This window comes from Dermacentor andersoni, chromosome 1, assembly GCF_023375885.2.
Source record: "Dermacentor andersoni chromosome 1, qqDerAnde1_hic_scaffold, whole genome shotgun sequence".
In the NCBI taxonomy this organism is placed as follows: Eukaryota; Metazoa; Arthropoda; class Arachnida; order Ixodida; family Ixodidae; genus Dermacentor; species Dermacentor andersoni.
In genome coordinates, this window is record NC_092814.1 from 356,100,222 (window position 1) to 356,232,758 (window position 132,537).

At 48.7% G+C, this 132,537-nt stretch overlaps 27 non-coding genes and 2 pseudogenes across 27 annotated transcripts; 1 reads left to right on the forward strand and 28 right to left on the reverse strand.

The window, feature by feature from the left end:
• Positions 1–19,684: 19,684 nt before the first annotated feature.
• TRNAK-UUU (transfer RNA lysine (anticodon UUU)) lies at positions 19,685–19,757 on the reverse strand. The gene has a single exon. It is a non-coding gene; the product is annotated as a tRNA-Lys (tRNA).
• Positions 19,758–30,550: 10,793 nt separating this feature from the next.
• TRNAK-UUU (transfer RNA lysine (anticodon UUU)) lies at positions 30,551–30,623 on the reverse strand. The gene has a single exon. It is a non-coding gene; the product is annotated as a tRNA-Lys (tRNA).
• A 940-nt stretch (positions 30,624–31,563) lies between these two features.
• LOC126516597 (uncharacterized) lies at positions 31,564–33,564 on the forward strand (annotated as a pseudogene).
• A 5,309-nt stretch (positions 33,565–38,873) lies between these two features.
• TRNAK-UUU (transfer RNA lysine (anticodon UUU)) lies at positions 38,874–38,946 on the reverse strand. Its single transcript has one exon. It is a non-coding gene; the product is annotated as a tRNA-Lys (tRNA).
• A 1,452-nt stretch (positions 38,947–40,398) lies between these two features.
• TRNAK-UUU (transfer RNA lysine (anticodon UUU)) lies at positions 40,399–40,471 on the reverse strand. Its single transcript has one exon. It is a non-coding gene; the product is annotated as a tRNA-Lys (tRNA).
• Positions 40,472–42,490: 2,019 nt separating this feature from the next.
• On the reverse strand, positions 42,491–42,563 carry TRNAK-UUU (transfer RNA lysine (anticodon UUU)). The gene has a single exon. It is a non-coding gene; the product is annotated as a tRNA-Lys (tRNA).
• Positions 42,564–47,575: 5,012 nt separating this feature from the next.
• On the reverse strand, positions 47,576–47,648 carry TRNAK-UUU (transfer RNA lysine (anticodon UUU)). Its single transcript has one exon. It is a non-coding gene; the product is annotated as a tRNA-Lys (tRNA).
• Positions 47,649–52,012: 4,364 nt separating this feature from the next.
• On the reverse strand, positions 52,013–53,798 carry LOC140215378 (uncharacterized; annotated as a pseudogene).
• Positions 53,799–58,352: 4,554 nt separating this feature from the next.
• Positions 58,353–58,425, reverse strand: TRNAK-UUU (transfer RNA lysine (anticodon UUU)). Its single transcript has one exon. It is a non-coding gene; the product is annotated as a tRNA-Lys (tRNA).
• Positions 58,426–59,243: 818 nt separating this feature from the next.
• Positions 59,244–59,316, reverse strand: TRNAK-UUU (transfer RNA lysine (anticodon UUU)). The gene has a single exon. It is a non-coding gene; the product is annotated as a tRNA-Lys (tRNA).
• Positions 59,317–65,076: 5,760 nt separating this feature from the next.
• On the reverse strand, positions 65,077–65,149 carry TRNAK-UUU (transfer RNA lysine (anticodon UUU)). The gene has a single exon. It is a non-coding gene; the product is annotated as a tRNA-Lys (tRNA).
• Positions 65,150–65,973: 824 nt separating this feature from the next.
• Positions 65,974–66,046, reverse strand: TRNAK-UUU (transfer RNA lysine (anticodon UUU)). The gene has a single exon. It is a non-coding gene; the product is annotated as a tRNA-Lys (tRNA).
• A 12,303-nt stretch (positions 66,047–78,349) lies between these two features.
• On the reverse strand, positions 78,350–78,422 carry TRNAK-UUU (transfer RNA lysine (anticodon UUU)). Its single transcript has one exon. It is a non-coding gene; the product is annotated as a tRNA-Lys (tRNA).
• An 824-nt stretch (positions 78,423–79,246) lies between these two features.
• Positions 79,247–79,319, reverse strand: TRNAK-UUU (transfer RNA lysine (anticodon UUU)). The gene has a single exon. It is a non-coding gene; the product is annotated as a tRNA-Lys (tRNA).
• Positions 79,320–80,135: 816 nt separating this feature from the next.
• On the reverse strand, positions 80,136–80,208 carry TRNAI-UAU (transfer RNA isoleucine (anticodon UAU)). Its single transcript has one exon. It is a non-coding gene; the product is annotated as a tRNA-Ile (tRNA).
• An 825-nt stretch (positions 80,209–81,033) lies between these two features.
• TRNAK-UUU (transfer RNA lysine (anticodon UUU)) lies at positions 81,034–81,106 on the reverse strand. The gene has a single exon. It is a non-coding gene; the product is annotated as a tRNA-Lys (tRNA).
• Positions 81,107–81,935: 829 nt separating this feature from the next.
• Positions 81,936–82,008, reverse strand: TRNAK-UUU (transfer RNA lysine (anticodon UUU)). The gene has a single exon. It is a non-coding gene; the product is annotated as a tRNA-Lys (tRNA).
• Positions 82,009–82,825: 817 nt separating this feature from the next.
• On the reverse strand, positions 82,826–82,898 carry TRNAK-UUU (transfer RNA lysine (anticodon UUU)). Its single transcript has one exon. It is a non-coding gene; the product is annotated as a tRNA-Lys (tRNA).
• Positions 82,899–83,723: 825 nt separating this feature from the next.
• TRNAK-UUU (transfer RNA lysine (anticodon UUU)) lies at positions 83,724–83,796 on the reverse strand. Its single transcript has one exon. It is a non-coding gene; the product is annotated as a tRNA-Lys (tRNA).
• Positions 83,797–84,626: 830 nt separating this feature from the next.
• Positions 84,627–84,699, reverse strand: TRNAK-UUU (transfer RNA lysine (anticodon UUU)). Its single transcript has one exon. It is a non-coding gene; the product is annotated as a tRNA-Lys (tRNA).
• A 5,737-nt stretch (positions 84,700–90,436) lies between these two features.
• TRNAK-UUU (transfer RNA lysine (anticodon UUU)) lies at positions 90,437–90,509 on the reverse strand. The gene has a single exon. It is a non-coding gene; the product is annotated as a tRNA-Lys (tRNA).
• Positions 90,510–91,335: 826 nt separating this feature from the next.
• Positions 91,336–91,408, reverse strand: TRNAK-UUU (transfer RNA lysine (anticodon UUU)). The gene has a single exon. It is a non-coding gene; the product is annotated as a tRNA-Lys (tRNA).
• An 817-nt stretch (positions 91,409–92,225) lies between these two features.
• TRNAK-UUU (transfer RNA lysine (anticodon UUU)) lies at positions 92,226–92,298 on the reverse strand. The gene has a single exon. It is a non-coding gene; the product is annotated as a tRNA-Lys (tRNA).
• Positions 92,299–93,119: 821 nt separating this feature from the next.
• TRNAI-UAU (transfer RNA isoleucine (anticodon UAU)) lies at positions 93,120–93,192 on the reverse strand. The gene has a single exon. It is a non-coding gene; the product is annotated as a tRNA-Ile (tRNA).
• Positions 93,193–94,013: 821 nt separating this feature from the next.
• Positions 94,014–94,086, reverse strand: TRNAK-UUU (transfer RNA lysine (anticodon UUU)). The gene has a single exon. It is a non-coding gene; the product is annotated as a tRNA-Lys (tRNA).
• An 815-nt stretch (positions 94,087–94,901) lies between these two features.
• Positions 94,902–94,974, reverse strand: TRNAI-UAU (transfer RNA isoleucine (anticodon UAU)). Its single transcript has one exon. It is a non-coding gene; the product is annotated as a tRNA-Ile (tRNA).
• An 822-nt stretch (positions 94,975–95,796) lies between these two features.
• Positions 95,797–95,869, reverse strand: TRNAK-UUU (transfer RNA lysine (anticodon UUU)). Its single transcript has one exon. It is a non-coding gene; the product is annotated as a tRNA-Lys (tRNA).
• Positions 95,870–100,957: 5,088 nt separating this feature from the next.
• TRNAS-UGA (transfer RNA serine (anticodon UGA)) lies at positions 100,958–101,039 on the reverse strand. Its single transcript has one exon. It is a non-coding gene; the product is annotated as a tRNA-Ser (tRNA).
• A 16,101-nt stretch (positions 101,040–117,140) lies between these two features.
• On the reverse strand, positions 117,141–117,222 carry TRNAS-CGA (transfer RNA serine (anticodon CGA)). Its single transcript has one exon. It is a non-coding gene; the product is annotated as a tRNA-Ser (tRNA).
• Between the last annotated feature and the right edge of the window lie 15,315 nt (positions 117,223–132,537).

Sequence of the window (132,537 nt, forward strand, 5' to 3'; positions counted from 1 at the left end):
TTCGTCTCACCCTGAAAAGGTAACCAAACACCTTTGCCATGGTGATGTATACAGGTATCCCTTTTCCACCGTACAAGTAAAGACTGGAACAATCTGCCACCGGAAGTTTTAGAAATCACTGATTTGAATTCGTTCGCTTCTGCGTTGCTTGCACTATCTCAGTGACACTTCTATCTTGTCTTATTTCATATTGCGTTTTGTTCTGCTTCTGTATACACAGAGACTACTTCATTAGGGATTAGATTTGTCGTCAGTTTTGCAACTGAGCATACTATCGTGTACTTGTACTAAATTGTACTGGGCATTATTATCATTTTATGTGATATTTGCGCCAATTTTGTTTCTCATCATTATCTGATGCAGTTTTTATACCTGGTATTCGAGATTATGTTTCTGTACGGTACTATATATCACTTTTATCACTACTTATTGTACTATGTAAGCGGTGTTTGCTGTTGCTGTAGTATATTACTTTGTTTTGCTGTATATCTCATTCGGGCTTTTTGTTCTGAACGACTGATACTTTTTATAAAATCACAGCTTTTCTATGCTTACGTCGCCGAGTTTCGCAACCGTGGCCGCGGCATGGCTGTTCCCTTGCTGAATAGGTCAACCAATCACAGCGGAGAACGCGCGCCTCGTGCGTTGGGTATGTATGTTGGGTATCGGGTACAGCTGATCCCTAGTGATGGCATTTAACTTCCTGTAGTCAACACACGGACGAGGGTCCTTGTGAGGGGTTTCTACCAGTATTAGCGGTGACGTGTAGTCACTCTCAGCGGGCTCAATAACTCCCAACTCTAGCATGCGCTGTATCTCTGCCTCCATAATTTCTCTCTTTCTTGGAGACACCCTGTAAGGCTTTGATCTTACGGGTTCGGTTGATGCCAGCTCTATTTCATGCGTTATTAGTTCGGTTCTACCTGGCCGATCGCTGAACCTGTCGATATATTCCCCTAACACCTCTTTTAGGTCCTCTAGCTGCTCGGGCCTTAGAGCGTGCGAGCTTACCGAATGTTTTACTACTTCTTCTAGGCCGATTTCAGAGTTGGAGGTCGCCCTATACTCCTTAAACTTGGTGCTAGTGCCATCCTGCTCTTTGATGGTATAGTTAACGACTCCGCTCCGCTCTACATACGGCTTCATCAAATTGCAGTGATATATCCTCACCTCCTTCCTGCGACGGCGCATTTTCAGAGCATAGTTAGTATCTGAAAGTTTGTGCAACACTTGAACAGGCTTGTCCAAGTGAATTTCAAGCTTGTCTTTCTTGAAGGTTTGCGGATCATTACCTGGTCTCCGGCGTTAAACGTACGAAGCCTCGCGTTCTTGTCGTAATAGAATTTGGCGTTCTTTTGAGCTACGCCCATTTTCTTTTCGACTAGTTCTTGGGTTGCGCTTAGCCGTTCCAGCAGATTTAGCACGTATTCAACCACTGTAGGACTCTCCCTTTTTTCCTCCCACATCTCTCTTAACATTCTCAGTGGAGAACCGGACTGTCCTCCCATACAATAGTTCAGCTGGCGAGAACCCTGTCGCTTCATGTGGAACCGTTCGCAAAGCAAACAAAGTTGCCGGCAGACAGTTCTCCGAGTCCTCCTTATGCTCGTAACAGAGCGCACGCAAAACTCGCTTAAGCACTGAATGCCACCTCTCTACACTGTTTGACTGAGGGTGATAGACAGAACTGTGTATTAACTTTACCCCGCACTTTTGCAAGAATGTGGAAGTCAGTGCGCTCGTGAATACTGACCCTTGAGCCGCCTGAATTTCGGCTAGAAACCCAACTCGTGCAAACACAGTCAAAAGCGCGTCTACTACTTCGGTGGAGCTGAGCTCTTCAAGAGGGATTGCTTCTGGAAACTTTGTAGCCGGACACAGCATGGTAAACAAGTACCTGTAACCTGATTTTGTTTTTGGTAGAGGCCCTACCGTGTCTATTACAAGTCGTCTGAAAGGTTCTGTTATTAAGGGCACTACCTTTAGTGGAGCTTTCCATGTCTCTCCTGGTTTACAAGAGCGCCGGCAGGCGTCGCATGATCTTACAAAGTTTTCTACGTATTTGAAACAACCAGGCCAGTAGTATTCCGTAAGCAATCTTTCCTTTGATTTGTTTATGCCTAGGTGGCCGGAGCACCCATTTCCATGACAGAGACTCAAAAGGTCCTCCCTGTACTTAGTAGGTACGACTAACTGATCTAAAATCCTGCCCTTTCGATCTCTGTAGTGCCGATACAACAATCCTCCTCTCTCATCTATCGTCACGTTGCGCCTAGCAATGCCTTCTTTAGCAGTGTGATGTAATTTAGCTAAGCTCTCATCATTCTTTTGCTCGGCTGCCAGTGACTCTCTGTCCACACGTAAGAGCTGATTAAAGTTCTTTGATGCCGGTGATAATAACGACCCTGTCTCGCTTGCGATTGCGTCAGCTTGCTCTTCCTGCAGGCTTGAACTTTGACACTCTAGTGCTACACTCTCATTGAGCTGGTCAGCTGGCAGGCTCTCCTCCACTTATTTGTTGTCCCTCGGGCCTAGCTCGGATTCGGGTATTGAAGTTATACCTTTTTCTGCTTCCGCTGGAGCAGCTTGTGCATTTTCAGCTGAAAGCGACGCGATTTTACGAGCTTGGCCGCGGGTCAATACCTGTACTATGCCCTCTCCCAGTTTAAGCCCTTTTTCATGCAGTAACTGATCAGAACGATTCGAAAAAATGTAAGGGTACTGCAGTGACAACAATTTGGAAACTGCAGCCTCGGTCACTAGCTCCCCGAATGGTCCACTGATTTTGACTTTGGCCATGGGCAGAACATCCTGTGTTCTTGTACGACCTGTTAGATCCATGCTACTTCTCCGGTGAAGTCATCTACCGGATGGACAATGTCCATCGGATGGACATGTCCATCGTGGTGGCACTGTCTCTTAGCACTCGGCATGGTTTGCCATTAACTTGCAGGTCGTGAAGATATGGACTTCAAAGTTCCATATTCTCGTCTTTTTTCTCTACGTAGGAAAAAACTACGCTAGGCTTCCTGCAGTTTACAGCTATATGGCCCAGTTTGTGGCATTTATAACAGCGGATCGGCCTAAAAGATTCGAATTTTCTTTTCTGTTCTTTTTGTGCGGTTTCCCCGTTAAGTTTCTCCTAGCTCCTTTCTGCGGGCTTTTTCTCCACGTCTACAGGCTCTGATCGTCTTGTCTGCGAACCCTTTTTGAACGGAAATGGTTTCCGTGGTCCATTTCGACCGTCCCAATTTCCGTCCTCGGCGTTCAACTTTCTACGGGTTGCGTACTCTTCGGCTAATTCAGCCGCCCTTTCCACAGTGTTTACATTCCCTCTGTCTTGCATCCACAGTTTCACAGCTTGGGGGATGGTTTTGTAAAACTGCTCTAGACACATGCATTCAATGATCATGTCTCTGCTGTCGTACGCTTCCACGCTTTTCATCCACTCGATTAGGTTTGCCTTTAAGCCGTATGTAAACTCCGGATACCCCTCGCTATCTTTCTTGCCTGCGCTTCTAAACCTTTGCCGAAAAGCTTCGGCTGAAAGGCGGTATTTCTTCAGAAGACTGGCCTTGACCTTTGCATAATCATATGCATCTTACGCACTGAGTCTGGCGATTACCTCTGCAGCCTCACACGGCAACATAGACAGCAACCGCTGTGGCCATGTACTCGGACCGAAGTTCATCTTCTCGCAAGTGCTTTCAAAATTGCTTAGGAACAAGCCTATGTCAGTCCCGACCTGAAATGGCTTTAATAGCCTGTCCATGCGGTGTGATTCTGCCTCACTTGATCGTCCAAGAGCCGCTTCACTTCCTTGAGACAACTGCAAACGTTTGCTTTCAAGTTCAAGTTGCATTTTTCTTAACTCGCGATCTTTATCGCGTTAATCTCTCTCGTGTGCTTTTCTCTCTCGTTCTTCGCTCTTTTTCAGAAGTTGAAACCCCATTTGAATTTCTTCCTCACTGGCCTGTTTGGGAATTAGCTGCAATAATTCCGATTTTAGCATTTCCTTGCGTACATCTAGTCCCAGTTCCTCACCAACAATCAACAACTCGTCTCTCAGCAGTGTCCTTGACTCCATGATTGCTGCTTTACTGCCTTGGTCCTGCTCGCTAAATCTAGCTAGGAAAACACAACCTAACTAACACTCAGCAATCTAGCTTCCCTACTGTTCTAAATAGAACAACCACAATATGAAGCCTAGAGAGTCAAAGCAAGAACCAAGCACTCACCGCCGACACAGCACCACGCCGCAAAGTCCATCTCACCGCTGTTAGCCAGTTGTCACGATTGGGTGCTCAATCTCATCGTTCGTAACCCGTTGTCAAGATTGGAGTCCGGCATGAATTAGAAGGTATCTGGCCCATGCCTTCGTCCAACTTATCCACGCTGAGGACGTTGATGAAGGGAAGGACTGCTTCTCATCGAGAACGAGGAATATGGGTTTATTTACAGCATTTATTAGCATGACTGCGAGAGAAAGTACGTCAGTCTAACACGACTGCTTGAGAGAGTGTCTCAGTCTAACATGACTGCTTGAGAAAGTGGATCGAGCATCCGCACAACAACCATTTATAAACACTCGGTCCTCCTCTGATTCCAAGGTGGCGGAAACGTTCGTCCAGTCATCGTAAACACGCCGCCTCTCCGCGGGACGGTTTACACGCACACGCACACGCACACGCACACGCACACACGCACACACGCACACACGCACACACGCACACACGCACGTTCTCGGTCCGAAACCGACATCACACGAATTTCGTAGAACTCGGAGCGGACCTTCGCAGTGCCCCCAGGTAGCCACTGTCTTACGTCTTGGTCGGCGCGTGGGAAGAGGTCCCCGACGACGTTCCCGCGGCCCGCCGAACTCATTCAGTCTAGAGCGTAACGGTGGCGGTTTCAGCACAAAGCCTCCTTCGTCAAACGCATCCTAGCTGAAGCGACGGAGAGTGGAGGACGCGCGTATTGTTCCCGACACAAAGTCGACTTAGTCACGCCGTAGCTAGAGGTTGGCGGCGGCGCTCCAGGAAAGTTGCGGCCACCGTCGCAACTGGCCGGCAAAACTTGCACTGCAGCTGGCCGTTCTTAACACCGTACATTCACAGTGGCAACACGTAAGGGAAGAGTGAGTCTCATCCTTAATTTGTGAATAGCAGTCGGATCGCGCAGTGTTTACCCCATAAGGCGAGGATGCAGTGGAGTCTTCACTCAGTTGCAGCAGTAGTGGGTCAGGATGAACTCGCTGCCCGTCGCCTGCCTCCTCGAGCGAAGTTCGGTGACCGGACCGGAAAGAATCTTCTACGCGGCGTCGCTTATTCGGTCCCATACTGCTCACTCACCAAGGGGAAGCGAGTCGCCGCCTTTATTCCGGCGGTTTCTCCGCCGGGCGTCTATCAGGAGGAATATTCGGTTTCGGCTTTAATTACATTCGTCGCCGGAAAGCCGCTTTCAGTGGCGGCCCCCCGCCACCTGCACTACTCAGATGGTCTGGTTCGCCGACACTCGCTGTGCATATGCTTTGCCGGTGCCTCTACAACGCCTTCGATTGTTTAAAACTGCACTGTCGGTGTTTCATATAGCGGTGTCACCTGAGTTTCACTTGAAGGTTTCCCTTGATGGAATCCTTTTTCATCCATTTTGTTGTGCACGTCCTGACTATTTACACCAGCCGGATTTGTTCACACTTCTTTTTTCACTAGTCGATTCACGTTGCTGTATCACTGCCGGGGGCGTTTCTACCGCTTTTTGTTTCTTCGTCACCATCGCTGCTGCTTCTTCAGCTTCAGCCTCGTGCATGACATTATCCATTATATCGCTAAGTATGGACAGCTGGGCTAGTTGGTTATGATTAGCATTATTAAACATAGTTCCAGCGCACATTTGGACAAGGACGAGGAGAGAAAGACAACACGAACGCCGGTTGACAAGGGTCGAGGAAGGGTTTGCACATAAAAGAGGAGGGGAGAAAGGGCCCAATGTACTAGAAAGTATATCGCTAAGTATGGACACCTGGGCTAGTTGGTTATGATTCGGCGTTCGTGTTGTCTTTCTCTCCTCGTCCTTGTCCAAATGTGCGCTGGAACTATGTTTCATAATGCTAATCCATTATATCAGCGTCCTTTCTGTGGCCCGTTATATTTGCGTACGTGGGTACGCACTCGATTTCATCATGGCTGAACCGTCGGCACCGTGAACATCGGGGGATCCGGCAGTCCGGGCAGATATGCCCTTTACCTTGGCAGTGCAAGCAAAGTGACGCCTTGCCTGGAATAGCTACGAGAGCAGGCTTACCGGCGACATGTACTTGATAGAGAATATCTTCAGTCATGACCCCAGCCTTTAGCTTGAGGTTCAGCACGCGCGTTGCCGTACCTTTTTCAGATGTGCAAAGGACACGCCAGCGCTCCTTTGTCATTTCCATTACCTCGCCGTATCACTCAAAGGTCATACGGGTGTCGTCGTTCGCCACATTAGGAAGGACCCAGTGGATTTTCACTCAGATATCTTGGTTGTTCGAGTCTACTACCAGACACTTTCTGCCTTTCACAGTAATATCCCCAGTGGTCAACAACGCAACAGCCCATACATGATCCATCTGAAATGCTCCTAAGGCGTAAACCTCAGGCAGCAATTTCAAACGACCAAGGGCATCCCTGTAGTCTTCAACTCTGTACTCCTTGCTCATAGGTCACCGCGCAAAAAAGCGTATTCAAAACAATCCAACCTTTTGGCAAATGAGGCAGCAGCACTTGGTAGTCCTGGCTGTCCTTCCATGTCAAACCTGTTTCCGCGGCTAAACTGGGTCGCTGTCACCGCCCCTTTGGAGCACATGAAAATCACGTCCGTACGCTTTCGCGGCCGGAAATGGAATCCTACTGAGCTGCTCGGGCCTGCACTGAGCGCTACCGAAACTTTCATATACATAGAAAACGCACTAGTGGAAAGAAAAAGAAGCTAAGCCATTATCCAGGACCGTTAGGTTAAAAGCTTACCAGTCTACGAGACGGCGCTACTCGCGCCAGCTCAAAGGGATTCAAAACTTTCGTAGGCATAGAAAAGGAACAAAAATTACGGCCTTGCCCGAGCAGATAAAAACACATTGGCCTACTTAGACCAACGTGACAAGCGAAAATTCCTTGAAATTAACAAATTCGGCAAGAACACCCAGCCAGTCAGGCGGATCTGCCTGTACACAATATTGACACGTGTACTTCTTTATCTTTATCGGGCGACCAGTTCTCGCCGCCTAACAAATGTTATCGCACAGCGCAGGAAGCGCCTGCATGTAAAAGAAGTTTCTGGAATGTTATCGATGGTTCCGTCCACCGTCTTTCACCCCAACTTGTGTTATCTGATTGCATGTGTGCGCGACGCGAATAATGTGGACTTTGTGGAAGGCACGCGGGTCCCAGCGATTGCTCTGGAACATTCGACGACAGACGTCAGATTTTCGACGACCGCCGATCGTGTTCGCAGCTACCATCCTTCTTTGAGTGTAGCCTGTTTTTGAGGGCACAAGTTCACCCAATAAAACGCTCGTTTCGTTAATTACAGTTTTGCTGCCTTCTCAACCGTCACTACCACGTGACATCTGGTGGAGGTGCTAGTGCGTTCATGTACCGAACGCCCCTGCAAAGCCGCGATCCAAGCCCGAAGCCCAAGGACAAAACCAACATCGCCCAAGACCAGCGTGCTAGCCGCAGACTGCAAGGACTGCCCCCAGAGCACGGACTTCTACCTGAGGCGACAAAGAAGATCGTGGTCAAAACAACGCCAATGGCTGCCCCGGCGTCCCCCGTTATCCTACAACAACCTCGGGACCCACCGACCTTCCACGGAGCAGCGACCGAAGACCCGGAATCCTGGCTGGAGACCTACGAACGAATCGCGGCTTTCAACAACTGGGACCCCGACGACAAGCTGCGGCATGTATACCTTGCCTTAGAAGACGCCTTCCAGAACGTGGTTTGAGAACCGAGAGTCGACCTTGACAACATGGGACCTGTTCCGGAGCGGCTTCCTGTTCACCTTTACAAGGTCACTGCGCAAGGAAAGGGCAGAAGCCATGCTGGACACCCGAGTGCAGCTACCTAACGAGAACGTTGCCATATTCACGGAAGAAATCAACCGTCTGTTCCGCCACGCTGACCCGGATATGCCCGAGGAGAAGAAAGTCCGCCTTCTCATACGGGGTGTGAAGGAAGAACTTTTCGGCGCAATGATACGAAACCCACCGAAGACCGTAGAAGAGTTCCTTCGCGAGGCCACCAGCATCGAGAAGACACTCGAACTGCGGTACCGGCAATTCAACCGCCGCACGACCTCTACCAATTACGCAGGAATTCAATCACTGGCCACCGACGATCTGCGCGAGACTATCAGAGCGGTCGTACGGGAAGAGCTGCAGAGGTTGTACCCCAGGTCGCAGCCTCAATTGCCGGAATCGTCAAAGATGAGCTTGAGCAATCGCTTGGAGTTCCTGAGCTGCAACCAGGATCACCGCAGCCCCAGCCAGAAGCGATGACCTACGCCGCCGTCGCACGCCGTCAAGGTCCCCCTCCGCGATCGCGTCAGGGCCCTGTCACGCCACAGTTCCGTCGTCCGCCGCCACCGCCGCCAGCACGACCACCCGTCGCCCAGCGCACCTACGCGAGGAAGCCGGACATTTGGCGCGCCCCCGACCACCGCCTCGTGACATCGCCGACTACCTCGCCGCTACTCAGTGGAGCCCTCGACGACCGTCCCATTCGCCGTCACCAGGCCGCTACCTGTCGCCGCAGCGCCGTCCATACACTGGCCCAGCCCGGGGCCGATCCATGAATCCATATCCGGAAGACTAAAAGCAGCAACCGATGGAGGTGCGGTTGCTGTTCCTGGAACTGACGAAGATCCTCGCCACCTACGAAGACTACGAAGAGACTGCCTCGACAAAATAACAACGAAACGCCGCCGTCCCGACGAAGTGTGAAAGCAAAGAATACGACGACGAAAGACGACCCGACGACGTCCCATACCAGCCACAGGTCAACGCGACACAGCCGTGATCCGACGCCAAGGCCTAACTGTAACGCAAGACAAAGAACCACCGACCTCGACGTGCTTCTCGACGGCCATGCAGTCACCGCCTTAGTCGACACAGGGGCCAATTACTCCGTCATGAGTGGACACATCGCCGCCCAGTTGAAGAAGGTAAAGACTGCATGGGAAGGCCCTCAAATTCGGACCACTGGAGGACACCTCATTACGCCGACTGGAATCTGCACGGCAAGAATTACCGTTCATGAGCGGACTTACCCTGCCACCTTCGTTATCTTCCAGCAATGTTCACGCGACGTCATTCTCGGCATGGACATCCTGAACCAACACGGCGCTATCATAGACCTGAAGTCAAAATCGATAACGCTGTCGGAAGATCAAGCGATACCGCCGGAGAGCTCTCGTATTCACCACGCCTTGAGTGTGCTCGAAGATCAAGTGAGCATCCCGCCGCGCTCCAGCATTATTATTTACGTCGGCACCGAAACACCCGCTGACGTAGAAGGCGTCATCGAGGGCGACCAACATCTACTGCTCGACCGTAAAATTTGCATAGCAAGAGGGATCGCTCGACTCCACGGAGGGAAAGCGGAAGTTATGCTAACCAACTTCAGCCAAGAGTTCAAGCACATCAACAAGGGCACGACAATGGCGTACATCGAGGAAATTGTGGAAACCAGCAATGCCTTTGTCCTCTCGGATTCTGCCGCAGCTCCCCCGATGTGCATAGTCCCCGAACCAAACTTCGACGTCAATCCAAGTCTTCCTATGAGTAAGCAGCAACAGATCGGAAGTCTTCTCCGACGATACAAAGACTGCTTTTCGACGTCATCGAGGATTCGACAAACACCAGTTGCAAAGCATCGCATAAAAACCGAAGAGTGCGCTCGACCATTCCACCAGAGCCCTTACCGAGTTTCTACGCGAGAACGTGAAGCTATTAGGCAACAAGTCAATGAAATGCTCCGCGACAACATCATCCAGCCGTGGAAAAGCCCGTGGGCATCTCCTGTTGTACTGGTGAAGAAAAAGGACGGAACCCTACGTTTCTGCGTCGATTATCGTCGACTGAACATCACGAAGAAAGATGTATACCCTCTCCCACGGATAGACGACGCATTGGATCGGCTCTGCAACGCTAAATACTTCTCGTCGATGGACCTCAAGTCTGGCTACTGGCAAATAGAAGTCGACGAGAGAGATCGCGAAAAGGACTGCCTTCATCACGCCAGACGGCCTTTACGAGTTCAAGGTCATGCCATTCGGATTGTGCTCGGCGCCTGCAACGTTCCAGCGCGTCATGGACACGGTTTTAGCAGGATTGAAGTGGCAGACCTGTCTTGTTTACTTGGATGACGTCGTCGTCTTCGCCGGAAATTTCGACGATCACCTTAAGCGGCTTGCGACAGTACTCGAGGCCATAAAATCATCAGGGCTCACTCTGAAGCAAGAAACGTGCCGCTTCGCTTGCGATGAGCTTCTGTTCCTAGGCCACGTCATCCGCAAATCCGGAGTACGCCCCGACCCGCAGAAAACAGCTGCCATCGCAAAGTTCCCGCAGCCCACCGACAAGAAGGCAGTGCGTAGATTCCTTGGCATGTGTGCCTACTACAGGCGCTTTGTCAAGGACTTTTCACGCATCGCTGAGCCGCTAACGCATCTAACCAAATCTGATGTCGAGTTCAAATGGTAAACGCCGCAGGCCGACGCATTTCAAGAACTAAAACGACGCATGCAGTCACCGCCGGTACTTGCACATTTCGACGAAGACGCCGATACCGAAATCCACACTGACGCCAGTAGCCTAGGCCTCGGTGCCGTCCTAGTCCAGAAGAAAGACGGACATGAACGGGTGATATCTTATGCTAGCCGGTCGCTGTCAAAAGCGGAAGGCAATTATTCTACGACTGAAAAGGAATGCCTCGACATCATTTGGGCTACAGCAAAATTCCGCCCTTACTTATATGGCAGGCCATTCAAAGTCGTCAGCGACGATCACGCGTTGTCTTGGCTAGTTAACTTAAAGGACCCTTCTGGACGTCTGGTGAGGTGGAGCCTCAGACTACAAGAATATGACGTCACGGCAATCTACAAGTCCGGACGAAAACACTGACACCGACTGCCTATGATGCGCTCCCATCGATCCCCCGCCGGAAGACGACGAGGATGACGACGCCTTCCTCGGAATAATAAGCGCAGAAGACTTCACTAAACAGCAACGAGCAGACCCGGAGCTAAAAGGCCTCGTCGAGTATTTGGAAGGGAACACCGACGTAGTACCTTGGGCTTTTAAGCGCGGATTGTCTTCGTTCACTTTACAAAACAACCTGCTCGTAAAGAGCTTCTCGCCATTCCGCGCCAGCTACCTTCTTGTTCCGTCACCGCTGCGTCCAGAAATACTGTACGCCCTACATGACGCTGCAACCGCTGGGCACCTCGGATTCTCCCGAACGCTGTCGAGGATACAGGAAAGGTATTATTGGCCGCGTCTGACCGCCGACGTCGCCCGTTACGTCAAGACATGCCGAGATTGTCAGCGACGCAAGACACCGCCGAGAAGGCCAGCAGGATTACTACAGCCAATCAAGCCTCCTTGTCGACGTTTTCAGCAGATCGGGATGGACTTGTTGGGACCGTTTCCGACGTCAACATCCGGAAATAAGTAGATCGTCTTGGCGACGGACTATCTCACCCGCTTCGCTGAAACTAAAGCTCTACCGAAAGGCAGCGCAGCCGAAGTGGCGAAATTTTTCGTCGAGAACATTCTGCTGCGCCATGGTGCCCCAGAAATCCTCATCACCGACAGAGGAACAGCGTTTACAGCGGAGCTCACCCAAGCCATTCTGCAGTACAGCCACACAAGCCACAGGAGGACAACTGCCTACCACCCGCAGACGAATGGTCTCACGGAGGGCCTGAACAAGACCCTCGCTGATATGCTAGCAATGTACGTCGACGTCGAGCACAAGACGTGGGACGCGGTCCTGCCGTACGTAACCTTTGCTTACAACACGGCGGTGCAAAAAAAAAAACATAGATCACGCCGTTTAAGCTGGTTTACGGCAGGAACCCGACGACGACGCTCGCCGCCATGCTGCCGCACGTCACCGACGAAGAGAATCTAGACGTCGCGACCTTTCTCCAGCGCGCCGAAGAAGCCCGACAATTCGCCCGCCTACGCATCAAGAGCCAGCAGCGTACCGACAGCAGACACTACAACCTCCGACGACGCTTCGTCGAGTACCTGCCCGGTGACCGTGTTTGGGTTTGGACCCCTATACGCCGACGAGGACTGAGCGAGAAGCTTTTGCGTCGCTATTTCGGACCGTACAAGATCATCCGACGTATAGGCGCACTGGACTATGAGGTCGTGCCAGACGGCACTTGGCTATCACAGCGGCACAGCTCACGACCTGAAATAGTCCATGTTGTGCGATTCAAGCCGTACTACCAACGTTAATGAACTTTGGGACTTGAGTAACCGACCTTTGGACTTTCTTTCCGTTGTTTTGTTACTGTTCTTTAATAAGTGTCCTTTTGTGGTTCGCTCTCTTATATTTGTAGCATCGGGACGATGCTTTTTTTTTTAAGAGGGGGGTAATGACACGTGTACTTCTTTATCTTTATCGGGCGACCACTTCTCGCCACCTAACAAATGTTATCGCACAGCGCAGGACGCGCCTGCATGTAAAAGAAGTTTCTGGAATGTTATCGATGGTTCCGTCCACTGTCTTTCACCCCAACTTGTGTTATCTGACTGCATGTGTGCGCGACGCGAATAATGTGGAACTTTGTGGAAGGCACGCGGGTCCCAGCGATTACTCTGTAACATTCGACGACAGATGTATAAAAGCCGACGCGCTTGACCCGTTCATCAGATTTTCGACGACCGCCGATCGTGTTCGCCGCTACCATCCTTCTTTGAGTGTAGCCTGTTTTCGAGGGCACAAGTTCGCCCAATAAAACGCTCGTTTCGTTAATCACAGTTTTGCTGCCTTCTCAACCGTCACTACCACGTGACAATATATTTCACGCATGAAAACAATGCTCTCAACAAGATTTTCTCACGCTGGGCGCACGTTGCCATCAGCATGTGGCACCGTCATCCGTGTCTTCCAAAGACTATGGAGGCCCAGGGGCATTATCATGTCGTACGCTAACCCTTGATTGCCATCTACCGGCAGGAAACGTATACCCTGTGCTGTTATCGGCAGGTGCTTTTTAAGAGTTCTTTGGAAGACGCCCCAATAATATATTGCATCTCAGTACTCAATAAAGGTGTGCTCAGTCGTCTCCGTCTTGTTACATGGAACACAGTTTCTCGTCCATGGTACAAATATTCCTTTGTCGGCAATCCATGTTTTGACCGGAAGGGTAGATGTAAGCAATTTAAAGAAAAACGACTTTGCACTTGCGCTCACTGGCAACCTGTTGACTCTGTTTAAAACGTTTTGCCCTGGGCCTCCATAGTTTTTCATTCTGTGCACAGGCACTGGCAACATAACTTCAAATAAATCCTTGTAAAGTTTCTTTCTTGTTACTGTCCTCGGGTACTGCCGTGAAAACTGAGCTTTTAGTATTCGAAGGAAATCGACTAACTTCCGCAAGTAGCCTTTAACCTGATGATTTACAGGCTCTGCACTAGACAATAAATTCAGGCAGAGCACCTTTCAAACGAACCTGCAACATCGTATGCATAAATGAATCAATTTGGTCACGCAAGAAGGCAAAACAAGAAACTATATGTCGTAAGAACAAATGCGACAGTCTGAGAACACCATCTCAAACAGGACGAAACAAGTTAGTTCGGCTGACCCTTTCGAATGTGGAACCCCAGATAAAAACAGCAAACACACTGTGCATTTTCTGTACATTCACGCGAGTCATCGACAAAAATTGGAGAACATACCACACTTTGGCAATTAAAAAATAAATTACAAAGAGTTGCATTTGCAAACATTGATACATCACGACCTTGCCACCCTCCGGCTTTCTCTTTTACACGCGACGTCTCATCCTCCTAGTATTGCGCGGTACTGTAGTAGTGTTCAAGCGGCACACCCAAATATTTCGAACGAGACGCGGTCCATTGTAAATTGGCAAAGACAGATGGTGCGACGTCCCAGCTTCCGTGCCGAAAGTCGATACTCTTGTCCCAATTGATCTCGCAGCCGGTTTGCCGGCAATATCCTTTAGCATCGCTTATCACCTCTGGCACAAATTGGCGATCTGTATAAAAGATTGCGACGTCATCAGCATATGCAAGCAATTTAACATGCGACTATTCAAGCTTATAACCATTAATTTTTTCATTGCTTATTAGAGATAAACAGAAAGGCTCTAAATAAAGTGCAAACAGCAGCGGTGACAATGGACAACCTTGCCTCACTGATGATCTGAGTTTAATAATATCAATTAGTGTCTTATTCACCACAATGGTTACAATGCAGTCAATGTATACCAATATTAAGCCATCGAGTATATCACAGTGCCTTTGTTAACAAGTTCAAGAATGCTGAAAAGAGCTTCATGCGAAACACGGTGAAATGCCTTTGCTAAGTCCAGCTGCAACATAGCTACCTCACCGCCAAAAATGTCACAGCACTGAAGAATACTTCGGGCTACATGCACATTTGTACTGATAGAGCGACCTTTTATGCCACATCTTTGGTGTGGTCCAACAAGAAATTTGATGACACTCTGCTGTCGTTTTGCCAACATTTTCGTATCAATTTTGCAGTCGGTGTTTGTGAGCGTTATCGGACGGTACGCGTCCATAGCTAGCGGCTTAGCGTGGTCACCAGTTTTAGAGATCAGCACTACTCGAGCAGCACGGAAAGAGAGTGGCATTTCTCTCATATCGTGCGGCTCTGTGAGGACTGCATGTAAAATAGGTGCCAATTAATCCGCGTAAGCTTTGTAAAATGTGGCACCGAGGCCGTCTGGCCCAGGTATTTTCCCCAGCGTTAGTTCGGTTAAAGTCTGTTTTATTTCATCTACGCTAATAGGTTTTTCCAACAGCGCTCGAGTATCTCCATCTAGCCTGGGCATTAAATCGAGGGTATCCGGACCTAGCGGAGTGCTCCAACTTTTTTTACACCTATTAGGTTCTCAGAGCGCTCGAAAAATGCTCGTTCAATTTCGTTAATGTCACTGGTAATGTTGTTCAGATACGTAATCTCTCAGATTTCATCTTGTGTTGCGTATTTCCTTTCGTCACACCATGCGCGCTTATTAGGAATTTCCCCTATTCAGTTCTTCTCGGCTCGCGCCCTTACTGCTGCTGATCGATATACTTTTCGACGTCCAGAGCCTCGAGCTGGCCCTTAGCTTCGAAGATGTCTTTGCCGTATATCCAGGGATTTGCGGCTTCCATGCGGATCATAAAATGAAGCTGGCGTTGCAATTCCTCGGTTATTTTCCTTTTTATGACTGAGCAGTGTTCCGCTTTCGATAGCTATCAGTTTGACTTCGTTCTTGAATCGGTCCCATTCAGCCGCGCGTGAATTTGCTGCAATGCCGGTTATGCTTTCTACTTTTCTTTTACTTTTTTGCTAAACGTTTCATCACCCGGTAGCTTAGCATTAAACTTACATAACTGCCAGCTGAAACGCGTTTTCCTTTTCTTGCCACCAAGTGTGAGAAAGAACCACACGACACAGGCGCAGACTAACAACTGGTTTAATGCTCCAACGCCACTTTCCTACCAACAACAGAACGCATGCGCACAAACCGCAAAGACCAATGCCGCTATCATGTAGTCAAGCCCAGAAACGCCAACTCCTTGTGGTACAAATGTATGGAAGCCTCACTAACACATTTATCCGGCCCTAATCTCGCGATTTCTAAAGCTTCGATTACTTCACGCTCTTTCTTATCACTTGCGCGTCCGACAATCTTAGTCCTGCCGAAAAGTGGAGTACAAACTTTGCCGTCATGCCTGCAGGTCTTGCAATGCTTAGGAAGATGCTGTCCTCTAGAATCATCTAGTGAATTGGCATGTTCTAATAATCTAATAATAATGCAGCGGCCTGTTTGTCCAACGTATACGTTGCCACAACTCAGCGGAATATCATAGATGACATTCGCTCTGCAAGGCACAAACTTGTTCCTGTGGTTAGTGCTGCACTCGATTTTCTTTTTCCTATCAGGTCCAGCTAAATTGCACAGACTGGACAGCTTACAAGGTGCCGAAAAGAGAACCTGTATGCTGAATTTACCCGCGACCCTCTTCAGGCCGTGCGAGACCCTGTGGACATAGGGCATAACTTCATACTTCCTCCTCTCCTGTGGATCCGCCCCACGAGGCTTTGAACTTGGTCGGAAGGACTTCAACAGGGACTCGGCAACAGCCCGAAGAAGGGCCGACGGAAAACCGGCCCACCGAAGGCGATCAGCTTGGGCATCAAAACTAGACTGAACCTTGTGTGGACAGGACTTCACTACCGAAGCCCTGAGGCGCGTTGACGCAATCCCCCTCTTGACCAGCTTCGAATGGCTCGAGTCGAAGGGTAGAAGTGCTTTTTTCGACCTAGGCATGTACGCCCAGCAGAGGTGGTCAGGATCGTTAAATAAATAATTTTAAGTCTAAGAATTGCAAGCAAGAGTTTTCAGGAAGTTCAATAGTAAAATTAAAACTGGCAAAAGCAGACTTAAAGGATGCTAAAACCTCCGATGCCACCTGTGTCAAGTTATCGTTGTAGTCTAAGTTTAAAAGAATTAAAAAATCATCGACGTATCGGAACACACGAACGATGCGGTCGTCAGAAAGTACCCGCGCTAGCGAGCGGTCAAGTTCGGCTAAAAGGATCTCGGACAAAACAGGGGCTACACACGACCCGATACAGATGCCGCGTTCTTGCACATAAAATTTATCCTGAAAACTCACAATGGTTGAAGAAAGATATGCCTTAAGCAATTCTAGAAAACCTTCCACAGAAATACCACACGCATTCTGGAAAGACACAGCACCAGGTCGTTCAATACAGTTCCGGACTGCGCAGAACAGGTCTTCGTGGGGAAGGGAATAGAACAGCTCTTCAATGTCAACCGAGAAGCCCGAGTTAACAGGCTAGTGCACGCAGCGCTCTGGTCCCCGTAGGAAAGGGAACACAGAAAAGAGCCCCAAGTAGAAGAGATGAAGTCTAGAAGCGTACGGTTAGGGGCTAGTTGGTATGACATTATGCGAACAACGAAAAACTGCGCAAAAAAGAACAAGTCAGAGAAAAAACCACACGACACAGGCGCAGACTAACTGGTTTAATGCTCCATTACAAGGCTGTGATCACTAAAAGATACATGCTTTACTTCATATTTAGTGCACATGGTCACAAAGTCAACCGTGGCGTACACTCTATCGAGTCGCGCACTGCTTCCACGCATGAAGTGCGTGAGCAAGGGCCGATTTCTATCCGAAAGCAGTCAGCCTAGGTCATCCAAATCATTTTTGTTGATTAGTGCACCCAGTACTGTTGCGCTTTTGTCACGGCCAGGTACAACTTTAGCTCTGTCCTCTGCCATCAGCACACAATTGAAATTGCTAAACATAACAAAACGTTTCGAACACTTCAAACAACACTGGATTCTTTCAAAGAAGGCTACGCGTTTAGTATATTTATTAGGTGCATGAACACAGATCACTCTCCAAGGCTGACCAGAAAATAAAAGGTCTATAGTAAGCAAGCGTCCCGCTTCCGAGACAACAATGGTCACATCCGAGATGCCTATAGTGTTAGGAATGAATATCGCTCAACCACCAGATGTGCCCACAGCATGCCAAATACAAACATTGTAGCGCGTTCGAAACGTTTCCGCCATGCGGACCGTCTGCTCCTCACTTTCGATTTTAGTTTCTTGCACTGCGACTACATCCAACCCATTTTCCAAAAACAGGCGGCTCACTTGGTACTGCCTTCTCCGGGCCGCTAAGTCCCTTACATTCAGTGTGACTACTCGCATTGGCTGTTCAGTTTTACCGTGCATATTATGTGACGAGCAAATGGGTCGCACAGCACTCACCTCTGTAAATGACGGCACAGCGTTCGTTTCTTTGCAATCGGCCATTCCCTGCAGAATTCTGCCTGGCACACCTGTACCATCTTCGACAGAAGGTTGGCGGCTCCGCAGTTCATCGTCGTCCATGCGCTTGAAAGTCTTTCGCGACTTGTTGTACAAGCACCCGTGAAGCTCAGACCCCAGCGCCTCCTTCGGCGCCGTGTTCGCATCGTGTTTATCTGGGGGAACGATGGGCTTCGGTCTGAATGGTGATCGTCGTACCGCTGCCGCTTTCGCAGGCGGCTTCTAGGCACTAGGCATTCAGGCCACCATTCGGGTGGTCGATTTTCAGCGTCTCGATGTGCGCCCGCTTATTTCACGATGTAGTCACATCGGACACCATTGCGCTCGGCGCCTTGGAGTCTGTCGTTGCTGTTGAGCCTTCCCTGGCTTCTTTCGACCGGTACAGCTCGTCCTTTGCCGGGTCAGACTGCCTTGCCTGCGGTCGTTGCTGCTCGCAAGACAAGAAAGCCACGGCCCGCTGCAAGGGGGCGGGAACCGGCGGCGCTACTTGTCATTTCAACTTCACGCTTTCTGCAGCAGCCGTTTTCTCAGCTTCTGCCTTGTCCATGACGAGCTCAGAAGAATCAGTATTCTTTAAGGGCCATGTGACGTTCGCGTATGTAGGCGCGCACTGACGTTCGTCATGAGCGAAACGTTTGCAACGCGAGCATCGTGGCACCGGGAACTCTGGGAACGTGGCCTTTCCCCTGATAGCGCAAACAAAGCTGTGGCCTTCCAGGCGCCACTAATAAAGCATGCTCTCCGGCTACACGGAGCTGATGCGGGATGTCTTCACTTGTAACACCCGGCTTCAACTTTAGGTTCACCAGACGCGTAGTGGAGCCCTCGTCTGTCACGCCCTGTGCGTGCCAGCGCTCTCGTGAAACTTCCGTAACTTCGCCGTACGGTACTAAGGCCTCGCGTACATCTTTATCCTTGACGTTGTGGAGGACCCAGTGCATTTTAAGGCGTAGGTCTTGGTTGTTCGGGTCAACCACTTGGCATCGCCTACCCTTGACAGTAATCGTTGCAGCTGTTAGCAGTTTGTTTGCGGCTTCCGAGCTCTTCAATGTTACGGCCCACACGTGGTTCACTTGGAAAGCTCCCAAGGGGACAACCTCGGAGAGCACTTTCAAGTTGGACAGGACATCACGGTAGTCCTCAACTCTGTGCGGCCGAGCACGGATATAGCCATGCAAAGAAACTGTATAAAAAACAATCCGACTTTCGGCAGTTGGGGCAGCATCACTTGGTAATCCTGGTTGTCTTGATCAACATTCCTATTTCGGCGGCCAAGATGCATGGGCCGCTGATACTGCTCCTTCAGAGAACATGATGGCATGTACTTTCGCCTCGGCTCCCGGGACTGGAATCCCACTAGGCTACTTGCACCTGAAAGGAACGCTACCCAAACTTTCGTCTGCATAGAAAAAGTACTATTCGGAAAGAAAAAAAAGCTAAGCCATCATTCAGGACCGTTAAGTTAAAAGCCTAAGAGTCCACGAGACAGAGCTACTCGCGCAAGCTCAGAACGATTCAAAACTTTAGTACGCATAGAAAAGGAAACAAATTACTGTCTCGCGCGAGCAGGGCCTCGAACCCTGGACCGTTAAGTTAAAAGCCTAACGCTCTACCGACTGAGCTACTCGGGCTTTTTTTTCCTTTATTGCCGGATTTCTCCTCGTACAATGGACAGGAATTCATGTTGGAATTGGACATACATGCACTTGATTACGTTGTTTTAAAAACGAGCCTGGTATTTTATCTCGTGTATTTAGGTTAGTAAGGCTCTTGTGTTAGTAACTGATCACACACAGGTAGTCATTCTGGAGCATCGGTAAGCGTCCTGTAAACATCGCGGACGTACATAATGCCCTCTCTGAAGTACACTTTTGAGGGCTGTGGTTTAACATGCTCGTGTCTTACATCCATTCGCGTCTTCCATACACTGTGCATTGTCAACATCACGATATCACATGGCACGTCCCCATGTTTGATCAAAGGGCAAGAATCGAATACCATGAGGTGTAAGCGGAAATTGCTTTTTGAGTGTCCTCTGTAAAATGTCCCACAGAAAAACAGAGTCTGAGTAGTAAAAATATGTGTTCGATAGTTTAGGGCTTATTGCATATTATCCAATTCGTACTCTAAGGGACAAAAATACGTTTTTTCTTTCAGCCAGGGTTTTACAGGGAGCGTGCCGGTGTGAAGAAGGAAGAAAAACGTCTTGGTCGACGCTCTAACAGGCATCTTCTTAACGCGAATCAGAACATCACGTTCTGGTCCTAGTACACATATTAAGCGATAGACAGGCACAGGACACCTCACATCAAGCAAGTGCTTGCGCAATTTTTTCTTGGTTACAGCCGAGAGATATTCAATCGAAAAGTGGTTTTTCAGTAAACGAAGCGCATCAACGACTTCTTTCATAAACCCTTTCACTGGAGCATGATCGGTAGAATAGGATAACACTATGTACTCGGGTACTGCCTTGCTCAAAAACACTTGAGAAATACTCTGCAGGAAACCATCGTTTTGGTGCTTCAAGCAAAAGAACCGCGTAACAACTTTTCTAAGAAATAAATGCGATAAGCCCAGCCCTCCGCTTTTAACCAACTGAAATAAGTTCAGACGACTAGTACGCTCCCAATTCGACCCCCAAATAAAAAAAGCAGTCTGTGTAACTTTTGCACGGACATCCTTGCCATGTGAAGCACTTGCATCATATCGTAAACCTTTGTTACCATGACCATATTACACACAATTGCACGTGTAAAGATTGAAAGATCGCGTCCGCCCCATTTTGTTGTTTGTGATCGAACACATTCATTTTCAACCTTCCATTGGTCTTTGTTTCCGCGATAGTGTTCCAACGGAATGCCAAGGTATCTGCCTGGAGTATCAGTAAACGTTATACCTTCGAATTGCGTCGGCCACTCGTCCCATTCACCCTGCCAGAATCCTAGGCATTTTTGCGAACTAATGGCGCTTCCAGTCAAGCTGCAAAATGTTTTCGCTTCCTTGATGGCACTTTCAACGCTTTTTGAGTTTGGCGGAAGATTGCGATGTCATCTGCGATTGATAGGATTTTAATTTCGTACGTTAAGAAGCGATGGCCGCATAGCCTTTTGTTCATCAGAATTTTTAAACTGAACGGTTCAAGATATATGGCGAATAGCAGGTTTGAGGCTGGGCATCGTTGGCGCCCACTAGACCTTACTGAGATTCCTTCACTAAGCTTTTTGATAATTATAGGCTGGGCAGTACAGCTTCTATACGTCATTTTCACTCCTTCACTTATCACGCTGCCTACGCTAACTTGTTCTAGCAATGCGAAAAAAATGCGATGTGCGACTTTGTCGAAAGATTTCTCTAAATCTAGTTGTAGGATTGCTATCTTCCCGGAAGATGCATCACAGCATTTTGGTATGCTTCTCGTGGTATGTATATTTGTGAAAATGCTTATTCTTTTGATTCCGCATGTTTGATGAGGGCCAACTATAGTTGTAATGACCGACTGGAGTCTTCTTGCTATACTGCTTTCATAAAGATCTTATAATTTACATTCGTCATACTTGTTGGCCTATAACACTCTACTGACTGTAATTTGCAAGGTTCATTGGTTTTAGTGATTAGTACTCCGTTACTTAGTTTGAATGATGTAGGCATTTGTTAATTATCGTAGGCTTCTGCTATAACATGGTAAACTATTTCTGCTTCTTCATTCTTAAGAACTTGATAGAGGGCTGATCAGAGGCCATCCTACCCAGGCGCAATCCCTTTGCTCAATTCTTCAACTGCTTGTTTGATTTCATCTATGGTAATTTGTCTTTCAAGCTCTAGTTTAGTATCCTCGTCAAGCCTTGGCATTTGTTTAACATAGTCGTTTATAAATACATCATTTACGTGCACTTCGTTGCTGAGCAAACTACGGTATCGCTCTACAAATGCTCTTTCAATGACGCTCTTATCAGCCGAGTCTTCGTTTTGTTAGCGAATTTCCTTTATTTCGTTTTTTGTTGCACATCTTCTTTCTTCTCCAATCGCCCTCTCAGTTGGTCTTTCGCCTAACCAAAGCCTCTCGGAACGCGCTCCAATAACTGCGCCTTTATATTTTTCTTCTTCCCTGTGTTCCATCTGTTTTTACCATCTTTGACTTCACTTTTAAACGAATTCTGCATTCTAGTCTCTGCATTCAAAAGGAAATCAAGTGTACGCTGTAGTTCTTTTTCCATTTGTTTTACTTTATGTTGTAGCACGCATGATCTGTTTATTGCACTCATTCTAACGACGCACTTGAATTTCTCCCAAGCCGCGATGAAACTTCTGTGACTCGTAGACATTAGTTCCGATTTCTCGGGTACTATTTGGACAAATTTGTCATCGGGGAAGTGCTCATCATTTAATTTACACAGTTCCCAGTTGAATGCAGAGACTTTGCGCTTTCTACCTATTTCGAACATTACGAAGCTGTGATCACAAAAACTAACATGTTTCACGGCATAGTTAGAACACAAAGACACAACACTTGAAGAGATAAAAACGCGAGCTTATCATGCGTGGCTTTTGCCCTGAGAGTGAGTAAATTGCGCTTTATTCCAGAGGAATATGTCCCCTACATCAAAAAAGCCACATTCATCCACCAACGTCGTAAGCTGTAGGCACCTTTGTCCCGTATAGATTCATTCTTAACTTTGTCTTCGGGCATGCAAGTACAATTAAAATCGCCAAGAAAAATTAGTTGCCTATCATACTTAAGAAAGGCAGCGACCATAATAAAAAAATGTTTTCTTTCTGAAATTTTGTTCGGCGCATAGACACATAATTCACCATCGTAGTTGATTTACATAAACGTCGCATAATGCTAGCTACCCGTTATCAGAGGTGACAACACTCCTTTCAAGAATTGCGATACCTCGTTTCAAAAAGATTGTGCAACCGCCAAACACGAACGTTAGTATCTAATGCATAACTTTCGGCCATGCGCTCCGCCTGCTCCTCGCTGTCAATTTCTGATTCCTGCAAGGCTAAAATATCAATAAAATTTTCTTTTAGCAGACGTCTTAACTGCGCTTGTCGGTTTCTTGCCGTGAGACTGCGCACATTCAGCGTGCTTATACTTAATGCCGATAAGGACGTTGAATACATTGAAAGCAAAAGGACAAGCGGACCGCTCGGCGATTGTGCCAAATTGACAGGACGCACACTTAGACTGTTATATCGCACTATTTCTGGATGCATCGCGAGGCATGGCGAAGCCGAGGCGTTTTCCTTGTCGGCAGGCATGGCGACGTTTCGTGTTGCGCGTCTCGCTCCAGTCTAGCGGTCAAGTCACCTGTCAGAGAGCGCCCTCCGCTACTGCGGAGGCCTTGCATGCCAGTGTAGTGCTCTTGTCTGGAGGCACGTTGGGCTTCACCTTCAGGGAAAGCTTATGGAGGGACTCTGCCCTTGGGGCGGTTCACCGGCGCTGACCATCTTGCGGTTGTCGTCTTCGATGGTATTTTTACGGGGTCTCTTTGAGATGGCGACGGCAGGGTTGGTTTTTCTTCCTTCCAAGTTGAGGCCGTCCATTGCGCATCCGCTCTCTTCCGTCTCGTCTGTCTCGCTAATGGCAGCACACTTGTTAGTTTTCTCGGCCTCTGGCGTGTTCTGAAGCTCGTCGTCGTTTCCATTTTCACCGACCGCAACTTTCATAGGTCCCTTGTTTTCGGATCAGACTGAAGGCATGGCACTCGACGTTGTCGGCTTCTCGCCTGCACTGACGGTCTCCTCCGTGGCGGCTTGATCCATGAGGTGTTCTTCGACGGTGTTGCTCCGCCAAGCTACGGTCACACTGGCGTATACCTACGCGCGCACTGACTCTCGTCGTGGCCGTAGCGACGACAGAACTTGCAACACGGCACTCGGCACTCGCGTCGTATGTGACCGGTGTCATGGCACCGGTGGCAGAGCGAGGGTCTGCCTGGGATGTGCACGGGTACATGGTCTTCCCGGACGCGAAGGTTATGAGGCAGGTCTTCCACGGTAACGCCTAATTTCAGCCGCAGAGACATCAGGCGAGTTTGGGAGCCACTGTTGTTGCAGCCTGCAACGCGCCACTTTTCCCTCGAAATTTCGGTGACCGCGTCAAAAATCTCCAGGACACCTTTGACTTCGTCGTCGGGAGTCCTATGTAGAAGCCACTACAGCTTCATCCTGCTGTCTTGATTTCGAGGGTCTATTACCAGGCATCGGTGTTCCTTTACGCTGAAGGTTGGAGCAGACAGAGTCTTTTGTTTGCCCCCTTTTCGTCCTTGAAAATGATGGTCCAGACGTGGCTCATCGATAGGCACTGAGGGCCTCCACTTCCGGCATCAGCTGCAGATGGTCGAGACCCTCAGGGAAATGGTCGACTCGGTAGGGCCTCGCCTTCACGACCCCACGCAAAAAACGGTCGATGGGGGCGAAATGCGAAAACACCCGTGTACTTAGAATTAGGTGCACGTTAAAGAACCCCAGGTGGTCGAAATTTTCGGAGTCCTCCACTACGGCGTGCATAATCAGAAAGTGGTTTTGTCACGTAAAACCCCATAAATTAATTTTTAATTTAACTCCTACGGGGACGGTAGAGTATCCGTCTCCAGTGCAAGAGGACCGTGATCCAAATCCCGGTGCCGCGCGATTCTCCACCGGAAAATACAAAAAAAAAAACCGTGTGTTGAGAAAATTGCACAAACAGGCCTGGAGTGCGGCCTGATCCCGGTGACCAGAACCGGTAACGCACTCTCTCACCAGAGCAGGATTGGCCACCCTGGTGCAGTACTTGGCCACAACCTCCTATATGAATACAACAATCGAACCCCGGCCCTCAGTCCCCAGCAGCCGCGAAGCAACTGACCACGGCGGCGGTCAGATCTGTGACGCTGCAGAGGGTGCTAAGAATACCTGGCTCCGGACAGGCCGCCATTGGAATCTGAACCTGGCAACGTTTAACGTTAGAACGCTATCTAGCGAGGCGAGTCTAGCAGTGTTATTGGAGGAATTAGAGGGTAGTAAATGGGATATAATAGGGCTCAGTGAGGTTAGGAGGACAAAAGAAGCATATACAGTGCTAAAAAGTGGGCATGTACTGTGTTACCGGGGCTTAGCGGAGAGACGAGCACTAGGAGTCGGATTCCTGATTAATAAGGAAATAGCTGGTAACATACAGGAATTCTATAGCATTAACGAGAGGGTGGCATGTCTTGTTGTCAAACTTAATAAGAGGTACAAAATGGAGGTTGTACAGGTCTACGCTCCTACATCTAGTCATGATGACCAGGAAGTCGAAAGCTTTTATGAAGACGTAGAATCGGCGATGGGTAAAGTCAAAACAAAATACACTATACTGATGGGCGATTTCAATGCCAGGGTAGGCAAGAAGCAGGCTGGAGACAAGTCAGTGGGGGAATATGGCATAGGCTCTAGGAATAGCAGAGGAGAATTATTAGTAGAGTTTGCAGAACAGAATAATATGCGGATAATGAATACCTTTTTCCGCAAGCGGGTTAGCCGAAAGTGGACGTGGAGGAGCCCGAATGGTGAGACTAGAAATGAAATCGACTTCATACTCTGCGCGAACCCTGGCATCATTCAAGATGTAGACGTGCTCGGCAAGGTACGGTGCAGTGACCACAGGATGGTAAGAACTCGAATTAGCCTAGACTTGAGGAGGGAACGAAAGAAACTGGTACACAAGAAGCCAATCAATGAGTTAGCGGTAAGAGGGAAACTAGAGGAATTCCGGATCAAACTACAGAACAGGTATTCGGCTTTAACTCAGGAAGAGGACCTTAGTGTTGAAGCAATGAACGACAATCTCATGGGCATCATTAAGGAGTGCGCAATAGAAGTCGGTGGTAACGCCGTTAGACAGGAAACCAGTAAGCTATCGCAGGAGACGAAAGATCTGATCAAGAAACGCCAATGTATGAAAGCCTCTAATCCTACAGCTAGAATAGAACTGGCAGAACTTTCTAAGTTAATCAACAAGCGTAAGACAGCGGACATAAGGAACTATAATATGGACAGAATTGAACAGGTTCTCAGGAACGGAGGAAGACTAAAAACAGTGAAGAAGAAACTAGGAATAGGCAAGAATCAGATGTGTGCGTTAAGAGACAAAGCCGGCAATATCGTTACTAATATGGATGAGATAGTTCAAGTGGCTGAGGAGTTCTATAGAGATTTATACAGTATCAGTGGCACCCACGACGATAGTGGAAGAGAGAATAGCCTAGAGGAATTCGAAATCCCACAGGTAACGCCAGAAGAAGTAAAGAAAGCCTTAGGAGCTATGCAAAGGGGGAAGGCAGCTGGGGAGGATCAGGTAACAGCAGATTTGTTGAAGGATGGTGGTCAGATTGTTCTAGAGAAACTGGCCACCCTGTATACGCAATGCCTCATAACCTCGAGCGTACCGGAATCTTGGAAGAACGCTAACATAATCCTAATCCATAAGAAAGGGGACGCCAAAGACTTGAAAAATTATAGACCGATCAGCTTACTGTCCGTTGCCTACAAAGTATTTACTAAGGTAATCGCAAATAGAATCAGGAACACCTTAGACTTCTGTCAACCAAAGGACCAGGCAGGATTCCGTAAAGGCTACTCAACAATAGACCATATTCACACTATCAATCAAGTGATAGAGAAATGTGCAGAATATAACCAACCCTTATATATAGCTTTCATTGATTACGAGAAAGCGTTTGATTCAGTCGAAACCTCAGCAGTCATGGAGGCATTACGGAATCAGGGTATAGATGAGCCATATGTAAAAATACTGGAAGATATCTATAGCGGCTCCACAGCCACCGTAGTCCTCCACAAAGAAAGCAACAAAATCCCTATAAAGAAAGGCGTCAGACAGGGAGATACGATATCTCCAATGCTATTCACAGCGTGTTTACAGGAGGTATTCAGAGACCTGGATTGGGAGGAATTGGGGATAAGAGTAAATGGAGAATATCTTAGTAACTTGCGCTTCGCTGGTGATATTGCCTTGCTTAGTAACTCAGGGGACAAACTGCAATGCATGCTCAATGACCTGGAGAGGCAAAGCAGAAGGGTGGGACTAAAAATTAATCTGCAGAAAACTAAAGTAATGTTTAACAGTCTCGGAAGGGAACAGCAGTTTACGATAGGTAGCGAGGCCCTGGAAGTGGTAAGGGAATACATCTACTTAGGGCAGGTAGTGACCACGGATCCGGATCATGAGACTGAAATAACCAGAAGAATAAGAATGGGTTGGGGTGCGTTTGGCAGGCATTCTCAAATCGTGAACAGCAGGTTGCCACTATCCCTCAAAAGGAAAGTGTACAACAGCTGTGTGTTACCAGTACTCACATATGGGGCAGAAACCTGGAGGCTTACGCAAAGGGTTCTGCTGAAATTGAGGACGACGCAACGAGCTATGGAAAGAAGAATGATGGGTGTAACGTTAAGGGATAAGAAAAGAGCAGATTGGGTGAGGCAACAAATGCGGGTAAACGACATCTTAGTTGAAATCAAGAAAAAGAAATGGGCATGGGCCGGACATGTAATGAGGAGGGAAGATAACCGATGGTCACTAAGAGTTACGGACTGGATTCCAAGGGAAGGGAAGCGTAGCAGGGGGCGGCAGAAAGTTAGGTGGGCGGATGACATTAAGACGTTTGCAGGGACAACATGGCCACAATTAGTACATGACCGGGGTAGTTGGAGAAGTATGGGAGAGGCCTTTGCCCTGCAGTGGGCGTAACTAGGCTGATGATGATGATGATGATGATGATGATGATGATGATGATGATGATGATACCTGTAGATTCTGTAAGCAGTCGCGGCAAAATAACCTGATAGTCATTCGTCAGTGTGTCATTGAAGCTGACACCGCGGCCCAGCTGGGCCGCTGTAACCTCCCCTTCGTACCAAAACGTTCTGCGGCCGTTCACTGCGGTGTCCTGAAGTGGAATCTCTGAGTTACTCGGGCCTACAAGGAACACTTCCGAAACTTTCGTCTGCATAGAAAAAGCACTATTGGGAAAGAAAAAGAAGCTAAGCCATTATCCAGGGCTGTTCGATTAAAAGCCTAGTAGTCTACGAGACAGAACTGCTCGCACCAGCTCAGAAGGATTCAAAACTTTCGTACGCATAGAAAAGGAAAAAGGCCACGGCCTCGCCCGAGGAGGGCTTGGAACCCTGGACCGTTAGTTTAAAAGCCAAACGCTACACCGACTGAGCTACTCGGGCGTACAAGGAACGCTACCCAAACTTTTTTCTGCATAGAAAAACCACTACTGGAAAAGAAAAACAACCTAAGCCATCATCCAGGACCGTTAGGTTAACAGCCTAACAGTCCACAAACCAGAGCTACTCGCACCAGCTCTCAAGGATTCAAACCATACGTACGCATAGAAAACGAAAAAAGTTAAGCCTTGCCCGAACAGGGGCTCGAACTCTCGACGGTTAGGTTAAAAGCCGAACGTTCTACCGACTGAGATAGTCGGGCCTGGTAGGAACGCTGCCCAAATTCTCGCCTGCATTGAAAACGCACTATTGGGAAAGAAAAAGAAGTTAAGCCATCATCCGGAACCGTTAGGTTAAAAGCCTAACAGTACACGAGACAGAGCTACGCGCGTGGAACTCAGAAGGATTTAAAACTTTCGTACGCTTAGAAAAAAATCTTAGTGCCCTTCTACTCTGTAAAGAAGGATGACCAGCGGAGCTTTGCATGTGGGCCCTTTCTTGGCAAACTGCATCTCCGCCGCGGGTCGGCCCGGCATTGCACCATCTTCAGGATCGGCCCGCATATGCGGAACGATAAACGCCTGCTTCACCCCCGTCTCGGGTCGGGCCGGTATTTGACAACCTTCGGAATCGGAACGCTTTGGGGAGTGCTTAACGCCTGCTTCAACTCCGCCGCGGGTCGGCCCGATATTGCACTGTCTCCGCGATCGGCTCACGTATGGAGAGGTTTTTTTTTTTTGCTTACAACGCCAACGACATGAATATTTCCTTGGATGGTAGAGGTACACAGAGTCGCTGTAAAAATTAGTCACGCCCGAGCAGGGGCGCAAACCCTCGACCATTAGGTTAAAAGCCTAATGGTTTAAGGACTGAGCTACTCGGGCGTACATGGAACGCTATCTAAACTTTTGTCTGCATAGAAAAAGCACTACTATTGAGAAAGAAAAAGAAGCTAAGCCATCATCCAGCACCGTTAGGTTAAAAAGTCTAACGGTCCACGAGACGGAGCTACTCGCATCAACCCCGAAGGATTCAAAACTTTCGTACGCATAGAAAAGGGATGAAAGTTACGGTCCCGCTCAAGCAGGGGCTCGAGCCATGCATTGTTAGGATAAAAGCCACACGCTCCTCCGACTGTGCTACTCGGGCTTGCAATGAACGCTGCCCAAATTTTCGTTTGCATGGAAAAAGTACTATTGGGAAAGAAAAAGAAGCTAAGCCATTATCCAGGGCTGTTAGGTTAAAAGCCTAACAGTCCACGAAACGGAGCTACTCGCAGCAGCTCAGAAGGATTCAAAACAATCGTACGCATAGAAAAAAGAAAAATACTCTTAGTGCCCGTCCATTTTGTGAAGAAGGATGACCAGCAAAGCTGTGTATGTGGGCCCTTTAATGGCAAACTGCATTTCTGCAAGCGGGTCGTCCCGGCATTACACTAACTTCGGGATCAGCCCACGTATGGGGAGATTTATTGCTTACCACGCCAACGACACGAAAATTTTCTTGGATGGTAGCTGTATACAGTTTCGCTGTAAGAATTAGTCGCGCCCGGTGGAGATGCAAACTGCATCTCCACCGCGGGTCGTCCCAGCATTGCACAACTTTCGGGATCGGCCCACGTATGGGGAGTGCTTAACCCCTCCTTCACCTCCGCCGCTGGTCGGGCCGGTATATCACTATCTTCGGTGTCGGCACACTTTGGGGAGTGCTTAACGCCTGCTTCACCTCCGCCGCGACTGCCCCCGGCATTGCATTATCTTCGGGATCGGCCCACGTATGGGGAGTGCTTAACGCGGCTTCACCTCCACCGCGGGTCGGCCCTACATTGCACTTCTCCGTGATCGGCTTACATATGGGTAGTTTTTTTTGTTTACCACGCCAACGGCACGAAAATTTCCTTGAATGGTAGCGGTATACAGCTTCACTGTATAATTTAGTCTCGTACAAGGAGGGGCACAAATCCTGGACCATTAGGTTAAAAGCATAACGCTCAAAAGACTAAGTTACTCGGGCTTGCAAGGAACGCTGCCAAAGCTTTCGTCTGCTTAGAAAATGAACTACTGGGAAAGAAAAACAAGCTACGCCATCGCCCAGGACCATTAAATTAAAAGCCTAAGAGTCCACGAGACAGAGCTACTCGATCCAGCCCCGAAGGATTCAAAACTTTCGTACACATAGAAAAGGAAAAAAGTTACGGCCTCGCCCGAGTAGGGGCTCGAACCCTGGACCATTTGGTTAAAAGCCTAACGCTCTACACGCTGAGCTACTCGGGCTTCTTTTCTATATTACCGGTTTGTCAGTTACAAACAAACAACTGATAAATGCACTGTTACAAATACAATAAAACACGCGTGTGCCTTTTCATGGCTGGAGTGTGAAGCTAAAGAGGGTTCAAAGAAGCCAGCTTATCAAGAACAGGTATCCAATCCGGTGGGTCACTCTGGAGTTTGAGAACATCTCGTACGTATACATACAGTTTTCACTAAAATTTTCAATGGCCGATCGTGCATTGATATCCGCATTTCTGACCGCCATCCTCGTTTTCCACTCACTATGCAAACACAGTAACATGAACATGTCGCATGGCATTTCATCTGGATCTACGCATGGCAAAAATCGGATACCAAAGGTTGATACTGGCAAATCTTTCTTAAGTGTCCGCTTAAGAATGTCCCACTGGAAAACAGCATGGTGACAATCCAAAAAGATAAGTTCTATCGTTTCGGCCTGCTGACATATCGAACAGTGTAGTCACCAGGCGCATTAACGACAAGTACCTGCCGACTACACCCACCGAACAACACGCGCCGTACGGCGGCCTACCTAACACGAAGCTCGATCGTGACATCGACGTCGAGGAGGTACGCGCGGCCCTGCACGACCTCAACAGCCGGTCGGCAGGCTGCTCGGACCTCGTCGCGAACAAGGCGCTCAAGAACCTCGACGACGGCTCGAGTGAGAACCTCGCAAAATACTTCAACAAGTGCTGGAGTGCGGGCGCGCTTCCAAAGCTGTGCAAGACAGCCAAGACCATCCTGATTCCCAAGCCGGGGAAGCCGCCGGACACGGATAACCTCCGGCCCATCTCGCTCACGTCCTGCGTGGGCACAGTGCTGGAGCACGTCCTGCTCAACAGGTGGCAAGACTACCTGGAACGAGAAGGGCCCGGCCACAGTGGTCGGCTTCAGATAGCACCTAAGCACGCAGAACGCGATGCTGCAGCTCAAATACCAAATCATCGACGATGGCGGCAGCGCCTGCGACAACAAAGCAATCCTAGGGCTCGACCTGCAGAGCGCCTTCGATAAGGTGAAACACTCGGCGATTCTGTCCCAAGTCTCCAAGCTCAACAAGGACGAAAGATCCTACAACTACATCTAGGACTTCCTCAATGACAGGACCGCCGAGCTACGAGCCGGCGACCTACAGACGCAAGAGAAGGAGCTCGGGAGCATCGGCACACCGCAGGGATCGGTCATTTCGCCGATGCTGTTCAACCTGGTAATGATCGGAGTGGCCGAAAAGTTCGCGGACATCGAAGACGTCAGGCACACCATCTACGCGGACGATATCACGCTGTGGCTGACCGGTGGCAGTGACGCCCACATCGAGGGCGCGCTGCAAGCCGCCGTCGACGCAATAGAAGACCAGCTGGAAGGCACCGGACTGAGATGTTCGCCGAGAAAATCGGAGCTTCTCATACTCCCAGCTACCAAAAACAGCAGAGGCAAGACCACACAACGCGAATACGAAAAAATCAGAACCGTAACCAGATCCGGCAACGTGATCCCCGAGGTCGGCAAAATTAAGATTCTAGGCATGGTCATCGAAAAGCACGGAAGAAACGGCGAAACCATCACCCGTCTCACGGCAAAAGCAGTCAACGCGATTCGACTCCTCAAACGAGTCACTTCCCGGAAGGCTGGCATGAGAGAGGAGAGCCTAATTAGGCTCGTCCAATCCTTCATCATCAGCCACGTCGCGTACGTTGCAGCCTACCACAGATGGCTGCAACACGAACGTAACAAAATCAACGTGATCATCAGAAGAGCGTACAAGACGGCGCTGGGCCTGTTCGAGTCCACGAGCACGACCTGCTTTTTACAACTCGGGATACACATTACGCTCGACGAAATAGCCGAAGCGCAACGGACCTCTCAACTGGAGGGGCTGTCCATTACCAAAGCAGGGAGGAAGATACTGGACGACCTGGGAATAGGACGCTCGAACGAGGTGGAGATGAAGCTCCCCGTCCCCGAAGAGGTCCGATGTCAGATTAGAATCGACCCCATACCGAAGAACATGAATCACGAGTTCAACACGGGAAGAAGAGCGGCGAGGGCCAAGGCTCTCACTGACCAGCATGCCAACGCGAGCACGCGCGGTACGTGGACGCGGCCGAATACCAACGGAACGGCTTCGCAGCGGTCGTCATAGAGGAGTCAACCAGCGCCACAAGGACGGCAGCCAGCGTGAGAAGCGCCGGAGCGGAACAAGCGGAGGAGGTAGCCATCGCCCTGGCCATCGCCGACGCAGACTGCCACACGGTGCTGAGTGACTCGAGACAGGCGGTGCGAAACTTCGCCAAAGGCGAAATCAACAGGGAGGCCGAGCGCGTACTGTGAGCGGCCAAACTACAAGACAGAAAAGTAAGGCTCAAGTGGTTCCCGGCGCACGCGGGCGACGCGTCGGAACGCAATGAGAACCACAATGAGACGGCACACGCAGCGGCGCGAGCGCTAACCAACCGCGCTCCGGCGACAGACCGTCCGACGTGGTTCGGAACCAAGGACTGCATGACGGACTACAACGAAATCACGAAGGCTTACCGCCTGGCTGACTCTCCCACCCCCGCACCTGAGGCTGAGTCGAGCGGAGGCGTTACTACTGAGACAGCTCCAAACCGGATCGCTACCGAGCCCGGGACTGATGCATCGCATGTACCCCGAGGCATATCCGACCGATAAGTGTAGAGTCTGCCGGAGGTAGACGGCAGATTACACGCACATCTTGTGGGACTGCGTTAAAGATCCAGAAGAAGCAAAATCAAGAACGATCCCACCGCGGCTCGAGGCAGCCGCGATGAGCTACGACCAAGACGAACAGCTTTGGGTCGTCCAGCACGGGGCAGTCGAAAGGCAGGGACCCGGCAAGCCGGCAACGGCGAGCGGAGACCCGCGCCGAGTAACAGCGACTTCTTCGTATATGACGTAGGCCCTCGTCGGGGTGCGCGAGCGCCCAACTGCGGGCACTAATAAAGTTGGCTCCAATCCAATCCAATCCCCATGGGACAAAGATACCTTTACTTTGAAGCCATGGTTTTACAGCGAGCGTGCCTGTGTGCCGTTGGAAAAAGAAAGATTTGGATGACGCTCTTACTGGTATTTTTCGAATTTGTTTTAAAACATCTCGTTCTGGTTCTAGTTGATAGATGGAGCGATATAATGGTATTGGTAAAAAAAAACATCAATTAGGTATTTGTACAATTCTTTACGCGAAACTGTGCTCAGGTATTCTAAGGAGAATCGTGGCTTCAGTACTTGATGTGCGGATACTATTTCGCGCCAAAAGCTGCTCAGTGTTTCACGCGTATCTGTGTTTGACGACACAAGATATTCCGGGATATGACTACACAGACTCATGTGTATAACATTGTGCAAGAAAACATCGCTTTGGTCTCTCAGAAAGAAAAATGTCGAAACAATTTGTTTCAAAAATAAATGACACAGGCCAAGCACTCCGTTTCGCACGGAAAGAAGCAAGTTTGACCAACTGGTGCGTTCACAAGTAGAATTCCATATATACGTTGCAAACACTCTTTGTAATTTTTGGACACAAGTTCTGCTCATACTGAACACTTGAAGTACATAAAACACTTTTGCAACAAAAAACACATTACAGACTGTGGCGCGTGAAAACAGAAAAATTATGCCCTGCCCATTTTTCAGACTGATCCTGCAGTCTTTCTGTCTCTCCTGCCCAGTATTCTAAAGTACTTCGATAATGCTGAAGAGGAACCCGCAAGTATCTAGCAGGAATATTTGTCCATCACATGTTTTCATACGTCTCCGGCGCTTGACCCCAATTTTCATGCCAAACGCCCAGAGATTTATCCCAGCTAATGACACTTTCGGTAGCACTGCAGAATGATGTAGCATCCTTAACAGCTTCTTTCATACTGTCCTTGTCTTTGCAGAATATGGCTATGTCATCTGCATATTCCAGTATCTTCACTTCAGTAGCAGAAAAAGAATAACCATGCACCCTTGTATTTATGCGAATCTTTAAACATAAGGGTTCCAAATAAAGTGCAAGAAGATGAGACGAGCATGCACACCCTTGTTTTATACCTGACAGTACTGGAATGTTTTCACTTAAGGTGTTGTTGATTATAAGGTTTACTGCACACTCTTCATACACCATCTTGATGCCCTCAGTGATAACGCTACCTACATTACAATGTTCTAATACTAACTGTAATATGTCATGATTAACTCTATCAAATGCTTTGTGAAGATCCAGTTGTATCATAGCTATGTTGTCGCGAGCCATGTCACAGCATTCTAGGATAGTTCTAGAGGCGTGTATATTTGCGTAAATTGTCCTTCATTTGATGCCACATGTCTGGTGAGGTAATACGAGGTGTGTGATAACGCTCCGCAATCTCTTGGCGAGCACCTTTGTAAATATTTTATAGTCTACATCCGTAAGACATATAGGTCGATAGTCCTCAACAGCCAACAATTTCCTGGGATCATTCGATTTTGGAATGAGTACTACATGGCATTGTCTAAACGATAAAGGTGCCCTTTTTTATCATAGCACTCATTTATCATGCGATGTAACGCCTGTGCCAGCTCTTCCTTGAAGCACTTGTAAATGGCAGCCCCTAGTCTATCAGGCCCAGGTGCCTTACTGGTACTTAGTTCATCAATGGCCTGTTTTACTTCATGCACGCTGATTGACCGTCCTAGCGTTTCTCTTCATAGTCTAGCCTTGGCTTGAGCGACAGAAATTCCTTTTGAAAAGCTTCTGTATCTTTTATTTTTGGGCTTAGCAGTTTTTGATAACACTCAATAAACGCTTTCTCTATCAGTTCGTTGTCACCCGTCACTTCGTTTTTGTATCTTATTTCTTTTATCGCTTTTTTTTACTGCTTTCCTTTTTTCTTCACCGAGTGCCCGTTTAGTAGGCGTTTCCCCTAGCCATAGTCTTTCAGCCCGTGCTCTGACGATCGCTCCACGATGTTTCTTTTCATCAATCACTTCAAGCTTACTTTTTAGGTCACGTAGTTCTTTGCTAAAGTGTCCAGGGTTAGCACTCTCAACCGCAACCATATAATCTAACGTGCTATTAAGTTCTTTCTGTTGCTGTTTTTAAATGCTGCGCAGAACGCAAGCTCGTTCAATCGCCGCAATCTTTACTTCCTTTTTAAATTGCTTTCTAAGCGCTGTGAAATTAGAAGTTTCAACCGAGTATATTTCATCTATCTTTTCGTTTACTCTTTTAACAAAAACCTCATCGTACAACAGTGTATCGTTTAATTTCCACAAATTCAAACTGAACTTGGGTACTTTTGTCTTGGTTCCTAGTGTCGCTATCACCAAGCAGTGATCACTATGTGGCGTTCTTTACCTTGTATGTAGTAATGTGTGGCATGACAACTGCAGGAACATATATGCGATATAGTCTAGCGTGACTTACACCTTGGTAGTGCATATACTGCATGCGCTGGTCGCCGTCAAAAATGCAACCAACGTCGTCCAGTTCAAGTTCGTTTACAAGCGCGTTTAACAGTGTCTCACTTCCATCGCGGTAAGTCAATTTGTTGTCTCGTTCTTGCGGCCTGCACACGCAATTAAAATTTCCAAATAAAATTATATTTCTTTCGTACGTCATGCAGGCTCTCAGGCTTTCTATATATTCTACGCGTTCGTTAATGTTATTCGGCGCATACACACATACTGCATACCAGAAGAGGCGACAAAAGCTTAAGTAAATGACGAGTAGCCTACCGTCATCACTGCACTTGACACATTGCGCTAAAATATCGGCGCATTTTTGAACAAGTATCATTCAACCCGCTGAAGTTGAGACACACATACATTATACATATCCTTGAAAGGCTCGACCATTCCGGCCGTGTGCTCTTCGCTTTCCACTTTGGTTTCCTGCACTAGCATTATGTCAATGTCATTTTCCAACAAGAGACGGCTTAACTGGCACTGCCTCTTGCGGGATGCCAAACCCCTCACATTCAACGTTGCTGCACAAAGGCTAACTGTCAGATTAACAGCCATTTTCGGATTAGCAAACACAGAATGATACTCACATCTGGACAGGCAGTAATAGCAAAAACCAGCACACGTCACAATCTACTTGTCCTCTAGGTCAGTTCTTGTACTGAGGACAGGCTGGCTCAACTCGCTTCGCGCCCCGCTAAGGCGGGGATCATGTTGAACTCGTCCGCCTATCAGGCGGCACCTTCGGCTTTGGTTTGAGGACCAGTCGCCTCGTTATAGGCGCCTTCGGCGATGGCTCGCCACTGCTCGATGGTTTAGGTGAATCTTGAGATCCGTCGGCAGCCTCGTGAGGCCTCTTTGCAGCTGCTTTAGCGACTGCTATCATTTCGACATCCTCAATGACTTCGGTCCTGTCTTTCGCGGTCCTCTCCGACGTGCTTACTAAAAGCATGTCGGTTTTCCCAGTTACATTTTTGTCGTTAGACGGTTTCCCAAACACCACGCTCTTTGCCTCGCCAGACTGGCTGCCGCCGGGCCCAGTGGAGTTCTCCGGAAGTGGAGACGCCTCAGAAGATGTGCTGTCTACCGCCGGTTCTTTGGTCATTGCTCGGGATGCTGCATAGGCGTCAGCATGGTCCATTATGTGTTCAGCCATCTCGTCACCTTTAACTGGGCTTATTACCGCTGCCTAGGATCGCACGCAGTCTTGTTTTTCGTGGCCGAATCTTCGGCAGAGTGCACAACGTGGTATGCGACACTCGCGCCTGATATGTCCAGTTCCATTGCAATGGAGGCACAGCGGGCGTCTTCCTGGTACATGCACGAGCGCTAAGTTTTCCGCGACGCGCAGCTGATGAAGCAAGTCCTCAAGTGTAATTCCAGGTTTTGGCAAGAGTGTCGCCAAACGGGTGGTGGACCCTTTATCAATGCGTCCCGGTACTCGCCACTTTTCCCAGGTGACATGTGTTTCCCAGGTGACAGCTTTCCGTAAGGGGCTAACGCTGCTCGAACTTCGTCATCGGGAACGAAATGCAACAGCCAATAAAGTTTCAGTCTGATGTCTTGGTTGCACGGATCGTAAACGACGCAGGGTTGGTATTTCACCTTGAAACCTTCTGCAGCTAACATCTTTTTCTTCGAAGCTTCATCACGGAAGGTCACCGCCAATACACGGTTCATTTGGAAGGCACCAAGGGCCACCACTTCCGGCAGTGCAAGACACGCGAGCGCATCTCGAAAGTGCTCTACCCAATATGGCCTGGTTTTAACGTCCGCGTGCAAAAATATTGTGCAAAAAACTGATGTGCCGGAAGGCAGATGAGGCACACCAACTTGATATTCCGGGTAAGGCTTATCCGTACACCTCGTGCCACGGCCGATAGCCGCTGTAACCACCACTACGGAGCAAGGCATTCCGCGTCCGTTTACTGCGGTGGCCGGAGGTGGAATCACTGAGCTACTCGGGCTTGCAGGAACGCTTCCCAAACTTTCGTCTGCATAAAAAAAAGCGCTATTGGGAAAGACAAGGAGCTAAGCCATCACCCAGGGCGGTTAGGTTAAAAGCCTATTGTGTCCACGAGACAGAGCTACTCGTACCAGCTCAGAAGGATTCAAAACTTTCGTACGCATAGAAAAAGGAAAAAAAAACTCTGAGTGCCCTTCCACTGTGTGAAGAAGGATGACCAGTGAGGCTGTGCATGTGGACCCCTTAATGGCAAACGGCATCTCCTTCGCGGGTCGTCCCGGCATTGTACAATCTTCGGGATCGGGCTACGTATGGGGACTTCTTAATGCCTGCTTCACCTCCGCCGCGGGTCCGGCCTGTATTGCACTATCTTCGGGATCGGCCCACGTATGAGGAGGGCTTAACACTTGCTTCAGCTCCACCGCAAATTGGATGGGCATTACACTATCGCCGCGATCGGACCAAATATGGGGGCTTTTTTGCTTACCACGCCAAGGGCAGGAAAATTTCCTTTCATGGTACAGGTACACAGCTTCACAGTAAAATTTAGTCTCGCCAGAGCAGGACCACAAATCCTGGACCGTTAGGTTAAGCGCCTAACGCTCTAAACACTGAGTTTCTAGGGCTTGTAAGGAACACTGCCCAAACATTCGTCTGCTTAGAAAAAAGCACGATTGGGAAAGAAAAACAAGCTTAGCCATTGTCCAGGACCGTTACATTAGAAGCCTAATAGTCCATGAGACAGGGCTACTTGCACCAGCCCCGAAGGATTCAAATCTTTCGTACCCATAAAAAAGGAAAAAAAGTTACGATGTCGCTCGAGCAGGGGCTCTAACCCTGGACCGTTAGGTTAAAAGCCTAACGCTCTACCGACTAAGCGACTCGGGCTTGCAAGGAAGCTGCCCAAAGTTTGCATAGAAAAAGCACTATTGGGAAAGAAAGAGAAGCTAAGCCATTATCCAAGGCTGTTAGATTCAAAGCCTAACAGTCCACGCATCTCAGCTACTCGCAGCAGCTCAGAAGGATTCAAAACTTTCGTACGCATAGAAAAAGGAAACCCTCAGTCGGCATCCACTGTGTGAAGAAGGATGACCACCGAAGCTGTGTATGTGGGCCCCTTAATGGCAAACTGCATAATCGCCGGGGGTCGTCCCGGCATTGTACAATCTTCGGGATCGGCCCACGTATGGGGATTGCTTAACGCCTCCTTCACCTCTGCCGAGGGCCGTGCCGGTATTGCACTATCTTCGGCATCGGACCATGTATGGGGAGTGCTTACGCCTGCTTCACCTCCGCCGCGGGTCGGCCCGGCATTGCACTATCTCCGCGATCGGCCCATGTATGGGAAGTTCTTAAAGGGGCCTTGAACCACTTTTTATCGAAGTGGAGAAAGACACTTGAAGTGAAGATCGGCCATTTCAGAACCACTTTGCTGCAATAAGTACTTCAATGTGTTCAGTAGAAGCGGAGTTATCGGCAATCAAACACGGCCTCAGCTGTGCTCCCCTTCCTCCTCCAATGCCTTGCACTGCGAAGGCTGCGGCGACGTCACCGTGGTGCGCAGTTCAAATTTACGATTTGGTGCCTATGCAGCGCTAAACGAAAGCCAAACGCGGTTGTCCTGAGAGCCGCAGTGCGCTTAGCCACTGGACTCGTGGCGGCACCTCGAGGCGGCCGCGGTGTAGCCGAACGCAGCGGCCGATAGTAGCTGCGTATTGGAGTGTGCTTTCTGACGAAATAAAGCACACAGAGAAGAGCGAGGATCATGCGATTTTTCAAACGAGAGCGTTTGAGCAAAAGCTGACTTCGCGCCCCGCTTGCGAGCTCCACGGACCGCGTGCGACAGCAGAACTTGGCTGAGAGGTTCACAATAGCGTATGCTACCCGCAGACTAAGTTATTTCACCAAGCCCGAGGGGTGGTTCACGGCCCCTTTAACGCCTGCTTCCACTCAGCCGCGGGTCGGCCCGACATTATCTCCGCTTTCGGCCCACGTATGGGGAGTTTTTTGCTTACCACGCCAACCGCAGCAAAATTTCTGTGGACGGTAGAGGTATACAGCTTCACTGAAAAATTTAGTCTCGCGCGAGCAAGGGCACAAGCCCTGGACCGTTAGGATATAAGCCTAACGCTCTAAAGGGTGAGTTTCTTGGGCTTGTAAGGAACGCTGCCCAAACTTTCCACTGCTTAGAAAAATCACTATTTGGATAGAAAAACATTGTGGGCCATCGTGCAGGACCGTTACGTTAAAAGCTTAACAGTCCACGTCACAGTGATACTTGCACCAGCCCCGAAGGATTCAAATCTTTCGTACGCATTGAAAAGGAAAAAGTTGCGGTGCTGCTCGAGCAGGGCCTCGAACCCTGGACCGTTAGGTTAAAAGCCTAACGCTCTACCGACTGAGCAACTCGGGCTCTTTTTGGCTTTGTTGCCACTCCACGACATATCACAACAACACACATTCCATAAACGATATACAAAAAGACCAAACAAAAGGGAATGAATACAAAAACCGAACAATAAACAGTAATATACACATGCGTCACAGTCCGCTACTGTAGCATGACGTTGTCTCATTAAAATTCCTTGGCTGGTGTCAGGGGTTCAACCCTGCACAACCTCTCTGGAACAGGCTGTTGCAACTTCTGCACTACCACGTACTGCTGCATGCATTCACGGAAGTATACACGTGCCGGTCGTGCATCCGGATCACAATAGTAGCCCGCCATCCTTGCGCGCCACAAACAGTGGAGGCCCGTAAGCATGATGACGTCGTACTGGAAACCTTCGTCGTCATTTACTGCTAGAAACCTGATCCCGTGGAGATCTATCGGTAACTCCTTTTTTATAGTTCTTTGCAACACGTCCCAGAAAAAGACCCCTTCCCAACAGTCGATGCAGACAAGATCTATAGTTTCCGGTTTTTTACAAATAAGGCAATGTGTTCCCCATGGCATGTAGAACCCACGTAGTTCCAGGAAGATTTTAACTGGTAAAGTGCCGGTATGTAATTTAAAAAAGAATGATTTCGTGGCTGGTTGAAATGGCATCATCTTCACTCTTTTCAGTACGTCTAGACCTGGGCCTCCACTGTACACGGCTCTATACATGGGTACAAGCAAGACAGCGTCATACAAATCACGATATAGCTTTTTCCGTTTTGCACTCCACAAATATGCACTTGAAAAGCGAACACGGAAAAAGGAAACACTCTGAACTATTTCCAAAAAGAAATCACCGACTGGGTCCTGGCATTATTTCGGTACCTGCAACGAATTCGGGCAGTAATCTTGACAGCCTCATTTGGATCACTTTGCGCAGAAATAGGTTGTTTGTATCTCGAAAGAAGAAAAATCTGTTCACCAGTTGACGCAAGAAGAGGTGCGCCAACCCCAGACCGCCATCCTTCACACGCCGGAAGAGATTATCTCGGCTGCATCGCTCCCAGCTCGATGTTCACACGAATACAGCAAATACGTGGTGCAGTTTCCGCACATTAATCCGTGAGCACTATAGGCCCTGCATTACGTACCAGATCTTTCTCACGAGAAACATGTTGCTGGCTGTAGCTCTTCCGAACATTGACAAGTGACCGGCGTTCCATCGGTCGGCTTTTTCTTTTACTTCTTTTGTTCGCTCCTTCCAGTATTCGCTACTGTCCTTCTAGGCATCAAGGGGTGCGCGAAGGTACGAGCTACTCGGGCTTGCAGGGAACGCTGCCGAAAATTTTCCCTGCATAGAAAAAGCACTATTGGGAAAAAAAGAGAATCTAAACCATTATCCAGGGCTGTTAAGTTAAAAGCCTAACAGTCCATGAATCAGAGCTACTCGCAGCAGCTGAGAAGGATTCAAAACTTTCGTACGCATAGAAAAAGGAAAGTCTCAGTGCCCTTCCACTGTGTGAAGAAGGATGACCAGCGAAGCTGTGTATGTGGGCCCCATAATGGCAAACTGCATCACCGCCGCGGGTCGTCCCGGCATTAGACTACCTTCGGGATCGGCCCACCTATGGCGACTGCTTAACGTCTGCTTCATCTCCGCCGCGGGTCGGCCCGACATTGCACTATCTTCGCGAGCGGTCCACGTAAGGGGAGTTTTATTTTTTTGCTTACCACGGCAACGGCACGAATATTTCCTTGGATGGTAGAGGTATACAGGTTCACTGTAAAATTTAGCCTCGCCCGAATAGGAGCACAGACCCTGGACCGTTAGGTTAAAAGCCTAAAGCTCTAAAGACTGAGTTTCTAGGGCTTGTGAGAAACACTGCCCAAACTTCCGTCTGCTTAGAAAAAGCACTACTGGTAAAGAAATACACGCAAAACCATCGTCAAGGGCCCTTGCATCAGAAGCTTAACAGTCCACGACACAGCGCTACTTGCACCAGCCCCGAAGGATTCAAATCTTTCGTACGCATAGAAAAAAAGTTACGGTGTCGCCCGAGCAGGGGCTCGAACCCTGGACCTTTAGGTTAAAAGCCTAACGCTCTACCGACCTAGCTACTCGGGCTTGCAAGGAACGCTGCGAAGCTTTTCTCTGCATAGAAAAAGCACTATTGGGAAAGAAAGAGAAGCTAAGCCATTATCCAAGGCTGTTAGGTTCAAAGCCTAACAGTCCACGAATCTGAGCTACTCGCAGCACCTGAGAAGGAATCAAAACGTTCGTACACATAGAAAGAGGAAAATGTCAGTGCCCTTCCACTTTGTGAAGAAGGATGACCAGCGAAGCTGTGTATGAAGGTCCCTTAATGGCAAAGTCCATCTCCGCCGCGGGTCGTCTCGGCATTGCAATATCTCTGTGATTGACCGATGTATTTATTTATTTTATTAAGGAACCCACAGCGCTAAGGCATTACAGTGGGGGTGGGGGGGTTACAAGAAGAAATACATACGACACCTCTGCTCCTGTACAGTGTTAAAAGTGATAACAAAAGAGGAAAAACGAAAAAAAAGGCAAAGCCTTTAGCAATGCACATATACAATCTACAACATCAAAAAGAAAGCATCATTTGATTCAATTCTTACCACATCACTCGGCAGTCTATTCCATTCCCTAATGGTTTTAGGACAGAAAGGCATTCTAAACAATTCAGTTTTTGTCGCAAATTCACGGACCTTCAAATCGTGGTCAACACGATTGGATCTATAGAAAGGCTCATGCACAAACTTTTCGCGATCAACCCGAACAGCTGAATAATAAATAGCATGGAAAAACTTCAGCCTCAACTTGTTACTGCGCGTGTCTAGCAATTCCCAGCTGAGTGCTTCCTTCGTACGCGATGCACTGTACTGAGCCCCGCGTATGCCAGATGCGAAACGAGCAGCAATGTTCTGCACCCGCTCCAGCTTATCTTTATCTCTACGAGTAGGCGGGTCCCAAACCGTACACGCGTATTCCAGAATTGACCTTACATAAGTCTTGTACAAAATGTCCTGACATTACTGTGGAAAAGTGTTTGCATTTCGGCGAAGAAATCCCAGGGTTTTGCATGCTTTAGCAGCGACATAATCGACTTGACGGCGCCAATTCATAGCGGGAGTAAAATAAACACCTAAATATTTAAATTCAAATACCTGTTCCAACATTACACCCCTATTATCATATGGTTGCATATCAAGGTTTTTCTTTCTTGTAAATTTCATATGAACAGTTTTAGACAAATTCAAATTCATATTCCATTTGATGCACCACTCTGAGATTCTTTTCAAGCCTTCCTGAAACATCCCATCATCACGGTCACAAGTGACTACTCTATAGAGGAAGCAGTCGTCCGCAAAGAACCGCATTTGAGACACTATTTCGTCACTAATGTCGTTGACGTACAGCAAGCACAATAGCGGCCCCAACACGGAGCCTTGCGGAACACCGGACACAACTTGCACCTTCTGAGACTATAATATAATAATATAATATATGGGGTTTTACGTGCCAAAACCACTTTCTGATTATGAGGCACGCCGTAGTGGGGGACTCCGGAAATTTTGACCACCTGGGGTTCTTTAACGTGCACCTAAATCTAAGTACAGGGGTGTTCTCGCATTTCGCCGCCATCGAAACGCGGCCGCCGTGGCCAGGACTCGATCCCGCGACCTCGTGCTCAGCAGCCTAACACCATAGCCACTGAGCAACCACGGCGGGTCAAAGGACAAGCAGCACACCACCACAAACTGCTGACGTAAACGTAGGTAATCTTTTACCCATGATATCACTTGAGGACTGATATTGTAAAAGGCCATTTTTTTATTAGTAAACAGTGTGTCACGGTACCAAATGCCTTTTTGAAATCCAAGAACACACAGTCCACGCTAAGACGCCTGTCCAGTGCTTCTGCCAGCTCGTGCACAAATTCAGTCAACTGCGTAGTACAAGATAGGCCCCTTCGAAAACCATGCTGACGAGGATTAAACAATGAATGCGCGTCCATATGTGCTACTATACTAGTATACAAAATATGTTCAAGAGTCCTGCACGCAACTGAAGTTAGTGATACTGGCCTATAACTTGAGACGGTGTCACGAGGACCAGATTTGTGAATTAGCACTATGCTTGCGATTTTCCAGTCATCTGGAAGGCAGGATTCGTCAAGCGATTTTTCGAAGATAATCTTCAAGTACGGTGCAACCGACTGAGCACAATATTTATAAAACTTGTTTGGCAATTCATCAGGACACCCAGCCTTAGCAATCTTCAGATTCTGCACACAGACACTCTGTACCATTAATGCTAAAAACAACGCCATCCATAACACTAATCACCGCCTGGAAATTCAAGGTACTCATATCATGTCTCTGTTGCAATGCACAGCTGAAAACAGAGCTAAAATACGTATTAAATAACTCAGCTTTTCCTACGTCATCATCAATAAAGCTGTTGCCAGACACAAGCGGTGGTATAGTCACAGTGTCTTTTCCATTTCTCTTTGCATGTTTCCAGAATTCCTTCGGATTATCCTTTAATTTCGACTCCATTGAAATTCCGCATTAATGCTTCGCAGCTACCACTGCAACTTTCATTTTTTCGGTAGTTTCATGCAGCTTCATCCAATGATCACGTGTCGCCTTTCCTTTATATTTACTGTAAGCTAGTTGCCTTTTGCGTGTTAGACTGCGTAACTCCCGAGTAAACCAAGGTTTACTTTTACTTCTTTTCGTTAATGTCCACGCCGGAACCAAGCGCTGCCTCAGCTCAAACATCTTCTCCTTAAATATAAGCCATAATTCAGTTACTCCAGTGTAGTCGGCATATGTTTCAAATACCGTCCGGTACTCTTCAACGCTTTATTTATCTCGCTTACATTTGCTTTTTCGTAGTTATATACTCGTCTGTTTGCTGTTCCAATGCTTCTTAAATGTTCAACATTCATTTCACAAAGCACAGCATTATGATCGCTTATTCCAGGCAGCACTTGAGTAGACCGGACGAATTCAGGTTTATTTGTGAAGAACAAATCTAATACCCGTGTCACACGGGTACCCGCGAACTCCGCTGAGCATGAAACTCCCTAACGGAGATTGACGGCAATGGAGTTGCGGCCGTGCTACATGGCACAGTGCGAGCTTTCGACGGGCGCCGCACGGGATAGAAACGGCGCTGCTGCGCTTACTTCCGCGTGAAACTGTTCACATATACGGTCGCCGTCAAAGTAATCTATGTGTATTTTTTTAACGCATTATGTAATAATGTAAAATCACAGCGAGAAACTTTGCGGTATGTTACCGCAAGACTTTTGTTTTCCAAGCATAGCGAAGTTGCAAGCGATGCTGGCCACACTGCGCTCTTGCTTTCGTGCGTGGGCAGCGCGGGTCACGTTGTTGGGCCGGTGCGCTTCGAGTTGTGGTTCAGCTGTGTTATTGTGCGTGTCTGTGTGTTCGCGGTGAGCTGAACTGCTTCTAGATGAGTGACGAAACTCGGCTTGAACGACACATACGTCTCGCGTGCGTATAAAAACAAACGAAATGGCGGAACGACGTTTCCCGATGCGGCGTGGCGATGTATTGGTGTAGAGGGTACAGGCGCTGATGCCCTTAAAAACAAATTAAAACTTCCATTATGTGGCATATATTCCAAGGCAAAATAATAAGGATGCTAAAATTTGTAAATTAACCAGTTACGACGATTTTACTAGCGTGGTTTGCTGCGGAACTGTAGCTATACCTGGGAACGAGAGTACACCATCCAACCGTAATGGTCATTGCCGAACTCCCTTCACCCAAAATCTCCATTTAACTTCCTTGACGCAAGGGAGACCGTGTGACACGGAGCGCAACTCCATTGGCGTAAAGACGAAGGAGTTCAATGGAGTTCGCGGGTGCCCGTGTAACAGGGGTATAAGATATGGTTCCCACCTGTCGGTTCCAAAATAGTTTGACGTAACGCAAAAAATTCAACCAAGTTAATCAGTTCTTGACTGGACCGACCCGAAAAAGAGTCAAAGTGAGGTTGATGACCCCAATCAATATTAGGCAGATTGAAATCACCTCCAACTACCATGAAGTCTGTTTTAACTGCGTCAACTGTCACTGCCAACTGCATAAGCACATCGACGGATGAATCAGGCGGGCGGTAGAATGCACACACAGTTAAAACTTTGTAATTATTAAGCGTCAGTCTGCACCATACAGCCTCACATTCATCGGTGCCAGCAGTTATCTGAGAAGAAAAAATTCTAGAATCCACAAGAATAAATAAACCTCCGCCATGCAAGTCTCTGTCCTTTCTATAACACCTAAATCGATCTGAGAATACTTCACCATCAGCAACTTCATTTGCTAACCATGATTCAGTACCCAGAATAATAGACGGCTTTACCATGTCCACTAGAGATGCAAATTCATCAACCTTGTTCTTAATGATTCGGCAGTTAATTACAAGAAAGGAAATAAGCGTTGCATTATGCCGACGCCGTCACCCGACCGATTCTACTCCCTTTGTAGTATCTGCTTTGTCTTTTATTACTGGTACCACCTCATTTGTATTATCATCAAACAAGTACTTCTGACCATTTATAATAAAAGTGTCGTACTTCAGACTGATCTTGTCACAACTTTATCCTCGCGATTTCGCGAACTGCCATAGATGCTTTCTCTTTCTCTATGGGGACTGCTTAACGTATTTTTCATCTCCGCCGCGGTTTGGCCCGACATTGCACTATCTCCGCTATCGGCCCACGTATGGGGAGTTTTTTGCTTACCACGTCAACAGCAGGAAAATTTCTAGGGACGGTAGAGGTATACAGCTTCACTGAAAAATTTTGTCTCGTGCGAGCAAGGGCACAAGCCCTGGACCGTTAGGATAAAAGCCTAACGCTCTAAAAAGTGAGTTTCTCGGCCTTGTAAGGAACGCTGCCCAAACTTTCCACTGCTTAGAAAAATCAATATTTTGATAGAAAAACATGCTAGGCCATGGTCCATGACCTTTACGTTAAAAGGTTAACAGTCCACGAAACGGTGCTACTTGCACCAGACCCGAAGGATTCAAACCTTTCGTACGCAGAGAAAAGGGGAAAAAATAACTTACAGTGACGCCCGAGCAGGGGCTCGAACCCTGGACCGTTAGGTTAAAAGCATAACGCTCTACCGACTGAGCTACTCGGGCTTGGAAGGGATGCTGCTGAAACATTTCTCTGCATAGAAAAAGTATTATTGCGAAAGAAAGAGAAGCTAAGCCGTTATCCAAGGCTGTTAGGTTCAAAACCAAACAGTTCACCAATCTGAGCTACTCGCAGCAGCCCAGGAGGATTCAAAACTTTCGTACACATAGAAAAAGGAAACTCTCAGTGCCCTTCCACTTTGCGAAGAAGGATTACTAGCGAAGCTGTGTATGAAGGCCCCTTAATGGCAAACTCCATCTCCGCCGCGGGTCGTCTCAGCATTGCAACATCTTTGGGATCGGAGCACGTATGGGGACTGCTTAACGTCTGCTTCATCTGCGCCGCGGGTCGGCCCGAGATTGCACTATCTTGGGGATCGGTCCACGTATGGGGAGTTTTTTTTTGCTTACCGCGACAACGGCAGGAATATTTCCTTGGATGGTAGAGGTATACAGCTTCACTGTAAAATTTAGCCTCGCCCGAATATGAGCACAGAACCCTGGACCGTTAGGTTAAAATCCTAAAGCTCTAAGGTTGAGTTTCTAGAGCTTGTAAGGAACGCTGCCCAAACTTTCGTCTGCTTGGAAAAAGAACTATTGGGAAAGAAAAACACGCTAAGCCAACGTCACGGCCCGTTGAGTTAGAAGCTTAAAAGTCCACTTTTTTTTTTCTTTATTGCCAGTCCTCGACATGTCACCACAACACACATTCCTTAAATGATATAACCAAAAACGAAAGAAAAAGAAAAAGAAGAAAAAGAAATAATGAATACAAAAACCTAACAAGAAACAGTAATGTACACATTCGTTGCCGTCCGCTACTTTGGCATGAGAGTGCCGTATTAAAATTACTTGAGCGCTGTCAGGGGTTCAACCCTGGGCAGCCAATCAGGAACAGGCTGTTGCAACTTCTGCACTTCTACATATCGCTGCATACAATCTCGGAAGTATACGCGCGCCGGTCGGGCATCCGGGTCACAATGGTAGCCCGCCATTCTTGCGCGCCATAAACAGTGGAGGCCCGTAAGCATGATGACGTCGTACGGGAAACCTTCGTCGTCGTATACTGGCAGAAACCTGATTCCGTGTGGATCTATAGGTAGCTCCTTTTTCAAAGTCCTTTGCAAAACGTCCCAGAAGAAAACCCCCTCCCAACAGGGGATGAAGACATGATCTATGCTTTCCGGTTTTTTACAAATGAGGCAGTGGGTTCCCCATGGCATGTAGAACCCACGTTGTTCCAGGAATATTTTAACAGGTAAGGTACCGGCATGTAATTTAAAGAAGAAAGATTTCATGGCTAGTTGAACTGGCATCATGTTCACTCTTTTCAATACGTCTAGGCCTGGGCCTCCACTGTACGCGGCTCTGTACATGGGTACAAGCAAAACACTATCACACAAATCACGGCATAACTTTTTCCGTTTTGCACTCCACAAATATTCACTTGAAAAACGAACACGCAAAAAAGAAACACTATCAACTATTTCCCGAAAGAAACCACGGACAGATCCTGGCATTATTTCGGTACCTACTACAAATTCGGGAAGTGCTCTTGACAGCCTCATTTGAATCACGGTGCGCAGAAATGGGTCATTTGTGTCTCGAAAAAAGAAGAATCTGTTCACCAGTTGACGCAAGAAGAGGTGCGCCAACCCCAGACCACCATCCTTCAAGCGCCGGAAGAGATTAGAGAGTTTTAGAATTAGGGGCCCAAGCGGCTTGGGGACCCAAGAAAATTGCGGGCCGCCAGTGCGCATGCGCAGAACCCAAGCCAGTCTTGGGTTCTTGCGTTCGCGTTAACCCAAGACCCAAAAATCGAAAGCTAGCGTGGGCCCCCAAGCCGTCTTGGGCCACCCTCGTGGGTGACGAGATATCGCGAGATAGCCAAAAGAGCCGAACGAGCCGCAGCCATCCAAAGCAGTTGTCTCTCAGGCGCCAAGCATGACTGCTCCGAGGACGTCGTACGCGCGCTCGCACTTTACTACAGACGATGACCTCTGCATATTGCGCGAAGTACTGGGAACCAGTCCGTTTCAAGACGCCAGGCTGTGGCCGCAGGTTGCGAAAAATCTTGTGGAGGCCACACGCAAGACGTTTTCGCTGCGGTCGATACGCAACCGCTGCGAGTTGCTTATGGCACAGTTCTTGCACAAAGATACTGCAAATCTGAAGAAGTAAGTACATTTTTACTGCACAACTTCTTCCGCTTGCAGTAGGCGCAGGTTAGCTGTGTGCTTTGCTTGCCCTTATGTAAAGTTTATTTGCCTCCAATGTTTATTTGCCTTCGATATGCTGCCTCCGTAATCTTGCGAGAGTAACGCGAATCCGCTTCCCCTGCCACGTGTAGCTACCCGCGGCGAGGGAACTTGTATATGCTGGCGCCCACCTCTGAACAGCTGTAATCACGGCACTATGGTTTCTAACGGATTAGAAACCAGTAAGATATCAGCTTTTGCCAGCGCAACAAAGGGAAACCGCCCGTGAGACGAATTCGACACTAATCGCCGCGCGCCCGCGTACGCCGGATACATGAGCGGTAGTCGACGCGCCGGGAAATGAAACACAAGGCCGACGGCACCAGAAAAATATTTATTGCGTCCATACAGGGTACTACCAAGGGTTAGAAAAAGAGTTGAAAACTTGGCACGTATTTGAAACATCCAAATACTGCCGTAAATAACGGCACCGACCATTTGAGACTTGTTCGCAGCGCCGTATATTACGTCAGTGACTCCCAAAGGGTTAACACAATAGTGAAACAAGTCTAAAGAAAGTATGTGACGTACAGAAAACATAGGAAGCTAACTATCTGTTATTGCAGGTCTGGAACCGAGGAGCAGTATGCCGAAAAAGAGCAGCTTCTGACAGAAATTTTAGCCCTCGCAAAGGAATTTGGATATGTTATTAGAGGAACCACCTTGAAAAAGGTAGTTGCTCGAACGCAGCCTGACGTACCGCCTGGGACTCCAACTGACCGCAGAGCTGCAAATTTTGAGCGATTGGCTGCAGCCCAAACAAGGGATACGGCAGCAGCAACTCATTACACCCAAGTTGCAGAAGAGGAGGGTAATGCATGTTTTTCAATCAAATAATGAAGATGGAATGAGAAGTGTGATGCTGTAATATGCTTGTACCTAATCACATGTTGTGCAATTTTGTTAAGCAGCAGCATGTATCCTGCAAATTATCAGTTTGTATATAATGTTTGTTTAGCTACTGCATCCAGTACGATTTACCTTAAACGATTCAAAGGTTATGGAGTTATGACTACATGAATAATAAACTAATGTGAAATGTTAATCATACTTTCGCTCTCCTTGCAGGCATGGAAGATTCTCAGCCCACGGAGGCGTCACAAATTCTAAATAGTATATATAGTGGCAATTACGTAGATGTGACGCCTCCAAGTACTCCAAGTGTAGTAATATACACTAACCCAAGCAGCCCACAAGGAGATGCCACCTCTCCACTAACCCAAGACAGCGAGCCGCAACCTCCAGCTGTCAGCCACCCAAATGGCACCGAATCACCTGGACCACAGTCCAATCCTGACACAGGCAGTTTGACACAAGGAGGAAGGATTACAGTTCCACCATTGAACACCCAGCCCAGCAATCATATGCACGCCAGGAGCAGCACCCAGCAAAGGAAAAGAGGCAGGCGACTCAATTTTCTCCTCTGTGTGGAGCATTCTGCACTGAATATCTGTGCTGCCTTATGCAAATCAGTGTTAGCCTTTTCCCCTCATAATTTAATGCCTGACAGGTCACCTTTATGATGTTATTCAAAATAATTTGATGCTGCAGCAAACAGTCATTTGGTCATGTGTTCATAATTAGCCCATACATATCTTGAAAAGTAGTCCATGAGTGCACTTATAGAACAGTTCCGCTTTTATGACTCCATGCGGGATATTGGGCTCCATGATATTGTGCAGGTAAACTTTTAATGTCAAAGGGTGAACGTTAAAGGGAACTTGAATACTTACGTTAACACACTTTAGAGCGCCTTATACTTGTTATGAGCTGTTCGAAGAGGGATATGTAACAATTGTGTGCTTTCAATTACAGCTGCCAATCCTCCTTCCGAAGGCAATCTTGCGTTTTTTGAGCGAAGGCTGCGGTATGAACAATCAACGAGAGCAAGAGATGCCACATTAGAAGAGCGGCGCCTCGAGCTGGAAGAGAGGAAACTGCTTCACGAGCAAGCAAAACTACAGCAACATATTGCTGAATGGAGAGCGGAAGTAGAAGACCGCGCCGAAGAAAGGAGGATTCAAAGAGAAGAACGTGCTGCATTACAAAGGGAACGCGAAGCAGAAAGAAATTTGCTTATGACAACAAAATGCTCTGCTTGATGTTTTGAAAGAAGTGCTGGGTAATAGAGGAAATTAAATGTTTTGGTTCTTCACAGAAAAGATGTTTATTTGTGAATATTGTACATTTGGAAAGCTTCCTGCTCCAGCAACTTAATTCCATTTTGGTTACACTACAACTTCAAACTGTGTAGTCCACATGAGCCAAAGTTCATTTATTGCTTCAATAGGACAAATAAACAATATTCATACTAGCTTTTCTCTCTCAGCTGTTACGTAACACAAGGTATTCTTTCAGAGGAGGAGGACGAAGGTGAAAGAACATTGCCACTTGGTTGCCATAAAGGCAAGTGTGGCAGTTGGTTAAAATCGTTGCTACTTTGTACATTTGTGGCACATTCTGGAGAAAGACTTTCTGATTTTTTTTTGTAGTCCAAGAAAGCAAACAGACTGATCGTCTTGCCGAATCCCCATTTTACTGACTGCCTTACAGTGCTCATGGCAGTATTAAATTCTTGCTGCTGTTCATTCAGACGTGCACCAGCATATGGCCGCATGAGCAGAGGGCGGAGGGGGTACGCAGGATCACCGTATATAGTGAATGTATTGCCCTGCATCAACTGGAGAAGCTTCTCATACAGCCCGCTTTCCCGAAGTATTCCTGCACAAGAGAACCAATTAGGAATTAACATAATGAGCCACAGAATGTTGCACCTTGCTGTTTCAAAGCGAAGGTTAGATTTAGGAGCAGTGCATTTGTTAGTAATGTGTTCTTACTGAGGCACCGCCTTAATATGAAAGTCGAACTATTATTTACGGAGTCGCATGTCAAAAACAGTTATGCTTAAAATGTGCTTCGCAGAAACTGCACTCAATACACGTGTGTAATTATCTTTCTGGGCGATCATATCACAAGTGTGTCAACAATGCAGCTGGGAACGAAGAAATGAGGGGCCTTTCATTTACCTGCATCATGCCTGTGGCCTAAATACGGGCCGGCAAGGTCGCAGACGATGCCGTTGGCACACATAATGGCCTGATATTTGACAACGTGCTCCCGTTTGTGCCCGGAGAAGTACATTCGCTGGTTGTACGTTGGTCGGCAGATCGGTCGGGCAGTTCCATCGACGAAACCCCAGCAATTAGTCAAAGGCGCACTTCGATCATGCACAGCCTGCAATTCAAAATGTAGATTATTGTTGCAGCAGTATTTATTGCAATATTGCTCTACTAAAAAGATTTCAACAACTAGGGCAACAGGCGCGTCACAATTGCTTATACTGGAAAATGCATAACAAGAAAGTACATACACCATAGGTGACTTTCCTATCTCGTATGATATTTGTCAGAGGAAACGAGGTAAAAAGCCGTCTGTACACTTCCATTTTAACGGCAGTCTGTCAAAATCTTTCATAGCGAATTTAACAAGAAGCTAAGGTTAGAAACATTGTTTTTACAGTATCCTACGACGGCTACAGTCGCTAACCTAATCGTAATAACGTACGTGTTTTAACCTTAATGCAACAGCGTGTACGTACCTGGGAAAACAGAGCGATGTTGGCGAGGTTCAGCCAACGATGATTTGTCAAGGACAGGAGGTGACCGAAGGTCGTCTCAGTGTGGCCGAAGACAGAGGCAACTATGCTGGACATCACGGAGGTATGTCGTCCGAAAACGTCTTCTAAATCGCTCCACCTATTAGGATATGCGAGTCGCCGGAGGGCAATCAGGAGAGATTCATTACCGGATACTTGTACTCCCTGAATGCTCTCAATCGTATCGGGAATTAAGAGAGCAGATGACAATTCATCAATATTTGCCTTCTCAAAACGGAACATTCTCTGAAAGACGTCATCTTCAATACTTCCGACATCGAGCCATCCTTTGCGAGACGTATACTGCCGCCGGCCATGTCGTCGGAAAGTCGCTTCTGGCAACGGTAGAAAGAGGTCTTCGATGTCAGCCCAACTCAAATCAGCGTACAGAAGATGGTCACAGAGCAAACTTGCTGTACGTCGACTGATTTTTGCCATTTTACGCGGGTGAACTCGCAGCTTCGCAGTGCGTCTCAAGAAAACACCAACTAAAAGCACTTGGCTTCGATTGGCTTTGCTTGGCTTATAATTGCATACCTAAGTCGTAACACTAACCGGTACTAACTCAGTGATTACGTTTCTTACATTTTATTGTTCTCTCTTTTTGCTCAAAAATGCATTCTGTTCGTTTTCCCTTGTATGAAAAGAGGTTCATTTTTTTTTGCTTCCAAACCCCTTTCTATTTTCCACACTGCGGCGTCCCGAGCGCTCCACCCAACGCTGTCTGCGTTCGACCCAATCCTCAAACTCTCCTGCTCATCTAAACCCAAGAGCAACCGACGCAACGCGGCTTGGGGGCCCAGTGCCTTGCGCCCCCAATTCTAAAACTCTCTATTATCTCGGCTACATCGCTCCCAGCTCGATGCCCACACGAAAACAGTGAACACGCGGTGCAGTTTCTGCACATTAATCCAGAAGCACTGTAGGACCTGCATTAGGTACCAGATTTTTGTCACGAGAAACATGTTGCACGCTGTAGCTCTTGCGAATATTGACAAGTGACAGGCGTTCCATCGGTCGGCTTTTTCTTTTAGTTCTTTTGTCCGCTCCTTCCAGTACTCGCTACTGTCCCTGTAGGCATCAAGGGGTGCGCCAAGGTACTTAACTGGCGTCGTGACCCAGGCTACGTTCGAAAAGTGGTCTGGTGTGGACGCCCATCTTCCATGCCCAAACCCCAAACATTTCTCCCAGTTAACGAAGCTGTTAGTGACGTTACCAAACTTTCTGACGATACCAACGGTATTCAATACACTCTGCTTATCTTTACAGCACACAGCCACATCGTCAGCATATGCCAACAGCTTCACCTCTGCTCATTGAAGACAAAAGCCCTTAATATTTTCATTTTCGATGATGGCCTGACATAGCGTTTCTATGTAGACACAAAACAAGAGTGGACTGAGTGGACAACCCTGGCGAACGGAGCGCTTCACGTTAATGTCTGATTAAATATAAGTCTGGTATAGCAACTCCGGTACGCCATGGTCACCCCCTCAGTGATTATGTGACCAAAATTAACGTGTTCAAGAATGGCAAGCAATATCTCGTGAGAAACACAATCAAATGCTTTCTCCAAGTCTAGCAGGAGGATCGCAACTGCATCACACATGGCATCACAACACTCCAGCACACACTTCAGCTTATGAATGTTAGTAAAAATGGTTCTGCCGCGAATGCCACACGTCTGGTGTGCGCCGACTACTTCCTTAATGACTGATTGCATACGCCGTGCCAGCACCTTCATCAGTATTTTGTAGTCGCAGTTAGCAAGCGCTATGGGTCTATAGGAGAAAAGTTGCTTGAGCTTCTCGGTCTCTTCTGTTTTAGGTATTAGTACTGTATGTGACTGGCCAAAGGATGGTGGAAGTATTTTCAGTTCGTATGCTTCATTGAAAACGGCTGTTAAGATGGGAGCTAGGTGGCCTTTAAACGATTTGTACCGAGCGGCACAAAGACCGTCAGGTTCTGGCGACTTGCCAGGATTCAGGTCTTCGATGGCCTTCATCACTTCATGTTCTGTTAGTGATCGTTCTAAGGTTTCTTTAACTTCGCTCGACAGCTGTGGCATTCGTTGCAAAAATAAATTCTTGAAATCGTGCATGTTGACAGGCCTGTATGCAAAAAGTTTCATGTAATGCTCATAGAAAGCACGCCCTATATTATTATTATCCGTCAATACCACCCTTTCATATTCGATAGCCTCAATCTGCTTACGTCTCGAGTGCTTTTTTTCTAGTCCCATCGCTCTTTTCGTTGGCGTTTCCCAGCATGATAGCCTTTCTGCTCTCGCGCGCACGAGCGCACCTCGGAAGCGCTCTTCGTCGAACGCCTCGAGCTTCTTCTTAACAGCGCGCACATCTTCTTGATGGGCGCCCGGTTGCATGCATTCGAGCTTCGCCAATTGTTGCAATAATAATTTTAAATCCTGTTCTCTGGCCTTCTCTTCATATCGCAGTACGCTACTTCTTTCAATTGCCTTCATTTGAATGCATTGCTTCAGCAACTCCCATTCCTCACCAAACTTCATAGAACTGTCCGTTCCAACAGAATTCAGAGCAGCCACTACCTTTTCGTTGAAGGTTTCATCCCGTAGCAGTTCTGCATTCATTTTCCAGAGTTCCCAGACGAATTTGTTTCGTTCTTTCTTGCTGCCCACCCTGCATTTTACTAGGCAGTGGTCAGAATACGATATGGCGGTAACTGTGTAGCATTGGCATTTTTCTACTAAATCATATGAAAGATAGATATGGTCTAATTGTGCGTGACTTGTGCCCTGAAAGTGAGCGTACGTCACGTCTCGGTCAGCCCGAAAACACTCAGCGACATCTTCTAATTCGAACTCATGTATAATCTGTGGCGAGGATATCGCTGCTTTTGTCATAAACTACGCGTCGCGTAGACCTATCCTCAGCATTCAAAACGCAGTTGAAATCCCCAACACAGGCTATCGTTTTTTGCACAGAGAAGTGATGCTTTAGGTTCAAAAAGAAAGTTGCCCTCTCTTGCACTGTATTAGGTCCATAAATGCACAACATTGGACATCGCAATAACTGAAATCACAAACGACAAGTCGACCGGAAGTGCACGAGAAGTAACCGTCTTTAACCAGTCCTGGAAGCTTCCTCACGAACAACACACACCCCGCCGAAGTCCCTAAGGCGTGGCTCACTACCGTATAGTAGTTGTACGTGAACCTTTGCACCATGCTCCCGGTCTCCTCCTCGCCGTCTACCTTGGTTTCTTGCACTGCCAAAACGTCGAGGTCGGGGTCCACTAGCAGTCTATAAACCTGACTGTTTCCTTTTGGCGGCCAGACCTCGAACGTTTAGCGAGCCGAGGCTAAGCGGCGGGTTGGTAGCCATTATTGATGAAAACCGGAGGGGAGAAGGCCCGGAGCAGGGTGCTCATATTAACGTCTAGCTGACCGCTAGACGCCTCCGTGGCCATCCGGTGGCCGTCGCCCGGGTTCCTCTTTGGTCGGCTTCGGGGTAAGCCTACGGTCAGTCTCCAGGTTCGGCTTAGGCTTGAGGGTGGAGCGCCTTCCGGGTAGCGTCCTGGCGGGCGGTGCCTCGGAGTCACCGCCGGCCTTCCCGTCGACTTTCTCCTCGTGCTGCGACGAGACGGATTCCGTTACCGAGACGGATTCGACGCGGGCGCTAGCAGGGGTCGCGTTGTCGTCCGCCTCTGCCTGCGTTGCATCCGTAGCTGGCTGGTGGCTCTCATTTTCTTGCGGGGCCGTCTTCACGCTCTCGGCTGCAGCTGCTGGTTCCTTGGGGGGAGGGATATTATTCCTTCCTCCTTTGGCCTGCTTGGTCGTCGCGCCGGTTTCTGCCGCCACTTTGCCGTTTGCAGCTCCGGTGGCCGCTTCCTCCGCCTCGGTCACGTCCATCACATGGTCTAACGTCGACGGCCCGCTCTCCGCCGAACCCGCGGCTACTGCGTATGAACGCACACAGTACGCGTCGTTGTGTCTAAAAAGCCTGCACCGCGAGCAACGGGGAACCTTGCATTCACGACGAACGTGGCCAGAGCCCCGGCAGCGTAGGCACTGCATGGGACGTCCTGGGCCTACCACCAGCGCAAGCTCGCCGGCGACGCGGATCTGGTGGGGCAGGTCGTCGACTTTCATTCCAGCCTTCAGCTGCAGCAGCACTGCTCGGGTCGTCGAGCCCTTGTCGGAAACGCCATCAACTCGCCAGTGCTCCCGGGTCACTTCCGTCACTTTGCCGAAGGAGGCCAGCGCGGTCTTGACGTCTTCGTCGTCCACCCCATGCAGAAGCCAGTGGATACGAAGCTTCAGCTGTTGTTCCTTGGGGTCGATGACCAGGCAGCGAAGCCCCTTCACCTGCAGCTCCTTCAGGGCCGCCAGCTTTTGGGCAGCCTCGGCTGTCTTCATCGTCGCCGCACATACATGGTTGATTTGGTATGCTCCAAGGGCGACGACGCCAGAGAGCATACCAACAGCTTGAAGCGCGTCTCGAAAATCTTCTACACGAAACGGGCGAACACGAGCGTCACCGTGCAAAAAAAACTATGTTTAAAACAATACGCCCTGTAGGTAGCCGAGGGAAAATTACCTGGTAATCCTTATCTTCTTCCGTCGAAAGCCTGTTGCCGCGGCTAACAGCCGCATATGCCGCTCCATTGGAGCCCATGATGCCGCGATCCGTTCAGCGCGGGAGCCGGAAGCAGAATGTCAGCTTAACAGCCCACGACACAGCGCTTCTTGCCCCAGCCCCGAAGGATTCAAACCTTTCGTACGCATAGAAAGGGGAAAAAAAATAGAAGCTGCAGGGACGCCAGAGCAGGGGCTCGAACCCTTGGCCGTTAGGTTAAAAGCCTAACGCTCTACCGACTGAGCTACTCGGGCTTAGAAGGAATGTTTCCGAAACTTTTCTCTGCATAGAAAAAGCACTATTGGGAAACAAAGAGAAGCTAAGCCGTTATTCAAGGCTGTTTGGTTCAAAGCCAAACAGTACACGAATCTGAGCTACTCGCAGCACCTCTGAAGGATTCAAAAAGTTCGTACACATAGAAAGAGGAAACTGTCAGTGCCCTTCCACTGTTTGAAGAAGGATGACCAGGGAAGCTGTGTATGAAGGCTCCTTAATGGCAAACTCCATCTTCGCAGCGGGTCCTCTCGGCATTGCAATATCTTTGGCATCGGAGCACGTATGGGGACTGCTTAACGTCTTTTTCATCTCCGCCGCGGGTCGGGCCGGCATTGCACTACCTTCGGGATCGGCGCACCTATGGGGACTGCTTAACGTCTGCTTCATCTCCGCCGCGGGTGGGCCCGAGATTGCACTATCTTCGGGATCGGTCCACGTATGGGGAGTTTTTTTTTTTTGCTTACCACGCCAACAGCAGGAATAATTCCTTGGATGGTAGAGGTATACAGCTTCACTGTAAAATTTAGCCTCGCACGAATAGGAGCACAGATCCTGGACCGTTAGGTTAAAAGCCTAAAGCTCTAAGGCTGACTTTCTAGAGATTGTAAGGAACGCTGCCCAAACTTTCATCTGCTTAGACAAAGAACTATTGGAAAAGAAAAACACGCTAAGCCATCGTCAAGGCCCGTTGCTTTAGAAGCTTAACAGTTCACGACACAGCGCTTCTTGCACCAGCCCCGAAGGATTCAAACCTTTCGTACGCATAGAAAGGGGAAATAAAAAGAACTTACAGTGACGCCCGAGCAGGGGCTCGAACCCTGGACCGCTAGGTTAAAAGCCTAACGCTCTACCGACTGAGCTACTCGAGCTCTTTTTTTTAACTTTTATTCAGAAAAGGCATGTACATACATAAAACCCACCTTGGTCTGCTTGACCAGTGTGGTCAATTAAAAATTTTTCATTCGTACCAACTCATCAAGTACACAAATCCAATCTGGTGGCTCGGTTAAAGTACTATATACCTCGCGCATGTAGGTTATGCTCTCTATAAAGTTTTCTCTGGCTGACTTTGCCTTGGGGTCTGCGTCCCTGACTCCCATTCTTGTGATCCAAAGGCTATGTAGCCCCAGTATCATGATCATGTCATAGGGGAAGCTGTTTTCATTCTGTACTGAGAGATACCGAATTCCGTGTGGTGTTATCGGTAACTCTTTCTTCAGGGTTCGTTGCAAAACATCCCAAAAAACTGGATCCAAACAATCAATGAACGTGTGTTTGATTGTTTCTGGTTTCTTGCACAAAAGGCAGTTTGTTGTCCACGGTACAAATATTCCCTTTTCATCGAGCCATGTTTTTACAGGGAGTGTGTTTGTGTGTAATTTGAAAAAGAATGTTTTAACAGCTCCTCTAACAGTCATTTTTCGAACTCTTTTTAATACATCTTGCCCTGAGCCTGCAATGTTTAGCGATCTGTATAATGGTACTGGCATCATTACATCGAAATAAATCTTTATATAGTTGCTTTCTCGGTACAAGGCTCAGGTACTCGAATGAGAAGCGTGTTTTAAGTATCCTGAACGACGTGACTAATTTTCTGAAGTAGCCTTTTACACCACAGTCGATTGCAGCCGCACTAGACACAACAAATTCGGGTAATACATTCTTAAGGCGCATTTGCGTCATCGCTCTCAAAAACGGGTCTCTCGTGTCCCGCAGGATCATAAAACGCGACACAATTTGTCGGATGAACAGATGAGAAAGGCCGAGGCCTCCGTCTTTCACTGGGCGAAACAGATTAGTGCGGCTGATTCTCTCCCAATTGGAGCCCCAAATAAAAACCGCAAATATTCGGTGCAGTTTCTGCACGTTGACGCGTGACATTGACAAAAACTGCAGCACATACCATACTTTGGCAATCAAAAAAACATTCCACGCACTGGCCCTAGCAAACATCGATGATTCGCAGCCTTGCCATCCTCCAACTTTTTCCTTCACCCTTGGCGTCAGGTCATCCCAGTAATCTGCACTTTCTTTATATTGCTCGAGAGGCACGCCTAAATACGTAGAAGGACTTCTTGCCCACGTGATGGTCGCAGATCTTTCTGGTGTAAAGTCCCATATTCCGTGCCAGAAACCGACACTTTTTTCCCAGTTTATCGCGGAACCTTTCTGTTTGCAAAAATCTTTGGTGACGCTTATGTCTTCTTCCATGCTACTGCGGTCAGTGCAAAAGATTCCTACATCATCAGCGTAGGCAAGCATTTTCACATGATGCGTCTGAAGCCTGAAACCATGTACTTTTTCATTAATAATAAGACTGAGGCAGAAGGGTTCAAGATAAAGAGCGAAAAGCAGGAATGACAACGCACATCCTTGTTTTATAGATGACCGGACGTCAATACTCTGGGTGAGGTTCTTGTTAACTATGATGCGTACAGTACAATCATTATAAGTCATGTTTAAACCTTGTAATAACACTTTTCCAATATTGACATGTTCAAGCACAGGGAAAAGAACATGGTGTGCGACACGGTCGAAAGCCTTGGCGAGATCGAGTTGTACCATAGCAACTCGTCCCGAGATGGCATCACAACATTCTAGAACGCTGCGGGCTACATGCACATTTGTACATATCGAACGTCCTTTTATTCCACATGTCTGGTGCGGTCCAACGAGAAGCATAATAACGCTTTGCAAACGTTTAGCTAAAATTTTGGTATAGATGTTATAGTCCACATTTGTAAGAGTTATTGGGCGATAGGCCCCTACTGATAACAGTCTAGTTGGATCATCTGTCTTCGGTATCAAAACAATATGGGCAGCGCGGAAGGAAAGCGGTAACCGTTTTTCCTCATAGGCTTTGCTTATAACGTTATGCAAAATTGGGCTGATTTCTTCAATGAATATTTTGTAAAAGGCTGCTCCTATTCCGTCCGGCCAAGGTGTTTTTCCTGGACTTAATACTTTTATGGCTCTTTTCACTTCCTCTATACTTGTTGGTTGTTCTAATCGCGTCTTACATTCTTCATCGAGCTTAGGCATTAGATTAATAACCTCGGCTCTCAGCCCAGTTCTATCGCCTTTTTTATTCGCAAATAATTCGCTGTAATGTTCGCCAAATGCCTGCTCAATTTTACTCCTGTCTGATGCCTGTTCGTTACGGTAGTTGATCTGTCGTATTTCGTTTTGAGCCGCGTATTTTCTTTCGTCACACATCGCTCGCTTGTTGGGTGTTTCACCCAACCATATCTTTTCGGCTCGCGCCCTTATCACTGCTGCTCTGTACTTTTCGGTTGCAATTACTTCTAGTTTGCTTTTCACTTCGCGAATCTTTTATATACATGCCGGGATTGCCGCTTCCCATACATATAAGAAAATCGAGTTGGCACTGGAGTTCTTTTTCATTACACTTTTGCTTTTGACTAATAATGGTGCCCCTTTCAATCGCAATAATCTTGACGTCGTTCCTAAATTTTTCCACTCAGCTGCCCACCCATGTGGCCCTTTGGATGTCATTTGTTTAAGTGTTTTTGTTACACACTCCATAAATTTTTCATCTTGCAAGACTTTCACGTTGAACTTCCACAAAGCCCAATTAAAACGTCTTTTTCTGAGGTTGCTTCCTAGTGTAGTCATGACAAGGGTATGGTCGCTGAAAGACACATGTTTCACTTCATAGTGGCCACAATCCCTTGCAAGGTCAGCTGTGACATAGATTCTATCCAGCCTAGCACAGCTTCCGCGCTGGTAATGGGTATAGATAGGGCTACTTCCTCTTAACTATAGATAACCGAGGTCTTCTAAATAATATTCCTGGAGCAGTGAAACAAGCACTCGCGAACTTTTATCTCGTACAGGGGTGTTCTTGGCTCGATCTTCAGCCAAACATACACAATTAAAATCACCAAGCACAATTAAGTATTTATCACTTTTTAAAAATTGTTCTAAGTCTTCAAACAAAACAACACGCTCATAATCGATGTTTGGCGCATATATACAGATAACACGCCATTGCCTTGCGCAGTACGAAAAGTCAACAACAAGCAACCGTCCCGCCTCTGACGCAACTACTTTTTCACCTTCAATGCCCACGTTGTTCCTCATATAAACTGCACAACCACTAGAGGTGCCTATCGCATGGCTAACACAAACATTGAAGTGCCTTCGAAAAGTTCCCACCATTCGATCCGTCTGCTCCTCACTTTCTATCTTTGTTTCTTGCATGGCCACTACGTACAAGTTATTTTCCAGAAAAAGTCGATTAAGTTGATTTTGCCGTTTCTTAGTCGCCAATCCCCGTACATTCAAAGTGGCAACACGTAAGGGAAGAGCAAGTTTTTCGTCCTTAATTTGTGAAGAGCACTCGGATCGGGCAGCGTTTACCCCAGAAGTCAAGGATGCAGTGGACTCTTCACTCAGTTGTAGCAGTAGTGGGCCAGAATGAACTCGCTACCCGTCGCCTGCTTCCTCAACCGAAGTTCGGTAGCTGGACGGGACAGCATCGTCTAGGCGGCGTCGCTTATTCGGTCCCATCTTGCTCACTCACCAAGGGGAAGCGAATCCCCGCCTTTATTTCGGCGGTTTATCAGGAGGAATGTTTGGTTTCGGCTTTAACGACGTTCGTCTCGTGAACGCCGTTTTCAAAGGCGGCCCCCCGCCACCTGCACCACCCAGATGGTCCGGTTCGCCGACACTGTCGCTGTGTATGCGCTTTGCCGACGCCTCTACAACGCCTTCCATTGTTTGACACTGCACTGTCCGTGTTTCATTTGGCGACGTCGCCATAGCTTCACTAGAAGATTTCCCTTCATGGCATTTTCCATTCATTTTGTTGTGCGCGTCGTCACTGTTTGCACCGGCCAGATTTTTTTCACACGTTATTGTTTCAATAGCTGGCTCACGTTGTTGTACCGCTGCCGGAGGCGTTTCCACAGGTTTTTGCTCCTTCGTCACCGTGGCAGCTGCTTCTTCAGCTTCAGCCTCGTCCATGATATTGTCCAATATGTCAGCGTCCTTTCTGTGGCCCGTTATATTTGCGTACGTGGGCACGCACTCGCTTTCGTCATGGCCGAAGCGTCGGCACCGGGAGAATCGCGGGATCCGGCAGTCGCGGCGGATATGCTCTTTACCCTGGCAGCGCAAGCAAAGTGGCGCCTTGCCTGGAATAGCTACGAGAGCAGGCTCTCCAGCGACATGTACTTGATATGGAATATCTTCAGTCGTGACCCCGGCCTTCAGCTTGAGGTTCAGCACGCGCGTTGTCGTACCTTTCTCAGAAATACCAACGACACGCCAGCGCTCCTTTGTCGTTTCCATAACCTTGCCGTATGGCTCAAAGGCCACACGTATGTCGTCGTTCGTCACATTAGGGAGCACCCAGTGGATTTTCACTCGGACATCTTAGTTGTTCGGGTCTACTACCAGACATTTTCTGCCTTTCACAGTAATATTCCCCGCAGTCAACAACTTCTTCATGCTTTCATGGCTCTTGAACGCAACAGCCCACACATGATTCATCTGAAATGCTCCTAAGGCGTCAACCTCAGGCAGCTGTTCCAAACGTTCAAGGACATCCCGGTAGTCTTCAACTCTGTACGGCCTTGCTCGTAGGTCACGGTACAAAAAAAGTGCATTACAAACAATACGACCTTTTGGCAAATGAGGCAGGAGCACTTGGTAGTCCTGGCTGTCTTCCATGTCGTCCCTGTTTCCGCGGCAAAACTGGGCCGCTAACACCGCCCCGTTGGAGCACATGAAAAACACGTCCGTAGGCTTTCGCCGCCGGAAGTGTAATCCTGAGCTACTCGGGCTTGGAAGGAATGTTGCCGAAACTTTTCTCTGCATAGAAAAAGCACTATTGGGAAAGAAAGAGAAGCTAAGTCGTTATCCAAGGCTGTTAGGTTCAAAGCCAAACAGTTCACTAATCTGAGCTACTCGCAGCAGCTCAGAAGGATTCAAGACTTTCGTACACATAGAAAAAGGAAACTCTCAGTGCTCTTCTGCTTTGTGAAGAAGGATTACTAGCCAAGCTGTGTATGAAGGCCCCTTAATGGCAAACTCCATCTCCGCCGCGGGTCGTTTCAGCATTAATATATCTTTGGGATCGGAGCACGTATGGGGACTGCTTAACGTCTTTTTCATCTCCGCCGCGGGTCGGGCCGGCATTGCACTACTTTCGGTATCGGCCCACCTATGGGGACTGCTTAACGTCTGTTTCATCTCCGCCGCGGGTCGGCCCGAGATTGCACTATCTTCGGGATCGGGCCACGTATGGGGAGTTTTCTTTTTTTTGCTTACCACGCCAACGGCAGGAATATTTCCTTGGATGGTAGAGGTATACAGCTTCACTGTAAAATTTAGCCTCGCCCGAATAGGAGCACAGACCCTGGACCGTTAGGTTACAAGCCTAAAGCTCTAAGGCTGAGTTTCTAGAGCTTGTAAGGAACGCTGCCCAAACTTTCGTCTGCTTAGAAAAAGAACTATTGGGAAAGAAAAACACGCTAAGCCATTGTCAAGGCCCGTTGCGGTAGGAGCATAACAGTCCACGACACAAAGCTTCTTGCACCAGCCCCGAAGGATTCAAACCTTTCGTACGCATAGAAAGGTGAAAAAAAAAAAGGTGACAGCGACGCCCGAGCAGGGGCTCGAACCCTGGACCGTTAGGTTAAAAGCCTAACGCTCTACCGACTGAGCTACTCGGGCTTGGAAGGCATGCTGCCGAAACTTTTCTCTGCATAGAAAAAGTACTATTGCGAAAGAAAGAGAAGCTAAGCCGTTATCCGAGGCTGTTAGGTTGAAAGCCAAACAGTTCACCAATCTGAGCTACTCGCAGCAGCTCAGGAGGATTCAAAATTTCGTACACATAGAAAAAGGAAACTCTCAGTGCCCTTCCACTTTGTGAAGAAGGATTACTAGCGAAGCTGTGTATGAAGGCCCCTTAATGGCTAACTCCATCCCCGCCGCGGGTCTTCTAAGCATGGCAATATCTTTGGCATCGGAGCACGTGTGGGGACTGCTTAACGTCTTTTTCATCTGCGCCGCGGGTCGGGCCGGCATTGCACTACCTTCGGTATGGGGCCACCTATGGGGACTGCTTAACGTCTGCTTCATCTCCGCCGCGGGTCGGCCCGAGATTGCACTATCTTCGGGATCGCAGCACGTATGGGCAGTTTTTTTTTTTTTTTTTTTGCTTACCACGCCAACGGCAGCAATATTGCCTTGGATGGTAGGGGTATGCAGCTTCACTGTAAAATTTCGCCTCGCCCGAATAGGAGCACAGACCCTGGACCGTTAGGTTAAAAGCCTCAAGCTCTAAGGCTGAGATTCTAGAGCTTGCAAGGAACGCTGCCCAAACTTTCATCTGCCTAGAAAAAGAAATATTGGAAAAGAAAAACACGCTAAGCCATCGTCAAGGCCCGTTGCGTTGGAAGCTTAACAGTTCACGACACAGCGCTTCTTGCACCAGCGCGGAAGGATTCAAACCTTTCATACGCATAGAAAGGGGAAATAAAAAGAACTTACAGTGACGCCCGAACAGGGGCTCGAACCCTGGACCGTTAGGTTAAAAGCCTAACGCTCTACCGACTGAGCTCCTCGGGTATTTTTTTTCTTTATTGCCAGTCCTCGACATATCACAACACAAATTCCTAAATGATATAAACAAAGACCAAAGAAGCAAAAAGGAATGAATACAAACACGGAACAAAGAACAGTAATATTTACATTCGTTGCCGTCCGATACTGTGGGACGACGTTGTCGGATTAAAATTCCTTAAGTGCTGTAGGGGGTTCAACCCTCGACAGCCACTCAGGAGCAGGCTGTTCAACTTCTGCACTTCCACATACCGTTGCATGGATTCACAAAAGTACAGACGCGCCGGTCGGGCTTCGGGGTCACAATGGTAACCCGCCATTCTTGCGCGCCATAAACAGTGGAGGCCCGTAAGCATGATCAGGTCGTACGGGAAACCTTCGTCGTCATATACTGGCAGAAACCTGATTCCGTGGGGATCTATATGTAGCTCCTTTTTTAGAGTCTTTTGTAACACGTCCCAGAAAAAGACCCCTTCCCAACAATGGATGAAGACATGATCTATGCTTTCTGTTTTTTTACATATAAGGCAGTGGGTTCCCCATGGCATGTAGAACCCACGTTGTTCAAGGAAGATTTTAACAGGTAGAGTACCGGTGTGTAATTTAAAGAAGAACGATTTAGTGGCTGGTTGAACTGGCATCTTCTTCACCCTTTTCAATACATCTAGGCCTGGGCCTCCACTGTACGGGGCTCTGTACATAGGTACCAGCAAAACACTGTCACATAAATCACGATATAACTTTTTCCGTTTTACACTCCACAAATATGCACTAAAAAAACAAACACGCAAAAAGGAAACACTGAATTATTCCTCTAAAGAAAACACGAACTGGTCCTGGCATTATTTCGGTGCCTACAACGAATTCGGGAAGTGATCTTGACAACTTCATTTGGATAACGGTGCGTAGAAATGGGTCATTTGTGTCTCGAAAAAAGAAGAACCTGTTTACTACTTGACGCAAGAAGAGGTGCGCCAACCCCAGACCACCATCCTTCACGCGCCGGAAGAGATTATCTCGGCTACATCGCTCCCAGCTCGATGCCCACAAGAAAACAGCGAACACGCGGTGCAGTTTCTGCACATTAATCCGAGAGCACTGTAGGACCTGCATTACGTACCAGATCTTTGTTACGAGAAACATGTTGCACGCTGTTGCTTTCGCGAACATTGACAGGTGACCGGCGTTCCATCGGTCGGCCTTTTCTTTTATTTCTTTTGTCCGCTCCTTCTAGTACTCGCTACTGTCCTTGTAGGCATCAAGGGGTGCGCCAAGGTACTTAACTGGCGTCGTGACCCAGGTGACGTTAGAAAAGTGGTCTGGTGTGGACGCCCATCCCCCGTGCCAAAACCCCAAACATTTCTGCCAGTTCACGAAGCTATTAGTGGCATTACCAAACTGTCTGACGATACTCACAGCGTTCAATACACTTTGCGTATCTTTGCAACATACAGCCACATCGTCAGCATATGCCAATAACTTCACCTCTGCTGCTTGGAGGCAAAATCCCTTAATGTATTCATTTTCAATGATGGCCTGACATAGCGTTTCTATGTAAACACAAAACAGGAGTGAGCTGAGTGGACAACCCTGGCGAACGGAGCGCTTCACGTTAATGGGGGCCCCCAGCATTTGATTAATTATAAGTCTCGTATAGGAACTCCGGTACGCCATGTTCACCCCCTCAGTGATTATGTGGCCAAAATTAACATGTTCAAGGATGGTGAGCAATATCTCATGAGAAACGCAATCAAACGCTTTCTCCAAGTGAAGCTGGAGGATCGCAACTGCATCACACATGGCATCACAACACTCCAGCACACACTTCATCTTATGAATGTTAGTGAAGATGGCCCTTCCGCGAATGCCACACGTCTGGTGTGGGCCGACTACTTCCTTAATGACCGACTGCATACGCCGTGCCAGCACCTTCATCAGTATTTTGTAGTCGCAGTTAGTAAGCGCTATGGGTCTATAGGAGGAAAGTTGCTTGAGCTTCTCGGTCTCTTCTGTTTTAGTTATTAGTACTGTATGGGACTGGCCAAAGGATGGTGGAAATATTTTCATTTCGTATGCTTCATTGGAAACTCCGGTTAAGATAGGAGCTAGGTGGTTTTTGAACGATTTGTACCAAGCGGTACAAAGACCGTCTGAACCTGGTGATTTGCCAGCGTTCAGGTCTTCGATGGCCTTTATCACTTCCTGTTCAGTTATTCGCCCTTGCAACGTTTCTTTAACGTCACTCGACAGCTGTGGCATTCGCTGCAAAAATAAGTGCTTGAAACTTTGCATGTTGACGGGCCTGAATGCGAAAAGCTTTTGGAAATGTTCAAAGAAGGCACGCCCTATATTGTTCATATCAGTTACTACCACCCCGTTATATTCGATGGCCTCAATCTGTTTGCGTCTGGAGTGCTTTTTTTCTAGTCCCAGTGCTCTTTTCGAAGGCATTTCCCCGCATGCTAGTCTTTCTGCTCTCGCGCGCACGAGCGCGCCTCGATAACGCTCTTCATCGAAAACCTCGAGCTTTTTCTTAATAGCACGCATATCTTCTTGATAAGCGCCGGGTTGCATGCATTCGAGCGTCACAAATTTTTCCAGTAATGTTTTTAAATCCCTTTCTCTTGCCTTCTCTTCATATCGTAGTACGCTACTTCTTTCAATTGCCTTGATTTTCATAGTTTGTTTCAACGGCTCCCATTCCTCGCCCAACTTCATAGAACTGTCTTTTCCAAAAGAATTCAGAGCATTCACTACCGTTTCGTTAAAAGTATCGTCCCGTAGAAGCTCAGCATTCATTTTCCACAGTTCCCAGACGAATTCTTTTCGTTCTTTTTTGCGGCCCACCCTGCATTTTACCAGGCAGTGGTCAGAAAAGGATACGGCAGTAACTGCATAGTACTGGCATTCTTCTACTAAATGATATGACAGGTAGATACAGTCTAATCGTGCATGACTTATTCCCTGGAAGTGAGTGTACCTCACTTCTCGGTCAGCCCCGAAACACTGAGCGATATCCTCTAATTCAAATTCGTGTATGATCTGCGCCATGATATCGCTGCTTTTGTTGTAAATTACGCGTCGCGTAGACCTATCTTTGATGTTCAATACACAATTGAAGTCCCCAACACAGGCTATCATTTTGTGCACAGAGAAGTGGTGCTTCAAGTTCAAAAAGAAATTTACCCTTTCTTGCACCGTATTAGGCGCATAAATGCACAGCACGCGCCATTGCACATCGCAATAGCTGAAATCACAAACGACAAGTCGACCGGAAGAGCACGAGAAGTAACCGTCTATAACCAGGCCTGGAAGCTTCCCCACGAACAAGACACACCCCGCCGAAGTCCCTAAGGCGTGGCTCACTACCGTATAGTAGTTGTACGTGAACCTTTGCACCATGCTCCTGGTCTCCTCCTCGCAGTCTACCTTGGTTTCTTGCACTGCTAAAACGTCGAGGTCGTGGTCCACTAGCAGTCTATACACCTGACTCTGTTTCCTTTTGGCGGCCAGACCGTGCCGAGGCTAAGCGACGGGTTGGTAGCCATTATTGATGAAAACCGGAGGGGAGAAGGCCCGGAGCATGGTGCTCACCTTAACGTCTAGCTGACCGCTAGACGCCTCCGTGGCCATCCGGTAGCCATCGCCCGAATTCGTCTGTGGTCGTCTTCACCGCGAGCCTACGGTCAGCCTCCAGGTTCGGCTTAGGCTTGAGGGTGGAGCGTCTGCCGGGTAGCGTCTTAGCGGGCGGTGCCTCGGAGTCACCGCCGGCCTTTCCGTCGATTTTCTCCTCCTGCTGGAGGGACCTCTTCACCGGTGCCGAGACGCTTTCGACGCGGGCGCTAGCAGGGGTCGCGTTGTCGGTTTCCGCTGCCTCCGTAGTATCAGTAGCCGGCTGGCGGCTCTCATGTTCTTTCTGGGCCGCCCTGACGCTGATTAGTGTGGTTTCTGGCTCGTTTGGAGGAGGGACATTATTCGGTCGTGCTTCAGTCGGCATGGTCGTCCCGCTCGTTTCTGCCGCCACGTTGCTGTTTCTAGCACCCTTGGCCGCTTCCTCCGCCTCGGTCACGTCCATCATATGTTCTGATGTCGACGGCTCGCTCTGCGCCGAACCCGCGGCTACTGCGTAAGAGCGTACACAGTCTGTGTCGTTGTGTCCAAAAATGGCTGTGGCTTAGCTAAGGTTAAGCCCAGGATTCGAAGCATACTAGCCTTTATTTTAGTTGTTCAACCACTGTTTAGCCTGGTGAACTGCTGTTGCTTGGCTATATTTGGTTCGGCTAGACGAAGAAACAACTCATGCGTTACTCTGCTTTGCCTTCAAGAGTGCAACGCGACAGCGTTCCCGTCGACCCGCCAAGGGGTGTAAGACAATGGGCTACGGCGCAGCGACTACGCGCCCCGCATTGGACGCGGTGAGCGTCGAGCAACGCAGCGTTCGGCGCGGCAACGAAATGTGCGCCTGAGCAAGCGACGCAAGCCTGAGCCTTAAAGGCGGAACCGCATGGCGCGATTTCAGGCGCGATTGACGCGCGGATGGTGGGACGCGCGCGTCATTTTGACGCGTGCCCAGCATGATCCGCCACGAAATCGCGCCGCCGCGTGCTGCTGCTCGGAGTAGAAAAAAACGCGTCGCGCGGCGCGTCCACCAATCAGAGTTCAGGTAAGTCACGTGGCATTTGGTCACGTGGCATTTTGGTTCTTTTTTTGCCACCAGATGGCCTTGCTCTCTGCGCATCTCGACGGAACCTCCTCGGCGGAACTCTTTTTTTTCTCGACAGAACTGGCGCGCGCGTCAAGGAAAACATGTGCTACCGTGATTTCGTTCGCGCATCGTGTTAACCTAAAATGAACAAAGCAACCTTCAACGAGGCCCTAATAACTAAAGTGGAGAAGCGTCGCGTCTCATCGCTAATACTGGCAAGACAATTTGCTAATAATATTACCAGTGTATGGTGTTAGCTCTCTTCTCAACCAAGAAGGCCGCACCCACATGTACCTCCTGACCCGCATTTTTTCTTGCTTCAGTATCAGCATCCCCCTTAATAGTAGCAATCGCCTCTTCTGCTCGGTAGTAAGCGGCCGACCCTCCTTTTTATATGTGAAGTTGTAAACAAGCAGCGGCTTCTCAGCACGCGGAAGGTACATAGTCGCAGTTTCGCACACAATATTGCTGCTTGAAATTAAGCTTGATAAATACACTTCGGAAAGAAATGTCGCTGTCTAATTACACTCAGATTATTTTTATTGTAGTGTTCTGTAAGTTTAAGGGCATATTATATATGCGGTAACAGAGACAATACATGTCTTTGAGAGTTATGTTGTCTGGCAACCGTGAAAACGCGGCGCGAAAGCGCCGCTCCTTTTTTTTCGTACGGGTGCTCGCGCGTCGGCGGCAACGCGGGCGTTTGCCGCCCGTCGCGTTTTTCGCTCGCGAAAAACGCGCCATGCGGTTCCAGCTTTTTCTAAGGCAACACCGCATTCACTAGAGGCGCTTTTGTACCGCTTTGAAGCATCGTACTCGTGGCTCAGTCATTCTGCTTCCGGCTCCCGAGCTGAACGGATCGCGGGATCATGGGCTCCAATGGAGCGGCATATGCGGCTGTTAGCCGCGGCAACAGGCTTTCGACGGAAGAAGATAAGGATTACCAGATAATTTTGCCTCGGCTACCTACAGGACGTATTGTTTTAAACACAGTTTTTTTGCACGGCGACGCTCGTGTTCGCCAGTTTCGTGTAGAAGATTTTCGAGACGCGCTTCAAGCTGTTGGTATGCTCTCTGGCGTCGTCGCCCTTGGAGCATACCAAATCAACCATGTATGGGCGGTGACGATGAAGACAGCCGAGGCTGCAGAAAAGCTGGCGGCCCTGAAGGAGCTGCAGGTGAAGGGGCGTCGCTGCCTGGTCATCGACCCCAAGGAACAACAGGTGAAGCTTCGTATCCACTGGCTTCTGCATGGGGTGGACGACGAAGACATGAAGACCGCGCTGGCCTCCTTCGGCAAAGTGACGGAAGTGACCCGGGAGCGCTGGCGAGTGGATGGCGTTTCCGACAAGGGCTCGACGACCCGAGCAGTGCTGCTGCAGCTGAAGGCAGGAATGAAAGTCGACGACCTGCCCCACCAGATCCGCGTCGCCGGCGAGCTTGCGCTGGTGGTAGCCGCAGGACGTCCCATGCAGTGCCTGCGCTGCCGGGGCTCTGGCCACGTTCGTCGTGAACGCAAAGTTCCCCGTTGCTCGCGGTGCAGGCTTTTTGGACACAACGACGCCGACTGTGTGCGTTCATACGCAGTAGCCGCGGGTTCGGCGGAGAGCGAGCCGTCGACGTTAGACCATGTAATGGACGTGACCGAGGCGGAGGAAGCGGCCACGGGAGCTGGAAACGGCAAAGTGGCGGCAGAAACCGACGCGACGACCAAGCAAGCCGAAGGAGGAAGGAATATCCCTCCCCCCAAAGAACCAGCAGCTACAGTCGAGAGCGTGAAGACGGCCCCGCAAGAAAATGAGAGCTACCAGCCAGTTACGGATGCAACGCAGGCAGAGGCGGACGACAACGCGACCCCTGTTAGCGCCCGCGCCGAATCCGTCTCGGCACCGGTCAAGAGATCCCTGCAGCACGAGGAGAAAGTCGACGGAAAGGCCGGCAGTGACTCCGAGGCACCACCCGCTAAGACGCTACCTGGAAGGCGCTCCACCCTCAAGCCTAAGCCGAACCTGGAGACTGACCGTAGGCTTACCCCGAAGCCGACCAAAGAGGAACCCGGGCGACGGCCACCGGATGGCCACGGAGGCGTCTAGCGGTCAGCTAGACGTTAAGGTGAGCACCATGCTCCGGGCCTTCTCCCCTCCGGTTTTCACCAATAATGGCTACCAACCCGTCGCTTAGCCTCGGCACGCTAAACGTTCGAGGTCTGGCCGCCAAAAGGAAACAGAGTCAGGTTTACAGACTACTAGTGGACCACGACCTCGACGTTTTAGCCGTGCAAGAAACCAAGGTAGACGGCGAGGAGGAGACCGGGAGCATGGTGCAAAGGTTCACGTATAACTACTATACGGTAGTGAGCCACGCCTTAGGGAATTCGGCAGGGTGTGTGCTGTTCGTGAGGAAGCTCCCTGGTCTTGTTATAGATGGTTACTTCTCCTGTACTTCTGGTCGACTTGTCTTTTGTGACTTCAGCTATTGTAATGTCCAATGGCGCGTGTTTTGCTTTTATGCGTCTAATACTGTGCAAGAGAGGGCAAATTTCTTTTTGAGTTTAAAGCATCATTTACATGTGCAAAAAATGATAGCCTGTGTAGGCGACTTCAACTGCGTATTGAAAGCTGAGGATAGGTCTACGCGTCGCGTGGTTTGTGACAAAAGTAGTGATATCCTGGCGCAGATTACACACGAATTCGAATTAGAAGATATCGCAGAATGTTTTCGCGGTCACGGACACGTAATCTACACTCACTTTCAGGGCACAAGTCACGCACGCTTAGACCGTATCTATCTTTCATATGATTTAGTTGAAAAATGCCAGTGCTACACAGTTACGGCCATATCATATTCTGACCACTGCCTGGTAAAATGCACGGTGGGCAGGAAGAAAGAACGAAACAAGTTCGTCTGGGAACTGTGGAAATTGAATGCAGAGCTGTTACAGGATGAAACTTTTAACGAAAATGTAGTGGCTGCTCTGAATTCTTTTGGAGCAGACAGTTCTACGAAATTTGGTGAGGAATGGGAGTTGCTGAAGCAAAGCATTAAATTGAAGGCAATCGAAAGAAGTAGCGTACTGCGATATGAACAAAAGGCCAGAGAAAAGGATTTAACAACATTGCTAGAAAAATTTGCGAAGCTTGAATGCATGCAACCTGGCGCCTATCAACAAGATATGCGCGCCGTTAAGAAGAAGCTCGAGGAATTCGACGAAGATCGCTTCCGAGGTGCGCTAGTGCGCGCCAGAGCAGAAAGGCTATCATGCGGGGAAACGCCAACGAAAAGAGCACTGGGGCTAGAAAAAAAGCACTCGAGACGTAAGCAGATTGAGGCTATCGAATATGAAGGGGTGGTATTAACGGATAACAATGATATAGGGCGTGCTTTCTTTGAGCATTACAAAGAACGTTTTGCATTCAGGCCTGTCAACATGCACGATTTCAAGAAATTATTTTTGCAACGAATCCCACAGCTGTCGAGTGAGGTTAAAGAAACCTTAGAACGACCATTAACAGAACAAGAAGTGATGAAAGCCATCGAAGACCTGAATCCAGGGAAGTCGCCAGGTCCAGACGGTCTTTGTGCCGCTTGGTACAAATCGTTCAAAAGCCACCTAGCTCCTATCTTAACAGCAGTTTTCAATGAAGCATATGAACTGAAAATACTTCCACCATCCTTTGGCCAGTCCCATACAGTACTAATACCGAAAACAGAAGAGACCGAAAAGCTCAAGCAACTTTCCTCCTACAGACCCATAGCGCTTACTAACTGCGACTACAAAATGTTGATGAAGGTGTTGGCACGACGGGTCCAGTCAGTTATTCAGGAAGTAGTCGGCCCACACAAGACGTGTGGTATTCGTGGACGAACCATTTTCACTAACATCCATAAAATGAAGTGTGTGCTGGAGTGTTGTGACGCCATGTGCGATGCAGTAGCCATCCTCCAGCTAGACTTGGAGAAGGCGTTTGATTGTGTTTCTCACGACATATTGCTTACCATCCTTGAACACGTTAATTTTGGCCACATAATCGCTGAAGGGGTGACCATGGTGTACTGGAGCTGCTATACCAGACTTATAATTAATCAGATGTTGGGGGCCCCCATTAACGTGAAGCGCTCCGTTCGCCAGGGTTGTCCACTCAGTCCACTCCTGTTTTGTGTCTACATAGAAACGCTATGTCTGGCCATCATCGAAAATGAATGTATTAAGGGGTTTAGTCTTCAATCTGCAGAAGTGAAGCTACTGGCATACGCTGACGATGTGGCTGTGTGCTGTAAAGACAAACAAAGTGTATTGAATACAGTTAATAGCGTCAAAAAGTTTGGTAACGTCACTAACAGCTACGTTAACTGGCAGAAATGTTTGGGGTTTTGGCATGGAAGATGGGCGTCTACACCAGACCACTTTTCGAACGTAAACTGGGTCACAACGCCAGTTAGGTACCTTGGAGCACCCCTTGATGCCTACAAGGACAGTAGCGAGTACTGGAAGGAGCGTACAAAAGAACTAAAAGAAAAAGCCGACCGATGGAACGCCTGTCACTTGTCAATGTTCGCGAGAGCTACAGCGTGCAACATGTTTCTCGTGTCAAAGATCTGGTACGTAATGCAGGTCCTACAGTGCTCTCGTATTAATGTGCAGAAACTGCACCGCGTGTTCGCTGTATTCGTGTGGGCATCGAGCTGGGAGCGATGCAGCCGAGATAATCTCTTCCGACGTGTGAAGGATGGCGGTCTGGGGTTGGCGCACCTTTTCTTGCGTCAACTGGTAAATAGATTCTCCTTCTTTCGAGATACAAACGACCCATTTCTGCGCACGGTGATCCAAATGAGGCTGTCAAGATCACTTCCCGAATTCGTTGTAGGTACGGAAATAATGCCAGGACCAGTCCGTGGTTTCTTTCGGGAAATAGTTCAGAGTGTTTCTTTTTTGCGTGTTCGGTTTTCAAGTGCATATTTGTGGAATGTAAAACGGAAAAAGTTATATCGTGATTTATGTGACAGTGTTTTGCTGGTACATATGTACAGAGCCCCGTACAGTGGAGGCCCAGGCCTAGATGTATTGAAAAGGGTGAAGAAGATGCCAGTTCAACCAGCCACTAAATCGTTCTTTTTTCAATTACACACCGGTACTCTACCTGTTAAAATCTTCCTTGAACAACGTGGGTTCTACATGCCATGGGGAACCCACTGCCTTATATGTAAAAAAACAGAAAGCATAGATCACGTCTTCATCCACTGTTGGGAAGGGGTCTTTTTCTGGGACGTGTTACAAAGGACTCTAAAAAAGGAGCTACCTATAGATCCCCACGGAATCAGGTTTCTGCCAGTATATGACGACGAAGGTTTCCCGTACGACGTCATCATGCTTACGGGCCTCCACTGTTTATGGCGCGCAAGAATGGCGAGTTACCATTGTGACCCGGAGGCCCGACCGGCGCGTCTGTACTTTTGTGAATCCATGCAATGGTATGTGGAAGTGATCAAGTTGCAACAGCCTGTTCCTGAGTGGCTGTCGAGGGTTGAACCCCTTACAGCACTAAAGGAATTTTAATCCGACAACGTCGTGCCACAGTAGCGGACGGCAGCGAATGTAAATATTACTGTTCTGTGTTCCGTTTGTGTATTCATCCCTTTTTGCTTCTTTGGTCTTTGTTTATATCATTTAGGAATTTGTGTTGTGATATGTCGAGGACTGGCAATAAAGAAAAAAAAAATAGTACTCGTGGCTCAGTGGTAGCGTCTCCGTCTCACACTCCGGAGACCCTGGTTCGATTCCCACCCAGCCCATCTTGCAAGAGTTGAGCCAAAGCCACCTAAAAACAAGCGCAGCTGCTTATATACCGCCACGACGCCGCGAGCGACGGCGCGAGTTGGAGCCCCGTTTCTCCTCTGTCGTGACGTCACGGTGTCACGTGGTCAGCCTTGAAGGCGACGCCGCGAGCGACGGCGCGAGTTGGAGCCCCGATTCTCCTCTGTCGTGACGTCACGGTGTCACGTGGTATGGCATGGGGTCAAAGGTCATTGAAGGCGACACCGCCGCGCCTGAGGAGTTGGGTTGAGCTCTATTAATATGCTTCGCATAAAAAGCCTGCACCGGGAACAACGGGGAACCTTGCATTCTCGTCGAACGTGACCAGAGCCCCGGCAGCGCGCAGGCACAGCATGGGGCGACCTGGGGCTACCACCAGCGCAAGCTCGCCGGCGACGCGGATCTGGTGGGGCAGGTCGTCAACTTTCATTCCAGCCTTCAGCTGCAGCAGAATTGCTCGGGTCGTCGAGCCCTTGTCGGAAACGCCATCCACTCGCCAGCGCTCCCGGGTCACTTCCGTCGCTTTGCCGAAGGAGGCCAGCGCGCTCTTGACGTCTTCGTCGTCCACCCCATGCAGAAGCCAGTGGATACGAAGCTCCTTCACCTGCAGCTCCTTCAGGGCCGCCAGCTTTTGGGCAGCCTCGCCTGTTTTCATCGTCACCGCCCATACATGGTTGATTTGGTACGCTCCAAGGGCGACGACGCCAGAGAGCATACCTACAGCTTGAAGCGCGTCTCGAAAATCCTCTACGCGAAACGGGCGAACACGAGCGTCACCGTGCAAAAAAACTGTGTTTAAAACTATACGTCGTGTAGGTAGCCGAGGCAAAATAATCTGGTAATCCTTATCTTCCTCCGTCCAAAGCCTGTTGCCGCATCTAACAGCCGCATATGCCGCTCCATTGGAGCCCATGATCCTACGATCCGTTCAGCTCGGGAGCCGGAAGCAGAATGCCTGAGCTACTCGAGCTTGGAAGGAATGCTGCCGAAACTTTTCTCTGCATAGAAAAAGTACTATTGCGAAAGAAAGAGAAGCTAAGCCGTTATCCAAGGCTGTTAGGTTCAAAGCCAAACAGTTCACCAATCTGAGCTACTCGCAGCAGCTCAGAAGGATTCAAAACTTTCGTACACATAGAAAAAGGAAACTCTCAGTGCCCTTCCACTTTGTGAAGAAGGATTACTAGCGAAGCTGTGTATGAAGGCCCCGTAATGGCAAACTCCATCTCCGCCGCGGGTCATCTCAGCATTGCAATATCTTTGGGATCGGAGCACGTGTGGGGACTGCTTAACGTCTTTTTCATCTGCGCCGCGGGTCGGGCCGGCATTGCACTACCTTCGGGATCGGACCTCCTATGGGGACTGCTTAACGTCTGCTTCATCTCCGCTGCGGGTCGGCCCGAGATTGCACTACCTTCGGGATCGGGCCACGTATGGGGAGTTTTTTTTTTTTTCTTTTTTTTTTGCTTACCACGCCAATGGCACGAATATTTCCTTGGATGGTCGAGGTATACAGCTTCACTGTAAAATTTAGCCTCGCCCGAATAGGAGCACAGACTCTGGACCGTTATGTTAAAAGCCTAAAGCTGAGTTTCTAGAGCTTTTAAGGAACGCTGCCCAAACTTTCGTCTGCTTAGAAAAAGAACTATTGGGAAAGAAAAACACGCTAAGCCATCGTCAAGGCCCGTTGCGGTAGGAGCTTAACAGTCCACGACACAGAGTTTCTTGCACCAGCCACGAAGGATTCAAACCTTTCGTACGCATAGAAAGGTGAAAAAAGAAAAGGTTACAGTGACGCCCGAGCAGGGGCTCGAACCCTGGACCGTTAGGTTAAAAGCCTAACGCTCTACCGACTGAGCTACTCGGGCTTGGAAGGGATGCTGCCGAAACTTTTCTCTGCATAGAAAAAGTACTATTGCGAAAGAAAGAGAAGCTAAGCCGTTATCCAAGGCTGTTAGGTTGAAAGCCAAACAGTTCACCAATCTGAGCTACTCGCAGCAGCTCAGGAGGATTCAAAACTTTCGTACACATAGAAAAAGGAAACTCTCAGTGGCCTTCCACTCTGCGAAGAAGGAATACTAGCGAAGCTGTGTATGAAGGCCCCTTAATGGCAAACTCCATCTCCGCCGCGGGTCGTTTCAGCATTGCAATATCTTTGGGATCGGAGCACGTATGGGGACTGCTTAACGTCTTTTTCATCTCCGCCGCGGGTCGGGCCGGCATTGCACTACCTTCGGAATCGGTCCACCTATGGGGACTGCTTAACGTCTGCTTCATCTCCGCCGCGGGTCGGCCCGAGATTGCACTATCTTCGGGATCGGGTCACGTATGGGGAGTTTTTTTTTTTTTTTTGCTTACCACGCCAACGGCACGAATATTTCCTTGGATGGTCGAGGTATACAGTTTCACTGTAAAATTTAGCCTCGCCCGAATAGGAGCACAGACTCTGGACCGTTATGTTAAAAGCCTAAAGCTCCAAGGCTGAGTTTCTAGAGCTTTTAAGGAACGCTGCCCAAACTTTCGTCTGCTTAGAAAAAGAACTATTGGGAAAGAAAAACACGCTAAGCCATTTGTCAAGGCCCGTTGCGGTAGGAGCTTAACATTCCACGACACAGAGCTTCTTGCACCAGCCACGAAGGATTCAAACCTTTCGTACGCATAGAAAGGAGAAAAGAAAAAAAGATTACAGTGACGCCCGAGCAGGGGCTCGAACCCTGGACCGTTAGGTTAAAAGCCTAACGCTCTACCGACTGAGCTACTCGGGCTTGGAAGGGATGCTGCCGAAACTTTTCTCTGCATAGAAAAAGTACTATTGCGAAAGAAAGAGAAGCTAAGCCGTTATCCAAGGCTGTTAGGTTGAAAGCCAAACAGTTCACCAATCTGAGCTACTCGCAGCAGCTCAGGAGGATTCAAAACTTTCGTGCACATAGAAAAAGGAAACTCTCAGTGGCCTTCCACTTTGCGAAGAAGGAATACTAGCGAAGCTGTGTATGAAGGTCCCTTAATGGCAAACACCATCTGCACCGCGGGTCGTTTCAGCATTGCAATATCTTTGGGATCGGAGCACGTATGGGGACTGCTTAACGTCTCTTTCATCTCCGCCGCAGGTCGGGCCGGCATTGCACTACCCTCGGGATCGGCCCACCTATGGGGACTGCTTAACTTCTGCTTCGTCTCCGCCGCGGGTCGGCCCGAGATTGCACTATCTTGGGGATCGGTCCACGTATGGGGTGTTTGTTTTTTTGCTTACCACGCCAACGGCAGGAATATTTCCTTGGATGGTCGAGGTGTACAGCTTCACTGTAAAATTTAGCCTCGCCCGAATAGGAGCACAGACCCTGGACCGTTAGGTTAAAAGCCTAAAGCTCTAAGGCTGAGTTTCTAGAGCTTGTAAGGAACGCTGCCCAAACTTTCGTCAGCTTAGAAAAAGAACTATTGGGAAAGAAAAACACGCCAAGCCATTGTCAAGGCGCGTTGCGTTAGAAGTTTAACAGTCCGCGACACAGCGCTTCTTGCACCAGCCCTGAAGGATTCAAACCTTTCGTACGCATAGAAAGGTGAAAAAAAAAAGGTGACAGTGACGCCCGAGCAGGGGCTCGGACCCTGGACCGTTAGGTTATAAGCCTAACGCTCTACCGACTGAGCTACTCGGGCTTGGAAGGGATGCTGCTGAAACTTTTCTCTGCATAGAAAAAGTACTATTGCGAAAGAAAGAGAAGCTAAGCCGTTATCCAAGGCTGTTAGGTTGAAAGCCAAACAGTTCACCAATCTGAGCTACTCGCAGCAGCTCAGCAGGATTCAAAACTTTCGTACACATAGAAAAAGGAAACTCTCAGTGGCCTTCCACTCTGCGAAGAAGGAATACTAGCGAAGCTGTGTATGAAGGCCCCTTAATGGCAAACTCCATCTCCGCCGCGGGTCGTTTCAGCATTGCAATATCTTTGGGATCGGAGCACGTATGGGGACTGCTTAACGTCTCTTTCATCTCCGCCGCGGGTCGGGCCGGCATTGCACTACCCTCGAGATCGGTCCACCTATGGGGACTGCTTAACTTCTGCTTCGTCTCCGCCGCGGGTCGGCCCGAGATTGCACTATCTTGGGGATCGGCCCACGTATGGGGAGTTTTTTTTTTTTTTTTTTTGCTTACCACGCCAATGGCACGAATATTTCCTTGGATGGTCGAGGTATACAGCTTCACTGTAAAATTTAGCCTCACCCGAATAGGAGCACAGACTCTGGATTGTTATGTTAAAAGCCTAAAGCTCTAAGGCTGAGTTTCTAGAGCTTTTAAGGAACGCTGCCCAAACTTTCGTCTGCTTAGAAAAAGCACTATTGGGAAAGAAAAACGCGCTAAGCCATCGTCAAGGCCCGTTGCGGTAGGAGCTTAACAGTCCACGACACAGAGTTTCTTGCACCAGCCACGAAGGATTCAAACCTTTCGTACGCATAGAAAGGTGAAAAAAGAAAAGGTTACAGTGACGCCCGAGCAGGGGCTCGAACCCTGGAGCGTTAGGTTAAAAGCCTAACGCTCTACCGACTGAGCTACTCGGGCTTGGAAGGAATGTTGCCGAAACTTTTCTCTGCATAGAAAAAGTACTATTGCGAAAGAAAGAAAAGCTAAGCCGTTATCCAAGGCTGTTAGGTTGAAAGCCAAACAGTTCACCAATCTGAGCCACTCGCAGCAGCTCAGCAGGATTCAAAACTTTCGTACACATAGAAAAAGGAAACTCTCAGTGGCCTTCCACTCTGCGAAGAAGGAATACTAGCGAAGCTGTGTATGAAGGCCCCTTAATGGCAAACTCCATCTCCGCCGCGGGTCGTTTCAGCATTGCAATATCTTTGGGATCGGAGCACGTATGGGGACTGCTTAACGTCTTTTTCATCTCCGCCGCGGGTCGGGCCGGCATTGCACTACCTTCGGAATCGGTCCACCTATGGGGACTGCTTAACGTCTGCTTCATCTCCGCCGCGGGTCGGCCCGAGATTGCACTATCTTCGGGATCGGGCCACGTATGGGGAGTTTTTTTTTTTTTTTTGCTTACCACGCCAACGGCACGAATATTTCCTTGGATGGTCGAGGTATACAGCTTCACTGTAAAATTTAGCCTCGCCCGAATAGGAGCACAGACTCTGGACCGTTATGTTAAAAGCCTAAAGATCCAAGGCTGAGTTTCTAGAGCTTTTAAGGAACGCTGCCCAAACTTTCGTCTGCTTAGAAAAAGAACTATTGGGAAAGAAAAACACGCTAAGCCATTTGTCAAGGCCCGTTGCGGTAGGAGCTTAACAGTCCACGACACAGAGCTTCTTGCACCAGCCACGAAGGATTCAAACCTTTCGTACGCATAGAAAGGTGAAAAAAAAAAAAAAAAAGATTACAGTGACGCCCGAGCAGGGGCTCGAACCCTGGACCGTTAGGTTAAAAGCCTAACGCTCTACCGACTGAGCTACTCGGGCTTGGAAGGGATGCTGCCGAAACTTTTCTCTGCATAGAAAAAGTACTATTGCGAAAGAAAGAGAAGCTAAGCCGTTATCCAAGGCTGTTAGGTTGAAAGCCAAACAGTTCACCAATCTGAGCTACTCGCAGCAGCTCAGGAGGATTCAAAACTTTCGTGCACATAGAAAAAGGAAACTCTCAGTGGCCTTCCACTTTGCGAAGAAGGAATACTAGCGAAGCTGTGTATGAAGGTCCCTTAATGGCAAACACCATCTGCACCGCGGGTCGTTTCAGCATTGCAATATCTTTGGGATCGGAGCACGTATGGGGACTGCTTAACGTCTCTTTCATCTCCGCCGCGGGTCGGGCCGGCATTGCACTACCCTCGGGATCGGCCCACCTATGGGGACTGCTTAACTTCTGCTTCGTCTCCGCCGCGGGTCGGCCCGAGATTGCACTATCTTGGGGATCGGTCCACGTATGGGGTGTTTGTTTTTTTGCTTACCACGCCAACGGCAGGAATATTTCCTTGGATGGTCGAGGTGTACAGCTTCACTGTAAAATTTAGCCTCGCCCGAATAGGAGCACAGACCCTGGACCGTTAGGTTAAAAGCCTAAAGCTCTAAGGCTGAGTTTCTAGAGCTTGTAAGGAACGCTGCCCAAACTTTCGTCAGCTTAGAAAAAGAACTATTGGGAAAGAAAAACACGCCAAGCCATTGTCAAGGCGCGTTGCGTTAGAAGTTTAACAGTCCGCGACACAGCGCTTCTTGCACCAGCCCTGAAGGATTCAAACCTTTCGTACGCATAGAAAGGTGAAAAAAGAAAAGGTTACAGTGACGCCCGAGCAGGGGCTCGAACCCTGGACCGTTAGGTTAAAAGCCTAACGCTCTACCGACTGAGCTACTCGGGCTTGGAAGGAATGCTGCCGAAACTTTCCTCTGCATAGAAAAAGTACTATTGCGAAAGAAAGAAAAGCTTAGCCGTTATCCAAGGCTGTTAGGTTGAAAGCCAAACAGTTCACCAATCGGAGCTACTCGAAGCAGCTCAGGAGGATTCAAAACTTTCGTACACATAGAAAAAGGAAACTCTCAGTCGCCTTCCACTCTGCGAAGAAGGAATACTAGCGAAGCTGTGTATGAAGGCCCCTTAATGGCAAACTCCATCTCCGCCGCGGGTCGTTTCAGCATTGCAATATCTTTGGGATCGGAGCACGTATGGGGACTGCTTAACGTCTTTTTCATCTCCGCCGCGGGTCGGGCCGGCATTGCACTACCTTCGGGATCGGACCACCTATGGGGACTGCTTAACGTCTGCATTATCTCCGCCGCGGGTCGGCCCGAGACTTCACTACCTTCGGGATCGGGCCACGTATGGGGAGTTTTTTTTTTTTTTTTTTTGCTTACCACGCCAATGGCACGAATATTTCCTTGGATGGTCGAGGTAGACAGCTTCACTGTAAAATTTAGCCTCGCCCGAATAGGAGCACAGACTCTGGACCGTTATGTTAAAAGCCTAAAGCTCTAAGGCTGAGTTTCTAGAGCTTTTAAGGAACGCTGCCCAAACTTTCGTCTGCTTAGAAAAAGAACTATTGGGAAAGAAAAACACGCTAAGCCATCGTCAAGGCCCGTTGCGGTAGGAGCTTAACAGTCCACGACACAGAGCTTCTTGCACCAGCCACGAAGGATTCAAACCTTTGGTACGCATAGAAAGGTGAAAAAAGAAAAGGTTACAGTGACGCCCGAGCAGGGGCTCGAACCCTGGACCGTTAGGTTAAAAGCCTAACGCTCTATCGATTGAGCTACTCGGGCTTGGAAGGAATGCTGCCGAAACTTTTCTCTGCATAGAAAAAGTACTATTGCGAAAGAAAGAAAAGCTAAGCCGTTATCCAAGGCTGTTAGGTTGAAAGCCAAACTGTTCACCAATCTGAGCTACTCGAAGCAGCTCAGGAGGATTCAAAACTTTCGTACACATAGAAAAAGGAAACTCTCAGTCGCCTTCCACTCTGCGAAGAAGGAATACTAGCGAAGCTGTGTATGAAGGTCCCTTAATGGCAAACACCATCTGCACCGCGGGTCGTTTCAGCATTGCAATATCTTTGGGATCGGAGCACGTATGGGGACTGCTTAACGTCTCTTTCATCTCCGCCGCGGGTCGGGCCGGCATTGCACTACCTTCGGAATCGGTCCACCTATGGGGACTGCTTAACGTCTGCTTCATCTCCGCCGCGGGTCGGCCCGAGACTGCACTACCTTCGGGATCGGGCCACGTATGGGGAGTTTTTTTTGTTTTTTTTTTTTTTTGCTTACCACGCCAATGGCACGAATATTTCCTTGGATGGTCGAGGTATACAGCTTCACTGTAAAATTTAGCCTCGCCCGAATAGGAGCACAGACTCTGGACGGTTATGTTAAAAGCCTAAAGCTCTAAGGCTGAGTTTCTAGAGCTTTTAAGGAACGCTGCCCAAACTTTCGTCTGCTTAGAAAAAGAACTATTGGGAAAGAAAAACACGCTAAGCCATCGTCAAGGCCCGTTGCGGTAGGAGCTTAACAGTCCACGACACAGAGCTTCTTGCACCAGCCACGAAGGATTCAAACCTTTGGTACGCATAGAAAGGTGAAAAAAGAAAAGGTTACAGTGACGCCCGAGCAGGGGCTCGAACCCTGGACCGTTAGGTTAAAAGCCTAACGCTCTACCGACTGAGCTACTCGGGCTTTTTTTTTTTTTTTTCTTTATTGCCAATCCTCGACATGTCACCACAACACACATTCCTTAAATGATATAAACAAAGACCAAAGAAGCAAAAACGAATGAATACACAAACGGAACAAAGAACAGTAATATTTACATTCGTTGCCGTCCGCTACTGTGGCACGACGTTGTCGGATTAAAATTCCTTTAGTGCTGTAAGGGGTTCAACCCTCGACAGCCACTCAGGAACAGGCTGTTGCAACTTCTGCACTTCCACATACCGTTGCATGCATTCCCGGAAGTATACACGCGCTGGTCGGGCATCCGGGTCACAATGGTAGCCCGCCATTCTTGCGCGCCATAAACAGTGGAGGCCCGTAAGCATGATGACGTCGTACGGGAAACCTTCGTCGTCATATACTGGCAGAAACCTGATTCCGTGGGGATCTATAGGTAGCTCTTTTTTTAGAGTCCTTTGTAACACGTCCCAGAAAAAGACCCCTTCCCAACAGTGGATGAAGACATGATCTATGCTTTCTGCTTTTTTACATATAAGGCAGTGGGTTCCCCATGGCATGTAGAACCCACGTTGTTCAAGAAAGATTTTAACAGGTAGAGTACCGGTGTGTAATTTAAAGAAGAACGATTTAGTGGCTGGTTGAACTGGCATCTTCTTCACCCTTTTCAATACATCTAGGCCTGGGCCTCCACTGTACAGGGCTCTGTACATGGGTACCAGCAATACACTGTCACATAAATCACGATATAACGTTTTCCGTTTTACACTCCACAAATATGCACTAGAAAAACGAACACGCAAAAAGGAAACACTCTGAATTATTTCCCTAAAGAAACCACGAACTGGTCCTGGCATTATTTCGGTGCCTACAACGAATTCGGGAAGTGATCTTGACAACCTCATTTGGATAGCGGTGCGTAGAAATGGGTCATTTGTGTCTCGAAAAAAGAAGAACCTGTTTACTAGTTGACGCAAGAAGAGGTGCGCCAACCCCAGACCACCATCCTTCACGCGCCGAAAGAGATTATCTCGGCTACATCGCTCCCAGCTCGATGCCCACACGAAAACAGCGAACACGCGGTGCAGTTTCTGCACATTAATCCGAGAGCACTGTAGGACCTGCATTACGTACCAGATCTTTGTTACGAGAAACATGTTGCACGCTGTTGCTTTCGCGAACATTGACAGGTGACCGGCGTTCCATCGGTCGGCTTTTTCTTTTATTTCTTTTGTCCGCTCCTTCCAGTACTCGCTACTGTCCTTGTAGGCATCAAGGGGTGCGCCAAGGTACTTAACTGGCGTCGTGACCCAGGTGACGTTCGAAAAGTGGTCTGGGGTGGACGCCCATCCCCCGTGCCAAAACCCCAAACATTTCTGCCAGTTCACGAAGCTATTAGTGGCATTACCAAACAGTCTGACGATACTCACAGCGTTCAATACACTTTGCGTATCTTTACAACATACGGCCACATCGTCAGCATATGCCAATAACTTCACCTCTGCTGCTTGGAGGCAAAATCCCTTAATGTATTCATTTTCAATGATGGCCTGACATAGCGTTTCTATGTAAACACAAAACAGGAGTGGGCTGAGTGGACAACCCTGGCGAACGGAGCGCTTCACGTTAATGGGGGCCCCCAGCCTTTGATTAATTATAAGTCTCGTATAGCAACTCCGGTACGCCATGGTCACCCCCTCAGTGATTATGTGGCCAAAATTAACATGTTCAAGGATGGTGAGCAATATCTCGTGAGAAACGCAATCAAACGCTTTCTCCAAGTCAAGCTGGAGGATCGCTACTGCATCACACATGGCATCACAACACTCCAGCACACACTTCAACTTGTGAATGTTAGTGAAGATTGTTCTTCCGCGAATGCCACACGTTTGGTGTGGGCCGACTACTTCCTTAATGACTGACTGCATACGCCGTGCCAGCACCTTCATCAGTATTTTGTAGTCACAGTTAGTAAGCGCTATGGGTCTATAGGAGGAAAGTTGCTTGAGCTTCTCGGTCTCTTCTGTTTTAGGTATTAGTACTGTATGGGACTGGCCGAAAGATGGTGGAAATATTTTCATTTGGTATGCTTCATTGAAAATTGCGGTCAAGATAGGAGCTAGGTGGCTTTTGAACGATTTGTACCAAGCGGCACAAAGACCGTCTGGACCTGGTGACTTGCCAGGGTTCAGGTCTTCGATGGCCTTTATCACTTCCTGTTCAGTTATTTGTCCTTCCAACGTTTCTTTAACGTCACTCGACAGCTGTGGCATTCGCTGCAAAAATAAGTCCTTGAAACTTTGCATGTTGACGGGCCTGAATGCGAAAAGCTTTTGGAAATGTTCAAAGAAGGCACGCCCTATATTCTTCGTATCAGTTACTACCAGCCCGTTATATTCGATGGCCTCAATCTGTTTGCGTCTGGAGTGCTTTTTTTCTAATCCCAGTGCTCTTTTCGAAGGCATTTCCCCGCATGCTAGTCTTTCTGCTCTCGCGCGCACGAGCGCACCTCGATAACGCTCTTCATCGAAAACCTCGAGCTTTTTCTTAATAGCACGCATATCTTCTTGATAAGCTCCGGGTTGCATGCATTCGAGCGTCACGAATTTTTCCAGTAATGTTTTTAAATCCCTTTCTCTTGCCTTCTCTTCATATCGTAGTACGCTACTTCTTTCAATTGCCTTGATTTTAATAGTTTGTTTCGACAGCTCCCATTCCTCGCCCAATTTCATAGAACTGTCTTTTCCAAAAGAATTCAGAGCATTCACTACCGTCTCGTTAAAAGTATCGTCCCGTAGAAGCTCAGCATTCATTTTCCACAGTTCCCAGACGAATTCGTTTCGTTCTTTTTTGCGGCCCACCCTGCATTTTACCAGGCAGTGGTCAGAAAAGGATACGGCAGTAACTGCATAGCACTGGCATTTTTCTACTAAATGATATGACAGGTAGATACGGTCTAATCGTGCATGACTTGTTCCCTGGAAGTGGGTGTACTTCACTTCTCGGTCAGCCCCGAAACACTGAGCGATATCCTCTAATTCAAATTCATGTATGATCTGCGCCATGATATCGCTGCTTTTGTCGTAAATTACGCGTCGCGTAGACCTGTCTTCGATGTTCAATACACAATTGAAGTCCCCAACACAGGCTATCGTTTTGTGCACAGACAAGTGGTGCCTCAAGTTCAAAAAGAAATTTACCCTTTCTTGCACCGTATTAGGCGCATAAATGCACAGCACGCGCCATTGGACATCGCAATAGCTGAAATCACAAACGACAAGTCGACCGGAAGAGCACGAGAAGTAACCGTCTATAACCAGGCCTGGAAGCTTCCTCACGAACAAGACACACCCCGCCGAAGTCCCTAAGGCGTGGCTCACTACCGTATAGTAGTTGTACGTGAACCTTTGCACCATGCTCCCGGTCTCCTCCTCGCCGTCTACCTTGGTTTCTTGCACTGCTAAAACGTCGAGGTCGTGGTCCACTAGCAGTCGATACACCTGACTCTGTTTCCTTTTGGCGGCCAGACCTCGAACGTTTAGCGTGCCGAGGCTAAGCGACGGGTTGGTAGCCATTACTGATTTAAACGGGAGGGGAGAAGGCCCGGAGCATGGTGCTCACCTTAACGTCTAGCTGACCGCTAGACGCCTCCGTGGCCATCCGGTGGCCGTCGTCCGAGTTCGTCTTTGGTCGGCTTCGGGGTGAGCCTACGGTCAGCCTCCAGGTTAGGCTTAGGCTTGAGGGTGGAGCGCCTGCCGGGTAGCGTCTTAGCTGGCGGCGCCTCGGAGTCACCGCTGGCCTTTCCGTCCACTTTCTCCTCCTGCTGCAGGGACCTCTTCACCGGTGCCGAGACGCTTTCGACGCGGGCGCTAGCAGGGGTCGCGTTGTCGTTTTCCGCTGCCTCCGTAGTATCTGTAGCCGGCTGGCGGCTCTCATTTTCTGTCTGGGTCACCCTGACGCTGATTAGTGCGGTTTCTGGCTCGTCGGGAGGAGGGACATTATTCGGTCCTCCTTTAGTCGGCGTCGTCGTCCCGCTCGCTTCTGCCACCGCATTGCCGCTTCCAGCTCCCTTGGCCGCATCCTCGGCCTCGGTCACGTCCATCATGTGGTCTGATGTCAACGGCTCGCTCTCCGCCGACCCCGCGGCTGCTGCGTATGAACGTACACAGTCCGTGTCGTTGTGTCCGAAAAGCCTGCACCGGGAGCAACGGGGAACCTTACATTCTCGACGAACGTGACCAGAGCCCCGGCAGCGCAGGCACTGCATGGGGCGACCTGGGGCTACGACCAGCGCAAGCTCGCCGGCGACGCGGATCTGGTGGGGCAGGTCGTCGACTTTCAGTCCAGCCTTCAGCTGCAGCAGCACAGCTCGGGTCGTCGAGCCCTTGTCGGAAACGCCATCCACCCGCCAGCGCTCCCGGGTTACTTCCGTGACTTTGCCAAAGAAAGCCAGCGCAGTCTTTACGTCTTCATCATCCACACCATGAAGAAGCCAGTGAAGACGAAGCTTCACCTGCTGTTCTTTAGGGTCGATGACCAGGCAGCGACGCCCCTTGACCTGAAGCTCCTTCAGTGCAGCCAGCTTTTGGGCCATCTCGGCTGTCTTCATCGTCACAGCCCATACGTGGTTGATTTGGTACGCTCCAAGGGCGACGACGCCAGAGAGCATACCAAGAGCTTGAAGCGCGTCCCGAAAATCCTCTACGCGAAACGGGCGAACACGAGTGTCGCCGTGCAAAAAAACTGTGTTTAACACGATGCGTCCTGTAGGTAGACGAGGCAAAATAATCTGGTAGTCCTTATCTTCCGATGTCGAAAGCCTGTTGCCGCGGCTAACAGCCGCATAAGCCGCTCCACTGGAGCTCATGATCCCGCGATCCGTTCAGCTCGGGAGCCGGAAGCAGAATGAGCTACTCGGGCTTGGAAGGAATGCTGCCGAAACTTTCCTCTGCATAGAAAAAGTACTATTGCGAAAGAAAGAAAAGCTTAGCCGTTATCCAAGGCTGTTAGGTTGAAAGCCAAACAGTTCACCAATCTGAGCTACTCGAAGCAGCTCAGGAGGATTCAAAACTTTCGTACACATAGAAAAAGGAAACTCTCAGTCGCCTTCCACTCTGCGAAGAAGGAATACTAGCGAAGCTGTGTATGAAGGCCCCTTAATGGCAAACTCCATCTCCGCCGCGGGTCGTTTCAGCATTGCAATATCTTTGGGATCGGAGCACGTATGGGGACTGCTTAACGTCTTTTTCATCTCCGCCGCGGGTCGGGCCGGCATTGCACTACCTTCGGGATCGGACCACCTATGGGGACTGCTTAACGTCTGCTTCATCTCCGCCGCGGGTCGGCCCGAGACTGCACTACCTTCGGGATCGGGCCACGTATGGGGAGTTTTTTTTTTTTTTTTTTTTGCTTACCGCGCCAACGGCACGAATATTTCCTTGGATGGTCGAGGTATACAGCTTCACTGTAAAATTTAGCCTCGCCCCAATAGGAGCACACCTCTGGACCGTTATGTTAAAAGCCTAAAGCTCTGAGGCTGAGTTTCTAGAGCTTTTAAGGAACGCTGCCCAAACTTTCGTCTGCTTAGAAAAAGAACTATTGGGAAAGAAAAACACGCTAAGCCAATTGTCAAGGCCCGTTGCGGTAGGAGCTTAACAGTCCACGACATAGAGCTTCTTGCACCAGCCACGAAGGATTCAAACCTTTCCTACGCATAGAAAGGTGAAAAAAAAAATTACAGTGACGCCCGAGCAGGGGCTCGAACCCTGGACCGTTAGGTTAAAAGCCTAACGCTCTACCGACTGAGCTACTCGGGCTTGGAAGGGATGCTGCCGAAACTTTTCTCTGCATAGAAAAAGTACTATTGCGAAAGAAAGAGAAGCTAAGCCGTTATCCAAGGCTGTTAGGTTGAAAGCCAAACAGTTCACCAATCTGAGCTACTCGCAGCAGCTCAGGAGGATTCAAAACTTTCGTACACATAGAAAAAGGAAACTCTCAGTGGCCTTCCACTCTGCGAAGAAGGAATACTAGCGAAGCTGTGTATGAAGGCCCCTTAATGGCAAACTCCATCTCCGCCGCGGGTCGTTTCAGCATTGCAATATCTTTGGGATCGGAGCACGTATGGGGACTGCTTAACGTCTTTTTCATCTCCGCCGCGGGTCGGGCCGGCATTGCACTACCTTCGGAATCGGTCCACCTATGGGGACTGCTTAACGTCTGCTTCATCTCCGCCGCGGGTCGGCCCGAGATTGCACTATCTTCGGGATCGGGCCACGTATGGGGAGTTTTTTTTTTTTTTTTTGCTTACCACGCCAACGGCACGAATATTTCCTTGGATGGTCGAGGTATACAGCTTCACTGTAAAATTTAGCCTCGCCCGAATAGGAGCACAGACTCTGGACCGTTATGTTAAAAGCCTAAAGCTCCAAGGCTGAGTTTCTAGAGCTTTTAAGGAACGCTGCCCAAACTTTCGTCTGCTTAGAAAAAGAACTATTGGGAAAGAAAAACACGCTAAGCCATTTGTCAAGGCCCGTTGCGGTAGGAGCTTAACATTCCACGACACAGAGCTTCTTGCACCAGCCACGAAGGATTCAAACCTTTCGTACGCATAGAAAGGTGAAAAAAAAAAAAAGATTACAGTGACGCCCGAGCAGGGGCTGGAACCCTGGACCGTTAGGTTAAAAGCCTAACGCTCTACCGACTGAGCTACTCGGGCTTGGAAGGGATGCTGCCGAAACTTTTCTCTGCATAGAAAAAGTACTATTGCGAAAGAAAGAGAAGCTAAGCCGTTATCCAAGGCTGTTAGGTTGAAAGCCAAACAGTTCACCAATCTGAGCTACTCGCAGCAGCTCAGGAGGATTCAAAACTTTCGTGCACATAGAAAAAGGAAACTCTCAGTGGCCTTCCACTTTGCGAAGAAGGAATACTAGCGAAGCTGTGTATGAAGGTCCCTTAATGGCAAACACCATCTGCACCGCGGGTCGTTTCAGCATTGCAATATCTTTGGGATCGGAGCACGTATGGGGACTGCTTAACGTCTCTTTCATCTCCGCCGCGGGTCGGGCCGGCATTGCACTACCCTCGGGATCGGCCCACCTATGGGGACTGCTTAACTTCTGCTTCGTCTCCGCCGCGGGTCGGCCCGAGATTGCACTATCTTGGGGATCGGTCCACGTATGGGGTGTTTGTTTTTTTGCTTACCACGCCAACGGCAGGAATATTTCCTTGGATGGTCGAGGTGTACAGCTTCACTGTAAAATTTAGCCTCGCCCGAATAGGAGCACAGACCCTGGACCGTTAGGTTAAAAGCCTAAAGCTCTAAGGCTGAGTTTCTAGAGCTTGTAAGGAACGCTGCCCAAACTTTCGTCAGCTTAGAAAAAGAACTATTGGGAAAGAAAAACACGCCAAGCCATTGTCAAGGCGCGTTGCGTTAGAAGTTTAACAGTCCGCGACACAGCGCTTCTTGCACCAGCCCTGAAGGATTCAAACCTTTCGTACGCATAGAAAGGTGAAAAAAGAAAAGGTTACAGTGACGCCCGAGCAGGGGCTCGAACCCTGGACCGTTAGGTTAAAAGCCTAACGCTCTACCGACTGAGCTACTCGGGCTTGGAAGGAATGCTGCCGAAACTTTCCTCTGCATAGAAAAAGTACTATTGCGAAAGAAAGAAAAGCTTAGCCGTTATCCAAGGCTGTTAGGTTGAAAGCCAAACAGTTCACCAATCTGAGCTACTCGAAGCAGCTCAGGAGGATTCAAAACTTTCGTACACATAGAAAAAGGAAACTCTCAGTCGCCTTCCACTCTGCGAAGAAGGAATACTAGCGAAGCTGTGTATGAAGGCCCCTTAATGGCAAACTCCATCTCCGCCGCGGGTCGTTTCAGCATTGCAATATCTTTGGGATCGGAGCACGTATGGGGACTGCTTAACGTCTTTTTCATCTCCGCCGCGGGTCGGGCCGGCATTGCACTACCTTCGGGATCGGACCACCTATGGGGACTGCTTAACGTCTGCTTCATCTCCGCCGCGGGTCGGCCCGAGACTGCACTACCTTCGGGATCGGGCCACGTATGGGGAGTTTTTTTTTTTTTTTTGCTTACCACGCCAATGGCACGAATATTTCCTTGGATGGTCGAGGTAGACAGCTTCACTGTAAAATTTAGCCTCGCCCGAATAGGAGCACAGACTCTGGACCGTTATGTTAAAAGCCTAAAGCTCTAAGGCTGAGTTTCTAGAGCTTTTAAGGAACGCTGCCCAAACTTTCGTCTGCTTAGAAAAAGAACTATTGGGAAAGAAAAACACGCTAAGCCATCGTCAAGGCCCGTTGCGGTAGGAGCTTAACAGTCCACGACACAGAGCTTCTTGCACCAGCCACGAAGGATTCAAACCTTTCGTACGCATAGAAAGGTGAAAAAAAAAAGGTGACAGTGACGCCCGAGCAGGGGTTCGGACCCTGGACCGTTAGGTTATAAGCCTAACGCTCTACCGACTGAGCTACTCGGGCTTGGAAGGGATGCTGCCGAAACTTTTCTCTGCATAGAAAAAGTACTATTGCGAAAGAAAGAGAAGCTAAGCCGTTATCCAAGGCTGTTAGGTTGAAAGCCAAACAGTTCACCAATCTGAGCTACTCGCAGCAGCTCAGCAGGATTCAAAACTTTCGTACACATAGAAAAAGGAAACTCTCAGTGGCCTTCCACTCTGCGAAGAAGGAATACTAGCGAAGCTGTGTATGAAGGCCCCTTAATGGCAAACTCCATCTCCGCCGCGGGTCGTTTCAGCATTGCAATATCTTTGGGATCGGAGCACGTATGGGGACTGCTTAACGTCTTTTTCATCTCCGCCGCGGGTCGGCCCGAGACTGCACTACCTTCGGGATCGGTCCACCTATGGGGACTGCTTAACGTCTGCTTCATCTCCGCCGCGGGTCGGCCCGAGATTGCACTATCTTCGGGATCGGGCCACGTATGGGGAGTTTTTTTTTTTTTTTTTTGCTTACCACGCCAATGGCACGAATATTTCCTTGGATGGTCGAGGTAGACAGCTTCATTGTAAAATTTAGCCTCGCCCGAATAGGAGCACAGACTCTGGACCGTTATGTTAAAAGCCTAAAGCTCTAAGGCTGAGTTTCTAGAGCTTTTAAGGAACGCTGCCCAAACTTTCGTCTGCTTAGAAAAAGAACTATTGGGAAAGAAAAACACGCTAAGCCAATTGTCAAGGCCCGTTGCGGTAGGAGCTTAACAGTCCACGACACAGAGCTTCTTGCACCAGCCACGAAGGATTCAAACCTTTCCTACGCATAGAAAGGTGAAAAAAAAATTACAGTGACGCCCGAGCAGGGGCTCGAACCCTGGACCGTTAGGTTAAAAGCCTAACGCTCTACCGCCTGAGCTACTCGGGCTTGGAAGGGATGCCGCCGAAACTTTTCTCTGCATAGAAAAAGTACTATTGCGAAAGAAAGAGAAGCTAAGCCGTTATCCAAGGCTGTTAGGTTGAAAGCCAAACAGTTCACCAATCTGAGCTACTCGCAGCAGCTCAGGAGGATTCAAAACTTTCGTGCACATAGAAAAAGGAAACTCTCAGTGGCCTTCCACTTTGCGAAGAAGGAATACTAGCGAAGCTGTGTATGAAGGTCCCTTAATGGCAAACACCATCTGCACCGCGGGTCGTTTCAGCATTGCAATATCTTTGGGATCGGAGCACGTATGGGGACTGCTTAACGTCTCTTTCATCTCCGCCGCGGGTCGGGCCGGCATTGCACTACCCTCGGGATCGGACCACCTATGGGGACTGCTTAACGTCTGCTTCGTCTCCGCCGCGGGTCGGCCCGAGATTGCACTATCTTGGGGATCGGTCCACGTATGGGGTGTTTGTTTTTTTGCTTACCACGCCAACGGCAGGAATATTTCCTTGGATGGTCGAGGTGTACAGCTTCACTGTAAAATTTAGCCTCGCCCGAATAGGAGCACAGACCCTGGACCGTTAGGTTAAAAGCCTAAAGCTCTAAGGCTGAGTTTCTAGAGCTTGTAAGGAACGCTGCCCAAACTTTCGTCAGCTTAGAAAAAGAACTATTGGGAAAGAAAAACACGCCAAGCCATTGTCAAGGCGCGTTGCGTTAGAAGTTTAACAGTCCGCGACACAGCGCTTCTTGCACCAGCCCTGAAGGATTCAAACCTTTCGTACGCATAGAAAGGTGAAAAAAAAAGGTGACAGTGACGCCCGAGCAGGGGCTCGGACCCTGGACCGTTAGGTTATAAGCCTAACGCTCTACCGACTGAGCTACTCGGGCTTGGAAGGGATGCTGCCGAAACTTTTCTCTGCATAGAAAAAGTACTATTGCGAAAGAAAGAGAAGCTAAGCCGTTATCCAAGGCTGTTAGGTTGAAAGCCAAACAGTTCACCAATCTGAGCTACTCGCAGCAGCTCAGGAGGATTCAAAACTTTCGTACACATAGAAAAAGGAAACTCTCAGTGGCCTTCCACTCTGCGAAGAAGGAATACTAGCGAAGCTGTGTATGAAGGCCCCTTAACGGCAAACTCCATCTCCGCCGCGGGTCGTCTGAGCATTGCAATATCTTTGGGATCGGAGCACGTATGGTGACTGCTTAACGTCTTTTTCATCTCCGCCGCGGGTCGGGCCGGCATTGCACTACCTTCGGGATGGGCTCACCTATGGGGACTGCTTAACCTCTGCTTCATCTCCGCCGCGTGTCGGCCCGAGATTGCACTATCTTCGGGATCGGGCCACGTATGGGGCGTTTTTTATTTTTTGTTTTGCTTACCACGCCAACGGCACGAATATTTCCTTGGATGGTCGAGGTATACAGCTTCACTGTAAAATTTAGCCTCGCCCGAATAGGAGCACAGACTCTGGACCGTTAGGTTAAAAGCCTAAAGCTCTAAGGCTGAGTTTCTAGAGCTTGTAAGGAACGCTGCCCAAACTTTCGTCAGCTTAGAAAAAGAACTATTGGGAAAGAAAAACACGCTAAGCCATCGTCAAGGCGCGTTGCGTTAGAAGCTTAACAGTCCGCGACACAGCGCTTCTTGCACCAGCCCCGAAGGATTCAAACCTTTCGTACGCATAGAAAAGGAAAAAAAAGAAGTTTCAGTGACGCCCGAGCAGGGGCTCGAACTCTGGGCCGTTAGGTTAAAAACCTAACGCTCTACCGACTGAGCTGCTCGGGCTTTTTTTTTTCATTATTTCCGAAGTTCACATGAGGAACAATAAGTCACTAACAATAAAACACTTCAGCCACACTTTAACTGAGGCGAGGAAAGTTAAAATTTCCTCAAACTCACAAGGTCATCAAGAAGTATTACCCACTGAGGTGGGAGTTGCTGTGCCCGGATACATTCCCGAAGGTAAGCCGCGCTTTCAATAAAGTTTTCACGTGCACTGCGCGTATTAACATCTGCATGCCTTACTTGCATTCGTGTTTTCCACAAGCTGTGGAGGCCAAGAAGCATGAACAAATCATACGGTACATCTTCGTGATCAACCGGTAAAAACCTGATACCATAAGGGTCTAGCGGTAACTCTTTCTTTATACTTCTCTGTAGGACGTCCCAGTGGAATATAGCGTCCCAGCAGTCCAGAAAAACATGTTCGACTGTCTCTGGCCTTTTACATAACAGACAGTTCGTTGTGCAATGAACAAATATTCCCTTTTCTTGAAGCCACGTTTTTACAGGTAATGTATTAGAGTGTAACTTGAAAAAGAATGTTTTCACGCCTGGCCTAACTGGCATCTTCTTCACTCGCTTTAACATATTCTGACTTGGGCCTCCACAGTAAGGCGCACGGGACAATGGCACCGGCAGCATGATATCCACAAGATCTTTTACAGCTTTTTCTTGGGAACATTGTACAAATAGTCTGGGGAAAAACCCACTTCTAACAACTTACAAGAAAGCACAACCTCGCGCGAAAATCCGTTTACAGCACCGCACATATTTTCACCAGAGGACACTGTTTCTTGGGTGTAGCCTCTGCAATCGGACCTGTATAACCGTTCTTAAGAAGGTGTCATTTTGATCACGAAAGAAAATAAAGCGCGATACCACTTGACGCAAAAACAAATGAACCAGTCCAAGGCTTCCACTCTTCACTGAAAGAAACAGGTTTGTTCTCCTCGTTTTTTCCCAGGTCTAAGTCGAAAGAAAGACGGCAAATATACGATGCAATTTTTGAATAGAGGTCCGCGATGCACACAGCACATTCATGAGGTACCATATTTTTGAAATGAGAAAAACATTGCAGACAAAGGCACGTGAGAAGATTGACAGATTCCTTCCTTGCCACGCTCCCGCTTTCTCTCTCGCCCTTGATATCTCTTCGTTCCAAAGTGGGCTGGGATCGCGATAATATTCTAGGGGCACACCAAGGTATCGCGTTGGCATGGGAGACCATTCCAGCCGTGAGAAAAATTCCGGTGTAATATCTCATTCCCCGTGCCAAAATCCAGAGCTTTTTTCCCTGTTTACTTGACATCCAGTCTGGTTACAAAACCTTTCCAGAATGTAACTTCACAAATGCTTTCTCTGTTCGTGCAAAATACCGCTATGTCGTCCGCATATGCGAGAAGTTTCACCTGAGCAGATTGCAGCTTGAAACCCGTGACGTAATCACTGTTGAGAATGGCCAGACATAAAGGCTCTAGATGCGCTGTAAAAAGCAGGGAAGAGAGCGGACAACCTTGCCTCACCGAAGAACGCACTGTGAGGCGCTCAGTAAGGTCACCATTAACTATAATGCGTGTCATACAATTTGCGTACGCCATTATTACTCCTTCTGCTATTACACTACCCAGGTTAGCATGCTCTAGAATGGAGAAAGGAATGTCATGTGAAACGCGGTCGAACGCTTTAGCCAAGTCCAGCTGTATCATAGCTACCAGGCTTCCAAGCGCGTCAATACATTCCAATACGGTTCTAGCCACATGTATATTTGTTGCAATGCTGCGAACTTTGATGCCACAGGTTTGGTGCGGCCCTGCTAATTTGTCGATTACACTCTGAAGTCGTCTGGCTAGTACCTTCATGTACACCTTGTAGTCGACATTAGTGAGGCTGATAGGTCTGTAGGAATCCACTAAAATTCGTTTCTCCGGATCATCAGACTTGGGAATAAGTACTATGTGTGAAATACCAAAGGACAATGGTACTTTTTTACGTTCATAGGCTTCTGTTATCACTTGTAACAAGAACTGAGCAACATAATGTTTAAAGGTTTTATAGAAGGCAGCGTTCACCCCATCTGGCCCCGGAGCTTACGGAAGATCATCTATTGCTTTCTCGATCTCTTCCAAAGTAATAGGCAATTCAAGAGGCTCTCTTACATCATTGTCGAGTGTTGGCATTAGTCGTAGGAAATCCCCTTCAAACCCTTGCGCATGTTCGCGCCTATTGGTAAAAAGTTCAGCTAAGTATTCCGTAATAGCGCGCTGAATATCACTAGGGTCGCTTGTAATGTGCCCCTCTCACCTTACTTGCCTGATTTCCTTCTGGCAAGCGTACCGCTTTTCATCTGATAGCGCCCGCTTTGTAGGCGCTTCGCCTGCCCACAAGTTATCGCTCCTTGAGCGTATTATTGCTTCTCTGTACCTGTCAGTGTCAATTGTTTCGATCTGACACTTGACGTCTTTTATTTCTTTACTAAAATTTCCTGGCTGATTGGTTTCCATGCTAACCAAGCACTCTAGTTGTTCGCGAAGTTCCTTTTCTTTTTGTTTCTGTTTATACCGAATTGCGCTACTTTTTTCTATAGCTTTAAGCTTCACTCGTTCTTTGAAACTTTCCCATTCAACTGCAAAGCAGTCCGCTTGCTCAGCTAGTACACCGTCAAGATCGCTTTTAATTTCCTTGACAAATCCTTCATCGTCTAAAATTTTTTCATTTAGTTTCCAAAGGTACCAATTAAAGCGTGACTTCCTTCCCTTCGTCCCAAAAGTCGCGCTCACAAGGCGATGATCACTAAACGACACAGGTTTTACATCATAGGCTGTGCATAGTGGCACGAGATCCGCAGAAACATACAGCCTATCTAGTCTTGCGTGACTGTCGCATTGAAAGTGTGTGTAATCAGGCCGTGTTCCAGCCGAAAACACGCTTCCCACGTCCTCCAATAAATAATCTTGCACAAATTCAATCAACAGTTCAGCGTTCTTGTCCCTCACTGTTCTACACTTGAGTCGGTCAGTAGCAGCACAGACGCAGTTAAAGTCTCCCAATAGAAGCAACAGCTTGTCACAATTCAAGTACGGCTCAATGGAATAAAAAAAAATTTACGTTCACTTTCAACATTGGGGGCATAAACACATACAACGCGCCAGTGTAAGTTTGAAAAAGAAAAATCAACAACCAAGAGGCGGCCACTTTCACATGCAAACACAAACTCCACACTTATACCTAATGTGTTGGGAATGAAGAGAAGGCATCCACCCGATGTCCCAACGGAGTGACACACACGCACTTCAAAGTTGGCGTGGAAAGGGGGCACCATGCGGTCAGCATGTTCTAGCGACTCTATCTTTGATTCTTGCACAGCTATTAGGTCAAGGTCATTATTAATAAGCAGGCGATTAAGCTGACATTGCCGCCTTCGTGCTCCCAGCCCTGTAACATTCAAAGTTGCTAGACGCAATGGGGCTCTTAGCTCAACTACCATACGTTTCCGTAATAAAAAGGTGCGCGATCCGCATGGTGCCTACCTCTGTCGACCATGTGATTCTCCCGACTAATGTTCCGCAATGATGTTCCGGAAGTCTGTCTGGCCAACCAAAGGGTTGTCTGGTGTTTGTCTTGAAGTGGTCTGAGGGACTTCCTCGTCGCATCCTCCACTTTGCATGCGCGCAAACTCGAAATGTCAGCCAAAAACACTGTGTCGGTCGATACACAACCGACGCTGACATTCCACAGAACAGAGAAACAAATTACGGAGGCCAGTCAAATTACCAGCCTTTCGTGACTCGGCCAAAAGGTTTGGCCGCGGCTTCAACGACGAACGTCGACTTCCTGTCGTTTTTGGAGGCGGCTCCCCACTGCTACTACCACCAGGCTGCAGGTTCTCACCGGCGCTCTCTTCGTGGGACCGTTTTCCAGCGGTTCGGGCAGCCGCTTCATCGTCGGCGTCCATGGCGTCGGCAATGCGAGGCTCCACGCAGTCCGGGGTTTTCAGCGAAACTTTCGTATCGGCCACCGCACTGTGACCGCTGTCGCTTTCAGGGCCACGCTGCGCAGGCTGAGATGCCACCACTACAGGAGGCGTCAACGTTGTCGTTTTCTTCTGCTTAAGCAGAGGCGTAAACGAAGGCCCATCTTTCGTCCCCGTTTTCCCAGTTGTCCTCACCGCCTCTTCTGCGTCCGCCTCATCCATCAAATGCTCCGAGGCATCTTCACTGTTTCCAGGGCCGGCGATGCTCGCATTAGTACGGGGCACTCACCGTCTTCGTGACCGAAACGTCGACAAGCTCCGACGAATGTGTCCCGTACCTCGGCAGCGAAGACATAACGGAGGCCTTCCAGGCACAACGACGTGTGCCAACTCACCCCCAACGTTAAGCTGGTGCGGCAAGTCGTCTAGTTTGACGCCAGCTTTCAATTTCAGCGTGACCATCCTGCTCGTTGAGCCTTTCTCTGACACGCCATGCACACGCCAGCGCTCCCGGGCCACCTCGGAGACCTTTCCGTACGGTGCAAGCGCGACACGCACGTCCTCGTCCGGCACGATGTAAAGCAGGCAATGGAGCTTCAGACGTACATACGTCCTGGTTCGCCGGGTCAATAACGAAGCAGCGGCGTTCTTTGACGCGCAGCTCACCGACGCCTGCAATCTTCTTAACGGCATCCGCATCCTTCAGCGTGATGGCCCAGACATGGCTCATCCGATACGCCCCCAGGGCGATAACATCCGAGAGCAGCGATTGCCTAGCCAACGCGTCTCGAAAATCTTCCACCCGGTACGGGCGGGCCCTGATATCCGCGTGCAACAAAACAGTATTTAAAGCTAAACGCCCGGTTGGAAGACTTGGCAGAACAACCTGGTAGTCGGTTTCCTGTTCAATAGCCCTGTTACCGCGGCCAGGACTGGCCGCTGAAGCCGCTCTAACGGAGCCCGTCATCATACGTCCGTCACGCTTGGAGGCCGGACGCAGAATCCCACTCGGCCTAGTCGGCACTAGTCGAGTGGCCACTCGGCCACTCGACTGGTGGCCACTCGGCCGCGCCACTATGATACGCACTCAGGAACGGCTGCGAGAGAAAAAAGCTCGGCTACGCAGCCGACAGGATTCGAACCTGTGCGGGGAGACCCCAATGGATTTCAAGTCCATCGCCTTAACCACTCGGCCACGACTGCTTTTTTTTTCTTTATTGTCAGTTCTCAACGCTTTCACATACTCGTACATCTTATGAGCAACACAACCAAAACAAACAAAATAAATAAAATATTCCACGCTTCATGTAGAAAATGAAACATTCTGTAATAAAGCGGCCAGCACAACTTGGCTGACTTCGTCTATAAAATTCTTTGAGGAATGCCAACGCTTCAATCCTCGGTAGCCACTCAGGTACAAATTCTCCTTTTTTTACTTCAATAAAGCGTGACATGTGTTCACGGAAATGCAGGCGCGCAGGCCGTGCGTCTGGGTCACAATGGAAGCCCTCCATTCGGGCTCGCCATATACAGTAGAGGCCTGTGAGCATGATGAGGTCAAATGGGACGCCGTCCTCATTATCTAATGGCAGAAATCTGATGCCGTACGGATCCAACGGGAAATCTTTCTTTATGGTTCTTTGGAGGACATACCATAAGAACACCCCCGCCCAACAATGCAGGAACACATGGTCTACTGTTTCTGGTTTTTTGCAAATCAGACAGTTGGAACCCCACGGCATGTAAAAACCGCGTTCTTCCAAAAACGTTCTCACTGTCAGAGTGCCCGTGTGAAGCCTGAAGAAAAAAGATTTCACTCCTGGCTGCACATCCATTCTTTTTACGCGTTTTAAAACATTGCTACCTTGACCTCTACTGTATATGGATCTGTACATAGGCCCTGGAAAAATCACATCACACAGGTCACTGTACAATTTCTTTCTTTTTACACTGAACAGATAGTCATTCGAGAACCGTACTGACAAAAAGCGGACACTCGCTACTATCTCTTTTAAAAAAACGAATAGAGTACCAGGCATTATTTGACTGCTGATAACAAACTCTGGTAACGCATTACAAAGTCTCACCTGACACACCGCTCTTAAGAACGGGTCGTTGACGTCACGAAAGAAAAAAAATCTATTTACAAGCTGTCGCACGAAAAGGTGTGCCAGACCCAAGCCCCCATCTTTCACTCGCCGAAAAAGATTCGTACGGCTGCAGCGTTCCCAGCTGGACGCCCAAATAAAAACAGCAAAAACTCGATGCAACTTCTGCACATACACTCCCGAACAATACAACACTTGCATAATATACCATACTTTACTAACAAAAAATAAATTGCGCACTGTCGCTCTGGCGAAAATTGAGAGATGAGCACCTTTCCACCTCTCCGCCTTTTCTCGTGTTTCTTTCACGTTTTCTAACCATAAATCATCAGTTTTCTTATAATCTTGAAGTGGAACGCCGAGGTACTTTACTGATGTTTCAACCCATTTCACGTTAGCAAATCTGTTGGGGGCTGACGGCCACTCGCCATGCCAGAACACCCGGCACTTTCCCCAATTCACAAGGCTCCCCATCACTTCCCCAAACCTTCTTACTACCGCAACAGCCTCCAGAAGACTCTCTTTTTCCGTACAACACACAGCTATATCATCAGCATGCGCCAAGAGCTTTACCTCCGACGCCTGTAATCGGAAACCATGAACCCGCTCATTTTCAATAATTGCTAGACATAACGCTTCAATATAAATACAATATAAGAGCGGACTCGCTGGGCACCCTTGACGCACACTCCGCTGGACCTCAACTGGGTCCCCCAATCTGTGTTGAATATGAGGCGCGTTTTGCAGTTTCGATACGCTATGGATATACCGTCTGTGATGATTGAGCCTAAATTGACATGCTCTAGTATGGCAAACAAAATGGCATGAGGGACACAATCAAATGCCTTGTCTAGGTCAAGCTGAAGGATTGCGACAGCCGGCCGATAGGCATCACAACGCTCAAGCACACACCTCATAGAATGAATATTAGTAAAAATGGAGCCACCCTTAATACCACAGGTTTGATGGGATCCTACAATCTGCGTTATGACTGTCTGAAGTCTGCCAGCCAATATTTTCATAAATATTTTATAATCACAGTTAGTTAATGAAATTGGTCTGTATGAGGTCACAAGTCTTAACTTATCCTTTAGCTCTGTTTTTGGAATGAGCACAGTATGTGCTTGGGAGAATGACAGAGGCAACGTTCCCAACTCAAATGCCTCATCAAAGACATCTTTCAACTCAGAGGAAAGGTCATGTTTGAATGCTTTGTAAAATGCCGCGCTCAGACCATCCGGCCCGGGCGACTTGCCAGGGTTGAGATCATCTATCGCCTTTTCTATTTCTGCTATTGATATCGGCGCTTCGAGAACTGCTTTTCTTTCTTCTGACAGCCACGGCATGCGTTCCAAGAATGTTGTTTTAAAACCTTCCACATCCACTGATTTATGGGCAAACAGCCCTTCATAGAATCGAAAAAACGCTTGGCCTATGCCCTCTGTATCGGTTATCTCAACACCGTTTTCTTCTATCACGTCGATGTGCTTGCGGCGAGCATGGGCCTTTTCGATTCCCAGCGCTCGCTTTGTGGGCGTCTCCCCGGCAGCCCAAGCCTCGGCTCTGGCCCGCACGAGCGCTCCCCGATAGCGTTCTTCGTCCATTACTTCGAGTTTCTGTTTTATGCTATGGATGTCGTCTTTAAACTTGCCCGGCTCTCGACACTCAAGCTTAACGAGCCTTTCGAGCATCGTTCCTAAATTTCTTTCTTTGACGTTTTCCTCATACTTAAGACAGCTAGATCGCTCTATGGCTTTCATTTTGACATGTTGCTTTAATTAGTCCCATTGTGCGCCAACACTGGGCATCCTTTCTGTTTTCATGTCGTTTATCGCCTCTTTGACAGCTTGAATAAAGCATTCGTCGCTCAGGAGCTTTACGTTTATTTTCCACAAATCCCATGAAAATGTGTTTTGTTTTTCCTTGCTTCCCATCAGACATTTAACTAGACAGTGGTCCGAGAACGACACGGGTTCTACATGATAATGGGTGCATAATGGTAATATCTCGATCGACGCATAAATACGGTCAAGGCGAGCGTGACTCAGTCCTTGAAAATGCGTAAACTGCACTTCTCTCGCTCCTTCAAGGCATTCTGCTACATCATCTACTTCATGTTCTGCAATTAACCGTGACAATAGCTGGCTGCTTCTATCTTTATACCCGTGCTAGTTGCTTGGGTCTCGAGTGTTCAAAACGCAGTTAAAATCTCCTAGCATAAGGACATGTTTGTCTTTACTCAGATACTGCGCAGTGCCAAGAAAAAAATCTGTGCCTCTCATCTGTACCGTGCGGCGCGTAAACACATATTACTCTCCAGTTAATCTCAATATAATGAAAATCAACAACGATCAATCTGCCACTTTGGCATGAATGAACATTATCTACAAGGCCCGCTAACTTTTTCAAAAATAGTAGGCATCCCGCTGACTTTCCCACCGCATGACTCACTGCCACATAATAACGAGACGTAAAGCGAAGCATCATGCTTCGGGTCTCCTCCTCCCCTTCAACTTTTGTTTCTTGCACGGCCAAAATGTCGAGGTCGTGGTCCGCCAACAATCTATACACTTGGTTCTGCTTTTTCTTTGCGGCCAGGCCTCGAACATTTAAAGTTGCCAAACTAAACGACCGATTGTGTGCCATGTTTTTTCAATCGACGTTGTAGGACCCGAAGCATGACGCTTACCTCGCACGTCTAGCGTACCGCTAGACGCCTTCGGATCCGCCCGGTTGCCCAGTGTCTTGGTGCTGCCTCGGCAGCTCGGGAGTGGCCTTCCTCTCCGTTTTGACATTTGGCCGTGGTTTAAGGCTGGGGCGTCTCCCCGTGGGCGGCTGCTAGTCGGCAGTTCCTTCAAGCGGCCGTTTGACGGCCGGGCTAATTCTGGGGTTGGAGGCCTGGCTGTTTGGCATACCCGTCTTGGTTGACTCAGCGTCGAAGCCTTCTGTTTGACTGCTTTCCATTGTGTCGTAGTCCGCGGGCGCGGGTGTTGTTGCGAGACCGGTCTCTGCTGCTGGTGGCTTGGCTGTAGCCTCCGTTGTCGACTGGCTTTGCTTGCCTTCCGGTGTCTTTTCGCTGGTCTGCTCCTTATGGGCTTCCAGGTCTCCGCTTCCTTTCGCTGCTTCCTCGGCTTCGGTCACATCCATCAGATGCTTCTCGGTGTACTGGTTCACACCTTGCCCAGTAGCTGTGGCGTAGGACCGCGTGCACTGACCGTCTTCGTGTCCATATCGCCGACATATCGTGCACCGGGGTACTTTGCAGTCTCGCCGGACATGTCCAGAGCCCTGACAGCGAAGGCACTGCATTGGGCGACCCGGAGCAACCACTAGGGCAAGTTCTCCAAGACCCATACCTGGTGGGGTAGGTCCTCCAACTTCAACCCAGTTTTCAACTTCAACAGCACCGTCCGGGTGGTCGAGTTCTTGTCGTGGACTCCCGGAACGCGCCAACGCTCACGCTGCACGTCTACCACCTTTCCAAAAGCGGCAAGCACTGTACGCACGTCATCATCAGCTACACCATGAATAAGCCAATGAAGGCGCAACTTCACTTGCCGATCCTGTGGGTCCACTACGACGCAGCGACGCCCCTTAACTGTCATTTCCTTCAAGGCTAGTAGCTTCTTGGTAGCGTCTGCATTGGACATGGTAACCGCCCAGACATGGTTAATCTGATAGGCACCGAGTGTAACAACTTCCGGCAGCATACCGGCCAGAGCAAGAGCGTCCCTGAAATCTTCGACTCTGTAAGGCCGTGCTCGCACGTCGCCATGCAGAAATACCGTATTGGTGACGATGCGTCCTGTTGGCAGTTGTGGCAAAACAAAAGGGTAATCTTCTCCTTCTTGTTTCCTGTTACCGCGGCTAGCAAGGGCCGCAATCGCCGCTCCAACGGAGCTCATGATTCAGCGTCCGTCACGCTCGGTGGCCGGAAGTAGAATGCTCGGCCACGACTGCGCACATACGCACCCGCACTTCTGCGCCACATTGATACGCACTCAGGAACGGCTGCCAGAAAAAAAAAAAGCTCGGCTACGCCGCCAACAGGATTCTAACCTGTGCGGAGAGACCCCAATGGATTTCAAATCTTTCTTTTATTACCGGTTTTGTAACAAAAATACACATTCAACACATGAAAAGTCAAGACAGGGTTACAATTTGTCGATACACTGAGCGAAAAGCCATCAGTAATGTTGTGACTGACGTTGTCACCTAAAATTCCCTTAGTGTGACTAAGGGTTCTGCCCTGGCTACACAGGGAGAAAGACATTCTTTTGTTTTTTCAACTTCTAATAACCGAGCAATGCTCTCTCGAAAGTACAGCCTTGCTGGTCTTCCATCCGGTTCACAGTAGAAGCCAGCCATTCGTGAGCGCCATATACTGTGCAAGCCTGTCAGCATGATTAGATCGAAAGCTACTCTTTCTTCGTTGTCTATCACAAGGTACCTCACATATGCCATGCGTGTCTAGTGGGAATTCTTTTTTAATTGTCCTCTGCAACACATCCCAGAAAACACCGCTTCCCAACAGTGAAGGAAAACGTGGTCGATCGTTTCCGGCTTTTCGCAAATAATGCAGTGAGACCCTCATGGCATATAAAACCCACGCTCCTCTAAGAAGGTTCTTACAGGGAGAGTTCCGGTATGCAGTTTGAAAAAGAAAATTTTTGCACTTGGTGCTGCTTGCATTCTTTTAACCCGTTTGAGTACGTTCTGACCCAGGCCTGCACGGTATATCGCCCTGTACAACGGGGTTGGCAACACTATGTCACATAAGTCTTTATACAGTTTCCTCTTTTTAACGGAATATAAATAATCATTAAAAAAACGCACACTCAAAAATCGTACACTCGCTACTACTTCCCGAAAATAACCTTGTACCGTCCCCGTCAGGACTTGCGTGCTAATAACATATTCAGGTAACAGTCGCCCTAATCTGGCCTGGCACACCGTTTGCAGAAATGGGTCGCTGACCTCGCGAAAAAAGAAAAATCTGTTAACTAATTGTTTGAGAAAAAGGTGTGCCAGTCCAAGTCCCCCCCACTTTACACTCCTGAACAAATTTGTGCGACTGCACCTTTCCCACGTAGATCCCGACACAAATGTCGCTAAAACCCTTTGCAGTTTCTGCACATTTACCCTAGAACAGTGCATCACTTGTATCACATACCATAGTTTGGCCACAAAAAACATGTTACACATGGTTGCCCTCGCAAACATGGAGATATAATTCGCGCTCCAAGCATTCGCCTTTTCGCGTAAGAGTTGTGCTTGTTGCTTCCAGTAGTCATTATTATTTTTGTAGGACTCAAGTGGCACACGAAGGTATTTCGCAGGCGTTTTCTGCCAACATTGGCTAAAATGTCCGTGGTAGACGGCCACACACCGTGCCAAAACCCCAGACACTTTCTCCAGTTTACTCGGCTTCCTGTAACGTCACTAAAAAATTTAACAGTTCTAATGGTTTCTTCAATGCCTTCATAGTCAATACAACATACCGCCACATCATCGGCCTATGCAAGCAGTTTAACCTCTGAAGATTGTAACCAAAAACCATGAATAGAATTATTTTCAATTATTGACAAACATAAGGTTTCAATATATATACAAAACAAATGTGGACTGACGGAACAGCCCTGACGCACGGTACGCTGCACTTTAATGGGGGCCCCCAATTACTTGTTAATAATTGGTCTGGTAGAGCAGTTCCGATAAGCCAGAGCTACACCGTCCGTGATAATGGATCCGACATTAATGTGTTCCAATATTGCAAACAAAATAGCACGCGCTACGCAATCAAATGCCTTCTCCAGATCCAACTGGAGTACGGCCACACACGCTTCAAGGGAGTCACAACATTCAAGAACTGAGCGCATCTTGTGAACATTCGTCGCTATAGTGCGACCCTTAATTCCACACGTTTGGTGTGGGCCGACTATGTCTTTAACAACCGAATGAAGTCTAGCTGCTAAGACTTTCATCAGTATCTTATAGTCTACATTTGTGAGTGCTATTGGTCTGTATGATGTTACACTTTTCAACTTATCTACATCCTCTGTCTTCGGAATCAACACCGTGTGTGATTGACCGAAAGCGGTAACGTCTTACCATCGTACGCTTCATTAAAAAGTGCTACAAGTACTGCTGACAATTCTTTTTTAAACCGCTTGTACTACACAGCGCAAAGCCCATCAGGACCCGGTGACTTGCCAGGATTCAAATTGTCAATTGCGCGTTCCACTTCAAAAACAGTTATCGGCGTTTCTAATGCAACTTTTCTTTCTTCACTCAGTTGAGGCATGCTTTTCAAAAAGTTCGTCTTAAACCGTTCTAGGTCCATCTGCCTAAATGCGAACAGATTTTCGTAGTGTTCAAAGAACGCACGTGCGATACTATCATTAACTGTAACTTCGTTACCACCCACCTCGATCACGTTAATATGATTACGTCGAGCGTGCGATTTTTCCAGTCCGAGCGCCTTTTTTGTGGGCGCCTCCCCTATCGCTAAGGGTTCGGCTCGAGCACGAACTATCGCTCCGCGATAGCGTTCCTCATCATGCAGTTCAAGTTGCTGTTTAATAATACGTATGTCGCTTTTGTATGCTCCCGGTTCTTGGCACTCCAGTTCTGTCAGCTTTTCCAAGATTATTCGCAGTTCCTTCTCTTTATTTTTTGTTTCATGCATTATTGCCACGGAACGATCGATGGCTTTCATTTGAATGCACTGTTTAAACTCTTCCCATCGATCTGTTAATCCACCCTCGCCACTCATTAGAATTTTTTTGATGCAGTCCGATACATATTCTCCGAAACTTCCGTCAGTAAAGCTTGAATTCATTTTCCGCAGCTCCCAAGAGAAGCTGCCACCTTTTTTCTTCCTTCCTATGCCACATTTAACTAGACAATGATCAGTGAAGGAAATAGGATATACACTAACTATTACACATTGGTATTCCTTGAAGCGACAAGTAAATACAATCTAAGCGCGCATGGCTATTTCCTTAAAAGTGCGTGAAACGCACATCTCCCGTCCCTGTCATATATTAAGCCAAATCCGCTAATTCGCTTTCAGTAATTATCTCATTCAAAACATGCCTACTTTTATCGCTCCTTAATCCTCTATTGGACCGATCTCGAGCACTGAGAACGCAATTAAAATCACCTAACAACACCATCTGCTTTTCAGAAGATATGTACTCTTTTAACATGGAAAAAAACAAAGCCCGTTCCTCCAACGCATTTGGTGCATAAATACATACCACATGCCATTCAATTTCACGCAAAGCAAAATCACATAAAACTAATCTACCAGGTGGACATTAAAAAAAAAGCCTTGCACCGTGATACCGGATAATTTTCTAACAAGCAGCACGCAGCCCGCCGACGTCTCCAAGGCGTGGCTCACTACCGCGTAGTACCGTGGCGTAAACCGCTGCACCATGCTGCGGGTCTCTACGTCACCATCCACTTTTGTCTCTTGCACGGCTAACACGTCAAGGTCATAGTCCACCAGCAGCCTACACACTTGGCTCTGCTTTCGCTTGGCGGCCAGACCTCGAACGTTTAGCGTGGCCAATCTAAGCGACGGGTTGGGAGCCATGATTATAGATCTAGTGAAAAGATTTGGCCCGGAGCATGATGGTTACCTTTAGCGCCTAGCACACAACTAGACGCCCCCGGAGCCGCCCGGTGGACCGGTACGACTGGAGAGCGGTGGCGGCTTCTTCTCGGACTACTTGTCTGAGGTAGCTGTGTTCGGTCGTGGCTTGTAGCTGCTGCGCCTGCCCGTTGGCGTCTTCGAAGGCCCGCCTCCTTGGTTCGCTGCGTTGTTGCGTGTCGCCTTCTCAAGAGGCCGTTTGACCGAGGCTCCGACATTGCTGCTCAAAGGGTCGTTCTTCACCGACTGGTCCTCAACTGTTTCCATTTGCTCGCTGGCTTCCGTTAGGCTGCTCTTGCTTTCTTCCTTTGTCTCTTCTGCTGGCTCTTTGGCCGCACTTTCCGTAGCGTTTTCCCTGTCCGGTGGTGTCCCCGCGCCCGCATCAGGTGCAAGCACACCGCCTACAGCACATGGAGTTGCCTGGTCTCCAGCCCTTTTCGCCGCGTCTTCGGCCTCGGCCGCATCCATCACCAACCTTGCCGTGTCATTGCCTTCGGCTGGCCCAGTCATAGAGGCGTATGTACGTACGCACTGGTCCTCGGCGTGTCCAAACCGACGGCCATTGCGAGCACCGGGGAACCTTTCAGTCTCGTCATACATGACCAGTGCCTTGACAGCGCAAGCACTGCATTGGCCTGCCAGGAACGACGACTAGGGCCAGCTTACCGGCGACCCTAACTTAGTGCGGGAGATCTTCCACCTTCACGCCGCTGTTAAGCTTGACCAAGATGGACCGGGTCGCCGTCCCCTTGTCGTTGATGCCCTGAACGCGCCATCGCTCTCGGGTGACCTGTAAGGCTTTACCGAAAGCCGCCAACGCCGTTCTTACATCCTCATCGGCCACATCATGTATTAACCAATGAAGACTCAGCCGCACCTGCTGGTCCTGAGGGTCGACCACGATGCAGCGCCGCCCCTTTACCCTCAGCTCCTTGACTTCCAGCATCCTTCTCGATGCGTCCGCGGTGTTCATGGTCGCAGCCCAGACGTGGTTAATCTGGTAGGCCCCCAGGGCCAGCACCTCCGGTAGCAATCCTGTTGGGCCAAGAGCGTCCCGGAAATCTACTTTGTAGGGTCTAGCTCGCACGTTGCCGTGCAAAAACACAGTGTTTAGCACGAGGCGTCCCTTTGGCAGTGGAGGCAAAATAATCTGATAGCCTGCGACATCTTCGCTCTTCCACCTGTTTCCGCGGCCAACAAAGGCCGCTGTCGCCGCTCCACTGGAGCTCATGATTCGCCGTCCGTCACACTCGGTGGCCGGAAGTAGAATGACGATTACGGCGAATGGATTTCAAGTCCATCTCCTTAACCACTCCGTCACGACTGCGCTCATAAGCACCCGTACTTCTGCGCCACAATGATACGCACTCAGGAACGGTTGCCAGAAAAAAAGGCACGACTACGCAGCCGACAGGACTCGAACCTGTGCGGGGAGAGCCCAATAAATTTCGAATCCATCGCCTTAACCACTAGGCCACGACTGTTCTTTTTTGTTTCTTTATTGCCGGATTATCACAGATACACTACATTCACCATACTAAGGTAAGAACAAAACGAAGTGTTACATAGTCATTACATATACTTCTAGAAATGCACGTGTTAAAAACGCTTTAAGGTCACCAGTGTATCCAGTACAGGTAACCAGTCTGTTGGTTCAGCTCGAGATTTATACACGTCTCTTATTTGAGAAACACTTTCAATAAAATATTGTCTGGCTGGTTTGGCGTCCACATCAGCATTTCGTACGGCCATTCGTGTTTTCCATAAGCTGTGTAGGCTCAGCGTCATGATCATGTCATAGGGCACGTAGTTTTCTTTTTCAACTGGAAGAAAGCGGATACCGTAGGGTGATATAAGGAGCTCTTTTTTCAGCGTTCTCTGCAAGACATCCCAGTGGAATATTGCATCCCTGCAGTCTAAGAAAATGTGTTTGATAGTCTCAAGCTTTGAACAAATGAGGCAATTAACTGACCACGGTACGAACAGTCCTCTCTCTTGCAACCATGGGTTAACTGGCAAGGTATTGGTATGGAGCTGAAAGAAGAACGTCTTAACTGAGGAGCGGACTTTCATTCTTTTAACACGTTTTAACACGTCTCCTTCCGAGCCTACACAATACATGGCACGATATATGGGCACTGGCAACATAATATGAATCAGATCCTTGTATAAACGCTTCTTAGGTACATTACTTAGGTACTCCTTTGGGAATCTCACTTTTAGCATTCGAAAGACACAACGACCTCCCGAAGAAAGCCGCGAACACTCCCTTTTTTTGTGACATTTGATACAACATATTCAGGAATTACATCACTCATTCGTAATTGTAAAATCGTTCGCAGAAATCCGTTATTTTGGTCGCGCAAAAAAAATAAATCTTGACACAACTTGTTTGCGAAATAAATGACATAAACTTAGTCCGCCGCTACGGACTGATCGAAATAAATTAGTTCTGCTGCATCTTTCCCACGAACACAGCAAAGACTCTGTGCAGCTTCTGCACGTTGGTACGAGACATACAAAGCACTTGAAGAACATACCACACTTTCGCGACTAAAAACACGTTACAAACAGCAGCACGCGCGAAAATGGAGAAATCTCGCCCACCCCATTTAATCTGTTTGTTCCCTCACACATTTGGTTTCCTCGTTCCAGTGTTGCGTGGTATCGCGATAATGTTCTAAGGGCACTCCGAGATATTTGACATGGGTCACAGTCCATTTCATGTTAGCGAAATAATCTGACGTGTTTTCCCACGGCCCATGCCAGAAGCCTAAACATTTGTTCCAATTTATCATACTACCCGTGAGCGAGCAAAAAAGTTCTGCTTCTTTAACGGTCTCCTTAACGTTTTCCTTATCGCCACAGAAGACTGATATGTTGTCACCATAGCACAGTATTTTAACTTCACTTGCGAGTAATTTGAAACGATGTATTGTGTCATTATTAAGAATCTTTAAGCAGAAAGGTTCGAGAAAAATTGCAAACAATAATAATGATAATGGACGCCCTTGCCTAATACTACACTGAACTTTAAAACTTTCGCTGACACTTTTGTTTACAATTATACTAGCTGAACTCTGAGTGTAACATTTTCACACCAGTCGCAGTCACAAACCCAACATTAATATACTCCGAAAGACTAAAAAGAATTTGATGTGATACACGATTGAAAGCTTTTTGTAGATCAAGCTGTAACATTGCTACCCGTTCTGAAAAGTCATCGCAGTATTAAGTACACTTCTGGTAACGTGAATGTTAGTAAATATCGAGCGTCCCCTGATCCCACATGTCTGGTGGGGTCCTACCAAAAATGTGATCACGGTTTGTAATCTTTTTGCTAGTACTTTCATATATATTTTGTAATCTACATTGCTTAAGTCTATCGGTCGATAGGACGAGACCGATAGAAGTTTAACTGGGTTGTCTGTCTTGGGTATTAATACAACGTGAGAACAGTTGGAAGTTGGGGGCACCGCATTTTCATTATATGCTTCGGTTATTACATGATGCAGGGCTTTTGCCAGATCCACTTTAAAAGCTTTGTAAAAACAACTGCTTAAGCCATCCAGGCCTGGAGATTTGCCTACGGATAACTCATCAATTGTGTCTTCAAATTCGCGTACGGTAATATCTGCTTTAAGGCGAGTCTTCACGTCATGGTCTAACCTTGGCATTAAGTGAAGGTACTCATTTTCAAAGCCGGTTGCAATATCAATTTTATGACCTAACATATTTTTAAAGCACTCTACAAAAGCAAGTTCAATTATCCGTTTGTCTTTAGTAATAACGCCCCCGTATTGCATTTCTTTTATTTCATTTTTGACGCCATAACTTTCCTCATCCGCTAGTGAGCGCTTGGTAGGCGTTCCTCCCAACCACAGTCTTTCGCCACGAGGGCGAACAATGGCTCCCTTATATCTTTCGACATCTATTGCTTCCAGTTTGTTTTTTACAACTTTAATTTCATTATTTAATGCCCCTGGTTATGTGCTTTCTGCGTTCAGCAAATAGTCGAACTGACTACAGAGCACATTTTCTGCGTTTCTTTCGCTGCGGCGTAGTGCGCATGTCCTCTCTCGATTGCAATGATCTTAATCTCTTGTTTGAACAGCTCCCATTCAGCGATGAACTATCCGTTTTAGACAGTAGTCTTTCTATGCATTATTTTGCTTTGCTCACAAAGTTATCATTGTCCAGAAGCTTATCATTAAACTTCCAAAGAGTCCAACTGAATGACGACCCGTTGTGCTTTGCTCCTAATGAAACCATAACCAAACTGTGATCACTGAATGAAACATGTTTTACGTTGTAATCTTGGCACAGCGGCACTATATTTGCAGATACGTATATTCTGTCCAAGCGTGCATGGTTTGTGCGTTGGAAGTGAGTGAACTGTGGCCGTTTTTCGCCAGCTGCAATATGACCAATATATCATAGGCAGTGATACTGAACTATCGCGCTTAATTTCATGGCACTATTATCGCGTGCCGGTTCGTTCTTTATTCTATCGGCAGCAACCCACACACAGGTAAAATCGCGAAGCATTAGAATCATTCTTTCAGAATTTAAAAAGGATCCAAGGCTTTCAAAAAAAGCTGGGCGCTCAGTTTCTCTGTTAGGCGCGTAGAAACATATTGCCCGCCACATCAAAGCAGAGAAAAGAAAATCACACACAACTAACCGCCCAGTTTTACACATAATCACGGTCTCTACTACGATCCCCAGGGAGCTGCGTAGTAACAAGGCACACCCTCCTGACGAGCCTACTGCGTGAGACACACATACATAGTAGCGTTGAGTAAAAGGTTCTACCATGCGATCTGTTTGATCTTGGCTTTCGACTTTTGTTTCTTGAATTGCTACGATGTCGTGGTCATTTTCCAGTAAAAGACGGCTTACTTGGTATTGTCGACGCATTGTAAAAAGGCCCCGCACGTTTAACGCGCCTATGCTAAGCGGCGCGTCAAGTTTTACTGCCATTTATGAGAATGATCAAACAGGTCGCACGCCGCTCACCTTGTTCTATGAGAGGCTGAAAAATTTCACTGGAAGGTTCCTATCTTCAAATGCCACGGGCAAACACATCCTGAGTGCCTCAGAGAGAAGATACTAAGGTTCCAGCCCCTTAGCTTGTCCTCGCCCACATTTAGCATGTGTAGCGTCTGAACCAGGAGGCAGACCCGGGCTTCACTGAACCAGGGGGCTACGAGCCCCCCGGAATATGACGGTGCAGTGGTACATTGGGCTTTGGCTTGAAGCTCGTGCGGCTCCCTTGGCCCGCTTTAGGGGATGGCTCGCCAGTAGAGGGCTCGTTTGAGGCCGCGTTCGCTGCTGCAGTTTTCTCGCATGTTCTCTTCCGTGCACCGGTCTTCGAATCCTTCATGTCGACATCTTCGGATTTCTCCAGAGGCGTTGACTAGCTCTTGATGTTGTTTTTTCCTGAACTGTTGGAGGCACTGGTTTTCGTCACAGGAGGCGGCGCAGGTTGTACAACTTGCTCACCGTTATCCTTTTTCTCTTTGTTCACGTTGGGCGGATGCGGCGAAGGGGGCGTTTCCTCTACTTCGGGTTCTCTGGTCTCGCTGGTGGCAACATCCTCAGCTTCCGATTCATCCATTTGTAGGTCTCCGTTGTCCAACGCAGATCGGCCTGTAACCTTCGCATAAGTCTTCACGCACTCTTCCTCAGCGTGGCCAAAACGTCTGCACAGCGCGCACCGAGGAACAGGACATTCGCGTCGTATGTAGCCAGTCCCTTTACACCGTAGGCAGAGTGGAGCTCTTCCAGCCACTACGACTGACGTCAGGTCACCTGCTACTCGTAGCTGATGTGGGATGTCTTCCTTTGTGTAGCCTGCCTTGAGCTGAAGGCTGATAATACGCGTAGTAGAGCCTTTGTCCGATAACCCTTCCGTTCGCCATCGCTCTCTTGCGACTTCGGTGACTTTTCCGTAGGGTGCAAACGTGGTCCGTATGTCTTCGTTGTCCACATAATGAAGGACCCAATGCAGCTTTAGTCGAACATCTTGGTTGTTTGGATCTACGACGAGACAACGGCGCTCCTTCACGGTCACTTCAGTTGAAGAAAGCAACCTATACTTGGGCTCCGTAGTCTTCAGCGTCACCACCCACACGCGGTTCATTTGGTATGCCTCTAGCCCTTCAACGTCAGGGAGCACTGCCAAAGCACCTAGTGCATCACGAACTTCTTCTACACTGTAGGGTCTTCCACGAACATCCGCACGAAAAAATACAGTGTTTAAAACAATACGACCGGTTGGTAGAGCAGCTAAAATAATTTCATAATCCTGATTGGCGCTGGCTGCATTCCGGTTTTCACGGCTAGACATAGCCGCTGACTCGGCCCCAGAGGAGCGAAACATTCCTCGACTGTTCACGGCGGTGGCCGGAAGTGAAATCAGGCCACGACTGCGCATATACACCGCAGCACTACCGCACCACATTGATACGCGTTCACGAAGGGCTGGCAGAAACAAAAGCAACCGCTACGCGGCCGACAGGATTCGAACCTGTGCAGGAAAGCCCCAATAGATTTCGAGTCCATCGCCTTAACCACTCGGCCACGACTTTTTTTTTTCTTTATTGGCGGTAATCAGCAGTACATCGCAAGGACAACATAAGCAACATATATACACACACAGATGAACTTCTCATCCGTTAAGAAAAAGTAATAAGTAAAAGCCGCCTGCTATATGTGAGCTGGCGTTGTTTACAATTCTTTAAGATTAGCCAGGGGATCTATCCTGGCCATCCAAGGCGGAGGACACTGATATGTAGCAAGCACATCAAGAAAACGTGTTATTTGTTCTCGAAAGAAAACACGGGCTGATCTTGCATCGGGATCGCAATAGAAGCCAGCCATGCGGGCTCACCATATACAGTAGAGGCCAGTTAACATTATCTGATCGAAAGGTGTTCCGTCCTCGTCATCTATCGGTAGATACCTTATGCCATGTAGACCAAGAGGAAATTCTTTCTTTCTTGTTCGCTGTAGAACACCCCAAAAGGAAACTCCCGCCCAACAGTGTAAGAAAACATAGTCTATTGTTTCTGGTGTTTTGTATATAAAGCAATGTGAGCCCCATGGCATGTAAAAGCCCCTACATTCTAAAAACGTTGCAACTGAGAGTGTACCTGTGTGTAGTTTGAAAAAGAGAGTTTTCATACCAGGCGGTACCTGCATTTTTTTACACGTTTCAGAACATTCTGGCCTGGGCCTCGACTGTATATAGTACGGTACTGAGGTGGGGGAAAAAGGCTGTCTAATAGATCATTGCGCAGCCTTTTTCTTGTGACCGTAAACAAATATTCTTTGGAAAACCGTACAGCAAGCAAACGAACACTCAGCACAATTTTCTTATAGAAACCGAAGACTACCCCCGGTACACTTTGAGAGCTTATAATAAACTCTGGTAACAACCACTCGGCCACGACTGCGCATATACACCGCAGCGCTACTGCGCCACATTGATACCTGTTCACGAAGGGCTGGCAGAAACAAAAGAAACCGCTACGCAGCCGACAGGATTCGAACCTGTGCGGGGAAACCTCAATGGACTTCGAGTCCATCGCCTTAACCACTCGGCCACGACTGCGCTTTTTTTTTCTTTATTGCCAGCCTCGACATATCGCCACAACACACATTACTTAAATGATATACAGAATAACGAAAGAAAATTAAATAATGAATACAAAAACCGAACAAGAAACCGTAACATACACATTCGTTGCCGTCCGCTACTGTGGCATGACATTGTCGTATTAAAATTCCTTGAGCGCTGTCAGGGGTTCAACCCTCGACAGCCACTCAGGAACAGGCAGTTGGAACTTCTGCACTTCTACATATCGCTGCATACATTCTCGGAAGTATACACCCGCCGGTCGGGCGTCCGGGTCACAATGGTAGCGCGCCATAAACAGTGGAGGCCCGTAAGCATGATAAGGTCGTACGGGAATCCTTCGTCATCATTTACTGCCAGAAACCTGAATTCGTGTGGATCTATCGGCAACTCCTTTTTTAAGGTCCTTTGCAACACGTCCCAGAAAAACACCCCCTCCCAACAGTGGATGAAGACATGATCTGTGCTTTCCGGTTTTTTACAAATAAGGCAGTGGGTTCCCCACGGCATGTAGAACCCACGTTGTTCCAGGAAGAGTTTAACAGGTAAGGTACGGGTATGTAATTTAAACAAGAAAGATTTCGTGGCTGCTTGAACTGGCATCATCTTCACCCTTTTCAATACGTCTAGGCCTGGGCCTCCACTGTACACGGCTCTGTACATGGGTACAAGCAAAACACTATCACACAAATCACGGTATAACTTTTTCCGTTTTGAACGCCACAAGTGTTTCCATGAAAAACGAACAAGCAAGAAAGAAACACTATCAACTATTTCCCGAAAGAAACCACGGGCAGATCCTGGCATTATTTCGGTACCTACTACAAATTCGGGAAGTGCTCTTGACAGCCTCATTTGGATCACCGTGCGCAGAAATGGGTCGTTTGTATCTCGAAAGAACAAGAATCTATTGACGAGTTGAGGCAAGAAGAGGTGCGCCAACCCCACACCGCCATCCTTCACACGCCGGAAGAGATTATCTCGGCTGCATCGCTCCCAGCTCGATGCCCACACGAATACCGTGAACACGTGGTGCAGTTTCTGCACATTAATCCGTGAGCACTGTAGGACCTGCATAACGTACCAGATCTTTGTCACGAGAAACATGTTGCACGCTGTAGCTCTCGCGAATATTGATAAGTGGCTGGCGTTCCATGCCGTTCCATGCCTAAACCCCAAACATTTCTTCCAGTTAACGAAGCTGTTAGTGACGATACCAAACTTTCTGACGATACTAACGGTATTCAGTACACTTTGCTTATCTTTACAGCACACAGCCACATCGTCAACCTAAGCCAACAGCTTCACCTCTGCCGATTGAAGACAAAACCCCTTAATATATTCATTTTCGATGATGGCCTGACATAGCGTTTCTATGTAGACACAAAACAGGAGTGGACTGAGTGCACAACCCTGGCGAACGGTGCGCTTCACGTTAATGGTGGCCCCCAACGTCTGATTTATTATAAGTCTGGTATAGCAGCTCCGGTACGCCATGATCAACCCCTCAGTGATTATGTGGCCAAAATTAACGTGTTCAAGAATGGCAAGCAATATCTCGGGAGAAACACAATCAAGCACTTTTTCCAAGTCTAGCTGGAGGATCGCTACTGCATCGCACATGGCGTCACAACACTCCAGCACACACTTCATCTTATGGATGTTAGTGAAAATGGTTCTTCCACGAATATCACACGTCTGGTGTGGCCCGACTACTTCCGAAATAACTGACTGGAGCCGTCGTGCCAACACCTTCATCAATATTTTGTAGTAGCAGTTAGTAAGCGCTATGGGTATGTAGGAGCAAAGTTGCTTGAGCTTTTCGGTCTCTTGTGTTTTCGGTATTAATACTGTATGGGACTGGCCAGAGGATGGGGGAAGTATTTTCAATTCGTATGCTTCATTGAAAACGGCGGTTAGGATATGAGCTAGGTGGCCTTTAAACGATTTGTACCAAGCGGCACAAAGACGGTCAGGTCCTTGCGACTTGCCAGTATTCAGGTCTTCGATGGCCTTCATCACTTCATGTTGTGTTAGTGATCGTTCTAAGGTTTCTTTACCTTCGCTCGACAGCTGTGGCATTCGTAGCAAAAATAAATTCTTGAAATCGTGCATGTTGGCAGGTCTGAATGCAAAAAGTTTTATGTAATGCTCAAAGAAAGCACGCCCTATATTATTATCAGTTAATACCACCCCTTCATATTCGATGGCCTCAATGTGCTTACGTCTAGAGTGCTTCTTTTCTAGTCCCATCGCTCTTTTCGCTAGCGTTTCCCCGCATATGTTAGTCTTTCTCCTCTCTTCTGCACGAGTGCGCCTCGATAGCGCTCTTCGTCGAACACCTCGAGCTTCTTAACAGCGCGCATGTCTCCTTGATAGGCGCCCGGTTGCATGCATTCGAGCTTTGCCAATTGTTGCAATAATGATTTTAAATCCTGTTCTCTGGCCTTTTCTTCATATCGCAGTACGCTACTTCTTTCAATTGCCTTCATTTGAATGCTTTGCTTCAGCAACTCCCATTCCTCACCAAACTTCATAGAACTGTCCGTTCCAAAAGAATTCAGAGCAGCCACTACCTTTTCGTTAAAGGTTCCATCCCGTAGCAGTTCTGCAATAAATTTGCAGAGTTCCCAGACGAAATTGTTTCGTTCTTTCTTGCTGCCCACCCTGCATTTTACTAGGCAGTGGTCAGAATATGATATGGCGGTAACTGTATAGCACTGGCATTTTTCTACTAGATCATATGAAAGATAGATACGGTCTAATCGAGCGTGACTTGTGCCCTGAAAGTCAGTGTGCATCACGTCTCGGTCAGCCCTAAAACAGTCAGCGATATCTTCTAATTCGAATTCCTGCATTATCTGCGCCAGGATGTCGCTGCTTTTGTCATAAACTACGCGTCACGTAGGTCTCTCCTCGGCGTTCAATACGCAATTGAAATCCTCAACACAGGCTATCGTTTTTTGCACAGAGAAGTGATGTTTTAGGTTAAAAAAGAAAGTTGCCGTCTCTTGCACCGTGTTAGGTGCATAAATGCACAACACGCGCCATTGGACATGGCAATAACTGAAGTCACAAACGACAATTCGACCGGAAGTGCACGAGTAATAACCCTGTATGACAAGACCAGGGAGCTTCCTTACGAACAGCGCACACCCCGCTGAAGTCCCTAAGGCGTGGCTCACTACAGTACAGTAGTTATACGTGAACCTCTGCACCATGCTGCTCGTCTCCTCCTCGCCGTCTACCTTGGTTTGTTGCACTCCTAATACGTCGAGGTTGTGGTCCACTAGTAGTCTATACAACTGACTGTTTCCTTTTGGCAGCCAGACCTCGAACGTTTAGCGTGCCTAGGCTAAGCGACGGGTTGGTAGCCATTACTGATGTAAACCGGAGGGGAGAAGGCCCGGAGCATGGTGCTCACCTTAACGTCTAGCTGACCTCTAGACGCCTCCGTGGCCATCCGGCGGCCGTCGCCCGAGTTCGTCTTTGGTCGGCTTCGCGTTGAGCCTACGGTCAGCCTCCAGGTTCGGCTTAGGCTTGAGGGTGGAGCGCCTTCCGGATAGCGTCTTAGCGGGCGGTGCCTCGGAGTCACCGCCGGCGTCTCCGTCGGCTTTCTCCTCCTACTGCAAGGACCTCTTGACCGTTGCCGAGACGGATTCGACGCGGGCGCCAGCTGGAGTCGCGTTGTCTTCCTCTGCCTGAGCTGCCTCCGTAGCTAGCTGGAGGCTCTCATTTTCTTGCGGGGCCGTCCTCACGCTCTCGAGTGTAGCTGCTGGCTCCTTGAGGGGAGGGACGTTGTTCCGTCCTCCTTCGGTCGGTGTGGTCGTCCCGCTCGTTTCTGCCGCCGCATTGACGTTTCCAGCTACTCTGGCCGCTTCCTCCGCCTCGGTCACGTCCATCATATGTTCTGACCTTGACATTCGCTCTGCGCCGAGCCAGCGGCTACTGCGTAAGAACGTACACAGTCCGCGTCGTTGTGTCCGAAAAGCCTGCACCGGGAACAACGAGGAACCTTACATTCTCGTCGAACGTGGCCAGAGCCCAGGCAGCGCAGCCATTGCATGGGGTGACCTGGGGCTACCACCAGCGCAAGGTCGCCGGCGACGCGGATCTGGTGGGGCAGGTCGTCGACTTTCATTCCAGCCTTCAGCTGCAGCAGCACTGCTCGGGTCGTCGAGCCCTTGTCGGAAACGCCATCAACTCGCCAGTGCTCCCGGGTCACATCAGTCACTTTGCCAAAGGAGGCCAGCGCGGTCCTTACGTCTTCCTCATCCACCCCATGCAGAAGCCAGTGGATAGGAAGCTTCACCTGTTGTTCCTTGGGGTCGATGACGAGGCAGCCACGCCCCTTCACCTCCAGCTCCTTTAGTGCCACCAGCTTTTGAGCTGCCTCAGGTGTCTTCATGGTGCCTGTACAGACCTGAAGTACGCCTCACCATCCCAGGAATCACCAAAAAGGCTAACATGCCGTCGTTTGCCCTGAAGCAGGCCACATTAGAACTTTTACATAAGGTGCACAGTGGCCGCGTACACGTATACATCGATGGCTCAGTCACATCTGCAAGTTCAGCTGCTGCTGTGGTGATACCAACAAGATCCGTCGAAATACAGCTAAAAACGTCGCATGCATCATCAACGACAGCTGCTGAACTGGTAGCCTTGCGTGCGGCTCTTCATTTCATTCAGGAGGAACCACCCCATGCATGGTCAGTCTTCTGCGATTCCAAGGCAGCCCTACAGAGTGTACTCTCAGCACTGCGCCATGGATCACATGAACAGCTCGTCGCAGAGATCAGAGAAGTACACCATCGCGTAGTTAACGAAGGACACGATATCATATATCAGTGGTTGCCTAGTCACTGTGGCATACACGGCAATGATCGAGCAGACGCAGCTGCCCGATCTGCCCATGACGGCGTCAGCTGCGTTGCCATTCCTCTTTCGAGAGCCGACGCAGCGAAAAAACTTGCCGTACTGGCAAACGACCTGACATTAGTTCAGTGGAATTCATCCGATTTCACAAGTGCACGACTTCATACCCTGGACCCTAATTTACAACTCCGTATTCCACCCGAGCTTCCACGACGTGACTGTACCCTTCTAGTTCGTCTATGGCTTGGAGTAGCATTTTCAAACGCGTACTCCTTTCTTATCGGAATGTCCAACAACCCACTTTGTGACTTCTGCGGGTGCAATGAAACAATCGCGCACCTTCTTTGTGAGTGCTCTCGTTTCAACCCGCAAAGAGCAGTCCTCTCAGCCACCCTAGACAAACTGGACAAGCGCCCACTTACAGAAAACAAGATCCTTGGATACTGGCCTACGCGAACATCAGAGCGATCGGCTATGAAGGCGCTGCTGCGGTATTTAAAGGACACTGAACTTTCTGACAGACTGTGACTTCACTGTGTGGCACAGGATTGTGCGGTGCACTGCATAACACTAGGAACGCCTTTGCGGGCTACGTGACAGTGCCCACAGAAACAGATTGTGTGTACGTGCGTGTGTGTGTAGTTTTTTTTTTATTCTTTTTTTTTTAAATCCTTCTCTCTCTCACCTATCGCATCCCCTTGCCCCTCCCCCAGTACAGGGTAGCCAACCGGAGATAATCTCTGGTTAACCTCCCTGTCTTTCCTTTGCCTTTCTCTCTCTCTCTCTCTTCATTGTTACCGCCCATACATGGTTAATCTCGTACGCTCCAAGGGTGACGACGCCAGTGAGCATACCAACAGCTTGAAGTGCGTCCCGGAAATCTTCTACACGGAACGGGCGAACACGAGCGTCACCATGCAAAAAAACTGTGTTTAAAACGATGCGTCCTGTAGGTAGCGGAGGCAAAATTATCTGGCAATCCTTATCTTCCTCCGTCGAAAGCCAGTTGCCGCGGCTAACAGCTGCATATGGCGCTCCATTGGAGCCCATGATCCCGCGACCCCTTCAGCCTCGCGAGCCGGAAGCAGAATGTCGGCCACGACTGCGCATATACACCGCAGCGCTACTGCGCGACATCGATACGCGTTCACGAAGGGCTGGTAGAAACAAAAGAAACCGACACGCAACCCAGAGGATTCGAACCTGTTCCGGACAACCCCAATGGATTTCAAGTCCATCGCCTTAACCACACGGCCACGACTGCGCATATGCACCGCCGTGCTCCTGCGCCACTTTGAAACGCGTTCACGAAGGGCTGGCAGAAGCAAACGAAACGGCTACGCAACCCACAGGATTCGAACCTGTGCGAGGAATCCCCAATGGATTTCGAGTCCATCGCCTTAACCACTCGGCCACGATTTTTTTTTTTATTGCCAGTCTTCGACATAACAAAAATTCTTTAAATGATATACAAAATAAAACAGGAATGAATACAAAAATCGAACAATAAACAGTACTATACACATGCGTTGCCGTCGGCTACTATGGAATGACGTTGTCTTATTAAAATTCCTTGAGTGCTGTCAGGGGTTCAACCCTGGACAGCCACTCAGGAACAGGCAGTTGCAATTTCTGCACTTCTACATACCGTTGCATGCATTCCCGGAAGTATACACGCGCAGGTCGGGCATCCGGGTCACAATGGTAGCCCGCCATTCTTGCGCGCCATAAACAGTGGAGGCCCGTAAGCATGATCAGGTCGTACGGGAAACCTTCGTCGTCGTATAATGGCAGAAACCTGATTCCGTGTGGATCTATAGGTACCTCCTTTTTTAGGGTCCTTTGGAACACGTCCCAGAAAGAGACCGCTTCCCAACAGTGGATGAAGACATGATCTATGCTTTCTGGTTTTTTACATATAAGACAGTGGGTTCCCCATGGCATGTAGAACCTACGTTGTTCCAGAAATATTTTAACGGGTATAGTACCGGTATATAATTTAAAGAAGAAAGATTTGGTGGCCTGTTGATCTGGCATCTTCTTGACTCTTTTGTATGCGTCTAGGCCTGGGCCACCACTGTACACGGCTCTGTACATGGGTACAAGGAAAACACTATCACACAAATCCCGATACAACTTTTTCCGTTTTACACTCCACAAATATGCATTTGAAAAACGAACCCGCAAAAAATAAACACTATGAACTATTTCCCGAAAGAAACCACGGAGTGGTCCTGGCATTATTTCTGTACCTACAACAAAATCAGGAAGTGATCTTGTCAGCCTCATTTGGATCGCGGTGCGCAGAAATGGGTCATTTTCATCTCGAAAAAAGAAGAACCTGTTCACTAGTTGACGTAAGAAGAGGTGCGCCAACCCCAGACCACCATCCTTCACACGCCGGAAGAGATTATCTCGGCTGCATCGCTGCCAGCTTGATGCCCACACGAAAACAGCAAACCCGCGGTGCAGTTTCTGAACATTAATACGAGAGCACTGTAGGACCTGCATTACGTACCAGATCTTTGTCACGAGAAACATGTTGCACGCTGTAGCTCTCGCGAATATTGATAAGTGGCTGGTGTTCCATCGGTCCGCTTTTTCTTTTATTTCTTTTGTCCGCTCCTTCCAGTACTCGTTACTGTACCTGTAGGCATCAAGAGGTGCGCCAAGGTACTTAACTGGCATCGTGACCCAGCTTATGTTTGAAAAGTGATCTGGTGTAGACGCCCACGTTCCATGCCAAAACCCCAAACGTTTTTGCCAGTTAACAAAGCTATTAGTGACGTTACCAAACTTTCTCACGATACTCGCAGCGTTAAATACGCTTTGCGTATCTTTACAGCATACAGCCACATCGTCAGCATATGCCAATAACTTCACCACTGCTGCTTGAAGACGAAACCCCTTAATGCCATCATTTTCGACGATGGCCTGGCACAAAGTTTCTATGTAAACACAGAACAGGAGTGGACTGAGTCGACAACCCTGGCGAACAGAGAGCTTCACGTTAATGGGGGCCCCCAACGTCTGGTTAATTATAAGTCTAGTATAGCAACTCCCGTACGCCATGGTCACCCCCTCAGTGATTATGTGGCCAAAATTTACATGTTCAAGTATGATGGACACTATCTCGTGCGAAACGCAATCAAACGCTTTCTAAGCTGGAGGATCGCTACTGCATCACACATGGCGTCACAACACTCCAACACACACTTCATCTTATGGATGTTAGTGAAAATGGTGCTACCGCGAATGCCATACGTCTGGTGTGGGCCGACTACTTCCTTAACGACTGGCTGCATACGCCGTGCCGGCACCTTCATCAGTATTTTGTAGTCGCAGTTAGTAAGCGCTATGGGTCTGTAGGAGGCAAGTTGCTTGAGGTTTTCGGTCTCTTCTGTTTTAGGTATTAGCACTGTATGGGACTGGCCAAAGGATGGTGGAAATATTTTCAGTTCATATGCTTCATTGAAAACTGCGGTTAAGATAGAAGCTAACAGGGCTCTAAACGATTTGTACCAAGCGGCAAAAAGACCGTCTGGACCTGGTGACTTGCCAGGGTTCAGGTCTTCGATGGCCTTCATCGCTTCATGTTCTGTTAGTGATCGTTCTAAGGTTTCTTTAACTTCATTCGAAAGCTGTGGCATTCACTGAAAAATAATGCTTGAAATCATGCGTGTTGACATGCCAGAATGCAAAAAGCTTTTGGTAATGTTCAAAGAATGCACGCCCTACGTTATTGTTATCGGTTAATACCACCCCTTTATATTCAATGGCCTCAACCTGCTTACGTCTGGAATGTTTTTTTCTAGCCCCAGTGCTCTTTTCGTTGGCGTTTCCACGCATGTTAGTCTTTCTGCTCTAGCACGCACGAGCGCGCCTCGATAGCGCTTTTCGTCGAACACTTCGAGCTTTTTCTTAACAGCGCGCATATCGCCTTGATAAGCGCCCGGTTGCATGCATTCCAGCGTCGCCAATTTTTCGAGCAATGTTTTTAAATCCCGTTCTCTGGCCTTCTCTTCATATCGCAGTACGATGCTTCTTTCAATTGCCTTCATTTTTATTGCTTGCTTCAGCAACTCCCAATCCTCGCCAAATTTCATAAAACTGTCTTTTCCAAAAGAATTAATAGCAGTCACTACCTTTTCGTTAAAAGTTTCATCCCGTAGCAGCTCGGTATTCATTTTCCACAGTTCCCAGACGAATTCCTTTTGTTCTTTTTTGCGGCCCGCCCTGCATTTTACCAGGCAGTGGTCAGAAAAGGATACGGCAATAACTACATAGCACTGGCATTTTTCTAAAAAATCATATGACAGATAAATACAGTCCAATCGAGCGTGACTTGTGCCCTGGAAATGAGTATATCTTACTTCTCCGTCAGCCCGAAAACACTTAGCGACATCTTCTAATTTGAATTCATGTATAGTCTGCTCCAGGATATCGCCGCTTTTGTCATACACTACGCTTCGCGTAGACCTATCCTCGACGTTCAATACGCAGTTAAAACCCCCTACACAGGTTATCATTTTGTGCACACGGAAATGATGCTTTAAACTCAAAAAGAAATTTGCCCTCTCTTGCACAGTATTAGGCGCATAAATGCAAAACGCGCGCCATGGGACATTGCAATAGCTGAAGTCACAAAAGACAAGTCAACCAGAAGTGCACGAGAAGTAACCCTCTATGACAAGACCAGGGAGCTTCCTCACAAACAACACACACTCCACCGAAGTCCCTAAGGCGTGGCTCACTACGGTATAGTAGTTATACGTGAACCTTTGCACCATGCTCCCGGTCTCCTCCTCGCCGTCTACCTTGGTTTCTTGCACGGCTAAAACGTCGAGGTCGTGGTCCACTAGTAATCTGTAAACCTGATTCTGTTTCCTTTTGGCGGTCAGACCTCGAACGTTTGGCGTGCCGAGGTTAAGCGACGGGTTGGTAGCCATTACTTATGTAACCCGGTGGGGGGAAGGCCCAGAGCATGGTGCTCACTTTAACGTCTAGCTGACCGCTAGACGCCTCCGTGGCCATCCGGTGGCCGTCGCACGAGTTCTTTGGTCGGCTTTGCGGTGGGCCTACGGTCGGCCTCCAGGTTCGGCTTAAGCTTGAGGGTGGAGCGCCTTCCAGAAAGCGTCTTGGCGGGCGGTGGCTCCGAGTCACCGCTGGCTTTTCCGTCGGCTTTCTCGTCGTGCTGCAGGGATCTCTTGACCTGTGCCGAGACGCCTTCGACGCGGGCGCTAGCAGGAGTCGTGTTGTCGTCCGCCTCTGCCTGCGTTGCATCCTGAACTGGCTGATGGCTCTCATTTTCTTGCGGGGCCGTCCTCACGCTCTCGACTGTAGCAGCTGCTTCCTTGGGAGGAGGGATATTCCGGCCTCCTTCGGCCTGCTTGGTCGTCCCACCGGTTTCTGCCACCAATTTGCCGTTTCCAGCTCCCTTGGGCGCTTCCTCCGCCTCGGTCAGGTGCATCACGTGGTCTAACGTCGACGGCTCGCTCTCCGGCGAACCCGCGGCTACTGCGTATGAACGCACACAGTCCGCGTAGTTGTGTCCAAAAAGCCTGCACCGCGAGCAACGGGGAACCTTGCATTCACGACGAACGTGGCCAGAGCCCCGGCAGCGCACGCACTGCATGGGACGTCCCGGGGCTACCACCAGCGCAAGCTCGCCGGCGACGCGGATCTGTTGGGGCAGGTCGTCGACTTTCATTCCAGCCTTCAGCTGCAGCAGCACTGCTCGGGTCGTCGAACCCTTGTCGGAAACGCCATCCACTCGCCAGCGCTCCCGGGTCACTTCCGTCACTTTGCCGAAGGAGGCCAGCGCGGTCTTGACGTCTTCGTCGTCCACCCCATGCAGAAGCCAGTGGATACGAAGCTTCAGCTGTTGTTCCTTGGGGTCGATGACCAGGCAGCGACGCCCCTTCACCTGAAACTCCTTTAGTACCACCAGATTTTGAGCAGCCTTGGGCGTCTTCATCGTTACCGCCCATAGACGGTTGATCTGGTACGCTCCAAGGGCGACGACGCCAGAGAGCATACCAAATGCTTGAATTGCGTCCCGGAAATATTCTACACGGAACGGGCGAACATGAGCGTCACCGTGCAAAAAAACTGTGTTTAAAACGATGCGTCCTGTAGGTAGCCGAGGCAAAATAATCTGGTAATCCTTATCATCCTCCGTCGAAAGCCTGTTGCCGCGGCTAACAGCCGCATATGACGCTCCATTGGAGCCCATGATCCTAGATCCGTTCAGCTCGGGAGCCGGAAGCAGAATGACCACTCGGCCACGACTGCGCATATACACCGCAGCGCTACTGTGCCACATTGATAGACGTTCACGAAGGGCTGGCAGAAGCAAAAGAAAGCGCTACGCAACCCACAGGATTCAGACCTGTGCGGGGAAACCCCAATGGATTTCAAGTCCATCGCCTTAACCACTCCGCCACGACTTTTTTTTCTTTATTGCCGGTAATCAGCAGTACATAATAACGCGAACATAATAAACATACATACACAAACAGACGAAATTTCCATCCGTTACAAGAAATTAATAAGTAAAAGCCGCCTGTTTTATTTAGGCTGGCGTCATTTATAATTCTTTAAGATTAACCAGGGGTTCTATCCTGGCCATCCTTGGCGGAGGACACTCTTGTGTAGCAAGCACATCAAGAAAACGTGTTATTTGTTCTCGAATGAAAACACGGGCTGGTCTTGCATTGGGATCGCAATAGAAGCCTGCCATGCGGGCTCGCCATAAACAGTAGAGGCCAGTTAACATTATCTGATCGAAAGGTGTTCCGTCCTCGTCATCTATCGGTAGATATCTTAGGCCCTGTGGGTCAAGAGGAATTTCTTTCTTTATTGTTCGCTGTAGAACATCCCAGAAGAAAACTCCCGCCCACCAGTGTGAAAAAACATGGTCCATTGTCCCTGGATGTTTGCATATGAAGCAATGTGAGCCCCATGGCATGTAAAAGCCCCTTTCTTCTAAAAACGTTGCGAGTGAAAGAGTACCTGTGTGTAGTTTGAAAAAGAAAGTTTTCATACCAGGCGGTACCTGAATTTTTTTAACGCGTTTCAAACATTCTGGCCTGGGCCTCGACTGTATATAGTTCGGTACAGAGGTGGGGGAAAAACGCTGTCCAATAGATCATGGCGCAGCCTTCTTCTTGTGACCGTAAACAAGTATTCTTTGGAAAACCGTACAGCAAGGAAACGAACACTCAGCACAATTTCCTTATAGAAACCGAACACTCCCCCCGGTATACTTTGAGAGCATATAATAAACTCAGGTAACAAATGCGCTAGCCTAACCTTGCAGACTGTTTGAAGAAATAGATCATCATTGTTTCTGAAGAGAAAGAATCGTCCAACTAACGGCCTCACAATAAGTTGGAGGACGCTTAAGCTTCGACTTCAAGAGTGGAACGCGACAGCGTCCCCGTCGACCCGCCAAGGGGTGTAAGACAATGGGCTACGGCTCAGCGATCACTTACGAGGCGCTCCGCATCGGACGCGGTGAGCGTCGAGCAACGCAGCGTTCGGCGCGGCAACGAAACGTGCACCCGAGCAAGCGGAACGAACCAAAGAACTCGGTGTCTCGGAGGGGGAAACGATGCACGCCAGCCAAACGTCGTGATCAGCACGGGCAGAGAGATAGACAGACAGTGATCTAAAGAAAGGAAGGACGCTAGATTCTGCAACCCGTGAGGGAGCAAGGCGAAACGTCGTCAGGGGAGAGGGAATCCGGGCCGCGACGCGCCTCGCACCGGTCCCCGCACAACCCCAATGCACGCGTGGCGCGCCACCTGTCGGGGCAGCGCCGTACATTGAGAAGAGGGGGTATTCTGTGTTTGCCGCAAGATGGCTCTGCGTGTGCGGAAAGCGCAGAAGAAATGTAGCGGAAACGCACTTCGCTACTCGTCTGACTGCGACTTCTGTAAGTTACATGTTCATAATTACCAATGTACACCACAGTATAACTTTCTACGGCTCGTTTCTAAGGCAACACCGCATTCACTAGAGGCGCTTTTGTACCGCTTTGAAGCATCGAACTCGTGGCTGAGTCATTCTGCTTCCGGCTCCCGAGCTGAACGGATCGCGGGATCATGGGCTCCAATGGAGCGGCATTTGCGGCTGTTAGCCGCGGCAACAGGCTTTCGACGGAAGAAGATAAGGATTACCATATAATTTCGCCTCGGCTACCTACAGGACATATTGTTTTAAACACAGTTTTGTTGCACGGCGACGCTCGTGTTCGCCCGTTTCGTGTAGAAGATTTTGGAGACGCGCTTCAAGCTGTTGGTATGCTCTCTGGCGTCGTCGCCCTTGGAGCACACCAAATCAACCATGTATGGGCGGTGACGATGAAGACAGCCAAGGCTGCCGAAAAGCTGGCGACCCTGAAGGAGCTGCAGGTGAAGGGGCGTCGCTGCCTGGTCATCGACCCCAAGGAACAACAGGTGAAGCTTCGTATCCACTGGCTTCTGCATGGGGTGGACGACGAAGACGTGAAGACCGCGCTGGCCTCCTTCGGCAAAGTGACGGAAGTGACCCGGGAGTGCTGGCGAGTGGATGGCGTTTCCGACAAGGGCTCGACGACCCGAGCAGTGCTGCTGCAGCTGAAGGCTGGAATGAAAGTTGACGACCTGCCCCACCAGATCCGCGTCGCCGGCGAGCTTGCGCTTGTGGTAGCCCCAGGACGTCCTATGCAGTGCCTGCGCTGCCGGGGCTCTGGCCACGTTCGTCGTGAATGCAATGTTCCCCGTTGCTCACGGTGCAGGCTTTTTGGACACAACGACGCGGACTGTGTGCGTTCATACGCAGTAGCCGCGGGTTCGGCGGAGAGCGAGCCGTCGACGTTAGACCATGTGATGGACGTGACGGAGGCGGAGGAAGCGGCCACGGGAGCTGGAAACGGCAAAGTGGCGGCAGAAACCGGCGCGACGGCCAAGCAAGCCGAAGGATGAAGGAATAATATCCCTCCCCCCAAGGAACCAGCAGCTACAGTCGAGAGCGTGAAGACGGCCCCGCAAGAAAATGAGAGCCACCAGCCAGCTACGGAAGCAACGCAGGCAGAGGCGGAGGACAACACGACCCCTGCTAGCGCCCGCGTCGAATCCGTCTCGGCACCGGTCAAGAGATCCCTGCAGCACGAGGAGAAAGTCGACGGAAAGGCCGGCGGTGACTCCGAGGCACCACCCGCTAAGACGCTACCCGGAAGGCGCTCCACCCTCAAGCCTAAGCCGAACCTGGAGACTGACCGTAGGCTTACCCCGAAGCCGACCAAAGAGGAACCCGGGCGACGGCCACCGAATGGCCACGGCGGCGTCTAGCGGTCACCTAGACGTTAAGGTGAGCACCATGCTCCGGGCCTTCTCCCCTCCGGTTTTCATCAATAATGGCTACCAACCCGTCGCTTAGCCTCGGCACGCTAAACGTTCGAGGTCTGGCCGACAAAAGGAAACAGAGTCAGGTTTACAGACTACTAGTGGACCACGACCTCGATGTTTTAGCCGTGCAAGAAACCAAGGTAGACGGCGAGGAGGAGACCGGGAGCATGGTGCAAAGACATGAAAACTGTTTACAGCGCAAAAACACATGCAACCACAAAGTATAAGGGACAGGACACAAGCGCTGACTGTCAACTAACTTTTATTAACGGAAGACGGGTGCCTTATATAAGGGGAAAGGCGGAAGTGAAGGGGGAAGGGAGTGATACAATCGGGGAAAATGACGATGCGCATCGATGAACGAACGTGCCAGCAGTCAACGCATTCAGACGCGAAGAAACAAGAAAACGAAAAAAGGAGACAAACACTAACAAAAGGCGAGGGACACTAAGATACAATGAAATCAGTAAGCAGCCGCTTCCAAAAAATGAAGCTCTGCCGCAAAAAGCGATACAGAAGGGGTGCTTACGCACTTGCTGCCATATTTGTGTATGTAGAACGCTTCCAAACTGACGCGCGCCGTCGCGTCGGCACTTTTGCCGAGAATCTTTGTCTCTCCCAAACGAGCCTCGCATCCTGTGCATCCAATAACATGCGCGACCAAATGTGCGTACTTGTCCTTTAAGTTGCTTAAATTTCGGGCATGTTCTCCCAAGCGTTCATTAATGCAGCGGCCGGTTTGGCCGACATAAGCCTTTCCACACTTCAAGGGAATGGCGTAGACCACTCCTGTGGCACACTTGATGAACGGCTTCTCGTGTTTTAGCTGGCAACCTCTTTTTTTTAGAGTTGCAGATGCGTGGGCATAACTGTGCCAGCTTGTTGGGTGCCGAAAAAACAACGGAAACACCATGCCTGTTGGCTACCTTCTTAAGACTGTGCGAAGTCTTGTGCAGGTACGGCACAACCAAAGGCTTGTCGGTCTTCCGACGGTCATCTTTTACTCGTGTTCCCAGTTTTAGCT